At 45.8% G+C, this 143,205-nt stretch overlaps 3 protein-coding genes and 1 long non-coding RNA gene across 10 annotated transcripts; 2 read left to right on the forward strand and 2 right to left on the reverse strand.

Annotated features, from left to right (window-relative positions):
* Positions 1–14,754: 14,754 nt before the first annotated feature.
* LOC135328534 (uncharacterized) lies at positions 14,755–16,787 on the reverse strand. The gene is made up of 3 exons (XR_010389537.1): positions 16,653–16,787; positions 16,156–16,222; positions 14,755–15,448 (listed from the first exon to the last, which is right to left on the reverse strand). It is a non-coding gene; the product is annotated as an uncharacterized LOC135328534 (long non-coding RNA).
* A 95-nt stretch (positions 16,788–16,882) lies between these two features.
* On the forward strand, positions 16,883–39,662 carry FAM234B (family with sequence similarity 234 member B). 3 transcript variants are annotated; one of them, XM_064511331.1, is made up of 14 exons: positions 16,889–16,954; positions 19,410–19,606; positions 22,682–23,074; positions 24,032–24,130; positions 26,610–26,798; positions 28,338–28,468; positions 29,126–29,273; positions 29,641–29,782; positions 30,441–30,584; positions 34,613–34,694; positions 34,906–35,061; positions 35,680–35,797; positions 36,856–37,082; positions 37,480–39,662. In XM_064511331.1, the coding sequence occupies exons 3-14, from the start codon at positions 22,846–22,848 to the stop codon at positions 37,483–37,485; spliced, it is 1,671 nt and encodes a 556-aa protein (XP_064367401.1). In that variant the 5' UTR covers positions 16,889–16,954; positions 19,410–19,606; positions 22,682–22,845; the 3' UTR covers positions 37,486–39,662. The 3 variants fall into 3 exon arrangements, with proteins under 3 accessions (XP_025956742.1, XP_025956735.1, XP_064367401.1); XM_026100957.2 differs by lacking the exon at positions 19,410–19,606 and having other exon boundaries at positions 16,883–16,954; XM_026100950.2 differs by lacking the exons at positions 19,410–19,606; positions 37,480–39,662 and having other exon boundaries at positions 16,883–16,954; positions 36,687–36,925.
* GSG1 (germ cell associated 1) lies at positions 36,476–80,623 on the reverse strand. 5 transcript variants are annotated; one of them, XM_064511352.1, is made up of 7 exons: positions 80,503–80,623; positions 51,980–54,237; positions 48,679–48,997; positions 46,130–46,177; positions 42,387–42,539; positions 41,914–42,025; positions 36,476–40,819 (listed from the first exon to the last, which is right to left on the reverse strand). In XM_064511352.1, the coding sequence occupies exons 3-7, from the start codon at positions 48,995–48,997 to the stop codon at positions 40,510–40,512; spliced, it is 942 nt and encodes a 313-aa protein (XP_064367422.1). In that variant the 5' UTR covers positions 51,980–54,237; positions 80,503–80,623; the 3' UTR covers positions 36,476–40,509. The 5 variants fall into 5 exon arrangements, with proteins under 5 accessions (XP_064367422.1, XP_064367424.1, XP_064367434.1 ...); XM_064511354.1 differs by lacking the exon at positions 80,503–80,623 and adding an exon at positions 80,182–80,231; XM_064511364.1 differs by lacking the exon at positions 80,503–80,623 and adding an exon at positions 57,366–58,342 and having other exon boundaries at positions 48,805–48,997.
* Positions 79,211–94,823, forward strand: EMP1 (epithelial membrane protein 1). The gene is made up of 5 exons (XM_026101013.2): positions 79,211–79,390; positions 90,731–90,844; positions 92,156–92,258; positions 92,366–92,506; positions 93,115–94,823. The coding sequence occupies exons 2-5, from the start codon at positions 90,767–90,769 to the stop codon at positions 93,273–93,275; spliced, it is 483 nt and encodes a 160-aa protein (XP_025956798.1). The 5' UTR covers positions 79,211–79,390; positions 90,731–90,766; the 3' UTR covers positions 93,276–94,823.
* The last annotated feature ends 48,382 nt before the right edge of the window (positions 94,824–143,205 follow it).

Here is a 143,205-nt window from a genome sequence, read left to right on the forward strand (position 1 = left end):
TGAGCACACTCAGTATCTCTGTCGTAATGGAGTGACGCTGGTTCACCCTAGGTGAGGAGTTGAGCGGGAGGAAAGTTGAGTGGCATCCCTCTATGCACAGTCCATAAACATCAGCCTGTATTAACCTTTAGTCAGCCACTTAAATCCACTAAAGAGAGAGAGGTCCAGCCAGAACAACTATTAGGGGTGTCTGCTTCTCTCTCACCAGAAACATATGGTTCTGGCTGCTCCTAGCCCCTCAGCGCTACTGGCTCTGCGGCAGGGAAATTTCTGAAGAGACCGGCTTGTTTATAAAGCCCACTGAAACAGCGGGACACTCATTTGCAAAGTTATAAAACATCAGTTTTCTAAAGCAGCCCACAATATACAGGCTTAATACAGACCAGCAGTGCCTCTGAAGCAACTGGAAACACATTTTGTCAGGGCTCAAACAAGCAAACAAAATGCCTAGGCAACAGGCGAATAACCCAGACAATCATCTGTCCCCAGCTGTTCCCCATTCAGCATGGGGCAAACACAGTCCAGTTATGTTGTAATTGTAGTTCTCTGAGAGGAGGAAATGAATTGCTGCTTGCAAGCTTGGGACAGGAGCACGGGACGGAGTAATGTTTTTCGCAAGACTCCCTCTAAGGCATGGTACAGAGACACTAGGGCCCAGCTGAGCTCTGAATGAACCTCATGGAAAGGCTCACACAGGTACAGGCATGCACTCTATAAACTCTCTAAATCCAGCCTGCACTGGTAAAGAGGCATAGTCTGTGCCAGATGTCCTGGTCTCATGCTGGCAGCTCTAAGTGCAGCTCTTAGCAAGCAGAAACATACCTTGTATCTCCTCAGCAATTACAGGGCAGGAGGGAGGACACTAAAGGGCCCTTCTCTGTTAGCACAGCCTGCTACCAGTCACATTTCCAGGAATGTAAAAGAGGAGCACTGCACAGCCCACCATCACCGCCATGGTTGCTCTCAGATGCAGACACCTAGCACCAACGTGCTGCATGGTACTAAGCTAAACAGAGATCAGGACCTTTGTTAATACAACCAAAAAATGAGAAACTCCTATTCTTTTGCTACATCTTCATGGCGGTGTCATAAGCAACTGCAGGGCATTCAGTCTGGTCTCCTGTGTAAGGACTGCCACCTTCAATTGGTTTTCTAACCTTAATAGCCTCGGTATGGGGCTCACTTGTGGTGTACAAACAGGCTATTGCATGTGTCTGTCTGTGGGTCTCTTGGGACTCAGAAGAGCTTTGAGATAGTAAAATACCCCTGGCAAGAACAACTGCAGAAATCTTTGTCTTCATTTCCCCCAGCCCCTCATACACAGCTATAACAGGCACAGATTGAGTAAACTGAGGGCAAAAGTGGCTGCAACCCCCCCTCCCATCCCAGTAATTCCCTCAGCACTCAATTTGCCTCAATGCTCTATACGAGCCTGTCTGAAAGAGTTCATCTCTCCTCAGCCTGATTTACAGATTGGCCGCCTCCACTGCTGCAATCTCCCTCCTCCCTCTGCTCAGACCTTCCCCGGTCTGAGGTCTCACTCACTCGGTTGTGCAGCCAGTTCTTTCTTACAGCAGAACAAGCAAGTGCTGAGCATGCGTGAAATGTTGCTCCTGTCCTGTTATGGAAGGTTAGGCTCACTGGCCACCATAACAGGGTCCAGCCCTAGGTTCCCGCTGAAAAGTTTGGAGCCAAATCAAAGCAAAATAAATAAACAAATTTTAATGATGTGCATGCAGTAATTACAGCTCAAGCTGGGTGCCTCCAAAGAGGGATCCCAAACAAAGAAATCCCTGGGCAATTATAACTTTTCAATCTAAGTTCTCCACCCCTCACACAGTAGTTCAGACCAATAGTAATAGTCAGGTCTGGGGTCTTCCCACTCCTTACTGGGTATCATCGCTGTCCCTAGGCAGGCTGTTTCTTTCCTTATCTTTGCTGTTGCGGCTTCTGCTGACGGATGTATCTTCGTTCCTTGTTGGGTCCCGCCGTTGTCTCTCAAGGTCCTGATGAGGAGGAGGTAATTCCAGACAGTGCCCCAGCAGTGAGCTGAGGCTTTGTCCCTCAAGGTCCTAATGCCCTGCACAGGCCCTATTTCAAAGTTTTGACATCCTCCCTTTCGGAGTGTGAGACGCAGGAATGCAGACTGCTTGTAACTTCCTTATCCTCCCAGCTTGAACCAGCTCTGAGGCCCTTTTCTTACTGGACTAAGTAAAAATTCATTATTTTATCTAAGTGCGGCCTAAGGCTTCAGCAAATTTAGCTACTCATGCTAAGCAAGTTTTATATAAGTTGTGCTAAGTGGCTACCTCTACACAGTTCCAGTTCAATATTCTTTAACAGTCCCCGCTCTGTTTTTATTAAGCATCCCTGCTAATACTTTAAACAGAGTTCTCGAAATCTTTCAAGGCATATTATCACTTTTCATAATCTTATGTAATATGATCATAAGTAATAGGCATAACACAGTTAAACTTAACACAACTACTACTGGGTGCAACAGGTGATTATAAATCCCTGTTGCAGTTGGTGACCATTCCAGAATAGTTTCCCACCCATGATGTTCTCCATCCTTCTTTACCCTTTCCAAGATGTGGTGTATCTCTTTTGCATCATGATGAACGGTGATTAGAGTTTTCTGTCCACTGTTTCGGATGCATTCTAGCAGTCAAAGCAGGTCATCATGTTGCAGTAGTTTCTTCACCAGTGTAAGATTCATTCCAACAGGGGTAGGTAGTAAATTTTGACTCAATGTATAATTAGATTGTAACAATTGATAAGACATAATAGGAGCTAAATAATTAAAGTTGCATCCCATAATTTCAGTAAAGTTACAAACACAAATATTTGAGTGATTACTTGTATTTACAGCAATGTTATCTATGAATATAAGACTACAAAGGGTCCTCATACATACACATCCTTTTCCAATATATACAAGTACAGTTTCAGGAGTTTCATCAGGATGTATTTCAAAATGACAAACATTTTGTTCAGTGTCAAGGCAAACGTCTTGGGCTTTGACAGTATTACTTTCACAAATAAATCCTTGCTGTTCCCATACAACGCACGCGCTAACATCAACAGTTTGCCACTTATTTCCATTTCGTTGGGCCCATACTCTATATTCCAACAGACAGAGTATAGCTCCATTGTGATTTAATCCCAACGCAATGATTGGGTATATTGTATATGCCAAAGCATTGCGTATTGTTAAAAGAAAGACTGTGGCCTTAGTTTTGATGGGATCATAAGTAAAATTGACCAAATACCACCAGGATTGGAATTCTTTTTCAAATTTGGTTGCATTATCCCAAATTACCCTTCAAATTTCAGTGGGTAAAGTGCCCTCTTCTCCTTCCCTTATAATTGCTGCTACCACAGATTGCATCCACAATTGAGCTTGGATGCAACTAAGAGCTAGGGAAGCATTAATCTGGGCTGCCCCAAGTGCATCCACAATCTACTGATGATCTTTTTCATTCATTTTTTTCCCATTGAGGCAAAATCTCGGATGAAAGCCATTGGTTAATTCCCAATGCTAATAGAGAAGACTGCAATGGATGTTCTAATTTGTACAAATCACTTGTTGTTGTGCTTAGTTTATTTACGAGCACTTCAGCATCTGTACTATTTAGGACTCCCAGTCCTATTCCTATAATACTGGTCACATCTCTCCTTGTTTATTCTGGAGAGGTGAGGGTTCGCCTATGCAACCATGCTGACCATCCTGCATAGGACGTACTTAAGAATGGTGAACAGGTTGTTTTGATTGTGGAGATACTAATTTGCATTAACAGTTCTGCTCATTTGAGAGACCATGATGGATTAAGTAACACTCGTTGTTGGCCTGTATTTTTGATCACATATGGTCCAATTTTAAAAATTTGTGGGGATAGAGTTTTCTTATCCTTTATAGCAATAGAGGTATTTATGTTGGAGAAAACAATTACAGTCGGGGCAGATATTGTTGTACTAAGATCAGTAATGCCTATTTTAAATTTAAATGATAGTCCCACACTGTGGCAAGCCCAGAGGCAAACTACAAAAAAAGGTTGTTCTAAGGTAAAATTGTACCAACAGTCCAATCTTTCAGTGGCACAAATTTTCCTTTCTTTTTCTTTTGATTTGGCTTTGGTGAGAGAGCTTTGAGTTGCCTTCTCATGGGTGGACCCATTGACCACCCAGCATTCTGTCTTTATTTCTTGTCCTGTCTTTCCCAGGAGCTGGGGGAGTTGGCTAGTACTATCCCAGTTCCATCCATTTTCTAAATATACTTCAGTTCTGCGCATGACCAAGGTTAGGAGGTTCAAGTTTTTATTAGAATTCAGTCCCATACTTCCAGTATACTTAACATGGGCATGGGACCATGGCCACTCTAGGGTTCTTTGACCACAGGTTAGGAGAAGTAGTATTGTCAGGGTTTGGAATAGCAACATGAACATGGCACTTCTGCCTACCATCCTGCAGAGCGCAGCAAGAGAAAATAGAGACTTGTTTTGGTGGGGTGAGTCTGTACAGATTACCCCATTAAAAAGAAGGAAAAATCCATTATGTACTAATTCTATGTTTTGCACCACTGCTATCAGTAGCTTTCCTGGCAAGTGGGCCACAAGGTTTGGTTAAAGTCATAGACAAAGTACCAATGGATGGTAAATTGACCATCATAGGCTGTCCTGGCTGTAATGTTACTGGGTATTCTCTTTTCCCGGTGGGTTGAGCACTAAGCTCAGGTTTTACAAAGAAAGTTCAGCTTACAGGGCTCCATTGGGCCTGCATCAGTTATTTAATTGATGAAGCACTTTGGGAAGCTGTGTATCCCATCGAGCCTTATGTGGTTGTCTTCATTGTTCCATTGTGACATCTGCCGTGCTCGCCTCCTGGACCGCCACTCGTGTTATGTGTGAGTGGTGAATCCAGTTCTCTTTTCCTAGAACTTTAACAGCATAATAGGAACTTCAAAATACAATATAGGGGCCTTCCCATTTTGGTTCCAATATTGCTTTTTGTGAGAATATTTTTACCAATACTTTATCTCCAGGCAGGATATAATGTACCTGAATGTCTGATGGTACTGGCTGAAACCATTGAATCTGATTTTGTGAAACCTTAAACCATTCCTGTAAAGTAGTACATATTGTGTCACACACCGTTCATCTCCGTCTAATAGACTGGTCTTCGCAGGGATATAAGTCCCTGGTATTGTTAAATGTCTCCCAAAAAGAATTTCTGCTAGTGTTAGTCCTATGGGCTGTCGTGGGGCATTTCGGACATCCCATAGAGTTCAATGCTTCTGGCCATTTTAGACTAGCATGTGTGCATATTCTTGCTATTTTTTCTTTTAATGTTCTATTCATTCTTTCTACTTGTCCTGAAGACTGTGAGTGATAAGGGGTATGTAGGTTTTTTTTTATTCCTAATGATTTATATAATTGAGTGATTATGCTTGCCGTAAAATGGGCGCCCCTGTCTGAATCAATGGCTTTGGGACCCCATAGCTGGGTATGATTTTTTTCAGTAAGGCTTTCACTACTCCCCCTGTGTTGGCCTTTCTTGTTGGGAAAGCTTCTACCCAGCCTGATAACTGATCTACTATCACTAACAAGTGTTTGTACCCATTGGCGGATGGCATATCTGCGTAATCTATTTGTAGCCTTTGAAAAGGGAAGTAGGCCCATGTTGTCTCCCTAACTCTGAGCTTGGTTTGCTGCTTGAAAACTTTTGGCAGGTCAGGCAGCTATTCGTTATTCTTTTCGCAGCCATATAAATTCCTGGAGCAGCCCATACTTTCAGTACCTGATTAGCTACCACCTTGGCTCCCCCATGAGCTTTATCGTGAAACCACCTAGCTATAGTAATTACATATTTTTTGATAGAATTGGTTTTCCTCCAATTGTCCATATTCCATCATCATTTTGTTCAGCTTCCCACTATTCCCACTGTTTTTTCTCTTTCACTGAACAGTCCTTCTCATAAATGGTTCTGGGGTCTTTTACATTTGACCATTCACTTTGGTTCATTATTGGAACTGCCACCATGCATTCTCTCAGAGGTTGTTGGGCTGCAGCCTTCGTAGTGGCGTCAGCTAAAGCATTTCCTTTACTAATTTCTGTGGTGTCTTTAGTATGGGCTAGGCAGTGTATTACAGCAATTTCTTTGGGCAGTTGGACTGCTTCCAGCAAATTATGTATTTCTTCTCCATTAGCTATTTTCTTTCCTGATGATGTAAAAAATCCTCATTCTTTCCATAACATCCCAGTTGCATGACACATTCTGAATGCATATTTAGAATCAGTATAGACATTTACCCACAGGTTTTTATCTATCTTTGCTGCTTGGGTTAATGCTATTAATTCTGCTCCTTGAGCACGTACAGACAGAGATAAGGGATTAGCCTCAAGTACCTCAAAGAGGTTAGTGACAGCATATTCTGAATGGTGCCTTCTGTCCAAATAATAGGATGATCCATCTGTAAACAGAACTAAGTCCGGGTTTCCCAAAGGTTCATCTTTAAGATCCTCCTGAGGCTTGCTCGAGCTGACGACCACCTGCTCACAGGAATGATGTGGCTCTCCATCCTCCGGTAGAGGCAATAGCGTCGCTGGATTTAAGATATTGCATCTATTTAAGGTCACATTATCTGCATGTAATATTATCGGTTCATAGCGGTGAGCTCTCTGTGGGGATAGTGCTTGAGTCGCATATCGTTTCATTAACAGTTCTACTTCATGTGGCACATACACAGTCATTGGGTGACCCAAAACTACAGGTTGTGTTTTTTTCAGTAAGAGCTGCAGTAGCTGCTATTGCTCTGATGCATCATCTAGCTGGGTGGAGTAACAGGCCACTGGTCTACAGTGAAGATCTAGTTTTTGGGTGAGTACTCCACTTGCTACCCCCCATTGTTCATGAACAAATAATTCAAACAGCTTGCTATAATCTGGTAGCCCTAGAGACGAGGCTGAAACCAACGCTTTTTTTGCAGATGCAAAAGCTTTTTCTTTTTCTAGACCCCAGGCCAAAGGCTCTATCTCCTCCTTTTTTGTTGCCTGAACCAAAGGTTTGGTAAGTTCTCCCAGCACAAGACTCCATGGTCAGCAAAATCCTACAGCTCCTAAAAATCCCCTAAATTGCTTTTTTGTTACAGGATGAGGCATATTAAGAATTGTCTTTACTCATTCTGGATCAATTAACCTGTGTCCTTCCTTCAAAATAAACCCCAAATATTTTACCTCTTGTTGACACAGCTGGAATTTAGACAGAGATGCTCGATGCCCTTTCTCTGCAAGAGCATTACATAGAGAAATAGTGTCTTTCAAACATGTCTCATAATCTTTACTTGCTAATAACAAATCATCTATATATTGTATTAACACTGAACATCCTGGAAGTTCAATATCCACAAGATCATTTTCAAGTACATGTGACAAAATAGTCGGAGACTCAGTAAATCCCTGTGGTAGTCTAGTCCAAGTTAATTGTTGTCCCTTCCAAGTGAAAGTAAAAAGATCTTGGCTGTCCTCAGCTACCGGTATACTAAAAAAGGCTGCTGTTAGATCAGTCGTGGTAAAATAAGTTGTCCAATGGAGTATCTGAAATAATATAGTTGATGGGCTGGGAACTACTGAGTGTGGAGCAATTACATGTTGGTTTATAACCCTTAAGTCTTGTACAAACTGATACTCTGGATCAGCATCAGAATCCTGCCTATTCTTTTTAACTGGCAGAATCGGAGTGTTGTATGGGGGATTCACAGACCCTAAGGATACCCAGTTTTAAATAATGATCACTTTGCTTTTGGATACTCTTCTCTGCTTCTTTGGGGAGAGGGTACTGTTTAACCACGAGAGGTAATCCCTCTTTGTTTTTATCGAGACTGGACTCGCTGACTTCAATAGTCCAACATCCATTCCTGAAGAGCTCCATGACTTTCCAGGAACTGATTCTAAACCTATCGGAATTTGCAGATTAGTTGACTCTGGTTCTGGTGTCTTAGCCAGAACACATGAGCCCATTACTATTAATTTTATCCCTTCTGGCTGTAAGCAGATCTGAGTATCCAAGGCTTGCAGGAGATCTCTTCCTAAAAGGCAAGAGGGTGAATCTGCGGAAATTATGAAATGTCCCCACAATCCTCTACCTCCAATAGTGAGCAATAAGGGCTTAGTTAATGTTTGTTCGCTTTTTCCCGTCACTCCTTGTACTATTCTTTTATCTGATGACTTGCATCTTTTAGGCTCAAAATTCAAAAGTGAAAAGGTAGCTCCGGTATCCATTAGAAAGGGATCTTCTAGACCTTCTATATTTGCCATTATCTGTCCCCTGAAATCCAAATCTATATCCCATGAGTTTACCCCAATTTCCACAGTATCTTCCGAGTCTCCTATCTTCTGTCATTGTGGACTGGCTGGGATTTGCCTGGTCTCATTCTCAGTACTCGACTGTCTCATGCTGTCACCTCTGTTCCTAGGCACACAGCGCCTCACTGGGCATTCCTGCTTCCAGTGCCCTTGTTCCCCACAATAATGGCAACAACCATTAACTCTTAATCGTACAACACATTTGCTTCGATTCCATCCATCTCCTCTGGCTCTTCCCTGCCCCCTTTCCTTCACTTCTTTAAACACATCTCTTAACGCAGCCGCTAACACACTCATTTCCTCTTTTTTTCGTCATCTCTTTTCTTTTGCCTTCTGTTCATCCCGACCATTATATACAAATGTGGCTAAATGTACTATTTCCTCCATAGACTTCCCTGGCCAGTCAGGAACATGTTTAGAAAAATACTTTTTAATGTCTGGGGCTGTTTGATCTACAAATATGGAAACCATTAGAGGCCTGTTAGCCTCGACTTCTGGGTCTATTCCTCCCCCAAACATTCTGACTTGCTTAAATAGCCTAAAGAGGAAAGCTGAGGGGTGTTCCTCAGGCTGTTGCTGACACTTCCTTATTTTAGACCAATCTGCAGTCTTCTGTCCTGCCAAACGTATAGCTTCTTCTAAGCCTTGTCTGGCTAATTGCAACTGCCTGTAATCTGCCTCTACATTATAATCCCATCCGGGGTCCACAGCCGGCCAGGCCATTCGAGCAGCAACGACACCCCCCTGTTCTGCCCAACGCCAGTTCGCATCCAGAATTGAGTGCTTTTCATCTGGAGTGAACACGGCTTCAAGGAGCGTTTGTACATCCCACCAGGTAGGATCATACACCCGCAGTATTCCTCTTACAATTTGTAACACTTTCTCTGGATCTTCGCTAAGCCTGGGAATCTGTTGACTCCATGCAATTAAATCTTGGGGCCTCCAGGGTTGGTAAACTCGCATAGTAGCTACGCGAGGTCCCCCGACCGGACCTGGTGGGAGCGCTCCTGCCACAGGAATGACTTGCAAAGGGCTTGGACAGGCGGCAGTGAAAGGCAAGGGGAGGTACAGAGAACTTGAACCAGATGGTAGCTCACAGGGTGGAGCAATTTCCACAAGCCTTTTAGCAGCTGCACTACTTAGAGCATCCTGAGAAAAAAATTTCCCTTCTTTTCTAGGTGCCTCTTTTCACCTAGCAAATACCCAGTTGTCCCATGCATACCAATAATCCATTTGTCTGGGGAACCTATCCTCCAAATGATGACGCAGGAAAGTTAACTCCTGATGTTCAAAGGTTCCCTGTGGCGGCCATCGTTCCGCCGGGTTACCCTCCTTAGTTAGGAACGGCCAATCCTCCTGACACAGTTGGATCAACCTTTTTTTTCTCAGATTCTTGGTACCATCAATCTTACTCCAGTTTTGCAAAATTTCAGCTAAAGGCGTCCCCTTTTCTATGCCAAAATTATTTCCCATATTGAGCTCCTGAAAAGTATGTCTTACGTTGATCAGGTATACCCTTTTTTTTTTTTTCCTCCCCCGTAATACCAGATGCAGCTGGTGTGATCTCTCTCCCTCTCTCTCTCTCTCTCTCTCTGGAAACCGCACTTACACCACCGGAGTCTTTGACTGCTAGGACTGCTGTCCCTTCGCAGTGGGCAGCTTTATCAGCTGACGGGCACCCCGGTCGGTCCCCAGGTTATACGCACTCACACACACACAGTACTGTTCACACTCACATCAGTCACAGTGACTCTAGATTTCCGTTTTTATAGTCTTGCAGTGCGCTCCAGGCTGATTAGGCTGCGCACTCCCCTTTCCGGACAGATCGAGATGAGACTTGAACCCACTCAAATTCTGGAGATGGGGCTCAAACCCATCCCCCTACCTAGTACGCCTTACGGTGATCAGCCTGTGTACCCCCTACAGTGCACTTTGTTACCAAACCAGAATTTAGAATTTAGGCAGGAATTTAAGACTCACCTTTTCGGTGCCTCCCGTGGCCAAAGATCCAAGGTGAACTCACCCGATGGCGCCAGATGATCGTTTGGAGACGAGAGGCCCCGACAGTGGTCACCTAAGGTCCCATCTGGGGTGCCAAACTGTTATGGAAGGTTAGGCTCACCGGCTACCATAACAGGGTCCAGCCCTAGGTTCCCGCTGAAAAGTTTGGAGCCAAATCAAAGCGAATTAAATAAACAAATTTTAATGATGTGCATGCAGTAATTACAGCTCAAGCTGGGTGCCTCCAAAGAGGGATCCCAAACAAAGAAATCCCTGGGCAATTATAACTTTTCAATCTAAGTTCTCCACCCCTCACACAGTAGTTCAGACCAATAGTAATATTAGATCTGGGGTCTCCCATTCCTTATTGGGTCTCATCGCTGTCCCTAGGCAGGCTGTTTCTTTCCTTATCTTTACTGTTGCGGTTTCTGCTGACGGATGTGTCTTCGTTCCTTGTTGGGTCCCGCCGTTGTCTCTCAAGGTCCTGATGAGGAGGAGGTAATTCCAGACCACAACAATTAACACTGCCCCAGCAGTGAGCTGAGGCTTTGTCCCTCAAGGTCCTAATGCCCTGCACAGGCCTTATTTCAAAGTTTTGACATCCTCCCTTTCGGAGTGTGAGACACAGGAACACAGACTGCTTGTAACTCCCTTATCTTTCCAGCTTGAACCGGCTCTGGGGCCCTTTCTTACTGGACTAGGTGAAAGTTCCTCATGTTATGTAAGTGCGGCCTAAGGCTTCAGCAAATTTAGCTACTCATGCTAAGCAAGTTTTATATAAGCTGTGCTAAGCGGCTACCTCTAGACAGTTCCAGTTCAATATTCTTTAACAGTTTGCTGGTACCATTTCACACCTGGTTTGGACTGCTGCAAACCAATGATGGAAATGTCTCTTCCGTGTGTGATGGCTCCTCTCTCGTCCAGTCAGGATGAAAGCAATGGCTGCTTGCATTTCACTGCTCCAGGGACATGCACCTGCAGAAGGACTCGCACCTTCCACAGCATGGCCTCAAGTTCATGCAGGGGGGCTGGGGTGTCAGAGGGTGCCACGAAGAACAAGGGGTGGCAAAGGCATTGCACTGAGAGCTGGCAAAGCACTTTGCAGTGCACTTGGACCAGACATTGTCAGTCCAGACTGTGTCAAGAGGTGCATTTGGTGCTGCCAGATACAGCCTGGGCAGTTTTCAGGATTTTGTAGCAGACACTGCCTGCCATTGTACATATCTCCTTAGTATCTGCCCTCTCCTTCTCTTCATTTATTGCATCCCTCATTCAGATATTACTAAGTGCTTCCCTCCAAGCTTTCAGCCACATAATTCCCAGCATTGGCAGAATGCCACTGGGATTCGAAGAGTCTCTAGAGAAGGACCCATCAGTGGTTTGGCTGGGGCAGGCTCCCACAGTAGCTCACTCCTCTGACACACATCGTTCCCGCCCTTGTGACTGCACATGGACACACGACAGCCTTGGGCTGCACAGCTGAAAGCTTTACAGAGCTCTGACCATCTTTTGGCCTTTTGTTAGCGCTGGGGTAGACTCAGGGCTAGGATTGCTTTTACTGCCTGGGCTCATTAGAAACTGGGGGATCATCTGCACTACTTGAACTTGCCTGAAATGCACTTGCTCTAAGTACCAGAAGGCTTTGACCATTTTGTACCCGCTGGAACTGCTAGAGTTGCTTTTCCTGTTTTCACATGCTTTTATTGCTTCTTTCCATTAGCTTTCACTGCTTGATTGCATTTGATTTCATTGTTTGAAAAAGCATTTCCTGTTTATTGCGGTATCTGCTCTCATGTGAGTCCTCTGTTGTGGAGGAGCAATGAGGTTGTTTCAGCTGCACAGAGCTCCTGGCCAAGCATACACAGCCATAGCCAGCCCTGCAAAGCAGAAGGGCAGGACAAGGAGAAGAGCAGGTAAAAGCATTAGCTTAGAGAAAATAGGTGTGCAAAGATATGGGTTATTACTCCCCCCCAGACAGCTGTTGAGCTGAGAACAGCTTCTCCAGCTGTTGTGTGTACCTCCCAGCAGGTTCCCCATACAACAGCCATGCCTTTTTCACAGGCTTCCTGGCTCTCACAGGCAACTGAAGCAGAGATAAGTGTCCTTTCTAAAGCAGAATGATTCCTCCTGCCACCATTTTCTACCCATCCTCTCATAGATTCTGAAAAAAATACTGCAGGCAAGGAGGATACTGTCATGAAGCAGAAGCCAGCCTTCAGTCTGACCCCAACAGCTCTTTCCCCTTCAAGCTGCTAAACACACATTTGTTTGCCCTGTGGTGGCTGCAGAGGGATCAGAGACTTTCCTAGTGAGACCCCAACAGCTCTTTCCCCTTCAAGCTGCTAAACACACATTTGTTTGCCCTGTGGTGGCTGCAGAGGGATCAGAGACTTTCCTAGTGACAGGCCACGCTGGCACCGAGTGGCTCCATGCCTCAGGGCAGAGAGGGCTTGGCAGGCTCACTGAGCGAGAGCATGACAAGTCCATCAGTGTCAGACGGACGCAGTGCACGCCAGCAGGCTGGAGCTGTGGGACAGCTGGGCACCTTGTACCTCTCAGAGAAGCTGACACAAAGGGCCAAAAAGTGACAAGCAGAGCTCACAGCACAGCAAGCCAGAAGCTCTTCCCATGGTGAAGAGCACTGCTTGGCTGGGGAGGACAGCAGGTGGGACATGTGTCCTGTCCATTGCTTCAATACAGTCAGAGAAGCCCACAGATGCAAAACCAAGTAGGTCCTCCTGTATATCTATGAGATGGGGGTCCAGCACCAAGCTACCTTTATGGCTGCTGTAATCATGCAGGCAATGACCAAAGCTACCACTGAACTGATTTGCTAAAGACCATTAAGTGCCTGGTGTTGCCTACAATCAAACTTCTCCACATTTGGGGACCTGTATGCTTTTTCTGTAGGGGCATCAGACCAGGGGTAAAGTAAACACAGACCCCCCTTGAATGTCGTCACCTTTCCTGCTCTGAAGTTCAGCACCCACTCATGATCCTCCTGCACTTGCTGCACAACTCATTGCTGCTAGCCCCTGTTCCCTCTCTACCTACCCTGTGGGAAGGGGACAAGCACAGCAAAGCAGGCAGGAAGGTCACTGTTGTTGCAAGGACCCTGTGAAGACTGCATACAGTTTTACCAATTTTTGATGGGTATGATCAAAAAAGTCCACTATGAGGTGCAAAGGAGGAAGAAAAACTCACACCAGTGAGTACCCTTGCTAAAGGCACCTGATCTTGGAAGCAGAAGGCAGGATCAGCAGGGAGTCACCCGGGCTGGCATCTGGCAGCCCCCACAAGAGGCAGCTTGACAGAGAGGAATGTTAACTATCCCAGAGGCCAGCTGACAAACCCCGGGCTGTGCTAACAGGTTCACTGAACACAGTCTGATCACATATACGTGCCAGATCCTATATGATCTCCCAGAAGTACCTGGCACAGCACCTCATGACACTACAGCCTTCAAGTGCTGCTCTCCTGCAGCAGAGGTGCAGATATGACAGTATAGCTCCAGTAGCAACTCAAGACAGAGGCGATGTCCCTCTGACCTTAGAGAAGAACTGCAAGTGCAATCATTCCATCATCCAGTTCTGCCACAGCAACCAGCTGTAGCTTGAGCAATTTTCATAACAGTTTTTAATGCAGGTCCTTTCTGAATCAGAGAGCAACCAGAGGTGCGCTTGTGCAGGCAAGCTAGAGAAAGTCCGTAATTTCTGGAAGCAGGAAGCAAAGCAGTGGCATACAGGGGGGGTCACCTTGCCTCACTGCAGCCCAGCCAGTGCTCCTACCCAAGCCTCATTTTCCGTTTGTTTGCATTAGCAGAGAGCTGAACAAAACGACTGCAAGGGAGGAGGGAGACTTTGCATGGCCAGTCCAGAAAGAAGTAAAGGAGAGCGTAAAGAAATGATAGCTGCGATTTGAAAGCTTGGCTAGACTGTGTTTTCTGAGACTTCTGCACAAGGTAGCTGCCTCCACACGTTCTGTTCCTGCTGCTGTTCAAGGGCATCACCCCTCTCCTTTCATGTAGAGTGACAACAAGAGTTACTGAAAGAGGTTATACTGAAAAGATATCCCTATGCCGTGCCATGTCATTCCTGAGCCAAGTGCAATATATCCTGCACTGGCCCTATTAGGTGGACCCTAGATATTGCTACAGACTGGGTAGGTCAGGTAACTATTACATACCAATACTGTGACTCCAACACATAGGCAATTCAAAAGGCATGGGTCAGGCCAGCAACCAGGCATCCAGCAGGGCAGAACAAACTTATCTCAAGCAGGGTCTTTGCCCTAGACAGGACAGAAGGTGCCAGCGTGGAGAGAGAAGGCTTGCACAAGCTTAACACTAGTGAGGGGCCTGTGGCTGTGTTTTTTGGCATGTAATGCTTTTATAAACAAGCACATTGTCAACCTAAAGCTCTCAAACTTCCAAGTTTAGCTCCAAGCACCTCACTTTTCACTATCTGGCTTTTCCAAACTGCTTTGAAAAAATAAATAAAACAAACAGCAACATTTCACTATCTTCACGTAAATTAATGATTTGTTTGCAACATCAGTTCTATTTTCACAGCTTTTTGATCGGTATTAGTACACTTGACAGGTCCAATTTATATGCAAATCAGCTTACATTCACAATGTAAAGTAGGAAAAGTTCATTTCTCATGCTTTTTTATCATTAAACTCTCGCTAAACACTTTGCTCAGTCATCTGTCCCTCAAAAGCATCAATTTTCACTACAGATCTCTTGCCCTTGCTATCCATTAACCTCAGAGATGTCAGGGAGTGGGGAAAGAGCCATTTTTGTGGAGATGCATGAATTCAAGTGTGGCTATGCTGTCCCACAAACACATGAACATTATAAACAAGGGATCTTGCAGTGTGTCTGTGTGCCAGATGTTCAGAGATCACAAATGAGGACACCAGATTTTCCAGTTCCTGCTTCTGGCTGTTTTTTCCTGTATCCTTGCTCCCAGCTCTAATTGGTGCCAGAAGCATTTTCTTAGAAAGAGCTCCTCTGCTGGACAGCTCTTGTCCCAGTATATCACATGATTTGTACACTGAGACTTGAAAAGCAGCCAGGATCGCTCCTGTAAATATTGACATAGATACAAGATTACTACTGCTCTTAAATCAAAAAGTGGAGGAAGGGAATGGCATATGGAACAGGACTCCATATTCAGAAAGACCTGGACAGGAAGGGAAAAAGAACAACTCTCCTGGCTTCTCCAGATTTTGCCATCTGGGAAATGCGCCTTTGTTCTCGTGAAGGTCCTGATCTGAACCCTGATGAAATCACTGAAAAAACTCCCACTGGTACCAATAGGTTTTGGATCAGGAGCTAACTCTCCATCTCTTTTCAGTTCATAGCTGAAAAAAATCTCTCTTCATCATCTAGACCACTTGGTGTCTCTCTTCTGCTCCTTCCTTATTGTTATTATTTAAGGAGTTTCAGACCCAGACAGCAAAGGGTAAGCACATTATTTGCGGGAACAGTGCCTGAACTGGAGGAAAACAGCAGCAACAGCAGATGCTGAGAAAACATGATGTGTACTTCAGCCAGTCAGACTATCTTTTCTTATATTTAGCCAAGGGAAGCAGCTTATTCTGTGAGATAGGAGTCAGCCTTGAAGAGCTCTCAGACAAATCATGACTTGAAGAAGTGGTGTTGTCAGATGGCCTGTGCACGAACCTAGGAATCGGGAAGCTGGGGCCTTGCGACTTTGGGGAAGCCACAAAACCCTCCCGGCTCAACTTCTTCACTGTGAAAAAGGGAGAGTGAAACTTGTTCACTTACCTCAGAAGGCTGGGTCGAAGCTCAGGGAGATCTTTGGAAAACGTCCTGGCAGTCTTTCGTACTGTAACTAAGAAAAAAATTCAAAATAAAATCAATAAATATGATTTCTTCCAACCAAAAACTTCCCAAGAATGAAGGCATATCTTTATAACCAAGAACAATTTAAAGGCTGGCACCTTCTGTGCAAACCACTTAGGACAACAAGAATATTTTTGCACGTGTGCGTGCCTAGCACGTCGTGCAAGCACTAAGAAACCCGCACTGCCCTTGGCCATGCCTCACTGCAGCATGTTGGATCTGGATCAGAAATGATTCCCCGGGGACCCCCAACCGCCTCGCGGGGCTCTGCCTCTGTAAAACAGCACGGAGGGGAGAACGGGCGGTGGAGCCCGCGAAGGACGTTGGTTTGGGCGGGAATCATGAATTTGGGCACGGCGCGCGGCCGCCTCGGCGGGACAGGGCACCACGGCTGCGAAGCGAGCGCCAGCCCTGCTCACCCACGCTATTCCGGCCCCCGGGGACGAGGAGGGCCGGAGGTCGCCCCGCCGCCTCACCGCCCCTGCCCGAGCCGTTAACGAAGCCGCGGGGCGAGGAGCGACCCGGCCCCCCCGCGCCGTCTGGGAAGCGGTTGCCCGGCGGCGTCTCACGCCGCGGAACTACATTTCCCAGCAGGCCGCGGGAAAGCGCGGGGGAGGGGGAGGGGGAGGGGGAGGGGGAGGGGGGGTGGGGGAACGGTGCGCATGCACAGTGCACCTCTCCATCATGGCCACGGTGCTGTCCCGGGCGCTGAAGCTGCCAGGTAAGGGGGTCCGTTCCGCGCGCGAGGGAGGGGCGCGGGGGCAGCCACATCCGGGTGTTCCCCCCTGCGGCGTCGCGGCCCCCCAGCGGGGGGGGAGGTGCCGAGGTCCCCCGTTGGGGGGGGGGGCGTTGCCATGGCGATGCGGCCGGTGAGGGACGGCGGCGGCGGGGCGGCCTGCGGGGGGCGGCGGGGCCGGGCCCGGCCGGGCGTCGAGCCGAGCCGAGCCGAGCCGAGCCGAGCCGAGCCGAGCCGGGGGGCAGCGGAGGAACGAGTGCGAGGGCTCAAACCCCCGCACCCAGCGCCGAAGACGTGTCGGTCCGTGTCTGATCCACCCCTGCACGCTCTTCCCACTGTTTACCCTGCGAAACCAGGCCAGGAGCTCAGTACATGTCGCTGCAGTTGTCCAGGTTAATGTTTAAAGCCTGGCTAATACATGGGGGTAATTTCCAGCCAGAGATCTTCAGCAAGATGGAAGGATGTTCAAGTGTGAGGGACTATTGTTTGGGAAAATGAGATCTTCCAAAGATAAGGCAGTGAACAGCAATACAGCAGCTGTTGTCTTCAGCGAGGAGTGTAAAAGGGAAGAAGAATACCCAGGGAAACCAAATCTTATGAGTTTGTCACTGGCTGCGGGATGGGCTGGCAGGATCCTGCTGGAGATGGTGCCAGTGCATGTGGCTGCGTTATGCCAGTCGGGAGGTGCCTTATCATCCCTCCTCTGCACTTCTTGCCTTGAGGACAACCTCGGGGCAGAAGCAGAGCCCAGGTGTTGGGGCGGGGGCTCGTCCTCGTCATAGGCACTGCTATCTTCCTGCAGCTCCCATGGGGTCTTTGGAGCAGAAGCTGATGGGTGGGGGGTGCTTCCCTCTTCCATCAGTCCATGGGGGTCACAGTGACCTGCCCAACAGCATCTAGCAATCCATCTAGATGGTCCTCTGTTGTCATTATTATAAAATTTATGTAGTGTTTTCTGTTCTAAGAAGTTTTGCTTGCTATTCAGTTTCTTCCTGGTTAGGAAAGACTTGTTTGGCTAATTGGAAAGTGTCTTACAAAGAGTTTATTAGGAAAAGTGCAAACTGGTGGGTAGAAGTGTACATGCTTGTGTGTGAGCAATGAGGAACTGTGCAATGACAAGTACAAATCTCCTCCTGGATCTCCAGAGCTGCGATGATCTATTTGGTATCTGCGGGTGGGAGGCACTGACTTGGGAACAAGCACAGGCCTTGCAGCAGCAGTTAAGACGACAGTTCTTCTCTCAGTCCTTAGGTTAAACTGCATATCTGATATCTTATTTTTGTGATTAGGTCTATAAAAACACAGCTTTCAACAGCGATGAGAAGACAGCCTATTCCTATAGCTGTTTTTCCTGCTGCATCTCATTAAATTAATTATATCAGTGTGTGGCAACTTATCTCCCCATGGGCTTAGAAACGTGTCTGTTGTACCCAGTGACTGCTGCCTGCCAACTCCCAACTGAAGAAAAAAAAAACAAGCCTGAAGCAAGCAAAGGATACTAGAACTAGATAGCAGTAGGTCATCACTGAGATAATACACTGAAAGTTGCACTTGTCTGAAGTCCAAGATTTGTTCTTTTTCACTCCAGAGTGAGTGCAAAGAAAAGCCTTTCCAGTGAGTAAAACAACTGATGACAGTTTAATGTCTTTCAAGTCGTCAGAACTAGAAAAGAATATTTCATTATGAGCTGGACCTGATTCCAATACAGATCACCTCATAGATGCCTCCTTTCCAGTTCATGATCACATGATTCATCATTCCTTCTGTGAAAGGTCACATTGTACTGCTGCAATAGTCAAAGAGCTGCCTGTGCAGAAGTATGATTAGGCAAATGCATAGGGGATTTTCAAAGGCATAAAGCACAATTTGGCTTCAGCTGCCCTTGAAAGTCAACAAGTTTGGGGCATTTTCTCTCCTATCTCCCTTTGAAAATCTCCTTCCTCATTATTTGCTTTCTCTTCCAGTTGCTGTCAATGAAAATCCAGGGCCACATAACCAGTAACTTGGCCACAGACCACAAGCAGGTGTTCCTCAGATTGCTTGTTACCTGGAGGCCATTGACTGGCAACCACAGTTTTATCACTGGAAAGCTGAAAATTTCACAGGATTTTCTGACAGCTGATCTCTTACAACAAAAGCAGTTTCAGCTATCTCGTGATGGACAAACAGTCTTTCCCCCAGCCTGAGTCCTGGAGTTGACCTGAAAGGAACAAATCTGACCTCTGGGGTGTTTCTTATTAAATCATAGTTCTCTGCATGATGTGAGACTGCTCTTGTTTTCATATACCCTGTACTGCTATTTATGTCTCTCCATTTATGCTTTTCTGTTTAAAAATCATTTGAGAGTGATTAGGAGAAGCCAGGTATTGTATCCCTCCTTCCCACACCAAGTGACCTCAAACTCTGATGGAGTTGCATTCCTTCTGCTCTCTCTTTTCAGCCAGGTGAATCGTGAGTTATTTATTCTCTGCACCATCGAACAGCCTCAGGAGGCTGGATTGAGCACGCCCTTGCCAGCCCTCCCAGCGTATTCCCAGGACAGCTACAGATTGCTTTTTAGGGCACTCTCCAAACAGTAGGAGTTGAAGGTTTGCATCTGATGAGATTAGATATGCAATTGGGTCTCCCACATCCTAGGTGAGTGCTCCAACAGCCATTATTAGAGGGCAGTATCTTCCCTATTTTAGGCTTTAAAAAGCGGCACTGCATTTCATGCCTGACTTTACTGAATGGGTGTGCCTTGTAAGGGTACCAGCTAGTCTTTTGGGAAAAGATAGGAGAAATCCCAGTTTCTGGTTCCTGGTCAGGCTTAGATGTTAAATAAGGCTGAACAGCTTAGTGCCTTATAGTTCTCCTGTAAATCAACAGCGCCTTTCCTGTGCAAATCACTAAAAGCCTTACGTTATTACTGTGTAGCCTGTGTAGTCATTTTTAGCTTCTGACAAGTGGATTGGAATTCTTAACTGGTTCTGAGCAGGAAAAGCATCCCTGCTAGAGGACATTTGTTATGTTTCACACCACTGTAGATGTCCCAATGTCTTAATCCCAGCTAGTTCAAGGACTAGATGAGCGTCAGTTTCAAGGTCTGTTCTGTCTCTTAGAGATACAAAATGAAACTGTTCAAGATAAAGCTCATTCTTATCAGTGTTTTTCGTTGCTCCAAAAATGAAGAGCAGGTTTCAGTCCTCTGGGTTGACTGTCTGGAACTAAAGTAAGTAAATAAATCACAGTCTCTCTGAAGTGTAAGTTTGCTATTGGGCTAACAGGTTTCAAGCACTGCACTTTCCAAAACCAGGAGCAATGGTTAACATAAGAACTGTCTACCTTTGGCTTTCCAGGACAAATAGCTAAAATGCCCATTTACTTTTGGGCCAGCATCCTTAGCTTTTCATACTACACTGACCTGGCTTGAACTGGTGCATCTGGATTTGTAGTGAGGTACTGTAAATACCTTGCCATCAAGTCCTCGGTGGAACGTTTTGTTTTCACTGAATTGTCTTTCAGCAACTTGTCAGCACAGCCCTACTGTGTGTAGGCATCTGGGAAAGTCACACTTCTCTCTCACTGCAGTTTCTGTGAGCAGAGCGCTGTGTGCCACTGAGGTCAGCAAGCTTCCGTGCTGCACGTGAGATGGAGCCAAGGCGGATTGCTTATCAAGACTTCCCAAAATGCACTCACTCTGTACGCATGCTGTTACAGGTCACATCTGTGTGATGCAGTGCAGTGCTGGGCAGGGATACACCTGTCCCACTGTCCCATAGGAATTAGTATCTTAGTTGGGCTCTCTAACTCCACCAAGCAGCGCTTTTTGGAGTGTGCATGCACACTGGGTTGTTTGATGCAAGTCTTTTGTGGAAGCTCGTAGTTAGGAAAAGTAGGGCCTAATTTAGATACGTGATCTGACTGGCTATCTTTATTTCCCTCTATTAAGTATGGATATGTTGCCCTACTTGCTCGAACTTATAATGGGGCATTTGGCCTTTACTGGGACTGACAGTTTTTCTTACATGCTGAAGTTGACACTAAATGCCATTTCCAAGTGAGACAGGAAGCCCCCCCGCATCCCCTTTCGTGAGACCGTGGGAAAAGTTCAGATATGTCTGATGGTCCGCTGGGCTTTTGTTTTAAGATTGCCTTTAAGGCTACTTGAATCTTGCAGGTAAAGAAATGATATCCAAATGCTGCAAAATAGATTCTAGTGTGTTGCACTATCTGGATATTACAGTACATGTGTAACTGTGATACTGTCCTCAACTGGAAAACTAGAAATAAGGTGTATGATCTAGTGTAGTAAGAATAATGAGGAGAGCCCTTTAATTTGTGCTTGGTAAAGCCTTCCCATCATCTTAATATCTGAGAGTGGTTACAACCTGCGTGTTTTTGCTTGCTATTTATGCCTTGCATGAATTACTTTAAGCACATTCAGGCACAAGTTAGCTCCTGGCTCAGGTCAGCTTTGGCAAAGGGAAATGAGACAGATGTCTGGGGCAGCAAAGGCTCACCTTGGAGCAAGAGAGAGAGAAATAGACTGAGACCCTGCAAACCTCAAAGCAGTAGCCATGGCTCCATGCCCAGCTTGGTGGCTCAGGGCAGCTCCCTCAGACGTGATCTTCCACTCGTAGCTCATGGCAGTGAGACGGCATGATCTTGCTTCCACCGCTGTAAGCAGATGGCACTGGCCTCATGCCAGCATGTACAGCCAGGCTCTGCACCTGCCCTCATCCCTGTCCCTGCCGCTGTCTAGGGCTTGGGGAAGAAGTTGTCCGTGTGTCAGGCAGCACCGGCATCAATGGCAGGAGGTGAAAAGCCCCCTAGAACTAAGCTACTTTCCTGCACCGCCACCTGAAGGCATCAGTGCCGTATTACCTCAGCAAGGCTGGGCACATGCTGTCTGTGCTGGTGGGTGCAGGAACAGGGCAGGGGCACTGAGGTTTCCTACTTCTGGGGTTAGAGCCCTCCCTTTCACAGTGCTGAGCCATGCAGAGACAGTGGGGTCTTAGGAGAGCAACCTTGATCCCTTTGGAAACCAGAACGTTACTCACCCAAAAAGGCAAAATCACTTACTTTGCCCTCATCTTCAAGGAGCTGATATCTGTTTTTACCAACGCTGCTGAGAAATGGTACACAGCGCTCAAGCCCTGCTGTTGCTTTTCGCTCTCTTGCGAAGCAGGATGGAAAATGCAGCAGTGCTGCTTTGACCAGGCAGGAGGAACAGGGGAAAAGTGAGTGGCAGAGGGAGGCCCCCACTGGAGGATATAGCCTAAAAGCGAAGAAGGGCTGTGTCAGGATTAGAGCTTGGCAAATTCAAGTTTGTTGAATTCAGAGTCTGAAGTCATGAGAGTGCTGAGGTTTAGGTACTGAAAGGGTTAAGCATAACTTCACGTCAGTGTGTCTCATTACTGAACAGGAAAATATTAAAGAGAATTAAGTAAATCATGGATTACATATATGTATATGTGCATATATGTATATTTATGTATGTATATCTTTATTTTCAGGAAGTAAACTGTTAGCATTGCTTCTCCTGTAGCTGCTACTCTGAAATCTAGACAGACTGCTTTTTTCTCTTACATCTTTCACTTGGATCCATTCAAAATTCAGACTGCTCTGTCTTCTCTTCTGCATTGCTTTCCCCTGCAGCCTTTTCTCCACTGAGACCCTGAAAAAGCAAGAAGCTGACGCTTTATTATCTTTCTCCATCTCTTTCCTCAGGAAAAAAGAGCCCGGACCTTGGGGAATATGATCCCCTCACTCAGGCTGATAGTGATGAAAGTGAAGATGACCTGGTGCTCAACATACAGAAGAATGGGGGGGTCAAGAATGGGAAGAGCCCCCCCGAGGAGGTGCAGGACCCTGACTCCGATGTGGAGGTTGGGATGACAAAGCAGCACACGTCAGAGAGCACGCCTGAGGGTTATCCTGCAGAGGCAACTGGGAGTTTGGAGCAGAAGGCTGCTCCCTCCCTCATGCCTTACCTGCGCACAGCGATCTTTTTGCTTACTGTGGTGATCTCAATGATTCTGGTGCTGGTGTGTGCGTTTCTAATTCCCTGTCCCCCTAGAGACTTGCATAACACCTGGAACCGCAACCTAGGTCAGGGAGCAGGTGAGAAACTTCCAGGAGCAGCATCTGGCGTGGGGGAGGTGGCAGCTCCCAGGCTGGGTATCGGCGGGAGAGACCTATCTGGGAGAGCCAGCTCAGAGCAGAGACTTTTCCTCACCACCGCAGATGCTCTGAGGTAACACAGGCGGCTGTGTCCTGCTCACTCTTCAAGCTGAGGCCTGTGAGATCTGGCATCAGTAGATAATAGTGCCACCAAATCTTGTTTCTGTCAACACCAAAAAGCATTTTGACTTTTCTCCCACCCTGCCTTTTTGTCTGGATGGTGCTCTGTGTTCCTGATAGAGAGGGCCCAGACCACTTTAAAACATTTTGCCTCCCTCTCTAGTTCCTGTGTTTCACCAGCACCTCCACGCTGAAGTGTGTGGGTGTGCTTGGGAGGAGAGGGATAGAAGTCTTTGTGTCTCCTGACTGGCTCAACTAACCTTATTTCTTTTGTCTTCTTGCCTTGCTCGAATCCATAAATCAACATTTGTGATCTTTTGTCATTCTATACAGACCATCGGTAACATTTCTAAAGTGTCTCCCATTCTGACCTCTGCAGCAAAGTAACAGTGGTTTGTGAAATAATTTCTGCCAGGTCTAGATATGTCTCTCCCTCCCCTCTTTCTGCCCTCACCTTCTAAATCTGAGTCTTTGGTAAGATGTGTGGCTCCCACATCACCTCAGAGAGTGAGGTGGGAAGCAGACATCTTTATCTGTCAGCTCCTCCATTTTTTCTCTTTCCTTTCCCCGACCCAGATGCTGGGTCTCTGCTTTTCCATGCAATGAAAGATCTAGCCGTGGTGGGAGCTGCCAGGCATTGGTAGTTATTTAACAGACTCCATGAGGCTCGTCTATCCATGAGTCTCTTCCTTTGGGCCAGCCCTCAGCTCCTGGTGTGGCCTTTGGGCTCAGTGGCCATTTTGACAACAGTGCGGTGATCCTCTCTGACTGTTGCAGGTGGTGTATTATCCCCACTGGAGCTGTGTGATGTCAACGGTGATGGGCTCCCTGACATCCTCATTGTCTTCACAGCCTTGATGAATGCCAGTGTCATGGGTAAGCACCACAGCTCCTTTCTGTTCCTCTTTCTGCCTCTCGTACTTTTCAGTACAGACCTTTGTATATTCCTGTTATGCATGGGAAGAGTTTCTGCAACTTGCAAAGCCACCACATTGTCCTTTTCAGATTTCCTTAAAATGACTGCTGTGCTGTGCCAGTGCTGTGTCATGCTGCTCATAATTTTAGTTTTAAGCTGTGCTCCCATTCCTCTCTGGTCAGAGCCATCTATTTCCCCATATCTATCCAGGGCAAATCCATCTCTTTGTCCTGTATTTGCACAGCACTTGATCTGGGGGCAGGGGTAAAGCCACCAGAAGAACATCACACTACAAATAGCAATTAGGAATAGGTTTTATTTCCTTTGGTAGCTCTCAAAGCCCCTCACAAAGGAGCTCAGTCTCACTATCTCCATTTTACTGGCAAGGAAGTGGAGCTGTAAAGAAGAGAAGCAGCTTGACAAAGGTCACAGATGAGATCTAGCGGCAGAGTGTGGACAAGTACCTCTATTTTCTGATCCCTAGTCTAGTGTCTTGGCTGTTACTAAGGTAGCTGGAAATAGGAGCAGTGATGGCAGAGCTGACTGTTGGAGCACTCTGTTTCCTCTGAACTACTCAGTTGCTTGCCAGCGTGGAGGATGATGGATATTTTCCCCTGTTGCTGCTCTGATTCCCTGTCTTCCCTGGGGCCTAAGAAGGCTGGACAAATTTCTCTTAATGTGGTGATTCTGTTGGTTTTTAGAGCAGCTGTAGGTTGGTGCTGCAGGAGACATCCTCCCCCTCCTGCCTCCTGTCTCCAGGGCACTCCGTACCCTTGCCAGGCTCCAGACAGGAGCTGTTAATTCACAGACGATAGATTGCCTGATTGTGGGGAAGCTAGTGTGCCTGACTTTGTAGCAGGGATCACCCTGCTACTTCCTCCTGGCTACTTTCAGTTTCTCTGCTAACTCTCGCACAGCAGATAATGCATCAGCAGCCTACTGATATCCAGCACTGTTATATAGGGGCTGCCGAGTCTGGTGGTGTGCTACTGCTCATGGCTTCTGAAGTCATGGAGCTTGCTGTCTCCCCAGCCTGGCTTCACCTCAGATTACATGAAATCTGCTCAGTCCCAGAGGCATGTTCAGGAGCAGGAACACATTGCACAGCCTGAAGATAACTCTCATGGGAGAAAAATGACAATACATTCAGTGCCTTGGCTCTGCAAGGAGCAGGATAACAAAAACATAGTTAGAGGAAAGGGATAAAGCTGCTCCTCTGTGGCCAAAGCAAGGCCCTGAGTATTTCACAGAAAATCCTACAGAAAGAAACCCACAGGCAAAGAGAAAACTGTGTAGAGTAGGTTTAAAAAAAGAGAGAGAGAGAGAGAGATACTGTTGACATAAAGGCTGCGTTCAGTTTGTTAAGGTTGTCCTTCTGCTCTGTATTTTGCTATTGCATTTCGTTTATCTTCCATCATAGGTGCATGTACAGTTCTCGGCATGCTCCAGGTGTTGGAACTAACCATACATAGCTGCACCCTGGACTATAGCTATGATGGGAGACAAAAAGCAGATGCTGAAGCAGGTGTAAGCATGTCACAATCCTACACCAACATTACTGGACATCAGCCCTCCTGTAGCTTGTGCTCAGAGCACTCATACAGTGCCTGGTAGAGATAAGCTTTGAGTAGGTACCTGGTGGACTAAGCTATAGCATCATTAGCAGCTTATCCAGCCCACATGTACAAGAGCTAGGAGCTGCATTGAGGAGTTAGGTGTTCTTGGTCCCTACCTACCCAATGATAAGAACTTGGGCTGAGGCATCCCCTCAGTATGAGCCAGATGATTTCCATTTTGGGGAGGATTATGGATTGTGCTAACTAGTGAATTAGGAAAAAACCTCAAGTTACACCAGTTTCTTGCAGTCAGTCTGTTTTTCAAAATACTAAAAATCATTTGGAAAACAAAAGAAAAAGCACTGAGATTGTCAATCACCTTCTGCCCCAGAAATACAGAAGACCTAGGCCCTTTGCAAGAGAAGGCTGCTGCCTTGTGAATCACTTAAGGCTTTCCCTCAGTGCTGACTGTTGACTTGAGGGAGAAAGGATCAGAAGAATCAGGAGGCTAATGTGATTTGACAGCAGTGTGTTTCATACCAGGAAATCAGCACAGCTGAACAGACTGGACCCAGGAAGATCTTGGTTCCTCTGCACCCACCTGACCACATCTTGTGGTTGAGCTGGGGTCCAGCTCCATGATTATCTGCCCTGTTGGCTCACACCCTGACTCTTGTCTGGAGGTCGCTGCTAGGCTCCACAGGCAGAGAGACTCAGCCATGGGGCGGGATTTGACCTTTGCTTTCAAGTAGTGTTGATGTAGCTGGCTTGAGCTGCTTAATTCCAGGAGCTACAGCTGGAACTCAAACACAAGGACCAAAGGCAGTATGGACCTAGCCTTTGATGCCAGGGGATTTCACTCTCTCCCTTCTGTCTCTTCCAGGTGTCTCTCGACCTTCAGTGACTGTGATGGCCCTTTCTGGTATGAATGGCAGCACCCTGTGGTCCATCCACCTTCCCGAGGAGACTCTGAGTGTGCAGTGCAAAGGGCTGTCACTGGGAGCACCTGCAGAGCCCGTCTGCCTTGTGACGGGAACATCTAAACTCCTCAGCCTTCTCAGTGCCTCCACAGGTAAAGTCAAATACCAGCATGTTAGAAAGATGCTGCTTCTTCCTTTCCTTTAAAGGACTAATAAGCAAGAATAATTCAGTGCTGACACTTCACGGTGTCTGCTATGCAGTGACACAAAGGAAAGGGTCTAAACACTGATGAGTTTCTAGTTACACAGGATGAGGGAGAATCCACGCCATTGCTGCTCTGTGGCAGCATCTTCCTCCTACAATCTAAGACCATTTCAAAGTGTTAGTATCATCCTGTAGCATCTTCATGGCCTAAAGGATCTATAAGGGCTGTTTTCATCAATACTGAGCTGTAACTACATCCTCAGCACCTACCTAACAACACTAAAAACTGAATGCCATTCTTGAAGAAATTATGTAAGGACGTGTGCTGAAGCCAGCTAAACCTTCCAGAGAAATTAGTCCCATAGAAGAAATGGTTAGATGTGAATCGATATTGCATTTTTAATCATGCTGATCCTGTGCATATCCATTCTCTGATTGCTGTTTGTCCTACCACGTTAATTAACCAGCAGAAATAATCATGGGTGAGTAAAGGAGAATGTTTTTTGGAATCAGAACAGAGAATGGAGAGACATAAGAAACATTGGGTTGAAGTGACAGACCCAGTCAATTGAGCAGCACTACTTAATTTTCAGATGTTTTTAGGTATCAGATTACTCACACAGCTCAGTGTTTGTATGGTCAGGACAATAGGCTGTCTCCTTTAGCAGTAGTAGTAGTGTTAATAAAGTGCATAAGTGTTTGCAGGTCCGGCCTTTGGTTTCCTTTGTCATGAAGGGGTGAGCTCTGTCCCACCCAGCAGAAGAAAAGGAAAAGCATTTTTAAACCCTGGTTGAAAAAGCTGAAGTCTTGGCAAAGGAATTTCGAGAACTAAAAGTATCAAATTTCACTTTGCCTTCTTTGGGTGTTTAAGTTAATTTAACAATTTGTAAATCAGGTTTTGGTGAGTTTACATCTGAGTCCCTGCTGGACTGCTGAACCATTTGACATCATGTCTGCTAACATGCTTTCACCCTGAGGTGGAGTGAGCATGCCATGCTGGAGTGGCTGTTTGCTGCTAGGAATTTAACTGAGATGCAGATTTGCACTTTGAATATCAGAACTGCCCATCTGTTCCCTTCCCTGATATCCACCAATAGGCTTTCCTGCTGGCTGAGGAAAACAACTGCTGTCCTGCAGAGCAGCACTCTTATATAGGTTTTCCTCCCAAGAGTGAACCTCAAATGTTCTCTGCTACTTCAGGAAGTGTTGTAGGCTTAAGTCTGTCTAGAGTGATACCAGAAGGGAACCACAGTGGTACTGAGGCAAAACCCAAAGCCAATCTGAAGAAATGCTGGAGGGAAAACTTTGTTTCCTACCATGAGAGAGTGCAGCTTGCCGTGGTGTGTAGGCTTATCTTTCCTGTTCTCAGGGAACTGGGGAACAATCTCTCTTTTTCCCTCCTTCAAGAAGGTTTTGTGGAATCCTCTGGGGATGTTCACTGGTTCCCCAAATGCTTCAGGTCTCTTTCATCCTGTTCCTTCTGCAGGCAAGGCTATCTGGACGCTGAACTCTATCCACCTTTCAAATGGGATCCTGGCTGCACCGGCTGCCACTCTTCCAGATGTAGATGGAGATGGGGTTGGGGATGTTGTTGTTCTGGCCCTCAAGGAGACACAGGTACAGCATATCCCTGGGCAGGGTCTGAAAGGACCATGACTATCTAGAGGAAGAACAGGGAGCCTGATGTGGAAAGGCTGTAATAGGGGTTTCAAGAGCCCCTAGGCAGGTAATTTTTCTTCCCTTAGATTTCTCTGAAAAGCACCCTACTTCTTTCAGTGGGTCAGAGCAGTGGGATCAAGCAATAGTGATACTATCCACATTTCTTTTCAGCTGGAAATGGTCATTATTTATGCCTGGCTGAGATTTGAGAATTATTTGTTTTCCTTCAGCAGATACTTGGTTTGAAGTGAATGTTTAACAGCAGTGTAGGAAACCATGTTGAGATCCTTGGAGAAAGGAGCACACACTTGTGTGATTAATACTGATGTAGATTTCCTCTATGCTCCTCCCTCCCCACAATTCTGGCATTAATGTTGTTAGAAGAGTTTAGTTTTTGAAGTCCCTTCCATCTTTGATGCTTTTGCAGCCAAGAGAAAAGCATGAATATAAGACTCCCAGGAAGCCAGACTGAGCAAAGAGGAAGACACCACTTGCTAGACCTTGCTGTGGAGGGAGAGAGCAGTGGTGCTTCATGCTGCGGGGCCAGGGAATCTTCTGAGAGCTCAAACGCATGAAAGCACTGCCAGAAATCTCTTCATCTCTCTCTCTTTGCAGCCCGATGTATTTTTTATCTTGGTGTCGGGAAAGACTGGGACTGCTTTGGGTGGGCCTGTGAAGTACAGCACCAATGGAGAAGGGAAAGTGATTGGTCCCCAAGTCCACATCACCAGCCAGGGAGCCATCTACATCCTATTTGGTTTTGGTAAGATGCACCATGGCTCTCCAGTGCTTCTCCTTACTGGGAAAACATTAATTCTACCTAAAGTAGCCCAGAGCACCCCTGGGATGTCTCTACCATGCCTTCCACTGTAAAAGCTGGGAGTAGACAATCTGGGAAAGAGTCTCACTGCCATGATATGGGAGAGTACAGGAGCACCAATACGGGCTAGCCTGGAATACCTTGGAATTTCCCAAAGCCAGCTCTGCCCACGGTGCATCATGCCAGAGAAATTCCAGCTCTGGGTTTTTCTTTGCCCTTGGCCATAACCCCAGTGATCCCAAGGACTCTCTGTGCTATTGGGGCATTCCTCTTTGCAGGCAAGACTCTTCATCTTTACTCTTCCTGACAGGTAATGTTCAAGCAGTTGCCCTGAGGGATATCTTTACCCAAGCCAGGAACCGGGACAGCTTCCCTGCAATGCTGCAGCAGGAGGAGCCAGAGTGGGAAAAGCGCAGATCTGTCAACCTGTCAGAGCTCATTGACATTTACAGGTAGGAGATGAACTCGTCATCCTGCTTCTGCTAGGAGAGGAAGGGGAGAATGGGCAACTCCTAGTACTCCTAGAGATGGTCCCTCCTACTTTAATACTGCCCTTCTCATTGCCTGGTTGATATCAGTACTCCAGAGAGCCTGTTACTCCCTCCCTGTCCTGGTAGTTGTCCTACTGAGAGAAGTGCAGTGGATGATAAAAGGGAGTCCTTTGCTTCTCCAGCTCCTTGTTCCTTTTTTCTGCCCCGTATGCATACCTGGAGGAAAAAACGGTGTTCCCAGCTAATGGAGTCCCTTTGGGAAGTTTAGCCTGTGTACAGCATTGTGGGCCTGGATTTCTCAGCCCTTTCTCCTTTACTGCCAAGTTGTTGTCAATGTCAGCCTGGATAAGAGTAAAGGGAGCAAATGTGAACCCCCAAACTCCATGCTTTTTACAGTAACTCAGATGTTCAGAAGAACCCAGACCTGGATTTAACCCGCTTAACTGAGGAACACACATTAGGAAGCTCAGCTCTATCACTGGGGAAAGACAGTTGTCTCCAAGAATGATTCAAATCTTAGGTAGGATGAATTGCCATGTGCAAAGGCAGTTAGTGCTGAGATGTGCAGATACAAACCTAGGAGTACAGGAGTTTCCTTTCTCTTTTCCATTTCTACCAGTGGGGGTGTTGACTTCCTGCAGACAATGAAGGCATCTGACACAAACTGCAGCAACCTGCTTATCACCACCAAAGACAGCCTGATCCTGCTGCGGGGACAGGACCTGGAGCCCCACTGGATCCTGGAAATGCAGAACATTAGCAGGTTACATACTGGGGACTTTTTTCTTTCCTATTTCTTTCCATGTCTCCATTATCTGTCTTTCACTGTTAAGCATGTTGTCCTTAGAAAGCAATCAAGAAGAATTCTCCAAGACTGCAGAGAAATCTAAGAACTGGAGGTGTGCAGGTGCATCACTGTGCTAGCAATGAGGGCAAGGGAGAGGGAGAGCAAGGAACAGATGGCTGGAAACCTTCTGAATTGTGTGCTTGTGAGTGATCACAAATAAGGGGCTCTGTTCTGACACACAACATCAATGTCATGGCTACTGTAGCTCTAAGTTCAGGAGACTGTTGGTGAATGATTCAGCCCGCCTGCTGTTCATGGCTGCCAATTGCCAGCTCAGTGGAAAGAAGCAGTTGCATTAGGAATGTGAAGTGTTTAGAGAAGGTGTCTGAGTATGGCCCACAAATCTTAACGTTGCTAGAAAGTTGAAAGTCAGCACTCTGATGGCAGTCAGCACACAGTCTATATGCTAGATGCAAACCTTTAAATGGTATTGCTAGGCCTTGTCCTCGACCTCTGATTTCGCACATGGAAATTAAGTAATTTGTTAGGTCTCATGGGTTGATACAGCTTGCCCAGTATTAGGTATTTGCAGAAGGCATTTGGGCATGGTAGAGGGAAATTATGTGGGAAACACAGTGCTTGCTTTGCTATCTGCAGGAAGGAAAACAGCTCTCAGCTGAGTGTTACCTAACTGGCAAAAGCGTCTGGAGGAGGAAGATATGGGATCTTCATTAAGCAAAAGAAATCATTGTCAAGTTAGATTTGATACTCAAGCAGATGCCCACTCTATTATAGAGTCCCCACTTGAGGACTCTAATATATGTCCCCAAAGAGTGTCCCCCACTCTTCAGGGGTAGGAGTGGGGGACATAAATAGTGGCCTTAGGAATGACTTGTGGCTAGTTGGTCTTATTATGGGTCAAGGAGATGGACTAAAAGTGTTTTTGGCCCAGAGTCTGCAGACTTCTGGAGTGTGTGGGATCTAGTTTAAAGGGTAAGTGTGTACTGACTGAGCAAAGCCAGTACATACATACTGTAAAATCAGTTTTATGCATAAAATTTCTAAAGGGGCCCGCTAATTAATTGGAAAATTTCTAGGGGTTCAAATCAAGAAGGGTTGAAAACTGCTTTTCCTGTTCCATTCACGGAATCATAGAATCACAGAACAGCTAAGGTTGGAAGGTACCTCTGGAGATTGTCATGTATCATCCTCATGTTCAAGGCAGGGTCAATTAGCACAGTTTGCCCAGGGCCATGTCTAGTCAGATTTTGAATGTCTGCAAGGATGGAGACTCTACAGCCTCTCTGGGCAACCTGTACTCCAGGTTCCTTCCTGCATGCCAGCCCTGTTTTGGGCTGATTCCATGACCTCCCAAGGGACAGAGTACAACATGTGTACAGGAGGTGCCAGACAGGGGTTGAAAAGCAATTAAAAAAATTCTGTTGAAGGCCACTGTGCTAAAGTCCTCTACTGTATGTTTTTTTCTGAGTTAGGAAGGACAAAATCTGGCAGACTGAGATCAGCATAGAGAAGCAGAGAGGGCTGAGCATTTATTTTAGGATTTTTGAAGTTCTACTTAAGCAACACAGGCTAGGGGACAAATTCAGCTCAGGGTTGTCATCAGAGAGTCAGACAGCAACATGGATACTTGAGGATGTCATACAGAATTGGTCTCTGCAATTTCTCCAGAGGGACAAAAATGCCAGAGGCATTTTGAAGTCACCAATGTGGCACTTAGTATGTGAAAGGGAAGTAAGCTGGACTGCAGACTGCAGAGCCTGAGCTGGCATTGGCGATGGAGTTAGCAACCTTGAGGCCTTTTCTGACTGGTGTTGGCCCTACTTAGGCCAGTGTGTAATCATATCTGCACAGATGCATGGGGGGAAAGGGCTAAGCTACGGTTTCTGGAAGGGCAGCTGGTTCCCCCAGATTTCCAAGCAGGGCTGTCCTTGTCATGCACGCAGCAGACTTCAGCACTCAAGCTGTTTACACTAGAGCGTATGTTTGGTTTCCAGTCGTACCAGGGAGTGGAATCAGACCAAGACCCCGGCACTTCCAAGGGAGTTCAGGCACTGGCACAGCTTCTTCTTATTCAAGAGGCCCAAACTGAGGTCATCATCAGACAGAGCTTACAGAGCCAGCTGAGAGCTTCCTCCTTCCCTGGGTAAACCTGTTCCAACTACATTGCTCCAGCCAGGCAGAGCCCTGGGAACAGTCTCCAATAAAAACAACCTGACTGTTGCAGGTGTGCTGCATTTCCAGATAGCTTTTGACAACATCCCTGAAAGACCATAAAGGAGAGTCAGTAGTCACAAAGCAAGGGCAAAGTTCAGAGGCCATGAAATCGGGTAAGCAGTTGAAAATTGTTTTGTTAATAGATGTTTCAGATGAGAGAGGATTAATAGCAGGTTGTTACTGTGGGGATTACAGTCAGGCAGGAGGTATTACTAGCTTTCTGGTCCATTTGAGAAAGTGCACAGGGGATCTGTCAGCTGATTGGTAGCATCTAAAATACATATGCTTTTCTGCATTCAGCCTGTGGGATCTGCCACTGATTGTAACCCCTAAGGGACAGGAGAAGTGTTACCTTAAGAGAGGTGTTTGTGTCCATAGTATAGAGCTACCCACTTCCTTTTACCAGTGGAACACTTTCAAGCTATGGGAGTGTATCATGATATTGCCTTGAAAGCATTGGTACTGGTTGCCAAAGGGGTCTGGTTGCCAAAGGGATCTGTAAAGCAAATAGCATTGTTTGATGCATTGAATATGAATAGTCAAGCCAAGACTGTACTACAGCATTGATGTTCTGGAGCTGTTCTGGTGTACATATTTTAAAGTGGAAGCTGGAAAAATTGCAGGAAAGGGCTGGAAAAAATGTTTTAGCATGGGAGATTTAAGTCATTGGGTTTAGATGATCAAAGAGAAGCCTGAGAGGTGAGTTCATAAGCGTGTATAAGTAATGGAAGCTAACAGGCATTTTAATCTTGCCATAGCAAGAACAAGTGCCTTTGAGTGGAATCCATTCATGTTCAAGAAAATAAAAAGGCAGCCATGTTTCTGTGGCTGAGATTAATCATTAGAACTGGTTGTCAGGAGAAGTGATGAATTCACCTCATCTTTGTATTTCCACAGCAAGATTCATTGCTTTCTGGTTGATAGATCTAGTCAAACTCAGCCTACTGATACTTGGTTAATTGGGTGAAATACACCAGTCTGTCATAAACAAGAGACATGGTCTGATGACCATGACCATCTTGGCCTAAAGTTTCTGATTCTGTGAACTTTGAAGGATCGTCTGTGCTTATTTAGAACCTTATGTCCATCTGTGGTGAACTTGAGGAAGACAGAGATTAGATTCAGAAAGCCACAGGCAAGCAAAATGGTTAGAAAACAGTTATGAGATACATTCAAGTAATAGTGTTATGTCACCCAGAAGGGAAAGAATGAGAGGGGACTTGATTAAAACTGCTTAAGGTTATAAAAAGATTTGTATAACCACCAACAATAAGCAAACAAAAAATCATGGGCTGACATTAGTACTGGGTATATTAAGAGCCACATAACACAGCTAAGGCAGCCTGGGAAATACACTTCCAGCAAGAGGTAAAATCTGCCGATGAATTTTGAAAGCGTTGGGTATTTTTTTTATGATCACAGCAAAACTGTACAGGTTCTCATGCTGTGGAAAGAATAATACAGCGCCATGTCACAGAATGATAAACAGATGTCTAACCAATGCAGCAAGGGATGCCTCCCCCACAGAGAACTCTGAAGAATGGCTAACAAGCACCATGGGCTGCTTGATCGTTTGTCACTTCTCCAATCCACCAACAAATGGCTCCTGCCAGTAAAAACAGTTCTTGGTGGATGAAAGATCTTATTTAGTATGGCAAATCCTGACTTTGTAAGAGGCAGAATGGAGGATGAAAGCAAGTGTGCTGTCTCAATCTGAAATCCTTGCTTTGCTGCCATGGGGCTAAGTGTTTCTTTGTCCAAATTTGCAGCCAGCCTGTCCCGGGTTACTTCGGTACTGACCAAACCCTAGACTTCATGCTACAAGCACAGACTGGAGATGGGAAGAAAAAGGTAAAGGGCTGTGGTGGTATAGGAGTGAGGGAGGTTGGGTTGAATGGTACGATCATTCCCTACTCCTGTCTTCCCATTTCTGTGGCTGATACTGGTCACCATGTGGCCACAGTCATGACAGAGAATGGCACAGACAGTGCCATTGCAAGGGGGCTCTCTGTGCACCCACACCTAAACTCCTGTTAATGCTATGTCTCTTCTCTGCTTTGAGGTGGTGGTGATAGATGGCAAATCAGGCCTCCCTGTTTGGAATCAAGAATTCCCATGGCAGAAGCAAGATCTCGATGCGCTGTCAGTGATGACTTTGGACAAGAAATCTGTTTTTCTCTTCTGGGCTGATGAAGCACAATCTATGTTACAAAGTTTGGTAAGCAAATGCCCTTTCTTCACTTTGAGGTTTCTCTGTGAGGCATGTGCTATTTCTGTCTTTTATTCTTAACATAACTGAACTTGAAACCTGCCATATGAGAGGACTGTCAGGGACATCTTGTCCTCTTGCTTTGACACTCTGACTTGTCTGAGTCTGCGCATGTGTGTTTGTATGTGAATTCTCCCCCAGAAAGCTTTATTGACAGAAAGTTTGCTTCCACAAAACAAGAACTTTCTGCAGGAATTTCAGGGTTTTTTAATGGACTGCTGAGATTTTCCTATTGTAAATTTGTTCTCAGCCCCAGTGTGTTCCTTCTTCTCAGCACACAGGCACACAAGTCACAGTGGAGACCCAAACTTCCAGACTCTAGCTTGGCCCATCAAGCTGGCTTTCACAGAGCCAGATCTCAACCTTGTCAAGCAGAGGCTGGGAAGCAAATTCTTTTTCAGAAAGAAAAGTTTGCAGGATTTCAGGTCTGTAAAACTGTTGGTCTTTTGATTGTCAGATCCATGTTAAGGCCACACAGTGTCAGAAAGCTACTTTATTTCTTTCGCAGAGCTGGAATCCTGTTTACTAGCCAACTCTAACATTTCTGTCTCCTCTTCATTCCAACAGCAACCCAGTCCCAGAACTGAGCACCCAGGGTTGCACCACCTCTATCTCCTCCATCCTGTTTTTCCTACAGTCCTATTGGACCTCACCAATGCAACAGACAAAGTCATTGCGTCAGCAGGTGAGTACAAATGGAGGAAAGACTACATAGGCTCAAAGAAATACGGAAGGACGGAGAGGGAGCTGTTAGAGACCGTGGGGTGTAGCTGTGCCTCTGAAGGTAGCACTCTGAGGTCCACCAAGCGTAGGCCAGCAACAGAAATCAGATTCATCTTCATCCTGAATTGTCCAACCCCAAGGCTGTAGTTTTGCAAATAGAAGACTTGCCAAGTTTCTTGCACATGTTTAAACACAGAAGGGTCTGAGCTTGATCTCCTGCATGTTTTACACTAGAGAAATTCCCTTGCTTTCCATGGAGCTATCTATGATTTAACGCAGTGCATGAAGAATCACTGTTAAACTTTTCTCATTCACCTCACATACACTTCTGCCTTTGTTGGCCATCCCTTCCTGCTCTCTAGGACAGCAGCTGTGCCACTTCTTCCTCTCCATTTTTGAAAGGGGTGTCCAAAACATTTAAACACATGTATTTTTAGGAAAAACTAGATCTGGCTTTAACACCTATACAAATTTGTGCAGTCCTGGTTGGTTTCCTGCACTCTTTCTAAAGCAGTTCAGCCAACAGCTGGCCCATTTAGCATGGCAGGAGGTGAGATAAAAGGTCAGTTCATCTAGCACTGAGTGCTGGTGACACATCTAATCAAAACTGTATCAAAAACACAGTTCAGTCAAGAGCAAATAGAAGATCATTATTAGAGGGGTTTATTAGAAACTATGATTTCTGAGGTCTATACAGATCATTCTGCTGTGGCAGGGGAGAACTGACTTCCCCATGCTTTGCCAATTTTCCTTTCTATACATATATATATATATATATATATATATCTCCTATGTGAGACTCAGAAATGTCACCTGGAACCACAAACTTCTATTTCTGATCTACCTTTCAGTTCATTTCAGTTGAAAAAAACCCCTACCTTAAAACCATTTTCCCTGATGAATGAAGGTATATGCAACTGGAGAATCAGACTGAATTCACCCTCAGTCCAGTGGGTGTTTTGGAAGAAAGAAATCATTCACTCCTCACCAATATTTTCTCTCCCTTTTCTGATGGACCAGTTGGAATTAATGATCTCCAGAAGGATGCATTTTACATCACTGTGACAACAACTGCAACCTCTGAAAAACAGCCAGGATTTTTCTCAGTCAGCAAGCTAGGCCTGAAGTGGGCCATGATGACTCAAGGCCGAATGGTGTGGTTAAACGACAACACCACCCCCAAAATCAGCCGTGGGGAAGTGAGACGATTTCTTGCCCGGCTGAAATTTGTTGATTTTCCTCACAAGGTGAGATTGTGCAGGAATCCCTGATGAAATCCAGGTGTTTAAAGAGATCAGATCTCTTCCCTATAGACACAGTTAGGTGCTTTTTATGGGGTGGGATACAAACAGACTATTTGCAAGATGATCACCCCTTTGGGATAAGCTGGATGGAGGCCTGGCTGTAATTTGGCAGTTGGACAAGGAGAGGACCTCAGAAAGAACCAGAGATGATGATCACAGGGAACTCAGAGGGAACAGAGAGGTGGGACATGGATTCCTTGTTCTGACCATGTGCAAACAAGGGTCCCCCATGTGGTGATACATAAGTTCAGTTGCTGACCTGTGAAGTACCACTTTTCTCTACCAGGTTGGATAGTAATGGGTTTTGGCTTTGTTTTTCTGTTTCCCTTTCCTTCTCCAGCTCTAGCCTGGTGATTCCTCAAGTTTCAGCTGGACATGTGGCCTGCAGGGTGGAATAGAGGAAGCTGCTCCTTGGGTCTCCATGAAAGTGCTGTGTAGAGGGAATGGGGGCTAAAAGCACTTCCACTCTCTTCAGCTCTCTGGGGAATGCTGATGGAGGCAGGTTTGTTCTAGACAGACCTGTCCTTTACCAGAAGAACCTTGTTCAGCATTTGCCCCTGCATATGCCCTTCTTGCATGCTTCCTTCCAGGTAACATGGAAATGTGAATTTAGAATTTACATATATACACACATATATATACACACATATAAAGAATAGTGTGTGCATTTGTATATATGTATGTATGTATGTACATATATAACAATTTATATGATATATGTATATTTTTTTGTATGTTTAATTTATGAACAAGACTTAGGAAACCCTTTTTATGTCCAAACAGTATTCCCTGGCAGTCAGAAAAGCTCTAGGCCTGAGGTGGGCCATGATGGCTCAAGGCAGATGGTGTGGCTAAAGGACACCACCTGCTTTAATCTTTATATTATTCGAGAGAAGGCTCTGCCTGGCTCCTGTAGAGCTAATCGTGTCCACAACCTTTTCTGAGCTCTCAACCCTCTTTTCTATTCTGTTCCTAAATTCACAAACTATCTCTCTGGCTGAAGTATCTGATCTAGAGAAAGAAAGTCTCCACACCATTTCCCAGCCCTTGCACTTGTGTATTTCTCTTCCCAGTCCCAAGTTCAAGACAGGTTCATGTGGGTGATATAGAAGCAAAAGGTTCACATCTCATTTCTACCTCTTCTTCTTCCATCTCTAAGCTTTTTAAGAGCCCAGAGTGTCACTGTAACACCACACTGCCTCTCTCCCACTGCAGCCCAGTGGGCTGAGTCCCCCTTTGCAATGCACCATAGCTCTTTTGCACTAGACTCCCAGCAGATCCCAGCCCATGGACATGGCACTGTAAAGATCACACCAGATCCAGGCACAGAAGGGCTGTTTCTTCTCGCACCACTGCTTCAGGATATGAAGGCTCAAACAAAGAGGCAGAACTGCAAAACTTTCCTGTGCATTTTGACCCCATAGTTATATTGGCCTGAGGGATTCCCTGCTGTAATGGAGGGGACCAACACTGCACAGACCAGCCCTGGAATAGGAACATACACTGTTATTGTTCCCCTACCAGCCTGGCCCAATATGCAGTTCCAGCAGGAACTGACTACCCCCAGGGCACATTTGCTCTTGATAAGTTTAGTGCTTTGAACTGTGCCTCTTAGTGTGTTATTGGTCTTCTGTGTTGTACTTCCAGAGCATCTACATGAAGTTTCTTGTAATAGATGTGGCTATATATAAACCAACCACTCTGGTGCCCCAGTAGCTCCCCATACTGCAGGGCAATAACACTAGAAAGTGCTTACCCAATATGCCTTTCTAGACCTGACCTTTGACATTAGGCAGAGCCAGGCTGAGGTGAGGATAGCAAATGGCTCTTCTGTCCTCCCGGTGACACATGCACTTCCTGCCTTCATGCACTTCCTTTTGAGTGATGAGGCAATGGCAGGACTTTGAGCTCCCCTGGAGATGGACAGATCTACCATGGGTTTGCTCTTTACAACTTTCCTTGCACCATCACCCTCTCACTTCCCCCTCCCTGCATCTCTGTACAATGCTTCCAGGATAGCTCTTCAGGATTACCTGCAAGCCCTGAGGCTGGCCCTTGGGCCCTCTTAAAGCCAGAGCCTGTTAACAGTTTGTATATGTTTAATGGTATTTTTGTGTAAATAGCTTTGTATATATTAGCACAACTGTAGCAGCAGCTCTCGGCCTGTGACTTTCCTCCAGACAGGGGTTAGTGTTTATAATATACAGTCAGTTAATACAGCTGCATAATGCAGACTGAAAGCATGAAGACCAGTAGCACAGGAGGACTAAGCAGGAGTGCCTCTTCCCTTCTGTCTTAGCCACCACCTTGCTGGGAAAGGTGAGGCGGCTGTTACCTGAAGTAGTTATTCTCCTGAGGTTCTTCCTGAGAGAACTGATACTGAAGTGCAGTGACTTTAGCTCCCCCATAATGTGAATTCTGCCCCCACATCCCCACTGTGAATAAAGAGTCTGTCTATATATTGTTGAGAAAACTTATTTGAACTGTGAACTGCAGTGGAGCGAATAAATGCCATGTACAGTGTCATTGTGTCATTTGAACCTCTGTTTCACCATTGAGAGATTCTGGGTTTGCTTGATTTGGGGTTTGGGATATTTTACAATGGGGGAAAAAGGGGTGGGGTGAAGAGAAGCAAACAATAAAGCAAAAACTCAGCCAAAGATTCTTAAAGGTTGTGGGGAAGCACAGTAGAAGACGACAGGTAGGAAGGTACCTATGAAATGGGGGGGGGGGGGGGGGGGAGGAGGCAAGAAGGGAGCATGTGGGAGTCATTTCAGATAGGAGAGAGGAGGAGAGAGATGTGTGAAAGCAACCTCTCATCCCTACTCCAGCAGCTCTTTTAAGCTGTGGGGAGAATAAAATGTTGGGTCTGGAAATGAATAAATAGGGTACGCTCATAGGACTACAGCAAATCGATATGGGCACCCACACCCTACACTTAAGGGCAGATCCAAGGGGACTGTTGGAAGGTCAGTGTGACGCCATCCAAAGAGACCCAGCACTGCAATTTGCAAGCTGGATTGCACTGAATATACCTATTCCTGCATTGCAGTACTGTTGGGATTGAGACACCTCTCTCAGCTCCTGTCTGCCATGCTTGGAGATAGCTGGCACCAACAAAATGTCCCATCCAATCCTATGCTCCCCACCCCCCAGTTTCATCCTTCACAGCTGAGGATACCCTCAAACCATGAGCAGAGTGGACCCACCCCCACAGTGTTGGCACTGCTGTTGCCCTGGACCAGTGCCCACCTTCTCTCCCACAGAAGCATTAGAGGAAGAAAGAGCTCAAGAACTTGCTGGCGTTTGGTTCAGAGCTCAGCTGCCATTGTGCCTCCCGAACACCTCTGCTCTGCCCCTGCACACATCCCTAACAGTGGTCTTCCCCATCTGTCTGTCCCAAGACCTCGTCCAGCTCCAGCTCTGGTTCCCGCTGTAGCACTTTTTGCTGCAGCTCAGAGTAGAAGTCGAATCCCTCAGAGACTGAATGGATGGGCTTGTCTCGTTGCTGGTAGTAGCTGCTTATCTGCTGCTGTATGTAGCACTGGTGGTGCTGATCCTTGAAACTCTCATTGTAGCCCTTGAGGTGGAGCCGTTTGAACTCCAGCACTGTCTTGGTGTAGGTGTTGAGGGTAGTGACAGCAGAGGCCATGCAGCAGGTGAAGGAGGCCCAGGCCATGCTACAGAAGAGACACAAGAAAAGCACATGCCATGAAAAGCCAGATACCAGAATCAAACCACATGCACTGTGACATACTGTGAGGTGCCAGGCAGAATCTGCTGACCTGGGGATGGACATGAACTAGAAAGACCAGAGGTGTGCGGCTCATACTGTTATAGCTCTCAGATACTATCCCACCACCAGCTCCTCCTTAGAGCGATGGGACAAGTACTGGCCATCCTTGTCACAGGAAAGGCAGAGAATAGGGAAAAGAAAAAGGGCAGCTGAGAAGTCTAGAACTGTTCAGAGTAGGACAACACAGCTTGGATGCAATTCTGTAATGCAGGGCTGCTCAGTGTCTTCCTGGACATGAGGCATATCTACTTAAGCATAACCAGATGGCCATCCTGATGCTTGATGTCCACAGCCGGGACATCAGACAGGAGTGTTTAAGCCATAAGGATGAACGTGGTCATCACCAGTACAGCACTGCAAATTTAGCCCGCATCTTCCATGGGTACTTGCAAGCCTCATCCAACTGTTTTTCCAAGTCACTTATGACTTGTCAGCTGCAGGTTGGCTTCTTTTGCCTTTAGAAAGGAAATCCTGAGCAGTCTGCCTTTTGCAGCTGTCCCCCCTGCTACAGTGTGCACATCGTAAAGCCTGTGTCTAGGCTTGATGCTGCAGAAATAGCCCCTTCAGACCTTGCTCAGTGAAGATGCCATACCAAGGTGCAATTTTAGTTAAACTGCAGAAAAGCAAAGCATGTCTGAAAGCATCATCACTGGTTTCTGCACAAAGTGAAGAGCTGAGACTGAACAGAGCCAACCAGCACAGGGGCAAACCAGATTAGTCAGCAGGGCAGAAAGTGATTCATTAGATGCTTTGTTTTACCAGTCCTTGGTAGCTACTCATTTAGGTACTTAACTCAGCAACTATTCATTAAAGCAGGGAATGAGGCAAACACAGGAGATCTAGCACAAGCAAAACCATGGTACATCTGTCTTCAGAAACAAAGAAGGTCTAGAAGGGAAAAGGAGGCCTTTCTAAGGGTGTAGTGTAGTTGAAGCCCAAAAGCTTGGCGTGATGAAGAGGGTTTCAGAGCACACATACTAGAAAGCCCAGCCGTAGTCCCATGAGTGTGGTCTCCAGTCCTCTGGTCCCAGACTGACTGTTGCTTGGAAGACTTGAGTGTACATCATGTGTGCCACCATCCCAAGAAGACCTGACAGAAGAAGACAAGAAAGCAAGGAAGTCTTGGCAGGAGCCAGAGTCACACATTTCAGCCTTGTGTCTCCTGCTGCTGTGCAGGGCCAGCAGCTGGGACACCACCTCTCCTAGGTCCTTCCTGCGCCATCGTGTCTCCTTTCAATTCGCCACCTCTCTCTATATTTCTCCCTGCTCATGCTCTCTTCAGCCATGTGCTCTCTACTGCCAGTTTTCCCTCTGCCATTTCCCTCTTCATTGCCATCAACAGAGGCAGCTGAATTTGAGAGTTTGTTCATGTTTCTTCTTGTCTGCACAGCCCCATCCTGCTGCCATACAGAGATACCTTTGGGATGCCAGGCCTGCAGCGACGCACTTACCTGACAGCACTGAGGAGACAGCAGCGAAGGCATTGAGCTTCAACCCACAGACAGGATTGTCAGTATGTAGCATTTCCACAACCAGAAGGATGAAGCTGATGAGCAGCAGGCTAATATACAGCATCTCTGACCCCAGCGACAGCCACAGGATTCCTGCCAGCAACCAGAGACCCCTCAAGTCAGTACAGGCTGCCTTGTCTTAGTGACAGTACTCCCCCTTCCCAACCCAACCCTGAAAGGATGTTCACTGTACAGAAGGGAAAGAAGGAAAACAACCAACACCCAGAAGCAATCCCCCCAGCCTGTGAGCAAGGGCTCAAAGGATGCTGAAGGGGCCAGAGAGTCACAAGATGGCTTGGCTGGTCTGACAAAACAAAAGCTGAAAGGGACCAAAAAAGCTATCTGTAAATAGACCAGAATTATTCATAAACAGCAAGGAAGAAGCCATGGGACAAAAGACAGAGGAAAAAGCTATTGAGTTTGAACACAAAAACAAGTGGTCACAAACTGGCCATGAACATATCTCAGCTGGTCATTAGTGTTATGGAAGGTTACGCTTGCTGGCCACCATGACAGGGTCCGACCCTAGGTTCCCACTGAGAAGTTCAGAGCCAAATCAAAGCGAATTAAATAACTAAATTTTAATGATGCATACGCAGTAATCACAGCTTGAGCTGGGTGCCTCCGAAAAGGTACCCCAAATAAAGAAATCCCTGGGCAATTATAACTTTTCAATCTAAGTTCTCCACCCCTCATGTGGTAGTCCAGACTGACAGTAATATTCAGGTGTGCAGTCTTCCTGTTCCTTACTGGGTTCCGTCATTGTCTCTCAAGGTCCTGACGAGGAGGAGGTAATTCCAGACCACAACAATTAACACTGCCCCAGCAGTGAGAGCAGGCTTTGTTTCTCAAGGTCCTGATGCCCCGCACAGGCCTTATTTCAAAGCCTTGACATCCTCCCTTTCGGAGTGTGAGACACAGCAACACAGACTGCTTGTAACTCCCTTATCTTTCCAGCTTGAGCCAGCTCTGGGACCCTTTCTTACTGAACTAGGTGAAAGTTCCTCGTTATCCGAGTGTGGCTTAAGGCTTCAGCAAATTTAGCTACTCATGCTAAGCAAGTTTTATATAAGCTGTGCTAAGTGACTACCTCTAGACAGCTTCAGTTCAATATTCTTTAACAATGAGAAGGTTCTTGATCATTAGTATAGTGACATTCAGACCAGGTTTCTAATCACAACAGTGGAAGCAAATGACTTTCAAACTGCAAACTAGTTAAGAAAAGAACTCAGACTACTTAAGAAAAAAACTACATTCTGTCCTCTGTGATGGGTGGGACCTGGCCTCTGGAATTCAGGAGGCTCCTTGCAGGCATATATTTCTCATTGAAACCTCAATTAAATTGAAACTATATTCTTCAATGTGGATATCCATGCAGGGCAATAACATTCATCACTCTCCCTGCTGCTTGAACAGAACGCAGGCACCTTCACACTGAGATTATAAGCGGTACTTAAGTGATATCACAGTTCTCAGCTGAGCTCACTGTGCAGTAAGACTTGTAGGAAAATGAGAAAAGGCACTCTATAATTCTGTGCTGTGGAAGAACACAGAATTCACTGAGGAAGAATATTAATCTGATAAATGAAGCAGCACTGTGAACATGACAGTTAGCAACAGTATGGCCCTAGAGGAGACAATCAAGTGGGGAAAGGAGTGTGAAGAAAGCCCTTATTAATGTGGCACTGACTTGACTCCTAGATGCCATTATTGCAATACAGTCACCCAGCTCTTTAGCAGAAATTGATGAGATACATTCCCCACTTACAGGAGCCGGTCTGCTTGCTGTAGCAACATCAGGGAGATAATTTCATTAGAGACCAGGCTGCCGTAAGAGTCCCAGAGGCCACAGACACCACACGTGTGTGCAGAGGCCTCTCCATTGCTTACTCTGCGAGTCCAGGCTCACCACGTAGCCTGGTCTTGCTGTCTTTGTGATGTAGAACTGCTCTGCACACCCCCAGCTCAGCCAGCCCTCCTCGCAATTGCCGTCACACTACCTTCTCCACTGTTGGCCAACTATACCCTGGCAGCTGGTTGTGGAGGCCCAGGTCATGTTAAGATAATGCTGTGTGCAGGTGAAAGGGGTGAAAGCAGGTGACAGAGCTGATAAGCTCACAGTGTCACTGTTAAGCTCACAGTGATGTTTTGATTAATTTGTAGGAACTCAATATCTTACAGAATGTGGCCTTTCTGCAAAATTTGTGTTGAAAATAGGCATAGAGCAGTAGGAAGAATGGGGAGGGGGGCAAACAGAAAGACTCACAAAGACACATAGTCTGGTTGCATAAATCTCTTAGGAAGGCAGGCTTTAAGGAAGATAATGAAAGCATTAAGGACAGAGGCCTGGGCAGGGAGTGGAGCACAAGAGGGCAAGAAAGAAAATGGTTTACTACCCTTTGTGAACTGAACACTTCATGGTACTTGCAAGAGTGGCTCACTTTGCTACTAAGTCATTCATTTCTGACAATGTGGAGAACTGCATGACTTCAAAATGATCTGGTAACATCATTTGTTTTGTATAAATATTGTTTACAAAAAGAATAAGCAGGAGAGGTTATTCTACTCTGCTGGTCTGTCCAGAGTGACACAGCTAATCTGCATGGTGATTCCACAACATATTACTCACATTGGACTTCTCCCTTGTGAATGCAAATGGCTTTATAAAAGCAGATCAGTAGACTTAGCCATTGTTTTTGAAATGGAGGAAACAAGATGGAGAAAGATTTGCAGAGAAAGAAGACTAGCTCCTCAAAAGGACTCATCTCCCTGCTAGCTGTAGTGGCTCCCAGGTTTATGTTCAAGCCATTGCTCTAGTGACTTAAACACTAATACAGGCTCTGCACCCCCAGCTTTTCCCTTCACATATAAACGTCTTCTCAACTGACATGCTTCCAGTCTCCAGCTCAGGAAACAGTTAGCAAACTGACACCAATTGTACTGATTTCGAAAGGAAAGATTAAGAGCAGTCTCCATCACATGTGCACACATACATATAGGTATATTGAAGTTATTCCCAGGATAATTTTCAGGATGCAATCAGAGCATTCACTGGGGAGGGGAAACCCCTCCAAGCAGAGGAGGGGACTAACCATGGGCAAACAATCCAAGTCTCAGCTCACAGAAATGGTAGGGCAGCTGTGTTCAAAATAGATGGCTGATTTCTACCACCAAGTTTTCTGAATGACTGTTCAGAGACAGCGAGGGTGAGCTCTCCAGCCTAAAGGAAGCTTTGCATGTAAGGTTTAACTTTGAGATGTCCTGATCACTTACTGCAAGTAAGAGATAATTCAGTACCCAGAGGCAATACATTAAACCCCCAAACTGAAGCACTGAGTCAACATCCAGCATGTGTGGGGAAGAACTGCCTTTGGGTGTTTTCTGTCCCCTTCTCACTGACTACAGTGAGGTGACAAGCTTACACTGGGCACCTATTAGATGGGACAAATCCCACTTCATGGGAGGGGGCCTGAGGTTTCTAACAGGGACTTCAAGGATGGCAGGGGTGTAGGCAAACATTTGGGAGGAATTCTTTGTTCTTTCAGCATCTATGAGACCAGGATTTCACCCCTGCCTCTTCGGGGACACACTCTGCTGTCCCCACACAGGCGAAATGTTGCAGGTCCCTCATTCCAAGGAGGTGCACCAGGCAGCTACGCTGAGATAAAGAGACTTGCTCTTACCTCTCTCTGCTGGTGGGGAAAGCTCAATAAAGCTACGGCATTTCTCCTCTGAAACACAAACAGATGGGTATTAGTTTGTAAAACAAGGTAGGGAATAGAAGGGAAAAGAAAATCTCTTTCTCTCTCTCTCTTTCTTCACTGCGTTTCTCTAGTCAAATTAGCATACCCATCAGATCTTCTCACCTCTGCTCTCTTTCACCTTTCTGGACCTTCAGTGGGGCAATGTAAGCAAAGGCAATGCCTGCCTAGAAAACTAGAGGTAGCCTTTCCAGAAAAACTTCAGCCATTTGCAAATGTTAGGAGCCCCTAGAGAAGATTTAAATCCACTGCTATTCACACATTACTACAAGTGTCTGATGACCACTGCTCAGGCCTATTATGGATGTAGTTCTCAACAGACTCACCACTTCTGCTGAGGACATGAATTCTCACTCACCCCTCTCCCAGTCAGAACAGTTCTCAGCACTGCTTTCCAAAGAAACCAAAGGACTTCTTCCCAAATGAAATACTGCATGAGAGAGATGCAAGTCCCTCTCTGTGACAGAGAATCACACAGAAAGGTCTTCTGTCCTCAAATTTTAGGCATGCTGTTTAGACAAATGTAGTCCATATTTGTTTTGGCTTTTTTTATGGTGGCCAGATTATGATGCAAACTATTATCTCAGCTGAGTATCCATTATTATGTGCAAGTCTTTCTGAGCATTACTGCATTTGAGGATTCTCTTTACTGCATGTCTACTTGGCAGATTATTTTCTCCCAGAAGAATTGGCCTGTAGGCTTTCTTGTAAGAATCTCATTTTGTTAATTTCTATCCCTGGTTCTAATCTCTCCCAATCCCCTGTATTACTTCTGTCATCCAAGGCACTTAGGATTCTACCCAGTTTAGTGCCATCTGCAATCTTCATTAACTTGCTGCTTGCTACTTTACCTAGAACTTTAATGAGGTTATTCAGTAATGGCTCATCTGAAGCTGATCCTGAGATCAGCCTGAATTAACTCCTTTCTCCATCTCAGGCTTCTTTTGCTGATCACAGCATTTTTTTTTTTTTTTTTTTGCCTCTGCACTTGCTTCAGAGACCCACAGCAGTGGCTGGATTCTACTCAATTTATACAAAGTAGGGATAAAACTGAGCATGCATATGCATTCTACACCATGCTGCACTGCAATCCAGATGTAACAAGCTCCCTGCACTCCCCTCAGGCATCCAGGTTGTTCTAGGACCAGCTGGTGGCAAGACAACTCTTTCGGATAAAGTTGTCAAATGATGTAGTCCCATTCCCACAAGCTCCATGGAAACACACCCTAGCCCAAACCAGTCTCAGATAATCACATCTCCTTCCGCAACATATCTGGAAACACTCACAATGATCCCGCCCTCTCATTAGAACTTGAGTGTTTCGGGCACATTCCCTCCTGCTCCTGTCCCCTACTGTCTGGTTGTATTTTCAAATTCTTTATTTTCAAACTTGATTCCAGCAGATAAGAAAGTGAGAAATGTCATATTAAAATGGTCAATTAGTAAAAGCAGGGAATATGCCTGTGCTTGGGGAGAGCTGCAGGGAGGACGGTGGGCTCAGAGAAATGGGCTTGATGAAAGAGCCTTTCACCACTGGATCTTTAGTTACAGGTCCGTTCTGATCCATAATGTGCCTGCCAGGCCATAAAGAGCTGCAGAGCATCCATCAGAGCTGATGTTGCACAAGCTCCTGCAGAAGGACTTGAGCAGCGCTGGCCAGGAGCAAATCAAGGGTAAAAACAGACACACCAAAAGCGTCTAGTACAGCCTGTGTGACCAGGCCCTGGCACTCCAATATGCCCTGTGGGCTTACAGTGCCGATCCTACATGGTCAAAAATCACAAGTCACCTTTCAAAAATATCACAGAAACACCTTAAAAATTAAAACACTCCAGCTCTAATCCGCCAGCCAATTTCCCTACTAGCTTTGGTTCCTCCAGGATCAGAGGTTTTCTCTGCATTTATAAGGACATACTGTTTTCTTTATGTACTCTTTTTTTGTTGTTTTTTAAGAAAAGTCTCCTGTTCAATTCATACAGCTCCTTAGTTTGGTGATTTAGGGATAACATCAACTATTGGAGTTCTCACAGTGATAACTATGAGTTTGCAGTGCTGAATAAAAGCACCGCATGTGATTTCTCAGGGGGCATACACAGATGTGCCCTTCAGAGTACGAAGTGAGCTGTGTTTACAGATGGAGGTATGGGGAAAGGGAAAGGAGGCTCACTCCAGGTCATATCAGGATGAACAGAGCTGCCACAGAGTTACTGCCACCACCATCACCTGCACTCCACAGCCTCTATTCCAGGCAGAAGGGGACACCAGGGACAACCATCCTCCCTTGCCACCTCTATGAAGATCCTTCCCAATGAAGGACAGACTATAATGACCATGGCAGCATACAGAGCAGATGCCATCTAGGAATATGAAGAAGGCTTTTCTCTTAAGTGTTGTCAGCCTCCTGCCTTTCATTTCCAAATTCTTCTGAAGTAAAAACAAGGGAGGCTATGGCTGGCTGGGCAAGATACTACCTGGCCCTTCCATGCTCTCTTCACAGGAAAGCCACATGCCCGTGTGGAAGTATCTGAAGGCAAAGCGGTCATCCCCCGTCTCCCAGCTGTAGTGCACCACGTCCTGGGATGAAGAATTGCTAGCACCTGCGTCAGGCGGCATGGGGACACCGATGCACTTGGTGGCTTTACTCTTCCCACACAGAGGCTTGGGCACCTTCTGGGTCCCGGTACACCAGTAGCTGCCAAGTAAGGCAGTGGTGGAAAGGCTGAGAGCCAGCAGGTTCAGGATGACTGCCAGGAAAGCACGGCGCCATGGCAACCCCTTCAGCAGCTCCATCTACAACAAACAAACAGGAGGGACTTTCACACCAGCCATTTGTCCCATCTTGTTATGAATCCCAGTGCTTCCCGGTGGGGAGGGAATATGTGAAGGAGAAACATTCTTCCTCTTCACAACAGCCCAGCATCTTACCTGGTAAGGAAAAACCATTTCCTGAAAGCCAGGACTGTGGAACAGCAGCTCAGCTTCAACCATTTCAAAATACATGGAACATTTGTACTAGGGAAAGGGCTGAGTAGTAACCCCATGGACCAATGGGTCTAAGTGCACTGGTGCGTGTGAGCACATGAGCAGAATTAAAGAGACAACAATATTCACTCTGTCCCAGAGATGGCATGGCAAAGCTGTTAATCAACCTCCCCAAAATACCATGCATTGTCATTAGATGGGACATGAATACTTTGCCCAGCTAAATGAGATTTCTTACCATCAGGTGTTCCAAAACACTTTTGCGGCACAGCTAGGGAGGCTGGTAGCGTATTGATTTCATAGTGGGAAAAGCAAGGCAGGAAATATTCCAGGACTGCTGAAGGTCACACATCAAATTAGTGACCTGGTTAAGAGGGGCACCCACCTATCCCGACCCGGCAGCTTGAGTTCAAACCACAAAGCAGCACCTCCCACCTGAGCAAGTGCTGCTCTGCACATTAGAAATTTGGTAGGGTGGTGGGATGACAGTGTCCCTGCTCTCACACAAAGCGTCAAGGGGATTTTTTAAGTGCAAACATTCTCACAGAGATTCTTTCCAGTTTCATCTCATCTAAAAAAGTAATTCTAAAAGCAATTTGTGCACCAAGCTCCTGTGGTCTTTCTCACTCAGAGGGAAGCTTAAGATTTTAAGGTTCCTGCAAAAACCCGCACTGACTTCTGAGAACCCTCTTATCACTCCATAGATTGATTAGATGTCATCTACCCACACATCAACTTTCATGTAATCAATGCAAGCCTCTTCCCACATGGCACTCCCTATGTTTGGCACAACTTCATCCAGATACGCCCACCCTTTCCTATTTATGACTCTCAAAATCTATTTGGCCATGAATAGATTCAGTTTGCACACACACTGCCTGCTGCTGGTCCTCTTCACATAACTCCTTTTGACTTACCCAATGTTGAAAGTGGGAGAAAGGCCCAGCATATTGTGGACAGTATTATAAATAAATGATACTAGACTGAACATGGCATTGTTTGCAACAGGCTGACAGGATACAGTGAAAAGTGGTGTGGTTAAGAAGCATTTGTTCTGTTAAGCAGCAAGCTCAGAAACGTGGTCAACAAAGATGGTGCAGAAGCTCCTCTTGGGGGACAGGATTTGACTAGCAACCCATCGCACTGAGAAAACAGTGCCTGATCCAGAACACTGAGCAGAGGCAAGAAAATACTCAGCTCCTGAAAATGCCCTAAATTGTCTCTTCTTCAGAGCATTTCTTTTTCTCAGCAGTGTCCCCATAGGAAGACACTGGAGATGGTATTGTCTTAATGTTACCACAACAAATGAGTTCCATGACTTGAAGGCATGTTTGATACTACCATCTTCACAGAGCAGATATTTGTTAGGAATACACTATTATGTACAGGTTTCTGGCAAAGCTTGGTAGCAAATTATTCATTAAAACTTTTTCCAGGGGAAAATCAGGCTTACAACTAAAAAGGAAATGATAGATAAAATTACTTTCCTCCAAAAAGTTGATTTTTCATCTTGAAATAGAAATCCTCAGCACACAAAGTTTTTCAGTTTTTCATCAACTCTGGATTATAAGATTTTCTGCCATCAGGTTTTGGGTTGCTCATATTTTTATTTAAAAAAAAAATGCTTCCGCTCATAATATTGGCAGAATTCATTTTTCTGATCTAAATTTTCAATAATGGGGAAAAAAATATTCTCTCTAGTTGATCTGTGATACTAGTTCAAAAGGTGTATCATTTCAGAATAAACAATAAGAAAAAGGCCAAAAAAAGGAAACAAGTCAGAAGAAGGAATTAGATCAAGAATGCAGAGAAAACAGGGAATGAAAAGTAAATCTGAACTACGCCCTCATGAGAACATTTTCAGAAAAGTTTCCCTGCATAAAAGCAAGATACTTACTGACAATAACTGACCAGAAGTCTCCTAGTGTCTAGCTGGACCCCAAAGAAAAAAAAAAGAATTTACCTTGCCAGCAGGTCCTTGAAGTCCTGTTAATTTAGGGGAGGACTACAGAAATTGGACTCAGACTTTGCCTTCTCTATTTCATTCATATCTTGATCTTCCAAGAAAGCAAACTGCTTCAAAACCCCTTTCTCCTTTGTCTCCTCCCCTCCTCCCTTGCCCCCCCCCCCCCCAAGTGACTATTAAATGCTATCCTTCAGCCAGCAGCTGTTTCATGGAAAATGGTCATTTTATAATCCACAATGCAATCACAGCACAGCTGTTCTGGGAGATTATATAGGAAGCGATTGGTGCTGCAGGCTGAGATTAAGTGCAAAAGGGTGACCTGTATTCGCAGAGTAAAAAGTTTCAATAAAGCACAGAAAGACCCCAGCCACCTCCATGCAATGGCTGTTTGGGAGCTTGTATGGAATGAGTTAGTGGCTCTCTGACCAATGCTTGAGGGGACAAGTGACCTTAGCTCAGAGGCTACCAATGCCCTTGGCAATCAACAACTCCCAGCCCTGTGATATGTTCTTGGCCAGACCTGCCAATCACAGAAAGGGGAGAGGAAAAATGGGGAGAGGAAAGTTTATGCAACTGAATCTGCTCTGAGGACTGAGGATTTGAGACTCTAAAGAGATATCAGTCCAACTCTTCCAATCAACACTAGAGATACTAATGAAAAAAAGGAAACACTTAGCAGAATCACTGCTGAGTGCCAGACTGTCACCATGGCATTACCACAGTGGTACACCTATGCAAAACAGGAATGAGTCAGAGAAGTCCAATATTCAAAGGATGAGAGCAAAGGGAAGACTTTTAGTGTCCCTCGTAGTGACAGCTTTTACCAAGGCATGAAGTTCACCAGGAATCTCGGCTCCAGCAGGATCACATCAGATAAATTTGGGAAGCTAGTAAGGAGAGACAGAAAGATTCACACTCACTCCAAGTTCCCTCTGATCTCTTGTCCTAAAGATTTAAAGGCCTCACAATATTACACCTCGTTTGGCATCAGAACAGGGTAAAGTAAGGACGGTATCATCTCTCATGAAGAAGAACTTAGACAGACACAAGAGGGCATGGAGCAGCTCTTCCGAGCCCATTAAATCAAACTGCAAAGGGAGAGAAGCAGCCCAAAGATACACGTGCCATCTTGCCCACCGAGGACCCCTTAGGTTTGTTCAGTGCCAAGCAGGTGAGGCTCCTACCACTGCTTGGAGGAAGCACGGCATTTATACCCTGCTATTCTGCCAGGACAGAAGGAAACAGTGGTCTGTATACCCTCATCTCCTAGTTCTAATAGGAGAGCACAGAGATTGAGAGTCAGGTATAGAAATAGCGCTGGTGACAGCATAACCTGTGACAAGCCCACAGAGCTGACAGGTTTCCAGGCCTGTACATGGGCAATGCTATCATATACTCCTGACCCCTTTCGCCCTGACACAGAACAGTTGATAGCTGTGCAGTTATTTTAATCCTAGTCACTACATAAGCTCCTCTAATGTAGATAGATAATCATTTCTAAGACAGGCTGACTGGAAGCAGTGCTGAATGTGTCCATGTTGTATAGACTGACTGTCTGCAGGTTTTTTGATGAATAAAAGATTCTGTTTGACAGAGATGTACTTTATGGCTGACATTGTTTAAAAGGAAAAGTTGCAAATATTTTCATTGGCCAATATTTCCACACCTGAGCACCCTAAGTTTGGCTTCTAAATTCTCAATATAAATAGCCTGGTTTTCAGGCTCAAGAATAGATAAAGTCCATCTCACTTTCGACAGTCCCTGATGCAAGACTGTGCTTTAACATTTTCTAATTTTAAGCATGTGGAGAGTTTCATTAAGATCCAGAATGCTACGTGGGTTTCTAAAGCTAGGATCATATGCATGTATATTGATGAAATGAGACCTAATTTAGATACCTACAGATAGGAATACATGTTTAAAAATAAATTTATCAGAAATATGTTAAAGTTTCAAAAATAAATATATATCAGATTCAGTATTCTGAATAATGGCAGATATTTATCCTTCCAGAAGATGGCAATCTTTCTCTAATCTTCTCTTTAGGACTCTGCTGCTCACGTGTGTCAGGAGGAAGCAACACCCAAGTTTAGATTTCTATTCCTTCCCATTTTTTTGCTCTGTCTTCCTCTTTTTTGTATTACTATGAATACTCTCTTTCCTTCACCTGAGAGAGGCCTTCTCTTTGAGTTATCTGAGCCTCAGAGACTTTTGAAATGATTGAGGAAGAAAAAAAGAAGAATGAATGGAAAAACTTAGTAGGTCATTTGTTCCACCTTCTGCTCTGTATAGAGCTGATCTTTCTAATATATTTTCCAGTATTTTGTCAAGAACTATATTAACTTTCTCAAGCAACAGTGTTCCATCCACAGATTATTGTGCACAGTTCAGAGAACATCAACGCCAGAGCACATTTCCTGACAATCAACATAAATTTCCCTCAGCAAAATTCTATCCAATTTGTTTTAAAATCTTCATTCTAACCTTGGCTTAATCTGACTAATCTGGAGAGGAAAACAAAGCTCTATCTATCTTTCACCCCACTGCTCCTTTCAGTTTTCTCCTCTCTGCATCTGGCATTTCTCACCGTAGCTCGGCTTCACTAGAGGTTTTAGATGCCTCTCTCTCTTTGAACTCTACAGCAGCTGGTCCCTGGTGACTCGTTTAAAGATCACCCATTGAAGTAAATGCCCATAGCATGTGGATTTCCTGTGCAATCAGCCAAGTGCTTGGCTTATATAAACAAAACACGGAAATGAAATGCAAAACAATTTTAGAACAACACCTCTAAGAAGATTGCCCTCTCTACAAAAGCCAGGGCATTTAGCAGTGATGCATTTTTATCCTGGCTGTATCACATCAATACTTAGAGTGTATCCTGCCCAAAAGGGACCCCATCAGCTCTCAAGTACATCAGTGGAAAAGAAGGGTGAGAAGCCCTTACCAGAACAGGGCCCTAGAACAGTAATACTTAACTGGCAGATCTCAAGAGGCACACGGCTCTTCATAACTCTGCATGCAGCTCTCCTCTCCAGGGAAATCAGGTATCACACACTGTTCTGACATTGGCTCTTCAGCTGTCCTGAAGAGGATGAGAGAGGAAGAAGAATGGTAATTTATAACTATAAAGTCATTCTGTGAAAGTTGGACAAAAGATACACTCATACACACCCATCATACTGCAGATTTTTCACACATGACACTTCTGTGTTTCCTTCCACCCACAACTCCTGTTTTTTGTTGTTTTTGCAGGAAGACAGTCCAGACCTGCAGATCCCTCCTTTATTGCCACACAGAAAGCAGCATATTTCTGGGTGGCAGTGACACTAAGAGAGCCAGACTTCTCAAAACCAGTGACAGACTGCAAATGCCAGATTTCTCCCTGAGCTCTGAATAATTCCACTCAGATTGTAACCTTTATTTAGCTGTTTGCATGATGCATTAACTCTTACTCTGCAAATGACCTCATCAGCCATATTCTTTTACTCAAAGCACATTTAAAGGTGAATTCTGGTTTTAAACACGAACAGCTTACATTGCTAGACACAGCCTGTGGCAGAGCAGACATGTAAATTTAAGTGGAACAAGAAAATGCATCTTAAGGATAAATAAACATGTTTTCCATGAATTTGGACAAAAGTTTACATTTATTTTTATTTTCTTCCAAAACAAGTCTTAGCTGGGTGGATTTTCTTTTTCAACTTAATATTCATTGTTATGCCCTATTTAAAAAACACATTGACTTAGAAAGCAGACATAGAAAGTTAAAAAAAAAAAAATCAAATGCAGTTAACACAGACTTTCAGGATTCACCAGAGATTCTAGATGCCTCAATTTCTATATATGCAACGTAAGACTATTTAAAGGGGGTTGTTTTTCACAGAGTACGTAAGCTTTGGTACTTCTAAGAGGTGTTCAATTGAGCACACAGAAAAAATGTTATGTATGAAATTCAGTCAACCATAAACTGTAAGCAGAAAAAAAGACAATTTTTTAATGTAGATCTATAAGGATATTAATAAGATCCAATCCTGAAAAGGGGGCATGCAAATTCCCAACGCTTATCTTGTCCACTGTTCTCTGTCTCCATCAGCTCTTCTGAGGCAGCCAATGAAATAATACAAGATGGGAATGGACTCACTGCATTATTTCTTTCTCTCTGGCAGTATATGTATCCATTAAGAAATTCCACGAGATCTGTTCAGATGCTTTGAAATGTACCAGATTTGTCATTTTATTGATGGGTTCATACTTTCTGGGCATGCTAATTTATTACGGTACATTATGTCAGCTGCAGAATCAGCAGGGCTTCCACTTCTGCAGAATATGTCTTTATAGTTTGGTAGTCCTCTTTATGAAAATTCTTGCCAGTTTTAAATCTACCAGCTATAGGATCTCACTTTAATACTTTGCAGAATCACAAACAGCCAGAGTCAAGAGCTGTCACAGGCTCATATTTTTTTTAATGTCAAGAGGGACCATTATGACAATGTAGTTTGATCTCCTGTGTAACAGAAACCAAAGAACTTCAGATTTCTAATGAAATACAGAGCTTTTGCTGGAACTATAGCATATACTTTACACAACTAACTAGAATTGACTATGCAACCAGATATGATGGAAAACCCATCACACCATTATAAAAGTTGTTACAATGGTTAATTAACCTCATTCTTAAAATTTTGCTCTTGATTTGTAATCACAATGTGTCAGTTTTAGCCTTCCCACCTCATCAGGCTGTTTCAACACACCAGTAAATAGGCAGTGAAGTGATTTCCTAAAAATGTTATTGTAAAAGTCACAAATCAATGCATTTCATTAGAGGCCTACAGTGTGATCTAATAAGCTGGCTGACAGCCCAAATTCCTGGTTCTGTTCTTGGCTCTGACACATAATTCTCCCCTCCTATTGGCCAAGTCATTAGTGGTGCGTTTACACTGCAGTCAAAGCAGTGGCAGTAATGGGGAGTAAACATTCAATGCTTGTTTTAATTGGGTGTTGCTAGCAATTTCGTTTCAGCAATATGGAGCACAACACAGGATGCAAACCTCATTCCAGAAACAGGGTAAATTAGTCTGTGCTGAACTCCACATTGCCATGGCTAGACTGATAGATCAAAAATAGTTCTTGGTTCCCTACACTATGAAATTGTGTCTCCATAATCATTCCCACAGACACAAATCTACAGCACAGCTGATCCTTGTTCATGTTGGAATCGCCATAAAAAACAGTGGGAAAGAGACATTGTGTTTTGCTAGCAACAAATCTTGAGGCTATAAAATTTATACATGCACAGAATACATTACATATGCAGATAATCTTAGAGTCAAAGTAGCATTTAGTATCAATTTTAAAGCAAAAGAAAATGAAATCACACAGTTGAAACACAATGCATTCTGATTTCATATATGAAAATGAGAAAGTCAAAGCAATTTTTGATTTTGTCTTTTCCTCCATTCAGTGCACTGGATCAGAGTAAACAGAGGCAGAAGAGACCTCCAAAGATTATCTGGTCAGTTTGTGTGCATCAACATAACTTAGGCACCTTCTAGCCTCCTGTTAAAATTCTCTGAGGCAAATACTACTAGATCCTGAGCCGAAGTTGGTATATTCCCTTGTAATATCTTGAATTCAGCCAGGTCACATTATCCAACAGAAAAATGACCTCTCTCTGCTAAATACCTCAGGTCTCCATCCTACATCTGAATAATTTACTCACTCGGTCATCTCCTTGAGGTCACTGGAACTACACAGTTTACTGAAATTATACTCACACGCTAGTATTGTAGGAACCAATGCTTCAAAGGAAGACTCTAAGTTAGCAGGAGAGGTTTGGAAATCAAAAAGAGTGAGTAAGACAGAGAGTTAGCTTTTTTGAGGTGAGGCGTGGGAGGTGTTTTCGTTCTTTATCTATTAAAAACTCCTTGCTTTGGCATTCTAGAAGAAAAAAAGAAAGAGAACTGGGAGGGGAAGGATTCATGCATAAGAAGGCAACATGATAAGAGGTACAGCCACCAGGATGGCCAAAAGACACAAGAGAGTTTCTCAGGCTGACGAAATAGAGACGGTAGTGAGCACAGGTCAGAGGAGCCAAGGTCTAATATGGTGGTCCAAAGCGAAAAATAAAACCAGCTTTCTTTACAGCACTGAGCAGAGGTTATATTACAGCCGCTGCTCTGAAAACAACAGTGCTAAGTATTATAATTGCACCTTTTATCTTTCCGGATATCCAAGTAACTATCCAGGATTAGGGCATGAGGGCACCTCTTCCTTCCCGATTCGACGAGGATTTCAGATTCCCCTTCCCTCCTTTTGCAGCGCTTTGAAGTCGTCGCCTCATGGCTGGTCCCGCTCAAGAGCTGGCGCACCCCATCCCCTGCGCTCGTCGCGTCCCAGCCCACCTCCGGCCACCTGTGACCTTAAACGTCACCACGCGGAGCGCGTCGGGGCTCTGCTCGCACCCCGGAGGGGGCGGCAAGGATTTTGGAGGCCTGCCTTGCACACGTGCTGGGAAGTGGAGCACCCCTGGGCAGCACCGGCACGAGCAGGGCCCCCCGCCCCGTGTCCTGGCAGGCCGTGCAGGCGCGGGAGGCCTCCCCCGCTTTTTGAAGCGCCCTGCTGCGGGCAGATGGCTCGCGGCCCGGTTGTCCGGGACTCGTTTTCTCTCTGTTTCCCGAACAGCTGAAGTGAATCTGAGCCCGCGCCTGCACTGGCCGCGCGCGGGCGAGCGCGGCGCGGAGGCAGCAGCGCCGGGGAGGGGCAGCGCGGCGGCGCACGGAGGCTTCTCCAGATGCCCTGGGGGAAGGGAGCGGCCCCGGCTGGTGGAAACGGAAACGAGAACTATTTTGGACACAGCCAGCGAAGAAGCCGGGCGTTTCCCTCTTTTTTCTCTCCTCTCAGAGCGTTTCTCTTTCTCTCTCTCTCCTCTGTTTACCGCCCTGTTCCCATATTTCCGGTTGCCTGGGCAACCCCGGTACCACACACACCGCGCGTGTTTCCCGTCCTCGCACGGGGACCGAGCGTGCGACCGGGCCGCGGGCAGGACGGGTCTGGAGGAGGGAGGGCGAAGCGGTGTGCCAACGCGTTTGCCGGGCCGCTTCCTCCGTCCCCGCCCTCCGCTTCCTGCGTCGGGCGGGAACGGCCTCCCGCCGGCGCCGGCACAGCTCAGAGCGATGGGGGACGGGGAGAAACCTCCCGGAGGAGGAGGCGGGAGGAGGAGGCCGCTGCTAGGAACGGACGCGAGCACAAGGCAGGGATGGTGTGGGGGGAGCCCCGATGAGCCAAATCCGGCGTTTGGCCCCGTCCGGCCTTTGCCCTGGGCAGCTCCTCGCACCACCGTCGTGACAGCCGGGTTGCTCCGGCCATTGCTGCCTGCTGGGACGCGCGGGGCCTGGAAACGGATCCCCCCTGCCTCAGACGCGCGTGCTTCCCGCCCTGCACTTATCAGGGATTTTCTGAATCGCACGTCACAGAAACCCTGCTGCCTCTAAACCCCGCGCGTCGTGCTGAGCCGCGGCAAGCACCCAAGCAGGAGAGGCCAGGGTGAAGGCAGCTGCCTCACTGTAACCCGGCACGTTTTGTGCTAGCGCGTTATAGCCGGGTCCAGAATTATGAAAGCACAGGCTATTATTTCCAACAGGACCGCAGTTAAAAAAAATTAACAGACGGCCTTCCTTCTCGGCCCCCGTATTTCTTCCGAACAGGCACAATTACGCAAAGGCTCGTTATTTAGCCAAATTTGGGGGAAGGGGGGAGTTTTGTCATAGATGGCAAAAAGCTCCTTCCTCACACAAAAAAATCCACCTTTCAAGAAAAAAATCTATGATTTATTTCAAAGCAAGACAGTGCTAAGAGGATTTTCTTTTTTTAAGAAAAAGAAGATTCTTCTTTTTTAAGAAAAATGTCACCAAGATTTTTTTAATGTGGATATACAAAACATTCCCTTGCCAGCCTTGTTCTGAGAAAAAGCTAAGTGGTTTTGACTGAAATTAAAAACAAAAACAAAAAGAACCCATTAAAACAGCTGAAGCAGACATGAACTAGAAGATGTTGGCTCTAAGTCTGGCACAGTCAAAACCAAGCAAAGCCAAACCTTGTGATGGGATGTGTCAAGTGACTTGTAATAAAGAGGCAATGCTACTAGCAATGTCTTACATGTTCTGCACACCCACTGACATATTAATCTCAACATTAGTCTTTCCCAGGTAGCCAAGGATTTTAATTGCCAAACTTCACAGCTAAGTATTAAAAAGCTTGGCTAAGCAGCCTGGCTAAGCAAGAATTATTTGCCATCACCTGAACAGGGTAAGCATGAAAGAAGGAGAACATTTGGCTAGTATGCTACCAAGGGCAGAGTTTAGAGAAATTAGGTCAGGCAGAATGGAAAGAAGACTTCAGGAACCTCTTCCAAACAGTGAAATGTAGTCGTCTGTGGAATAGTCTCTCATGGGAAGTAATGGATGCCCCATTGCTTAAACCATATAAAAACAGATTGTACGAGGCACTAGAAAATGTACTGTAGACAAGAATCTCACAGGAGCGGGGCTGGGCTAGAATATGAGAAGATGGATTGGGATGAGCTAGAAAGATTTTCCCATCTCTAATTCCTATGATATTTATTTTTTAAGAATTGACTGTAGTTGGCATTGCTTGAAATTCCTTTATATGCATTACAGAACCTTTGAGAGAGGCAGAAAATGGGGCTGGAAAGAGAGAGGTGAGTATGTTTATTTGATGATACAAAAAACAGAAGCCTGCAGCCTTGCAAAGGCCATGGAATTAGAAAGACTGGCTGAAGAGAACAGGAGGGAAAACAGTTCGAAGGGGTTGCTCCCACTTGGCTGATGCCTGTGGAGGTGAGCTATGTTGAGGACATGGTGGAAAAGGATTAGGTGTTAGGGGAATGGTGAAGAGGGCAGTGCTGAGAGAGCTGTGACCACAGTTAAGCATATCAAGGTCACTCATAATCAGTCTCCAGCACTGGGAAAGAAGTGGGAAGGCTCAGATCCGGCTCTGTGCAGGACTCTCCTCTGCTAGTTTCCACTAGAAGATTTTGAGTTAACATTTGATTATAGGCTTCTCTCCTGCCCGCCTTCCTTTTAAAGCAATAAAGATTTCTGTTTTGCTTTGTTTCTAAATCAGCTTTCGAAGAGTTGGATTAAAACTGAGATTTCAGATGGAAGTTCAGATGGAGTCCTCAGGGGACTTTGAGATTCTTTGGGACAGAAGAGCTACTGAAGTCTATTTGCTGTTGCTAAAGAAAAAAGTATGGGTTGTAGATCAGACCTGGTAAGGCACAAGAGGTCCCAGACAACACCAATTGCTGTTTTGGTGATTAACCTCAGTGAGCTGAGGCAAGGACATTAAAGGAGCCATACATCCTATCTGGCCTCCTTTACTGTATAATGGGAAGACTCCTGCACTATTGCTTATCCACCTCCTCACTCCCAGGCTTTCACTGGGGCCCTGACTCAGGCACTCAGTTCACTAGCACACAGCTGAGATGTACATCCAGGGAAAGTGACTTCACTGCAGGCTGTCAGCCAGCTGTTCAGTCACTGCTTGGAAAATGACTGTGGCTTGTGATAGCCTATTCTCCACCTCAAGAAAGTTTCTCTCTCTTTTTCTGAGCCCCCACAGCCCCTCTTTACTACTGTGTTATGTGTAGGCGCTGAAACTTCCCACAGAAGGGAGCAGCAGAGGAGTGCAGCTTCCATCTACCCTGGAGGTGGGGAGAATTAATCAAGTGCTTTCCAAAGAGTATAGAGCTCTTAGCAATGACAATGGAGAGTAATAAGCCTCCTTTTGATCCTTAGGACTTTCTCACTGAGGCCCTCCCAGTAGTGATCACACCCTTCAGGAATACAGGTGCATCTGCTGGACACTGCAGACACCTAATCTGGCGTCCTGCATAGCATCCACCTTCAGACTGGCTCTGGCTCTCATGAAGGCCATGGCTTCTGTTACATCTCTGTCTTTTTAGAATAAGATATAAACTGGACCGAAAGACTTCAAATGATAAGGAACTTATGTCCCTAAACTGTTCCATTGGCCAACAAGCCTCACATGTTCAAGTGCACACCTTATTTCTAGGCTGCTTTCAACTGTCAGCCACTGAGGTGACGTCTGTATTAGTAAGCGAGGCAGTTCAAGCCCTGGACTTGAGCACTGATATGCAATTTTCTGCATTGTTAAATTGTTCATGTGCTTCCTGGCAAGTTTTGTCTTGTGCCAGCTAGTACTCTCCTAACAATGGTGGGGCAGAGTCTGCCTGCTATCTCAGGTCAGGGCATGGTTCCCAGAGGTGGCTTGGACAAGACTGCCTGTTTTGGAAGAGAAAAAATTGTATTCAGAGGGATGCTGTGCCACTTGCCCTCAGGTTCAGCAAACTGGACCGCTATATTTACTAGTGTAGGTGTAACCTACATTTCAGCAAGACCTTTTCTGCTAGGGTTGTTTACTATTAGAAATCTCTCTCCCAGCTAAAGTATTTGTAGATTGTGATTAAGTCAATTCATAACTTTCTCTTGTATAAACTACATTTTGAGTCCCTTCCAGTTTTCAGCATCCTTTGGTAAATACAACCAGGAAAACAGAAGACAGTACTCCAGTATGATCTCACCGGTCATGTCTGTAATCTGGGTCCTTCTCAGTTTCCCTTTCTATATGACCATAGCATCAAGCCACAGAGTCCCCCTTCTTTCACCTGTGTACTTAATTTCTAAGGTCAGGAATCCTAGGGGTGTGGGCCAACTGGGCCACACACTAATCAGGTACCTGACCTGAGCACTCAGGAGACCAAGACTTTAGGGATACCAAACTTACATTTCTGCTGCTCAGACTGGACACAGCCATTGGTCAGACTGAACAAAAGGAAAATCTCCCATCTGCTATTCCCCTATACATATAGGGGCAATGCCTTTCTTAGACCGCTGGGGCTTTTAGCCTAACAATTATTTTCCATGACCCCCATATCCTGTACAGTGGCAATGTGTTCCAGAGTATTGTCTCTCATCTCCTTGTCACATCCTACATACACACTTTTTTCCAAGAAAGTAGCTCTGGTATTTCATTGCTGAAATGCGCTCAAATGATCCAGTTCCATCTGTATAATTTGAGCTGACCCTGCTGTGGTTTCCCTCTTCACTATTATCTGTATGACATGCAAATCTTGTCAGCAATAACCTAAAATTTTCTTGATAAATACATTCAGCAGCATCAGGCTAAGCATTTACCTCTGTAGGAACCCTCACTAGAAGCACTTGCTGATAACCATGACTCCCCAGCGGTACTTTCTGAAGTCTAACCACTGATCAGCTTTCAAGCTATAAAATACAGGTGGTGTTGATTATCTTTGCTTCTAATCTTGTCATCCACAAGAAAGTTTCCGTATGATAACCCGTTGATGCTTACATGTCACTGTCTTGATCATTATGTCATATAGCAAAAATAATTATATTTTAAGTGAATAGATGGTGTTGTATGTAAGGCATTGCTCTTGAACTCAGTTCCAAGTTCAACTATATAGATCTAAAGAAATGTCACTCAAGCGGTTTACCTCTGATCTTTATGAGTAAAGTAAGGCTAAGTCATTTCTGTTCAAGGGATGCTGAGAGAACAGAACTGGGGAATCACTGTAAGGAAGTCAGTGACAGAAATTACGTGAGCATGTAGACAGAATGTCACCATGTCATTACATCTGCACTCATGGCTTGAGGACACACTGATGCAAGCACTGCAATGTTGCAAAGCAAATATTACAGAGTTTCAGCCTCACCAGCTCTCTGGTGTAACACAGTTGTCACTATGCCTCAACGTAATTGTCACTAGCTTGCTAGGCAACCATCACAAAGCGGTAATGCCCTGTCATTATACTTCAGGACAGTCACAAGGCTAAATTTTTCAGCAGCAATCTTCAGGTATTCTTTTGTAGAGCCCTCCCTTGGCTGGGTAGCAGAGGAAATGGAGACTTTCTCCCTCAAGCAGTGTTTGCATGAATGATTAAAAAAAAATAAAAGCCTCACTCCGCTTTGCAAGCAGCTTGCAACTACAAAGCTGAATTTCCCTGCCATCAGAATCTTGGATGAATTTTCCTGCATGTCTGTCCCTTGTCTCTATAAATCTTGCACCGTCTAAGTCAAGAGAAAAGTTTTAGAGGTTACAACTAACCACCTTGAAAAACACCATACCTACCACCCTGGGAGCTTACTGTCAGCACAAGGACTTCCCCTTGAAAAATGACTGGTAACCTTCACTGGGGCACTACTTCTGCTTAGAGGGACAACTCCGTCCCTTCAGCAAAGAGTTAAGTGGCATTAAGTCCTGTGCATTTGACAAAGTTAAGAAAGCAAGAGATTTATGGTGCAAGCTCTTATCTCCAGAAACACCTTTGACATGCAGAACGTTTATTCACTGTGATTGCCTGGGTGGAGAGGTTATTGTTGCTTAAATTATTTACTTTTAAAACCACAGCTATTTGCCCCCACCCTTCTCAATCTGCACTATGCACTTAAGCACAAACACACCTTAACATAACTGGGAGACACCAGGAAGGACTATAAAGAGCACTAGGAGGGTGGCTCTTCAGGGATACACCTGGCAAGAGACAGAGACTTCCACCGGGGCTAGTCATCAGAACTGAAGAGCAAAAAAAGTGTCACTTGCCTTTTGCTGTATGGGCTGCTGGACAGAGAAGCTTGAGGGGAGCAGAGGACATAAACCAAATAAGACTAGGCCTGGCAGAAAAGAATCATCCCTTCCCCTTTCCCTCCCTTCCCCCCCCCCCCCCCCCCCCCCGCCAGATCAGAGGCAGGAATGAGTTTTTCAGTTAATTGAATAAATACAGCTGCAAAAGCCTTGTGCATAATCAATAGGATGGATAAGCTCTCTCCCACCCCTGCTTGCAGTGGATATATCAAGCTTCCACTTCTCTGTGCATCTCCAAGACTCTTGCACCTTTCCTTAACAACTGCCCAAAAGGAATGAGAAGCAGAATTGAATAGAAGAGCTGCATTTCATTTGGCCTTACAACTGTGCCCCCATCAGTGCACTGAAAAGAACCACATTCAAGTGTAGAAAAGAGATGGAAAATCAGCACTGGATTAGTGTTTGGAAGGAATCTTTGTTCCCTGAAGTCACTGGCAACACTCGCATTGGTTTTTTATGGTGCAGGGTTACACCCATAGTCTTTGCCCCAGCCAAAGCAAGTTCATTTCTGGCCTGTAGTATGTTCTCCTGTGTCCAGTCCAGCTTTGAAGACTAAAACTGATAGGCTGGGCTTCCATTACTGGTCTTCCCTTGGGAAGCTATTCTGCACACTAACAAAAGTTAGCTGCTAGCAAAGATTTCCTGATATTTAACTGAAAATTTCCTTTCACTCAAACTCTTTCCATTACTCTAGCTATTTTCATTCAGAGTCTCTCCCTTAAGCAGCATATTCCACCCGCCTCCATCCTTCCAAGATTAAGTTTCATCAGTGAATAAAAGCCCAGGTTTTCAGAAGAACTGCCTATCCCCACCCTGTCCTATGCTGGTTCACGCTCCTGTCAAAAGGACGCACACCACTTGCCGTTCCGAGAGAAGAAGGGTGATTTTAAGTGAAAAGAAAACGTAGTTCCAGCTGCAGTCGGTGGGAGCAACAGGAGTGAACAGCTTACAATCCCAGTGTGACAGGCCTGGTTACCTCCAGAGGCAGGCCCTATTGCTTGTGAAGAGAGCTATGCAGTCATGGCCAGGCCAATCGAATAACCAGGATGGAAAGGTCAACATCCCATGCCTAGAAATATCCCCCAAAATATCCAAACCAAAGAGTATATGAAAAGAAAATGGCTTCTTGCCAGATAGACTCTTCTATTCTTGACTAGTGACCCAGATCTCTGTGGTGGCCACCTTAGTGATTACTATTGCATGTCAGCATCTACATCACATTTACCTCTAATCATAGGGGTGTGTATTATATCTCTGACCAGCACCTAGCACCATGGGGCCCTGGCCTCTAGGCATTGCCACACTGCAGGTAACAATAACAATAATTAGATAATACTAGTTTGTTTCCTCAAATTGTTAGAATACAGTATCAGTAAGAGTAATAAGCATAAGCATTGCATTTCTCTTTTCTGCCAGTGTGAATTTAATCCTACTGCTACAAAGACATCCCTTTGGATATATGAAGTCTTAGGGATACATTAGCTTTAGGCACAAGGAGCCATATTCCCCAAAATACATGCCTATTCCAGATGTTCCAGTGACTCTATCACATAATGAGCAATTCTGGCATGATCAAAAAAAGGGTGCTTATTCCCCAGAGCTATTAATCCCTAGTTCCCTCTGCAGTCTGCTCAGGGAAGTAGTCAACATGCAAGTCAAACTCAGGTAGTAGATAGGCTGAATGGCCCAGATATGTGCAGACCACTACATGGGGCACCCTACAAAGATAGTCAGACAGGTCCTTATGAAATACGTCACGGTTAAAGTAACTCTTGTTCAGCACTTTATTACTATCCTCTCAGCTAGGATGCACTAGCCAAACTGCCTGTGGTTACATGAAGACAGGACAGCATAAACCAGATCCAGCAATAGTTAACTTTCGAAGAGGTAAATGCATGCACTTATTCTCTCAAGGGTTGAGAATCACAAAATGCATACTGCTGTTTTATAATATATTCCCTCACTTCTCAAATGCATGTGTATACACATACATGTATTCTTCCCATAATAAGGCTCGCTTAGTTTAAGAGTAAAAATTCACCAACCAACCAAGAGAATGGCTCCCAAATCATACTGATGTGGAAGAATATAGACTCTCTAATCTACTCAAATTTGCAGCATAAGCAGCAACATCCAGGGAGATGATTCCAGGCAAGCAGTTATCCACTACGAGTGCAACAATTACCTCAGTGTAATGCTAGAAGGTAAGGTAGTTGGGCTGATCCAGGTCCCAGAAACACCTGTGGCTATTGCACAGCCAGAACAGTGAGTTCCCCCAGGAAAAGGCCTTGTTACCAGGAGCAGGAAGCAGCTAATGTTTATCAGAACACAGAAGCTGATAAGATCCCATTGGGAAACCAACAGGACACTCCTTCACCTTTTTTTTAGGGAAGACACATCTGCTTTCCTTATGACATGTCCTAAAGACCAGCAAGCCAATGATCTTTGTCCCATTAGTCATGACAGGGGCATTTAAGACAATGATGAGTTCCTACTAGGCGTTTTAAAGCACTTAACAATGCAGTCACAGATGAAGGCACATACAGGCTAAGAAAATGAAGTGGTAACAAGCCAGTCTCTGTTCCAAAAATTTCAAAATGTAATTCCAAATTGTCTGCCTTTCTAGCAATCAGACCTCAGATTGTATTACAGCAGTTCATTCTGATAGGGAAGGGGGGGGTCAAAAATCTTAAATGTTATTCTTCAGTGGCAGAAAAGTAACTTGGAGCCTGGGTGAGCTGTTCCATCGACAAAATGCAGCCCACAGGCCACATTGGCTGGACAGTTCTGACAAAATCAGTTGTGGATCGTGGAACCCACACAATATTCAAGATAGATTTATTTAACTGTTGCTGTGTATGTATAGCACCACGAAAGACTAAAGTCCCCCGAGCTTTATGTTACTTTTTAACAGCTTTCAATGTGGGAATTTGGAGACCTTAAGGCTAAGAAGCCCTAAACCCATATAATAACTTTCTGTGGGAAAAAAATCTGTAATCCTGATGTGTGGCACTTCTAAAAGGATGTAGGGGTCACAAGCTTCTTCACTGACTGTCTCCAGAACATTCATTTCTGCATGTATGCACAGAGTATTTAGACAGAAGGTTACATGGGTTGGATTTCAAAGCAAGGAATGTCAAAAGAACTCTTCCAGCCCTGAATGGCCTCCAGATGTTGGCTTTTCTTCTCCAGCCATGGGGGAGGGGATGCAAATGCCTTGTATTTGTCTCACAAAATTAAATGGAAAAACATTGTCTACTGAGAAGAGTGGGCAGGGAGAGAAGGTGGAGTCAGAAGCGAGGCAGAAGGAAAAAGAAAAGCAAAAGCGCAGCTTAAACAGTTCAGGACACATACCATCTTAAAAGCATAGGTTCTGGGTACAGGTTGGTCATTAAACTGCATGGCAGGCATCAGCAATCAAGACATTTGAAATGGAAAGGGCCCAATAAAGAAAAAGGTAGTTCTGCTTGCAAAAAGTGTATTCTCCCCCTCCCAGAGCTCTGACAGGATTTTATATTGTGAAATACCCCTGGAGAGGCTGCTCAGCAGACTGTGGCCAGGCTTCATGGTTGAAACTGCGCTAAGCCACAACTGACATATTTCTGTTGCCAGCACCCACAATCCCGGACTTGTAGTTGGTTATCTTTTCCTCTGCAAAGATTGTCTGTGAACAGTTTAGACCTCCTTCCAGCTGATTCATGCACAATTATTCTCCTCAATTCAAATTCTGCCCCAAGCAATGAATCTGTGCAAGCTGGAAAGACCAGAGTCCCTGAGGATAAATTTTACTCTCAGTTATTTCTGTAAATGTTCTACTCACTCTTGCAAATATGCAGAATCTAAACTTCATCGCTGATATGGAACTTGGCATTCAGGTGAACTGCTTGGATCAGACAGCCAGAGCATATTTACTGCTCCTTCAGCACAGGAAGACTATGTCCCTCTTCTATTTTCTAAATCTCTAAGGACATCTACTGCCCTGGCAAAGGTAACAGGCAAAACAATGCTTCTCTCATTTTAAAAACCTGAGCACAATGTTTGCTCACTTTCACTCACATGTCCCCATTTCTGGATCATGACATGGCCAAGCATACAGTAGGAGTGTCTGTAAGAGATGTCAGCTGTCTGGAAGTTTGCAGCCTTCTCCAAGCTCACTGGTTTACTTTTCACTTCTCCTGTAATATCTGATCAGGTGTCAGAGAACAATTTGAGGAATGACTGTAGCAAAAACAACAAAAAAGGAGGTTTTTGCAAGAAGATCTGTACTAGGCCAGACTGAAGATCTACCTTTTCTCTAGCAGTGACCAGGTATTAAGGGAAGTATAAGAAACAGAGCAAGTGTAGAATATATCCCAGTATGCCTGCTCACCTTCCAGCGGCCAGCTATTTAGGACACTTCTGATGCAAAGATAGCATATGTGCCATTGCATTTATCAGTCACCAATGGAAACATGCTCCATGGATGTGCCTAACCCATTCATGCATTTGGCAGCTACAACATTCTGTGGCAATGAGCTCCATTATTCCCTGATGCCTACGTGGAAAAGCACTTTCTTTGTTTGCTTTAAACCTGCTGCCGGATCAGTTTACCAGGTGCCAATGGCTTTTGTGATATGAGACTAGGTGTTAGCTCTCTGTTGACTTTCTCCATACCATTTGTGGTTCCCTTTCGGACATCTCTTTTCCAAGATAAGCAATTTGCACTGGCCTAGAAACTATCTCTACTTCTGACCCTTGTTGATGTCCTCTCTGTTCTTGCTAGTACTTCTCTCTGTTTTTCAAAGGAGTGATCAGAACCCTCATACCATTCAAACTTTTAGCAAACCATGCTGTACACAGAGGCATAATCATGTTGTTTCTTCTGTACTCATTCTTAACATTTCTGTTTATCTTTTTGAACCTCCACAGATCCTTGAGAGTGTGTTTTCAGAGAACTATCGACAACGATTCCAGGATCTCCTATCCTGCTGGCAGTAGCTGACTTACAGCCTTTCAGTGTGTCTGTACAAGTCAGGTTGTTTTCTTCCTTGTGGAATTCCCTTGCATTTGCTGCCACTGAATTTCAGCTGTCATGGACTGCCCTGTCACTCAGTGTCAAGAGACTTTCTGCAGCCCTTTGCAGCCAGCTTTATGTTGCCTCTCTGGAATAATTCTGGACCACAAGTTAACTCTGTTAACTTGCTGTTCACTTTGCTCTCCATATCACTGCATGTTGAACAGCACAAGTTTAGCAAAGAGCCTTGTGAGGTCCTTCTGATGAGCTCCTTGTTGAGACTGACCATTTGAAGTGCTCCGGCTGAGGCTTGTTTTCTCATTCCCTTTTGGCAGAGCTTTTCACAGCCAGGGCTCACCTTTGAGAGCGATCCAGCACACATAACTGTCTGGCACCAACCTTTGACAGATGCAGGGTGTTCACATGGCAGGTATGTGAGGACACTCTCTGTGATATCTAGATCCTAATCCCTTTAATGTCCTGGTCCATAAATCTAGCAAAGCCGGCATTGCAGAAACTGGACACAGGCACTTGCTTGCTTCTGTGTTACTGAGTTCTAGGGTGCATGAATGCCACATGGGAAGAACTGAGTTACTGCATAGGAAAGATTGTGACTTTTCACATCACTGGAGGATAGGATGTAGATCTGCTCCATTCCTCCATATCTCCTCCCCTCCCTCAACCTGCATCCTTCCTGATGTGCCCCTTCCCTTTCTCTAAGGCAGGTGGTGGCAAACAAGAAAGCCTTGGGCAGGTTTCCACCAGCTGTGAACAAGCTGGCACACAGAAAGGCCCTCCTGGAGCCATCCATCAAGAGTGGGATGGGTCAAAAATCAGATTAGTGGGTCAAGCGCAGGCACAGCACACTCTCCAACCTCCTGTGCCAAACCACAGGCTTTGTTTCTGAGCCAGACTCAGTCGGAGGTTTGTCACCTTGATGTTCCCTTCTGAAACACCCCAGCTCTTCCACCTCTAGCCCCTCAAACTCTCCCAGCTGTGATTCTGACCAGTGAAATGTGTTTTCTCCCCCTGATTTTGCAGCTGTAAATAACCTCCTGGTCATGTGACCTGTGGTTTCAGGTGCAACCCTGTCTCCAAGGTGAGAGGGACTACCTTGGGGGAAAGCAAATACAAAAGTATCCCAGGCATGAAAATACTTCTGTGGTTCTTGAGATAGGAATTTCTCTCACACCCATCCCCTGCCCTCCATTCCTTCCCACTGTTCAGTACAGATGAAACCCAATGGCAACATCAGCAGATAAGTTTAGTCACTCTACCAGCTCGGTATCGATTATACCTGCAGGTGGAAACCAAGTGATCAAAACCAAGATGTCAGCTTTACCAGGGGATTCTCCCTGACTCCCAGTTTGGGCCTAGTGCCAGTCCCCACCCTGCTGCATTTCAGCATCCCAGCTCTTCCCATGACAAGCTGGCAGGTGTCTATTCACGCAGAGGCATTTCGCTCCACATGTCTTTTGCTTTCATGGAAGGGAGAGAAATTCCAGAGCTGCTTTCCTCAGCCACTGACATTATGCAACCCAACACGACTGACAGCCAGGACAGGCAAAAAGCAACAGCTTCTTTGTGTCTGGGTCAGATCCTTCAGTTAACTTGTTGACATTTCCCTACATGGCAAAGGGAATTTTAAACTACAATAGCAACCCACTTTTTTTGTATTAAAGGCTCAGTTCTGCAAATAACACATAGTGTCTAGCAAGGCTGCTGATTGGCAGCCTGCCTTCAGAAATTGCTCTCTTGAGAGAAGAATCTCCCACAGATCTCCTGCTCAATTCAATGACTCTCTCCAGGCATTTTGGGAGGGATACAGAGTATACTCAGTGACCCACTCTGGTGAGCAACATCAGCTACTGCTGGGACACAATCAGTCCTTGGCCAACGCTGGGAGCAGGACAACCAGCAGCTGTCACTTGTGCCAGCTGTTCCCAAATGACTGAGGGTGAGATTGGTTTCCAGGAAGTGAGAAGGTTGGGAATTCATGTCTCCAATGCACCCACATAACCTGCTCCCCAAAAAGGAGACAGCAGAGAGCAGTAAAACCCTTAGGAGACACTGAACAACAGGTCAGCTAGCAAAGATCTTTCAGCTCCCTTTCTCCTCTCCATAGCATGCAGAGGCCTCTGTTAACTTTCAGAGCTCTGTCATGCCCAGTGCTTTGCCCATGGCATACAGATTATCACTATTTTGAGTGATGAAGGTGGCAACACAGGACTGGAATGAGCACATGGGAGGCAGCACAGGCAACCTGCATAAGCACCAGTGCAACACATGAGCATTCATTGCCTGATCAGAGCTGGTCTGCCCAGAGGCACTGCTCCTTCTGAGTCACACGGAACCCATTCTCACTATGAAATCTGGAAGGCTCTAAGGAGATCACAACCTCTCTCCCCCTCCGTCCTGACCACTTTTCTTGCAGCAAAAAGGACTCCACAGACAGACAGACAGCTGTTGACAGTGTCTGCTGGGAATAGCTGCTCTGCAGGTGGTTCAAGAGGCAGAAGGGCTCCCTTCCCCCACCACTTGTGGCAAATGTCACTGGCTATAAGAACTCTATCAAGCTGTGGTCCTTCTTTGGTCCTTGATAGATTACATCCACTGTACTTCACAGGGGTTCCTAACACATGGCTTATTGCCCCTTTAAGTCACAATGATAGAAATGGGATATTGAAGTGACCTCTGTCTACTCATTGCTCACTCCAGGACATGCACAGCAGCATTGTGAAAAGGATCAGACCTCACATTCAGAACACTTTTGCCATATTCTTTTGAAAGTGATGAAGATGATGGGGCCCCTCGCCCCTCTGTGTTTCACCCTGCCTCAGTACACTCATCATTCCTACCCAACCTGGCCACAGCAAAACTGCTGTTGCAGGTTATTCAGTCCATGCCTCATGTTGCTCAGTTTCAGCCTCTACTCCAGTTTGGACCAGTGTTAAAAAGCAGACTCACCCTCTTGCATATCAGAGAAGATGTAATATTTGTTCTCAGTATTTGTTCTCTGTTGGCTATCCGCATTAAGTTGCTTCCAGTTTACTTCTTTTGTAAGTTCCAAAGGCTCCCACCCTTTCAACAGCTAAGCTTGGGTTTATTTTTCCCCAGATAATAGGTTTGAATTTTTCCAGTTTGAATCTTGTGTTATTATTTCCTGCCCATATCCTGCCTTCAACACAAGGGAGCCACGAATGTGGTGACTGTATATTATAAAAGGAGAAGGAATGGAGTCATGAAAATCTGTGTGTTTCTGAGTGTATAAGGCACAGAATGGGAACATGTATGTATGAGGGGATGCAAAGTATAACTTATGTTTCCTTTCAAAAGACCAATGGATAGCTGGCAAGAAACAGAGAAGCAGTTAGCAAGGAAGGGAAGAGGGTTTAGTTCAATGCTCACTCTCTCTACTGAGGTGAGGTGTTTTCCCCCTCCCAAATTCTTTCTTTACCACCAGTTTCTTGACACGATGGCACTGATTCAGTCCTTGATTCAAAACCAGAAAGACTGCCATTAAGCCGATACAAGTCATTGCAGCACTGCACTGCTGTGAATGAACTCAGAAGCTGGCCCACTGCGTGACACATGTGGATGTTTCCTCCTCCAGAAGAGAATCATGCCCCTGCAGTCACAGGAATCGTTTCCCTCTTTGTCAAGGAATTTAAAAGCAACCCTAGGGAAACAGAGATCCTCCCTTCCCTTCTGTCACGCAACAGCAGCAGAAGGGAGAGGCCTTCCCAGCTCCTGACAGCCCTCTTCACTTTACTCCAGCACTCAGAGCTTGGAGGCATTTTCCTTATTGGCTGCATCACCCACGGTGTTCAGTCCACTCTGTCTTGCCCTGGCCCTGCCCTGTCAATGCTCAGCCTCTCTTTTCTTCTCAGCTACACTTCTCTGTTTTCCTTCTCCTCCCACCGCACCATGCATGGACCTTCTTGCTTTCCCTTCCCGCCACTCCTTCCCCTCACTGGGAGACCAGTAGGGATACCACAGTCCTCCCTAGAAAGCCTTCCCTGGGCTTGTCATTCAGTGTATTTGAGTATGCAATCTGCCTACTTGCTTTGCTCATATGCCGGGTCCTTTGCAGCCTCTGCCTTTCTTACCTTTCTAGGCTTGTTAAAGAATAGTGAATTGAAACTGTCTAGAAATGGCTGCTTAGCACAACTTATATAAAACTTGCTTAGCATGAGTGGCTAGATTTGCTGAAGCCTTAGGCCAAGCGTGGGAAAAGTAACAAATCTTTACTTAGTTTAATAAAAAATAGTGCCTCAGAGCTCGTTCAGGCTGGGAAGATAGGGGAGCCACACGCAGTCTGCGCACCTGTGTCACCGACTCCGAGAGGGAAGACGCCAAAACAATGGGGAAAAATAAGACCTTGGGAGACAACCGCCAGACCCAACAAAAACAGAGGTACAACCGTCATCAGAGACTGCAAAAAACAAGAATAAGGAGAAAAACAGCTTGCCTCAGAATGACGATGAGACCCAACAAGGAGCAGGAGACCCCAGACCAAAAAATTATTATTGGTCTAACTATCGCGTGAGGGATGGGAAATGTAAGTCGAAAAGACTATAATTACCGAGAATTTGTTTATGTTAGTGTCCTTCTTCGGAGGCACCCAGCTCGAGCTGTAATTACGGCACGCGCGTGATTAAAATTATCTGATTTGTTTTGATTTGACTCTGAACTTTTCTGCGGGAACCTAGGGTCAAGCCCTGTTATGGTGGCCGACAGGCCTAACTTCCATAACAAGGCTAGCACAGTCCCTTCCATAATACATGCAGAGCCCCTGACATTTCAATGTTACTTAAATAGATGTATCCTGAGATCAAAAAAAATAGTATTGCAGAGATTGAGAGGCAAGTACAGTTAGTCTTGATGCACCCACCAAGATCTTATCTCCTGCTGCAGAGGAAGACTTAAAACCTTCCCAGGACACCAGCGTCTATTCTGAGAAGAAAGTCCACTAAAACCTTAAGTAGAGCTGACACCTGCCAACAGCCCATACGAGCAGCAGGTGAGAAGAAAAATGTCCCATTCTCAAACCTCAACCATAGCATACATAGCATTTGTTCTTGTCTTGGCCTCTTAGCCAAGGTCTATTTCTGCAGCTGATGACACAGTCACAGTCCAGGCTGGTCATGCAGCTAATTCCCTTTGTCAGCACCAAATGAAAGGAGAACAATAAGGCATTCTCAACTCATGCAATTTCTTGGTGCTTGCAGGATTGTTTTTTGTTTCACTAACATGGTAAAACCTGTTGATGTAGCAATTGGTAGTGTGTACTGCGCAATACAGTGGCCACAGAGAGCAGAAGTAGAAATGAGCTAGGAGCAAAAGAAACCAATAAAGAAAACCTCCTTGTCTGCCAGAATGGATGAGAGCGAGACCTTCATGAGCAGGTAGAAAATACCACCAGCCACCACCTGTTTGATGTGGAATGGGAGAGGTTCTTGGGGAAAGTGACAGCTCAGATGAGACAGCCAGGTCAGAAGTACCATTTGCACATTAGAAGCAAATGTCTTCAGCTGGGGTGTTTCCAACATAAAAAGGAAGAGACTGAGGCAAAGGTTAAAATAAGAGAAAATGAGATGTGAATGCAGTCCCTTCATTCAAAAGCAGGGGAAGAGCTCCTCATTTGAGAGAGCTCTTCCGTCTCATCACACCCTCTCCTTTTGCTCCGGAGCATGGAAGAAAGTCAAATTTTCCCTGGTTCAGGTCTATATTCCCAGCACCAGACAGTTTGCACTGCCTCTTGCAGGGGTTAAAAATCTTAGCCTGGGAATCACATTCAGTTCATCTAACAGTCCTTGGGAAGGCAAACACTTCTTGTTTAACTCAGCTGTTGAGAACTAGTTCACACTTCTCAGCCAGCTCTGAATGAGTTACCACTTATCCAGACTGGAAAAATCTCCTAATCTGCTGCAGAGACCACAATGGGCTTTGACCACAATCAACAACCTAAGCAAGGCAATCAAATACATTTCAATATTTCAAGACAGTATGAGACACCATTCCACCCACTGCACAGAGGAATCACAGTTCATTCTTATCTCCCTCTCCAACATAAGGAAAGTGTGCAGTCCTTTTCATTCACTGGGACAAAACTGAATTCTAAAGACTACGAAAATTATGGAGGGAATGGTCTCCTTATCTCATGCCCATATTCATTTTCTGTTCCTATTAAGAAACAAGGAAAGCTTTGGGACTTCCCAGATGTAGCAGGTGGGATGTGGGGATGGGATGTGGGGAATGCTTTCCGGCATAGACCTCACTCATAATGCTGAAGTCCTGGAAGGGAGCTACTGCAAGTCCTGCCTGCTAAAGCTTTGTGCCACACTGCTCCTACACAAACACTATAAACGTGGGGCATTTTTGAACTCTGCACCCATCACCCAGTTTCAAAAGGTCAGTCAGACAGACTGTCCTAAGTGATTTTTGAAAAATCAGATGTAGATGCTTCTATGCATTTTGTTCTTCATGCAGTTTACCAAAGCACTTTAGCATCTCAGGCTAGAGATCATCCCTGCCACTAAAAAGAAATAAAATAGGATGTGCACAGAGAGAGTTACATCTTGCAGTGTTGGCTGTGATCCATTTTTTCCTACCACAGAGCTTGTAAAGTCAGCTTCCCTAAATACCAGAAGTCTAGCAGTCCTTGGGGGGACAGGAACATGACAACACAAATTAGAGAAATGACCAAAACCATAAAGGTGTGACTTCCAAAATCTGCTTCCTCAGAACAGAAGGAATAAGGGAACCACTGGCATCTCCTCTCCAGTGGGTGAATGCTCCCATTTAAAGCTCTACAGGTTCATGCGTAACAAATGCACTTTATCATATGGCTCTGAGATGTATCATACCTCTCTGCAAATCACTGTATCACATGGATAACCCCAGGATACACACACAAACACATCAGTTACACCACTACAAAACAGTAGGAATCTTGTTGGTTTCAGCTTTTTAAACCCACACATGAGCTTAGGCTCAACTCCACCTCCTCCATGTCATGACTAGCAGAGAAGTAGTTGGTGAACAGCATGGAGCATATCACCTCTGCTGTGCCCTGCAACAAACAAGCATGATGTGGCACACAGTAAATAACACATTTGGGAGAGAGGGAAAGGGTCAAATATCTTTAGGTGGAATTAAATGATGTTTAGATTGGGGGGACATAATATACAATGTGTGTTTGCAGCTAGTTATCCAAAAAAGCTCACTTGAATACCACATGTATATCCTGTTGAATTTATACTTGAAGGCAACCCATGGGAACTCAGATACAAATCTCTCCCAGGCACAGATTCTGAAATCAAAGAAAAATGGGGTGAAAACAGCCTATTTCCTCTGGTACTGCCTTTCTAGAAATGATTTATTCTGGATGCTTCCAGCTGAGTCTGACCATGTCTCCCCCTCTCCTAACTAACTCCACACTTCATCTCCCCTCCTTATAGTCCATTACTTCTTCGAACAGGGCTTGGCGAAGCTTAATGTTTGTCTGTCTTATCTAATGTCACTGCTGATGCTCTTTTTGTTATACCAAGAACTACTGTTCATACACAGTAACGATGTCTGCGAATGTATGGGGTATGGCAAAACAAGCGGACATTAAGCAGCTGTAAGCAGCTTAATTTGAGAAGAACTTCAGCAAAGGCATGGCACGCATGGGAAAGTTTCACCCTCCCATTGCCCGCGGAAATGCCAATCCAGATTCCCACAGCTTAAATTCTCCTCGTGGCTTCAACCTGACCACCTCCTATTGGTTGGCTGTAGGCATTCAGAAAAGCCTATGAAATCGGTGATGCTTAGGCCAAGGAACAAGATAAATTTTGGTGTGAGGATCTTAGGCAATTCAACTTAGCGTGTCAAACTGGCAAACGTGCTTTAGACTTTTGATCCCATGATGAGACTTTTCATGTTATGGGTTTTCTGTTGCAACCTGTGCTGTAAAAAACACACACCCTAAAGGGAGGAGTTGCCAGAGGCACACAGGAAAACTAGCCTCTTCTCTAGATGGGTGAATATGGCTGGTTCTCCTTCATGCATGCGTAGAGGCCTATTAAGCTAACACTTCATCCATGGATGAACAGCTATGAAAATACGACAAGTCTCATCAACTTAAAATGCTCTCCTATCTTTTCATATAGGTAGGAGGAAGCTGTGTATTCTCTCACTTCTACCCTGTCTCCCTGCCCAGAAGGACAAATGGATGCCAGGATAGAAATATTCCAGAAAAAAGCTACCAATTTTCTCAGTGGAACTTGAGCTCTCACTTGACCTCATAGTACCCTAACGTTAGGAGGACTCCCTCAGTTGCTTAACCATCATTTTGCCTACATGGAGCATTGCTCCCAAAGAGGAGTAGCTCTCTGCACTAGTGTTCACTTGGCACTTGTGGTTACCCGCTCTCACATCCAGCTTGACAGGTATAGCAACAGGGAGGAAGCCAATTGCTAGCAGGATACCAGTGCTCCTCCAGTGCACAGTCACAGCTTTTGTGGTCTGTCCAGTGACTTTTGTTTACTCTGCTGGCTGGGCATCAACATTTCCAGATGAAGAGCATGGAAGAAACATCCCTGTGGGCAAGTTGTTGCTGACGCTGCAAAAGCCTGGTACTTTCCTGTGAAGCGTCTGATGCTGGCCATTACTTGACACAGCCTCCCAGGCCAGGGAGCAATTCGTACAAAATGAATTTGCTTTCTCTTGACAAACAATGCTTTGCTGGTCACAGCTCACTTCATATTCAGTTTCTTAGCAGACTCCATAGTTGCCCCATGTGAGTGTGCTTTGGACCAAGCTGTTATTGCTAGTTGGTCCTAGACCAGAAATCCTGCGTGCGAGTGCACAGGCAGTGCCCTGTGGCAGGTAGCCAGTCACCTGTGAATAGATCTGGGGCAAAGAGGATGCTCTGCCACAGCTGAACTCTGTTCCACAGAGCCCTTCCTTACAACGTTGTACTCCAGTATTTCATGCTAAACTGAGGATCCCTCACTCCAATAAACTGTGCTGGGGAAAGAGGGAAGGGCAGATGGGCTCTGCAGCACAATGCAAATGCCAGCTCCTTCTGCAGGCTAAGCAAATATATTTTCCTTTCCCTGGACATCTAATTGATGGATACCACCAAAAAAAGCACATTCTAACACATATGCATTATACTCTATCCTTGGGGAATAAAATCCTGTCTTTATTTGCCATCAGTGGCAAAATTCCCATGGGATTACCTAGGCATGGTGTCTTTGCCAACCATACATATGTGATCTTTTCTGCTGTTTCATCCACAGCTCCATTTTCAGGCTGGTTGCTATACTCTAAGATCAGCCTGGGACCAGACCCATATCAATAAAACCAGAGCAAGGGAATAATATGAAAAACAGCAAGGTCTTCTAATCTGTGCAGACTTCAAAGAGCTGCAGCTTTCTCTTTTGAATAAAAGCAATCTAATGTCCTATTCATTAAAGAAGAAAAGGCCTTAGCCAGGTATTTTATTTGTATCTGCTCATCTCTTTCTGGGCCTCTGCAAAGGCAGGCTTGATTCCCTACAGTAGCAGATCACCAACTCTATCACAACATGGATTTCATTTTAACCCAGATGCTCTCTCTTGAACTTCTTCCCCCCACACCCACATCTCAGGCACATCCCCGCTCAATCTTGTCTGTAACATCCACGAGACAGCTTCACCAGTCACTTCTCTGCAAACGTAGAGTATCTATTTTTAGAGGGCTTTAAATTGACAAGAAATGCTGACCTCAGAAAACTGTGAATCACAGTCTCCCTATTTCATCTTCCCTGCCTGCACTCTCTCTGTGGAAGCAAACCACCACCATCTGGCCGAGAAGTTGCTCCAGAGTTACCACCAGGCCAGAGTGCCACATTTTGAGCACCTCTGTTCTTTGGTATATTCCCAAAAGTCTTGTCCATGCCCATCTCACAGGTCAGATTTGCATTCCCTCCTACTGCCAACCTCGGTAACTTCTCCAGTGCAGCAGAGGAGTGGGGGATGTGGTGACTCATCCAGCCTCCCTATGCCCCTTACCAACCGTTTGTTTGTTTGTTTGAGTGAATTGTATTGTTGGAATCTCGTTGCCACATGTGTAACTATACGTCTTTTTTATGGCAACCAGAAGTTCAGTTTTATAAACAGATGCTGTTGTGGGCCTCTATTACTCAGCTGGATCAGTGTCAGTCTTTTTTCCAGGCTGCGGTCTCTGTGCTGCACACTGAGTCAGACGCAACCCTACACAGATTTCTTTGAATCGCTGGTTTCCTCCCAGCGACTCTTGACTCCCTGCCAACAAAGCAGGGCGTAGCTTATTAATTTTTTCTTCTCCCTCTCTTTAAAGGCAGACTGATTCATAGTAACTCCTTTAAAACAGAGTGGAAAGACACCACCCTTGCACACCACCAGAGGAAACTTAAACCACCACCAGGTCACTCCCCTTCACTACAGCTCTGTACTGCAGGACAACAGCACTGCAGCCCAGCACACTCCTGCTTCCACAGGCGCCAGGACCGGCCCCAGCCCACACGGTAAGAGCTTCTCCGGAAAACTCAGCAACTTTACTCGCTTACTGGTGGCTGATCCTCTAAACCAACAGCTCCAGCCTGCTTTTCTCCCTTGCTCCGCTGGCTCTCTACAACTCAGCATTTGCGCTTGCTAAGGGACGCACCTTATCCTTTCAGTTTTTACTTTGAAATCCAGCTGCCTCACAGGGCAAAGTAATACTGCAAGGTGCTACAGTTGCAATCACAGAGCACAGGCTACTGCAATGTTATTCTTGCCTCCAGGGCATGTGCAGTCAAAAGCCCAACCTGAGCCAGCTGCGGGTAGGAGTTGTTTTTGAATGGCATTGCTTATAATCGTGGGAAAATGTCTCACTGAAATTAGGGCTGCAGGTTCCGCACTTCGGCTTTTGCCTCATATTTTTCTGCGCATCTGTGTTTTTTCTCCCCCTCCATCAGCAGTTTGCCAAGCTTTACCTTCAAATAACAGTGATCATTCCAAGAGAAGTCTGAACAGCCCTAAAGGTGCAGGCACTGGGGTACAACAGAGAGGAGCTCTCTTTTTCTCTTTGCATTGGGGTTCCAGCTCCTGAGCCTGAAGCCAAGCCTCAGTTCTTACTTAACCAATGACATGCAATCAGTAGAAATGCATGCGATGCTTTCCTTGGCAGCACAGACCCTAGAGTGGGGAGCACTGAGAGGCGAAGTGAGGGAGAGGGTGGAACTGCTAAGAGCAGCATGGGCTGCACGATTGGGTGTGGGGGGAAGCTCTGATGGAAAGTATAGGATTGCACAGACTAGCAATTTTCTCTACTCACCTGCCTTTTTCCATGCAATCTCCCCCTTCCTCCCTTCCCTTTTTCACCAGTTCTCTAACTTCTTCTGTCTGCTGTGGTTTTTATCCTGCAGTCAAATTCCTGAACTATTTTTGAGGTGTGAGAAAGGGAGTGGAGCAAAGCCACTTTATTGGCACTAGGCTTTGGTTCCTGTTGCAGAAACCCAGCCCTCCCCTGCACAGTTTCATGGATCCAAAAGAGATTGAAGAAGTATTGAGCTCAGTCCAGCTGGGAATCACTGGGGCTCGGGTTGGTGCTGTGGACAGTTCTATACAAATGGCTGGGAAGCTGAACTGATCTTACCTTGTGGCAGTAGGATGCACTTAGTGACTTCTTGAGGTCCCTTCTAGCCCTATTGCTCGTGGCTCAGTCATGCAGAGGTGCCTCCTGCCTGAGAAACAGATGTGTTTCAGTGGTAAGGAAGCTGGCTGAGGCAGTGAGTGTTTCCAGGCTAGTTAGCAATAGTTCTGGATGGAATGCATTTTGGGAAGCTGTCTTTTACCATGATTAATACTGAAATCGGTTTCTAAAAAAATATCTGTGGCCAAAAGCAACTTTCACTCAAAAGCTTTGAATTCCTCAAGGCACCTCTGAGAGCAACTTTGCCCAGGGACTGCCCACTTGACATTTCAGGATGGAGTGGGATTCTTTTGTGAGCAAACATAGAAGAGGGACCTGGGCATGAAAAATGCAAAAACATAGAGCCCATTAGGTATTGTTCCTATGATAACAGGGTTTTAAGTCAGCTGAATGCCTCCACTACTTCCCCCACCCAGCTCACCTCACAACCTAGGGACAGTGTGTGCACTGAGAGAGGGTGGGCTTAAAGGCAGTTTATTTCCAGTCACTCCACTAGGGATCAGCATATGAAAAGCATCAAAACTGCAGTGCCTAGAAGCATACCCTGAAACACAGTTCCTTTATGCTAGGCATGGCACATGCACATACAGCAGGCTCTAGGGAAGGCTCCCCCCACAGCTATGACTAGCCACTTAAACATTCAGCTAGGCTACCCTCGTGTGAGAGCTGGGCATCTCCACAGGGCACGTGCCATCCTGAGGCAGACATCTGAGAGAGATGGAGTTGAGCCACACCCAAGGAAACACTAAGGGACAAGGGATTTGGAGCCCCAGGGAGAAAAACCCAGTTCTAGGGTGGGTGTCTCAAGAGTTGCAGGGTTGATAGTGCTCCCCGTTACCCTGCTGAGGACAGAGAGTGCTGGGCTTGGAAAACCGGCCCTGCTGGCCTAGTTGGTGGTCTTTCAATTTTGCAGTGTGTGAGCAATGCAAGTGCATGCAGGAATTACTGTTTGCTACCCTGGGGTGGAGCAGAGGTTGTGTTTTGAAAGAGCTCTGGGAGATTTGCTGATAATAGCCAGTATTGTTTGGTAAAAGACCCACCTTGGGGTCTAGCTTATAACAAGGCAGGGGGGATTTGCTACAAGCATGAATCCTTTTCTCTGTTCATAACCTCCTCCGCTGCAAGGCTGTCCCATGGCACTCAGCCTGTGCTTGCTTGAGTTTCCTCAGAACAGAAGTGGGGGGAGTGGTGGGGATACAGCATGCTTCCTTAGCTCTGCCTTCTCCCACCGGGCTTCGTAAGTCCCATCAGCCACAGATCACAGACCCAACACCCTGTTCCATGGCACATTTCCCCTCTCGCCCTAGTTCCCTTCGGCTGCGGATGGGTGCTCTCTTTGCTGAGTGCTATACTTGATGGCAAACAGGGATGGACCTGATTAATGCTAGAACAGTATTTGTCCTCAGACCCTCAAATGCCCCAGTAGGCAAAAAGTATCACTGCTAGACCCCTTAGATCTCAAAGGGCTCCTATGCCTTTACCCTTCAATAGAGAGGTAACAGGACTGCAGCCCAGTGTAGTGCAGGGCAGGCTGCAGGGTGTGGCACTCAGTGTTTGTCCTTCCTCCTGTTCTCATGGAAAAGACTAAAGAAAACTGACTAAAAGATGAGATTTCTTTACCCTTCCTTCAAGACAGGGAGAATTAAGAGCCCAGAGGCTCTTTCACACCTCCAAAAGGAGGATGAGGAAGGGGGTTTCCTATCTCCACATAGAGAGATGAATTCCTTGTACTTCAGTAGTGTTTTCTGCAGGTGTAAACTCTCGCTGAGACAAAACAGCATGCACAGAAAAGGAAGCTATTCTCCATGGCCCTGCTCGTTTGACAAGTCCTGCTAGGACTGATAAGTAACTGATAGCTAACTGATAGTCACAGTGCTGCAATACTGGCCCTGAATAAATCCACCTAACCATCTCAGCTCAGCACAAATGTGACTACACCGATCCTTTGTCAGAGTCAGTTTGTCACACCCAGACATCCCACAGCATGACAAAGGCTCCAGCAGCAATTCATCATATAAACTTTCCCAAGGGAAACCTAGAGTGCCTCTGTTCTTATACTTCTGCTGTTACACTCCCAGAGAGGGCAGCAAAGAAGCACATCTGGGGGCTGTAATCTGGAGCACAATTTTTGCAAACCCTGCCAGGAGCGTTTTGGAAAGTACCTCCTGAGTTTGAACAGCTGGACAATGCACAAACCAAATCCTGGCCAAATCTGCAGCTCCATGCACCCTCCTACTCCTGAACTGTTTGCAGCAGGGCAGAGAGTACATGGAAGCTGCTCTCTCAATAAGACCAAACGTGACCCATGCCTCATCATGGTAGGGAGGAACAGGCTAGGACAGCTCAGCTCCAAAACCCACCTTCCCCAAGGGAGTGACCAGTTTGTCAAAGTCATAGTTAAGATATATCCCTTTCCTCCATGCAAACCAGTCTGTTCAGAAGGCATGGGGAGACGCCCACAGTGAGAGCCCAATAATCATCCCCAGCCATGCAAAGAAATGCAGTGAGCTGTGAGTACCGGAGTGGCTGAAGGCAGGTGAGCAATGACTCATACCCAGGGCTTAGCTGTCGCTATGTGAGGCCACCTGGCAATACCTTCAGATTAGAGGAAAACTGGGACAAGGGCCTTTGCTGCCCCTTTGCTCTTGCAGGGCAGAGTCTGCTCAAGGAGGGGAGTTGTAAAAGCAGCTGCCACGATCCAGTCCAGCATCCACATTCCTCTCATTCCTGAGCAACACCCCCCCTAAGGGCCTGAACAAGCCCCTGGAAAAGGCAGGGAGAGCAACAGGAGCAAGAGAAGTGAGCAGCAAAACCCTTACAGCAGGATGCAAGTGGATCAGGGTGTTGGTGAAGGCCAGCTGCAGGAACTGGGCCCATTGCTGAAAGGAAGCCGGGTCATGCAGCTGGCGCAGCTGCTGGCCATGCCTACTTAGAGGGCTGAGGCAGCCCACCTGCTAGCTGGCCTCCACAAACTGCAGCCAGCACAGTCTGCCCCGTAAGGGGGGAATTCTCTTCTGATGTCTTGTGGAAGTCATTTCCGCATGTAACGTGAGCTGGAATAACCCTTGTTTTACATGGTTCTACCAGCCCATACTTATCACAGATGTAAACAGCCCTTCCAAAGCCAGACAGGGCATTTCACTACATGACTGCCTGTATCCTGCCCTGCAAAGAGTATAGTCCTACTCCAGGCTGCAGAGCATCTTCTTGCTTTTGCTTTATACATAGGAATTATTCTTTTACTCATGCTCCCCGCCCACCACTCCTGCACTATGGGTTGAAAGAACGAACTATCAAACAATTTTGCAATTCAGTCCTGCACAGTCTTTCCCAAGCTGGTTTGCAGGAATGGGACACCCTGGAGGCACAGTGACCCAAAACATTAGACTCTTCATACGCTTAAGTCATGCTGATCTCAGTGTAGCTTGGCATACATGATACTGGCAGATTGGCAGGTTTTCCAGTCCCAGGGAAAGGGAAGCTATCTGATGAGGAGCCATTTCTTTTTCAGAATCATCCCCTATTGAAAAAAAGGAAGATCTTTAGGAAAATGTCTATGCAAAATAGAGATCTGCAGTTTTAATTCACAAATGCAGCTAAAAGTGCAGCAAATGGGGGCTCCACAGACCTTCCACCTCTGTCTAAAGGCTAGTGAAAGGGGAAAAAAAGTCCCAGCAGAAATAATATGTGAATTTTTGCTGACACCACACTGTAATCTCAACTTTCCTGTCAGAGATGTCAGATGGTTTATCCCACGTGGGCACTGACAGTGTCAAACTCACACAGATAAATATGTACACCCAGAAAAAAATCATAAGCGAGGAAACACACACAAATGCACTCACACAGGGTTCAGCTTTGCTCACAGAGAAATCACAAACACACTTCCATTCATAAAGGGAGCCATACCAAGCTGCAGATACACACCCCTACAAACTCCACCTCATCCCAGCATCTTTTCAGAACCACCACAAGTCCCTGTAGCTCCCAGCCTTTCCCTATGTCTAAGTAACCCATCCAGGGAGATGGAATCCAGTGCTTAAGGGGGTGAAGATGCTCCCCAGTGCACCTCAATAGGTGCAGACGAACACTTCTGTACTTCCTGTTAGCTTTGAACTTTCCTTCCCCACCCTCTCTCTTACTCTCCGTTCATCAGTCCCAGTCCTTCTTTGGCATACCAAAGTGTAAGGAGTGACAGTGTTTTCCTCCAGCAGCTGCTGTTGGCTGCCTGCCAGACCCCAGGCAGCTGTCTCTTCCCCTTCCTACTACCAAGTGAGTTTTGGAGTTTCTGTTGATGTTGTCACATGGCTGAGTGCTTCAGGGTGGTTTCTTCCTGAGAAAATGCCAATTTCTCAGTGTTTGCCCTAGGAGCTGTGACATTTCCCCACTCTCGGATGAATCATGAGCCTAAGAGCTGGAAAACCCTTGTGTGTCATCTTTTCTGACTCCCTCTTGCATCTTGCAGCAAGAGGAGGTTCATTCCTAAGGGTGCATTCTTGGGGGCTTTGCCTGGTCCCATAAGAAATGATTCACATGCTGAGCTTTCCACTGTCTTGGAAAGGCAGTTTCCCTGATTCCCTGTAGAATACACCACCAGGAAATGCTTCTGAAGAACCAGACAAAACCTTCCTTTTGCAAAGGCCTGTTTTCTTATTTTCAGTTGTAACCCCTTGGGCTACTCTACACTTTCCTTTATGTTCACATTCATCTGCTACTTCTACAGCTTTGCTGTACCCTATTTGGTCAGCACAGGTAGCACCCATGCTTGTGCAAAATCTTCTTAACTTATTGCTATAAACCAGAGGCTCCAAAGGTCACTGTGTGCTCACACACACCTCCTGCCCAACCCTTTTTCCAGGCATGTGAAAACTCTTTCCAGAGGTACCTGCCTACTCATCCACATTGCTATTAAAAGCATTTGACTTGTAAACTGAATCAGGCCTGTGTGTCAAACCAAGTTCTCAACAGTAGTGCTAGCATAGAGCGGTCTATAAAAGTCCAGAATCAGTGAGGACTCTGGTTTTAGCCGGATGTGAAGTAAGAAGCAGAGAAAAGGGCAAAAACAAAAAGACCATTTCCTGTGGTTGTTTAAAGTTGTCATGAGCTTTTTGATACCAATGTGATGGGTCTAAAATCATTATGCAGCCAGAATGTCACAGAGACCTTGCATGACCATCCATGAGACCATCCATGCTGCCTGCCAACTGAGCCTGGGCATGATGAGAACTCACGCTCACTTCACACAGCAAGGCATGTAATTGTAGCGGGAGTAAGATGCAGTCAAGGCTTCAGCTCACTCAAAGACAGATCAATAAACTCTGCAGAAGATTCTACCCCATCCTGAGATTTCCCGTACTGATCACAGCAGCATTCCTATTTGTAGGTTGGCTTTGCACGGAGGAATGCACCAATGATACAGCTGGTAGTTTGTGTTGTCTCAAATAGCATCAAACAATTTTTCTTTTCTGTCCCTTTCTCACTAATTTTCCCCTTCCTTTCCAAATGACCTTGGCCCTGATTTGGACCATCAGCATTCCTGTACCTATGCAGAGTGATTCTTTGCCACCATGCTCTCCCTAAATATTGGACCTCCTAGTGCCACCATCGGAGACAATGTATTGGATGAAGTGGACCACTGATCTGACATAGTCAGCTATGCAGTAACTGCATTACTTATATTCGATGGTGGCAGCTGGGAATGGCAGAAACTGCTTTCAGTCTACAATGATTTTTAATGACATTCTTGCCAAAACTGTATGCCATTTCACCAAAATTGCCATCTTTCCTTTGTTGAAAAATGGAATGTCTTAAACTCAAAGGACTTCAGCTGAAAACCTGATTTTTAGGGCAGTCAAAGGTCACCACAGTGCTCACAGGAGGTGCATTTAGATGTCCTATCCTCCTAGCCTCTGTAGGCTGAGCTCTCCCCTCAGACAGCATCTCTCACAGTACACCTCTCCAAGTCACCCTGAGAGAGGTAGTCCCAAGCAGGAACTCCAGTTCAGAGAGAAATGGAATAGAAGTCAGATGAACTACATCCCTTAGGGACATTTCAAATTTTAAATACTTCAGATTTAGTTGAAAGTGCTCATATTTTTTACCCCAAATGACCCAATCTCTCCTGGGAAATGAGGCAGGGAAGATAGAGAAGAGGGAAGGACACCTCCAAACAGGGAAACATCCTGTATACTTCCCCTCTGCTCCTTTCACTGCAACGCACCTTCTGTCATAAGCAAAGACCACTACCTAATCGGGCTTGTCCTCCTGAGTAACCCACTCCCTGTATTTGAGGAACCATATCTCAGGCCTTTGTTATATCTCCAAGTGGCACTTCGCATTCCACCCCGATGCTACGCTAAGCAGTAAATCAAGGGCAAGGACTCACTTCTCCAGACTGCTCTCCAGATACAAAGATCCAAAACACTTAACTGGACAGAGAGCCTATACAGGGGACTGTATTTTGCCTGCATGAGACGACTTATTTTAATGGACAATGCTTGCCTGCTTGAACTTGAACTGGGGTGCAGCAGAGCTGTGTGTTGCTTCCCAGTATGTGCATTCCTCCATGGATAGAGAAATAGTCTCTACATAGACAGAGTCCGAGTCTGTGTTGAAGACTGCTACAGCAATTGTAATTCATAGTTACTGTTGATGGGGCTTGTCATTTCTCATTACTCAGCCCAGGAAAAGGAAACTCAGTCTATTGTCATCAATGCACAGATCTTCTCTCTTGATTCACCCAGGCTGGTCAACGGGTACATGACCTTGGCCCTTTCCTCCCCACCAGCCTGTCCTACCTCGGTAGTCGTTCTACTCTTATGTCTCAGTCCTGTTTTTCTTTGTGTAGCCTGGGTCTCTCCTCAGGAAGATGTATCAGGAGGCTCACTGCAGGATTCAGTGCCTGGTTGCTTGACTGGTTCTTGAGAAGCAGCCCTAGAAAGGACAGATTGTCCTGAATGCTTGCAGGGTTAAATAATTGTAGTTTTGAGAGCTTTAGGGTGAGTCAGTGGAAAAAACTGGCAGCTCCAGGAAGGCTAAGACTGACTCATAGTCCAAGAAGAGCCTGAGGATCTCCAAATCCAGCTGCAGTTTAGGTAGGGGAATGGAAGAAAAGGCATTTGCATGCAATTGTGTCCTGTTGCTTCAGCAATGTGACCCCACCCTGTAGTGGAGAAAGATGTCTCACAATTAACAAATGGAAAGAATATCCTGTCAGTCACCACAGCTCTGCCAGCTTCTGTTTCAGGGGAGGAAAAGTCCATGCTGTACAGTCAGAGATAGCAATGACTATTTCAATGCCTTTCTTTCACCCACTGCTTCTTCGGGATTGTTCTCTAGTGTTTTATTTAAAAGGCAGGGAGAGATGAAGGAAAAGGAAAGTGAATGAATAGACAGGGGGGCTTGTGCTTTAACTCACAAAGAACCAAAATTAAGCTGTGAACATATATTCCCCGAGGAGTTTGCATTTGATAGCATGTGTATTCAGGGAGAGGTGCTGACGTTCTCAGGAAGTGGGTACACTGAAAGCACCTGAACTAACAGTGCTCTCAAGCAGTGCAAGAACTGGGCAGAAAAAGCAAAGGGAAAAAAGGTTCTGGGTTTTTTTTTTTTGTTTTTTTTTTTGGTTTGTTTTTTTAACTGTGCTGGTCAAAGTTCTTTTTTTCTTTATATTGAAAGGTAACACTTTCCCTCCTTTTCTCTTCTGAAAGCAAACAGAAGATGTGTTTAAAAATGACTGTTCTAGTCCTTTAGGATGTCAGGAAAGCAGGCTTTTAGTCTTTCAAGTGCAGGGCTTTTTTGAAGGTCAAAAATAATAGAAAAAACCTGCTAAATTATTTTTTAAAGAGACCTGGTAAAGTATGTCCATCCAGGAAAGGAAGAAAATTCAGCCACTGTTTGCAAAGGCACAGGCAGGCAAATCTGCCACAGTTTGGTGTATACCTACCAATATACACCATACCAGCAATAGCACTCCTTATAGCTTGCATAAGAACCAAAGTAATCAGAAACAAGGATGACTGGTAGTTAAAGGGATGGAAGGATTTGACTCAGAGGCTCTGTTCAAGGCACCTGCTATAGAAACATAATTTAGTCATGGTAACAGCAACAGTTTCTCAGCTTAAGGTACAGTGGCACAGTGGAGGCATCCAGATCAGATGGCATCCAGCACTTTGAAACCTTGGTTCCTTTTGCAGTCAGTGGAGAGAAGGGCTTGATGCTTATGTCAAATGTGTTTATGAGGCAGCCTCTGCATAGTCCTGACAGCCTGGTTTTTAGCATTGATGAACACCCAAATGATTCTCACTACAAAGAGAGAGATTCTCCTAAGAAGGCTGTACTTCTTTCAAGATCATCACTAAGGGAGGAACATGCTCCAGTTCCTGTGACAAGAGAAGCTGCCATCAGTGTCTATCCAGCTAGGAAAATCAAGCCCTAGAGTATGAGGAGTTTGCTAGGACATCCCAAAGCAGACAAGCAAGCCAGGCCCATGTCCGGCAAGCCAGGGCTGCCCAGCTCTAGAGAGATCTTCCAAGTGAAGGAAACCTTACGGTTGCCAAGTTCTTGCTGAAGAGACCAGACCAAGCACCAGACCTAATCTGTGCTTTAAAGAATAATCTTGCCTGGGGGGGAGGAAGTGACATAACAGAGCTGTTTCCCTGGGCTTCCTAACTCTAGGAATTTCACTTGCTTATTAGCTAATGATTAACTGGGACAAAGAACCACTGATGAAGAAGCCTGCCTAACCCCTGAGGTTTGGGAAATATGTATCCAGAGCAGGGAAAGGAAAAGCTGCAGCACTTTACAGGAATATACCCCCATACATGGCCACAGTGAGAAGAGGGAGTGGAAAAGGTGGGGTCAGTGAGTAAGAGAAAAAACATTTATGGGACTTTACAAGCTTTTTGTCACAGGCTGCATGAAAGACATCATAAAATGTAATTGTGCTGTTCCATGACACGGTCACCACACCTATACAAAAGGTGACATCAAACTTCATCTGAGTCACTTAGACCAAAATAACTTGACAGCCAACATTAATCAAACATTTGATACTGCTCTTCAGTTCTACCAAGAGATAGGGCAAAGCAGCATTGCAAACTTTCTAGGAAGCAGTCTTTGCCTGACCACGGTGGACCTAGAAATCTTTTCTGCCTTATTTCTGTGGTTCTATTGCCCAGATACTAGTAAATTCCTGGAAGGAGGGGAAACATTCTCTCACTTTGTGTGAAGTGCCTGCACTCACTCTCACAGCTGAGACTTTGTTCCTTGTAGTTCATAGTTTAAAGGAAGAGCTCAACAGCCTTGATGAACATTGTCATAAGAGCTATGCAAAATACATTCCCCTTGTCTTTCCAATCACATACTCATCAACAACAGGGAATCTTACAAAAAGTAAAAGCTTGCAGGGTACAGAGGCAAAAAAAAAAAAAAAAAAAAAAAAAAAAAAGGATTTGCATTACAAGAGAATCTTATTGCAGTAATAAAGTGATCTGAATGCCTCAAGTTTTAAAAGGGAAGCAGAGGCAGTTTCCATTACAAACCTTAGCAATCAATCATCTTCCTCTACCCCAGAACACCTCAGTGGCTTTTCTGTTCTGGTTATTGTCCTCGTCATGTAAAGGAGCAGGCCATTGTGTGAGCAGGCCCTAATCGATTCTCCATAACTACTCAGCACCTGATATACCCAAGAAATAAGCATTCCTCCACTCCACAACCCCATCAATGTCCCAGACCAGCTGGAAGAAGGAAAGGGAGAACAGGAAGAGAAAATCTTGCCTGACCTCTGTGAATCCTGTGGGCAAACAACTCGGTTTCCTGGAGTGTAGGCCTGGAATATGTCATTTTTACTTTACGTAACCACACACCAATTTAAGCAACCTATGTATATACTCAAGCTATTTTTAAAATGTCCCCAAGCTAACTACCCCTGTTCTACATCTCCTCCCAGACTGGTTCCTCTACCTCCAAGCTTTCTTTAACCATTTGAGCAATTCCTCTGCAGATTTTGACAAAGGTTTTTGCTATGTTTTTTTTTTTTTCATGACTGCATGCTTCCAGAATGGATTTAAGACCAACTTGTTTTCTCACATGTAAACAAAAGCTTACAGTAATGGTATTCTTCAGTCCAGCCCTTCCCTTATCTTTTCTCCCTGTCCTTGTTCTCCTCCAGAACTCCCTGCCTCTGTGACACTAGGAAGGACGCAAGATGTTGGTGCTACTGGCAGGTATCTTTGTGGTCCACATTGCCACTGTCATCATGCTCTTCGTCTCCACCATTGCTAATGTAAGTAGCGACTACCTTGAATGAGACACTGGGAGGCACTGTAGCCTCCTGTGGCAATAGTTCTTCATACCACGGGCAGATAGACCGGCTGTTAAATGCTCCTAACCACAGACTAGGAACACCCACTTACAACAAAAAAGTGGTGAGTGAAGGGCATGCTCAGAGAGCAGAAAGGAGCAGAATTCACCAGGACTTTGTATGAACCCAATCCAGGCTGCCTCCCTGCCAGCACAGGAGCTTCTGATCAGACGACTTGGTTTATGGCTTGAGCTTCAGGAGTCCGCACGTGGACCCTGTGGTGGGGAAGGCTGAGTGTGAGTATGTGCTGCCTGGCCAGGGCACCCCACTGGAAAGGCAGCCCCTGCTTGCCATTTCTACTCCCCTATCCCAGTAACGGCAGCACCTGAGTGCTCCTTGCACAAGAGAGAGATGAGCACAGAAGATTAGCAGATGATAGTTTTGAACTGATATTTATCACTCCATCTGGCAGCCAGTCTGTTATATAATTATACGGTCTCCCATGCCTGTTTTTGTGATAATAGTTTGCTCGCAGGAGCTGTTCAGGCACCCATAAACACATCCCTTAATATTATACCTTCCCATGACATACGAAAACCCAAAAAAAGAGAGAGGGATGGCCGAAGAATCGCCGCTACCAGAGCAGCGCGAGCGGCGGCTGGGGGGCACCCAGTGCCCTCCTCCCACGCACCAGCAGCAGCCCCTCGCCACCCCGGCCTCGCCTTGGGGGGCAGCACCCAGCGGGCCGCTCCGCCTGGGTCCTAGGGGTTGGGGGCCGGGGCTGGGTGATGCTCTGCGGGCAGGAGACGGTGGGTGCGAGCGCCACCTCCCGCCGGGCCCGGGGCGAGGGGGACACCTGCCGGCAGCGAGGGCCACGCCGGGCTCGAGGAAAGCTTTGGAGCTGGCCGGGCCAGGTGGCCCACGCGGGCGGCTCGGGGGGCTCCCCCTCCTTGCCACGGAGGACGGCGGCAGGGGCGCTGGGGTGCCCACCTGCTCTGCATTTATCGCTCTCCCCTTCCCCTGCGTTCTGGTGCTGTCTCACACCAGGAAGGGGAGAGGATACTCCGAGCAATTTTCACTGTGTTATGGGAACAGATCCTCCCCGTATTTTGTCTGGACGAAATGCCCTCTCGGCTTTCCAAGCCTTTCATCATCTCCCACCCACTTCAGATGTTCATCTGTTGCTGTCACATCCTGACTTTTTCAGCCTCCGTCTCGTGGCCCTTGAGCAACTACTGTTCCCCTAGTGGTTTAATCTGCCTGCCGTGACATAACAGTTTTATCCTCTTTCAGGTCTGGATGGTGGGTTATTATAACACAGAAAAAGCCTCTTCAGGACTCTGGCTACTGTGTAACAGGAGCTGCAAGCAACTGCCAGTGGCTACCAGTGATGAAGGTAAGTTACATTTTCATTTTCACTGTGATGATGATTCGCAGGATATCGGTATGCAATGCCAAGGCTGAGTCCTGACCCTCTCAACTCTATTCCCTCTATGTTCATAGCTTCCCTCAAAGCAGTACAAGCTTTTATGATCCTCTCAATCATCTTCTCCATCATCGCACTTGTCACGTTCATCGTCCAGCTGTTCACCCTGGAGAAAGGCAAACGTTTCTACATCACTGGAGCCGTCATGCTGGTTTGCTGTAAGTATGGACCCCTTGTGCATGCTTCCCAACGCCTCTGTGAGCACAAGCAGCAGCACGTGTCAGCTACATGTGGCCATGAGTGGGAGGCTGTCAGCCAGCTGAAAGTTTCTAGTGGCCCAATTTTTTTGATAGAGCAATGAGGAATTGGAAATTGATTTTTCTTATTTAATTTGAATAATGAAAATATTTCTGGATCTTCATTAGAAAACCCCAATGGGTTTACAAAATACCTTTGAAGGACAATAAAAAAGAAACATACAAGCATTTCTTGGGAGGAGGGGGCAGGGGCAATAAGTAGTTACATAGCTACTGCTCATGGGATTCAACATGTAGCATCAAAATGTCTGCGGACAGTATTACTGATTCCCTCCTAACAAAGGTTTATTCCCCATGGTGCCCACTAAACAAGTCCCAAGTGTCTCATGTCATCATGTCTCCAACAGAAATCCTCCAAAACTAAACCTAATGTGCAGCAGCCCATCTCTCAGATGGCATAATATATGTATTATGATCTCGAGGGGCACCAGTACTTCAGATGTCCTGCAGCAATGCTGGTTTCTGAGAGTTTTCCAACTCTTTTTCTTTCCCTGCCTTCTTTCCTACAGGGTTGTGCATTCTGATTGGAGCCTCCATTTACACAGCTCGGTTCGCAGAGATGTCTGGGTTCACAACAGTTCACCACGGCTACTGCTTCATATTGGCCTGGATCTGCTTTTGCTTCAGTTTCATCATTAGCATACTCTACCTTGTTCTTAGGAAAAAATAAGGCTGATGGGAGTGCAGGGGAGAGGGTTGGCTACTGGGGATGGGGAATAAGAATTGCTCTGCTGAGAGAATTGTTGGGCCTATCGAAAAACTGGAAACAGCCACCACCACAACCACTGCTACCGCCACAGAAAAATAACTAACAAAACTAAAATCCTCTCAGAAACACATTCACCAGCGTGAGGGAGAAGCAGCTGCAATTGATCAGTTACTCCTGGGGCTGTTGGGCCAGAAATCTGCAAGTGACCCAGACAGCTGTTCTGCTTTTCTGCAAAGTTACATCGTACCTTTACAAACTGTCAAGCTCAGCGGTGATGACTGAAGGGCACCATGAAAATGAGGGCTACATTTTTTTCCCTTCCTAGTGCCCTTCCCACTTATCTCTCAGTGTGCCTTGTGGGTTGGACAGCGAGGCTTACGACCCTTTTTTTGTCCATTGAAACAAATGGGATGGGCCTTTTGTTACATTTTTATATATATATATATATATATATGCATATATATGAAAGTTAAAGGCATTAAACTGAGAAACAGCCCAATAGAAATCAGGTGAAATTGGTGTTAAAAATATCTGCAGAACTTAGGCAGAAAATTTTTGCTGTTCTGTTTCTTATTTGACATTTGCATGGTTGAATCAGGTATAGGTAGGATGGACTAACACACAAGCATGGGAGACAGAGAGAGAGAGAGAGAGAGAAAGAGAGAGAGGGAAGGTGCACAAGGGTTCCTGATTACAGAGGATATAGTTGCTCAATGATGCACATGAAGGGAGTCATTTGGGTGTATGTCTGCACTAAAACGTCCTGATTGGCTCTATAGCATGCCAACAGCACTGCTACATTGCACATATTTTGTAGGCAGTCTTTTTTTCACAGTATCACCCAGGACAAGGCATTAATTGATAGTCCCACCTTGTGACACAGCTCATCTCAAAGGCAGATGCTACTGGTTAAGAGAAAACCTATTCCCTAATGAGAGACTTGGAGAGATGAGGCAGAACCTGAGTTCTGTTCCTGGGTGCACAACCTTAGGCCAGTCACTTAACCTGGTGCTTTTCCATCTGCCAAATTCTTCCATAAAGCTCTACCTACCTCCCAGGGTTGCTGAGAGATTTTTATGTCCACTCTGTAAGACAAGGTCCCCGCATGAAAGGCTGCATGGGAAAGTCAGGCCCTGCTACTGCTGCAACCCACACATTTCTGCCACTTTGAAGAATCTCAGTTGCAAATGGAATTTATAAAGGACAAGAGGTCAAAACTTCCTGTGACTCCATCCATAACTAAAAGGCAGAGAACATCAAAAAACACATAGGTGCAGATTGTGCATGAATGCTATTTACTTCTCTCCCTCTCCCTCTCTCTTTCTCTCTTTCTTTCTGGTACATTCTCTTCCTATGCAGACTGTCAATTTGGTGGATATATTCTAGTACTGTACGTTGCTGTTTCATTAACAAAGGTTATTTCATATACAGTCATTGTAAATATTTTGAAATGCATATTTTTAACTTTGAGGGTATAAAAATACAATCTGATTCCCTTTATTATAAAAAGTTTTGCTTTGGTGTTTTTTTCATTAGGTTTTCAGATATTTGTTATCAGAAACATTTACAGTTCCCACCGAATGAAAGCTCAATCCCTTAGGATGATACAGAACTACCATATTTTCCTGGCTTGTCAGCATATGAGATTTCCCATTTTGGAGGGGAGGAGGAAGCAAAACAACTCTCTGAGCCCTTGTTTCAGGCTCTCTGCAAGCTTAGGCAAATACTGTAGCCTTGGTAACAGTCAGTCCAGAGCCAAGCTTTGCTTCACATCCAGGAGACCTGGAAATGTACCTTATTGTTCACACTGACACTCTGGCAGAATCTCCTGTCTGTGGAAGCTGGCATGTAAGAACTCACAGTATTTATTTCCTAGCTCAACTCTGAGCACAGTAAGTCCTAAAGTGAAATCGCCAAGGGTTTTTGTCTCAGCCACTCGACTTGGTAGAGCTCCTTCCTCCTTAGATTTGTCTTACCAAACACATCAGCCGAGCTGGAGCTTGAGCAAAGACCCTAAAAGCCCAGGACACATGCAGATCTCAGCAAACTTGGGGTGCAGTCTTGTAAGCTGTGATACACCCTTTAGATGAGGTCTAGGAGGAATAAGCTTGGTAGGAAACTTTCCCTTATCAACTAGGCCACTTTAGGGAAAGCTAAGAGACATGCTAATCATGGGCAGAACTGTGACATGAAACTTCAGTAGCCGACATTTTACCAAAGAAGCACCTCACACACTGCAGCACGGTGTGGGAAGGCTCATGGTGTGTGATGGGTGGGCCATGCTGTGCCTCATCCTCTTTGAAGCTCCCAGAAGTGCAGGCTAATCAAAGACCATTCAAGCACTGTGCAGCTAGACTCCCCTAGCTACAAGCTAACACTGCCAGCTGAGATGTAAGTTAGGAGCTGAGATGGGGAATACTGGGAGATGCAAGTCAGGGAGCTGTGGGGGAACACTTCCTCTGCTTGGCTCGTGTCCATGGCCTGTTTCTAGCATGGTATGGATCGCATGTGACAATATGACACCTTACAGTCTCACAAGACAATCCCAGCTTTGTTGAGATGTCCAGGATAGGTCACAGACAATGGTCTCAATTTTTGAACAATGTTCTCCAACAACCCTTGCATCACTACATACTGTTGTCACTGGCTGCTGAGCAAGGATATGAAGGCTACTTGACACTCCAGGCATCTTTGTTTGTTTGCCTGATTAACTACTGGAGCTTTTTAAAGAGCTGGTGCTCTAATCTACAGTCTGGAAAAATGACTGGGTCCTCTGGCATCTGGTAACCCTAGTCAATCCAGTCCCTGAAGTATAACCAGCCCAAATGGGACAGCCTTTGCTCAACACTTGGTAACTCTCACCACAAGCTTCTGGATCCTGCTACATTAGGGAATGGCAGCTGGGGAATTACACCAGGCACTGGCAGGACAAAACATACCAAACAGAAAAGCAGTGGTCCACAAAGATCAATCAGTTACATACAACAAAAGGAAATGGAAAAGGATAGGAGCAAACAGTGCTATCGATTGTGTCATATAACGTGTTTGTTTGAAAAGCATCTTCAACATAACCTGAAAGGACAATTACTCACTGCCCCACAGACTCTATCTGAAGAGACATAGAGTATGGGCACCCAGGGAGAGCCATTCCAGAGATTTCAGGGACCAAGCCTCACAAGGGCCAGGAACAAAACTGGCTCCATTACTTCAGGGACAAATCACAGAAGAGCTCTTACACTAGGAAGAGGAGCCTATGGAAGAGGAGAAGCAGATAAACAAAACGATTTCCATGTCTGAGGTTCCACTGCAGATCAAAGGAGGAATCCCCACTCCTTGGTCCTCTTCTGCAAGTCACAGAGCTGACACAGTGCAAGGAGGCAGGGATTTTCCACAGACAAACAACTGACTAATTCAGGGCATTTAACTGCCATAAATCAGCCAGACCAAATAAACGGTCCACACGCTAGTGCTGACTACCATCACAGCAGGAGCTAGCAAAAGCCATACAGAGAGGAAACCCTGCCTGACTCCACTTTTTCTAAGAGTTTCTAAGAAATGAGGCTAAATAAAAATTTTCCAGACAGAAGGTGCTCGGTATGACAAGGCATTTCAGCACAGACCATTCAATTTTCTTAGCCATACTCAGAAGGAATGGGTAAAGGACATTTCCTTACTCACCACAAGGTAAGTAGAGCAGGGAGCTGCCGGAAGATCTAAATGAGGGATCTAAAAATGAGGGACAGCCAAGGGGGCAAGAGCAAAACATAGTCTTGCTCTAACAAAAGTGTCAGGCCATGCAGGCTGGGAAGAAGCAGTCCGATAACTGCTCACATTAATGGGTTGGAAATGATTTGTAAATGTTCACAGTGTTGCAAAAGCTGCTACAGACAGCTCAGGGGAGACTTCTGCTTTGTGAATGGCAGAAGCCAAAACTGGCCAAGCAAAGCAACTGACTCTTGGGCCGATCATGGGGTGATGACAGCACTGAAAACACAAACGCAACAGCACCATTACAGAATGCAGCTACCTGCCAGCACATGCAGAATGGGAGAAAGGTTCAACTCCCTTGCTGCAAAGACAACAGATTAAAAAAAAAAAAATCACACACACAATAAGCATGCAACAAATGGGGAAATGATGGGAGATATAAAAGGTTGAGCTAGGAGATTGTGGGTCACTTCCACCACTGGGGTAGCTCTCCACTGCTGACATCCAGGATGCAGTTAGCCCAAGAATCAGTTAACAGAGGAAAGTAAGAAGACATCAGCATGAAATATAACCCCCCACAAAACATATCCAGCCCAGGGGGCAGCCCAGAAATGTATGCTGCAATTGTACTAGTTCTCTTTAGAAGGCTGCTTAATCTTGGGATCATTTACATTTGCAGCTCTGCCAGCTCAGATAATAAGAGCAGTCAGGGTACCAGTAGATTGCCAGAGGAATTGGGAAGGAATTTTAATCCCAGGCCCTCTGTTCCCACATTGCACAGTTGGCGAGGTGTATCATTGTGGGCAGCTCAGCTCTCACGATATTGTCAGAGCCATGGTATTGGATTCCGTACACCAGTGATCTGATGCATGATGACAAATCTCATGTTGCACAATTCACCCAAAGTATGTGGGTATCTGGTATAAATATACACCTTGTCATCTGTTACACTGCTTAGGAAACTTGATTGCCTTTCTGCTCAACCTAGTGTGAAAGGCTGTAGCTGGCAACCTTCTTCCTTTCCACCCACTCTTCTCATGTGGATCAGGCTAGCCAGGAAGCAGAAGGGCCAATACACAAGGTGAGGGGTCTCCAGTGATCATTTTCCTAGAGGTAAGAACAGGAGGCATGCTCTTCAGAGGAGATATATGAGGACCCACGATGCTTTGTCTGACCTCCCAGGCTAATCCCAGTGTCAGTATTTGGGCAACAGAGCCCAGTCTATCGCCAGTAGAGCTAGGGAAAGAGGCAATGCTGTGGAGCTCTGCCCTGTGCATGCTCGTACATTTATACAGATGGCCCGGAGGGCAAACACAGTCAAAGGCGCTAAAGAGAGAGGTGCTGGGCATGCTTTTGCCCTTCTCTATCTTCCAGATAAAACTGCAGGAGGACAGAAATCTGACTTTCAGATGGATTTGACATTTCCCCTGAGTTTTGTGGGACATCATAGATAATTTCTTCCTCTGGAAGCAACTCCCAAAATGAAAGGTTCATTTCATTCACATGCTCAGTGAGGTGCTTTTGGGGCCTTGCTCTGATGTCAATCCAGAGCTGAGGGGGCTGAGATATATTTCAGTGAGTAAAAAGCACTTCCTAGGGCTCTGAGGGGATGTATGGCTCTGAGACAGGGGAATATCAACTGAATCAGGCAGTATCTTGTTAACAGTTCCCTGAAGGCATACACTCGTAAATACACCAGGGCAGCTTAGCCTAGCAAGCAAAAGGTGGTGCCGAAGGCACAGCCTGTGAGAGCTTGCACACTGGGGACCAGCACACACAGATGGGGGAGGCTAGGAAAGAGGCCTCCATTGCATTCCCCACACTGCAGCTGATGGCAGGTCCCCTCACCCCTGGGCAGTGCAGGGCTCCCTGAGAGTCCTCTAGTCCTACTGATGTCCCTAAAAGCCAAGGCTGCTCAGCATTTTGGGAGGGATGGTTAGCAGCTCCCAGGACTGGGCCAAAAGGTCACACTAATTTTGGTTTGCAGACTCCAGGAGGTAAAAGATGGCTTCTGCACAGCTCGAGCCTTTTTTTTTTTAAAGGGCTTTCTGTTTTTAAATGGCTTTCTGAAGGAGGAGAGGCTTCTTGTGCATCACGTAGAGGAGATTTGTCCAACTGTGCAGCACAGCAAGCTACTTTGTGGTAAAGAAAGCAGAAATCCCAGGGCTCAGCATCCCAGCTCTGGAAGGGGCTTGCAAGGATGTGGGGAGAAGGAGGCAGAGGTGAGTGGCAAGAATCAAGTACTCAGGACCATCCCAGAAACAAGGAGCACGTGCTGCCAAACACTCAGTCCAGCACAGATCTCAGTCTCAAGTTACTACCTAGACAAGAGTGTGGACTGGCAGTCATTCATACAGGAAAGGGGCAGCACAAAGAAATGGGGGATTAGATGTATAGATAGGAGAGAAAAAGAGATGGGCAGGAAGGACAAACACTGTGGAAGACCTGAAGGCCGTAACAGTCCTGATAACTTGCAGAAGGACAAGTGGGTCAGCAGGAAAGTGTATGGAGGAAGGAGTTTGATAGCCTGGCACCTGTTGCAATTGTTCACCAAGCAGATGGAGCAGCTAAAACAGAGAGAGCCTGATCAGGCAGTACGATTGCCCCTCCAAGGCAGTACAAGGCGTTCATGTGCACAACCCCACCAAAAGCTGGATAAAGCAAAGGCAAACCACTGTAACCAGTCCAGTATGGAGGGCCTGCATATGCCCTCTCAGTTCCTGGATGGCCAAACCCCGCCCCCGCGTCCCCAGGCTGGCCAGGGCAGCTGTCCCTGCGCTGTCACTAGAGGTCAGTGCAAGCCCAGCAATGCCTCTCCTGAATTATCTTATGATCCTAAGATTGGAGGCATGGGCATCCCCAGCAAAAGCTAGTGCTGCTTTATCACAGAATAATTTGGAAATGGGAGCACAGCCCAGCCTCGCTTGGCAGTCCCGAGCCAGGCTCCCTGCTGGCCTGCAGCATGCCACATAGAAGAAGGAGGGGGCACACCAGGGGCCTCATCTCCTTCCAACACCTGCAGCTGCCCCACATCAGAGGTAACATGATGGGAGTGCTTATCACCAATGAAAAACCTACAGGGGGAATGAGGATGGAAGAAGAAACTCTGCTTTATGGCTACAGGGGACTGAGTGTACCTTTTCTAGCTGTCCAGCCTCAATAGATGACCATGGTTCAATTCCCTTACGCCGCTGAGAGCTGTTTTGGGCTCAAGAAGATATATGAGGGTGTCCCTCACTCCTGCAGTTCATGCCACTCCTTCCCTCTGCTCTGTACTGTCAGAGAAACTGAGGCACAGAAATTGCATCGACTTGAGGCAAGAAGGCTGGAAGGAGAGAATGGAGGGCGCATTGGGGAGGCCTGAAAAGGGAGAGACTGCAATCATTTAGGATTTTCACAGTTCGTAGTTTAGGGGGACTCTTTCCAGCTAACTCACCTCTACTCCCAGTGGATCTTAACAAAACAGGGCCTTCTCTCAGTTTCTCAGAAAGCAAGCCCCATGTTCTTAAAAACTGACTGCAACAGGCCAATACCTAAATCTGTACTAAGGTAACCTGCTTTCAGGGATGGTTTTTTTAATACTGATGAACTGCCACTAAAATCCATGGGAGCTGCAGAGGCTCAGAAAAGTCCATCAATTTAAGTACTTCACTGCAAACACCCAAGCCAGAAAAAGTAAGCCCAGACACCCAGCAGAGATCCTGAAATTCCATAGCAGGGAGACAAAGAAATCAGAGCAGCCAGTGCTTTTTTGCCACATGGTCACCAGAAGATTTTTAATGACCTTGCTGCAGTAAAGGCAAAGTTTGTATTTTCAGTGCAGTAAATCTAGTAGCCCCTGCTATATAATTGCATGCCAATAGAGAGGGATGACTGCTCTCTTGCTGGGGAAAAGGGAATCATGGGGTGGAAGCATGTTAGAGCCAAGCAACAGGAGACAGATGAAGCTGAGAATAGGAAAAGGTGAGCAGAGAAGAAAAGTCCAGTTTTTCCACTCAAATTCAGAAGATTTTGCAAAATGTAAAGCACTTGCTAGTTCCAGTCACTGAAGCCCTGGCAGAGGTGAGAGGGTTCCAGGAAAGGGCAATGGCTTTTGGGAGTTCCAAGAGCTTTTGTGGGGCTTTGGACAAGTGCCTCCTGCCTCTTCAACCTAACTCCTCAGGTGGACCCAGAGGCCTCCCTTTCCCTCCAGCCACTTGCGCCCTCTGCACAAAGCTTCTCTGTAGGAGTGGCGAATCAGAGGGCACCCACCAAGATGTTTCTGCCACGCACAGGAGTTGGGACAGGAAGGGGAAAGGTTGTGGGTGCAGCAAGTGGTTCAGGGGAGATCAGGGGGCAGGACTGCAGGGCCTAGTTCCACTACCTCATAGCCTTCCCCAGGCTCCATTGGCAGCAGAGGGCTCTGAGGGCAAGAAGGGGATATCTTACCCTCCAGGTAAGAGGGAGGATAAGCTCTTTAGAGCATGTTTGCTGCATGCCAGCATATGTAAAGTGGGCAGTGTGCTTACCTCTAGCGGCTGCCCTAGGCAGCTGCCCACTTCACCTGAGCCTGCAGATAGCCAGCAGCAATGAGTGGTGGAATGAGACAGACCTCCAAGGAGAAGCTTTCCATACTATTTTCACAATATGACTAGCAAACAAGGGCATTTGGGTTGGGATTCATAAACCCTCAAGCATATACCAATCATTAAAAATCAAGCACAGACACATTCAGGTCCAGTTTCCTTTGGAGAAGAACCAGTGAAGCACTGGAAATGACACTGGACTGATCTGTAGTGCCAAAGGAGCAGTTACTGCATAGTGGCCATTATGAATATTCCTATTAGGATGACTCTGGCTTTGATACACACTAAGCACCTAAGCTGAACTTCTCCAGCATGTTTTTTCCTGCTTACAGGGAAAAACAGATTTTTGCAGTATCTGCTTCTAAGATAATGCTTAATGAAAAACAGATGCTTTTTATCATGACTCTTTCCTTTCATCCTTCCCTAGAATGACTTCTACCCTCTCCCTGCTGTGGAGCAGGAAGCAAAACTTGGCAGAGCAGCAAGCTGCGAGTCATGCAAGAGCCCTTTATTGCCCATGGGAAAATCAATGCCACTTAGGCCAACACACATGTTACAGATAAAAGCACTACTTGCTCAGAGAAGATATGATAGGAAAGCTAGCCCATTCCTAAATTTCTGACCATTCCAGCTGTGTTATACAGGCCTCCAAATGTCAGCAAAGCTTTTGTGCCATAGCAGAGTCAGATGCAGATATAACTCAGATGGAAGAGATTGCGCAGCCATGCATGCACCACCCCAGGTGGTGCTAACAGAACAAATCTATGTGCCTGCATTGTTACCTCTATCCTCAAGATCACTGTGTTGAATGGGATCCAAGCAAGACGAAGCTCTTCCTTCATCAAAGTACTCTCTCTCTGAGAAGGTATAATGGATGGGAAAACACAGATCCCAAGCTCTTGCTTCTCATCTCTTCCACCATCTGGAATTGCTCTGTTCATAACACCGCCCTTCATATGCATTGCTTCATCTCAACTTTCATAATTTCACATATCCTATTTTACCAGTGTTGCGAGCATGGCTACAACGTGACATCCAGCAGGTCTGTTAAGATTTCTAATATGAGAGAGCTAAGTTATACTACCTCTGCCTTCTGGGTCTACTAAAACCTTATGCCTGGTTGTTCCCAACATGCAAAACAGGGCTACTATCCCTCAGATGAACAATCACAGTGTAAGTGCCCCTTGCCATTAACTAACTGATAGCACCCATTTCCCAGTCTGATCCTGAACCCATGCCTTCTAGGGCTGAGCTGGGTGCCACATGCCATGTCACCCTTCCAGGAGGGAGACATCGTACTGCTTCCTTGGGGACTGCCCCCTTTCTTGTTTCCCACTGCTACAGGTGCTCAAAACATAAAGGCCTCCACTTTAATCCTCAAAGCCATCAGCAATTATACTGCATCACATTTGCCACTCTTCTCTATCACATGTGCAGTCTTCATTCCCACCAGAGTTGAAAGCTTCCAACGGCCCTTACCTTTTCAAAGGGCACTGCAGACAGTCATTTACACTTTAAATAGATATTAAAATGAAGCCACCTGCACGCCTTCCAGTTCTCGAACTGCAGAACAGAGTGATGGATAAGGGAAGAGTACCAACACATCAACAGTTTCCAGTAGCAACTGCAGCAGAATAGCATGATACCAACTTCAAACATGGACAGGAAATGCCTTCTGATATCTAATGTAAGTTTAAACTCCACAAAAGGCTCTAAAAATAAGGGTTTTATCTCCCCCACACCTTGATTTGATCAAATGGATTGTGGAGAAAGACCAAAGCCTAGAAACAGAATTAATAATAGAGGTACAGTTTTAATTGCCTGATTTTATATTGTTCCCTTTTCCACTGGACCTGCTGCTTCATTCAGCACACACAAGTGCTTCAGGGATGAGACTGTCTTCCTTGTTCACTCTGTGGCTGTATTTATCTGCATGCCAGCAGTGTGCTGCACAGGATACAGAATTCTGCTTCCCTCCTGGGTTTTTCTTTCTGGCTCTGCCTCTGAGCAGTTCCCAAACATAAAAGGACTTGTGTCTTCCAGTCACCCCTACAAAACCAAACCATTATCACAACCATTTTAGAGACAGAGACATTGAGGCAGATCATAGCCAAAAAACCTGCAACACTGACCATTAATTTGGGCACCACAGTGGCTGGCTGCCCCAACACAAAGAAGAAAACAGGTCACGGGCATTACTGAAAAGTTGGGTCTATGTGATTTGCTCAGCATCACATACAGAATCCATGGTAAAGGCAGAGAGAGAAGCCAGAGTTTCTACAATCCACTGTAATGTTCTCAACATAGCTGACTTTATTCCTCTTGTTGCCTGAGCACAGAGGTAGAAAGAAGGTTGTACACATCTCCTTAAGCCAACAGTCACCTCAGACCAGGACACTTAACTTGGGAAACACCAGGGAGCTTCCTGCCAATATAAACTTACAGGTGGGAAATGCAAACAGAAATAAACATCAAAAGGATCAACTAATGCTAGATGCCAGTATCAAGACACCGATGACTCACATGTAGAAATCTCCATGCATTCAAAGTACAACACCTATGCATTTCAGCTGTAGTGATGATTTCTGCAAAGCTGACCCCCAAGGGCTCCCATCAGCCCTTTCCTTTTCTGCAATAAGTGGTATCTGCGTAGATCTGCTTTTAAACAATTTAGCACAAACTCTGTCTTGGCTGAGAACCAAGTGCTGCACATCTGCATCCCAACTTTACTCCTTCTTGTGCATTGAGCCCATCCAGATGGCAGGCTGTATTTGAGGCTTAATGATCTGCTTCCCCTCCCCCCAGTATCGGCACAATAAATCACTGGCAAATCTTCCCAATGGTCTTTTAGAAGGAAGAGAGATCAAATACATACAGTATGCTTTAAAATACAAAGTCCTTATGAAAAATATGGTCTGCAACGTTGATGCAGAGCCTGGATTCAACTGGATGACTTAAAACGCTTGCAAGTAATCTTTCCCTGCCACCCAACCCTCACCCAAGTCCCCAGGCTTGGGACTGTCTCCTTCTCTGGGCAAAGACTTTGCCAGAGGTGGCTTGCTCACTCTGGTCTTGGTCACTGTAGTCCCCTGCCTCCCCCAAAGAATGGCCTTTAAGCAGAGACGGGCAGACCAAAAATTTCTGAAGAATCTCTGGAAGACAAGCTAGAATTTGGGCATAGTTGGGCACAGCTTACGGAGGTTGTCAGAGTCTGACTTCCAGGGCAGAATTTTACATGCCCCAGTCATGATCAGGAGAGGTACATGTCCAAGACATGGGCCCTCTCTGCAATTTCTGTCCACAAAACACTATGTGGAATATAAGAATCTGCTCAAAAGACCAGACCTCAAACACTGGAGAGAAGTTTTAAGATACCCTTATGTAGGGACAAGTAAGATACTTTTTTCATTTGAGGGGAAGGTAAAGTGGTATATACAAACATAGTCTCAGTTAATGGCCACAGCAGCCTGCACTCTGACTGCTTTAACCGACTCCCCACAACATGACACAGAAATCTGTGGCAGAGGCGGGCGCTGACTCCAAGTTGCTCTGGCTGCATTCAGCAGCCTTAGCCTGGAGATCCCTCTGTGTCTAGCCTGGGGACCTCCATCTCATTCTCTTCAGACCTTCTGACATCTGTAGTGAATATGGCAAAAGCTTTGTGCTTTACAGTCTTTATTGCTACAGAGATCTGACCTGTCCCAAAAGCTGTTCCCGCTGTGCCTGCTCAATGAGGCATGGTCCTATGGAGAAACACCATGTGCTCATGTATTTAAAGACTGGTGAGTGGTTTGGGATGCCAAAGCAATGAATTCAGGTTCACACCAAACTTAATTGTGATATTTCCTGGGTACCCGATTTTGTTCCTCAAATTAAGTCTTCTCATCATCACAGGACTTGTTTTCCAGTGTGTGTATTATTCTTATAAGGAAAAATTCCTTCCTGTGGAGTTCATTGCATTTCTATCCACTTAAGCTGGATCTGACAATAAACTTCAGTGATCTGTATGCCTTGAGCATAGGAGTGTATGCATGTCTGTATGCATCTGCATAGGAGTAAGCATCAGCTATAGCTTACATGTAACATACTGCACAAAATGGAAATATATTCACATGTGCATTCAAATAAAATGTCAGTGCTATTTCACAAAGAATATGGGAGCAGGGGCCGGGGGCCAGTGAAATATTTTTCAGCTTTTAAGTGACAGACAATGGAAGTGATCCAGTCTTACATCTCATAAGTATTGGCAGATTGGCCAGGATCTGGAAGCTAACAAAGAGATTCTGTACATGGGCCTGGTTTCAATTAATGAGCATGTGTCCATATGGCTGTGTGTGTGCATGTGTTTATACTGAGTCTTCTTTCCTGTTTAGTGGATGTTGCGTAAGTATGTGTGTGTGTGTGTCCGCATGTGTCCATGAAGGCAGGTTCAGAGCCAGCTCAAAGATTCTCAGCAGCACAGGTGAAATTTAGTGCTGATACACCAAAGACAAGGACAAAAGGTCTTGCACATTAGCCATGACAAGACCCTGCAAATACCATATTTTAAACAGAACACCTCTCTTCCCTGACAGAAAATCAAATCCAAACTACAGCAGCGAAAGCACCAAATCCTAGCCACTAAGACCATGACAGATCTGCCACCACTTTAACATAGGGTAGCAACAGTCAGTACTAAGACAAATCCGCACCCAGGAAGAAGGACAAACTACTGCCCCACACCATCAAACCTGTTCCTGGCAGACAGCACCAGCCAGGCTGTCTGGGCCTGCTGGTAGGGCCAGAAGGCAGAGACTGGCAGTATTCACTGTTCAAGCACCTGGTAGCAGTCTCTTCTTGCATGGACAGAGCCACAGGTACCTCTCAGCAGGGCCATTCTCCTGCTCTAGGCAGCCTGCTACCCTATAAAACTTCCCACTTTGCCCATGCCTGCAGCTGACTCGTGTGTGTGCATGTCAGACCACATGCATGCCTGAGACTTGGCAGCAAACTGTACGGCTTTGTGTCTTGTCTGAAGCACTTGTTTCCCCTCCAGCTTCTTTAAAACAATGCAATTGCCAGCTCAGACCAATAGAAGGAGGAATTGACAAATGAGATAAAACACTTCATACACAATATAAAATACAGTCCCAGCAATGTTTAGACAAATTTTGTATTCTTAAGCTTAATTTAATTACTAATAACTCCCCCAATTTCTTAAATTATAATTCGTTCTGTAAATTATAGGCTAATTCATAATTACAATTTGCTAATGAGGTTGACCATGGACCATACGGGATCATAGAGTCTGATAAGGCGCTTACCTGCTATTTTCAGGTTATCTTGCATTTCCAGCCCTAAGTTTCTTTCCCCAGAGATGCACTAACTTTGCATAGTTCTAACTAATATTTAATTTGGGCTGATGCCCTTCTATCTCTGTCAATATCGGTGCCTAACTTTTCACTTTAAGTATCCCTTAAGTTCTTCTCTTGTTTTGTTCCCACCAGCGACACACACAGTTCTCAGGGGCAGATAACCCTGATATATTTGTAGATCCTAAAGACTGAGATGGAGGCCTGACAGCACCAGCACAACACTGATGGCTATTTGGGAAGGACAGGCTTAGGACAGGATATGCATTGGTATCACGCTGAGGTTATGGCTCAGTTTAGGGACAGCTCAACTGCTTGGAAAGAAGTCTGGGCCCAGAGACCTGAACAGCTTTGAGACGATGTGTAAGACATTCACTCTTGCGATGCCAGCAGTACAGGTATTGCCTAGCCCAATTTTAATCCTGGCTGCCTTAGCACTATGCAAAAGCCATTCCTTCCTGCCAGCACTATCTCTTCTCTATCCTGGGGAGTGTGCTAGACACAACAACAATATCAGTGCTTCAGAATGTACTGCTTTAAAACATAGCCTTAATCCACACCTGTCCCTCCCCTGATGTGCACACTGTACCTATGTAGGCCCTTTACAAGAGGAGAGATTCTCCATCTCCTAACCTGAACAGTTATTTTGATGCATTCTTTCAATGCAGAGATAGAATTAACAATCGAGGCCACAAAGTTCTCCACAAACCAAACCATTACTCCAGATTTTCCTTAGAGAAGCACTTAGAGTATGTGAGCACTTCAGAAAATCTCTGCACTTTGAGTGAATTTTCCTGTGCAACTCCATTCCCACTCCACTTCCCCACAGTATCAACTATATTCTGAATGATTCTTTTCCCCTCACAGTAATTCCATGAGGTAGTCTACTTCAGAGCATTCAACACAGCTTTAAGGGCTTTCATAAATCAGGATCCCTGTAGGTCAGTGCTAGAGGTAAGTATGAATGAAATCTCTTCAGTGAACTGGTACCTGAGAAAGCATCTACACGGCCCCCAGAAGTGCTTCTGAGGCCAGAACCCAGGCCACCACACTGACTCAACCTAGGAGCCCATTCTGAGGACTCCCAGCTTTACTCCAGCTGGCACTAGTGAGAAGCAAGGGGGATCTCCAGACTGCCTGGTCCTTCCAGGACCCCAGGGCTTTCCATCCTGCAGTCCAAATGACTCAAGCTTCAGGGCACTCCCTGGAGCACTCTCAACCCACCAATCTGCCTCCCAGAGCCAACATCCCCAGCCCCTGCTGCCTCCATGCAGTGCCTGAGAGCCTCTGTGGATAACATAACTCTCAAGCCGTCACTGTAAAAGCAAGCCACGCAATCCTCTGCTCAATGACAGCACCGTGCCTCAAGGTAAAGCAGTCTCCATAATCCTCTAGACAGCTTGGAGGAGGTGGAACTGCCTCAAGGTAAAGCAGTCTCCATAATCCTCTAGACAGCTTGGAGGAGGGGGAACTGCCCACTCCTCTCTGTGTACTCCTCTTCCTCAGCACTGTGAAAGCCATCCCCAAGAATCATACTGGCAAGCAAGTCACTGACAGGATAGTTAACTGCACTACAGCTAGATGGATAAAGGTGACCATCTCCCCACCCCAAAAAAAACCCCAGAGACCTGCAAGTGTTCAAGGACACTATCTTCATGAGGAGCACTTGTCTCAGAAGCAAGGCAATACGAGAGGCTTCCAGGAGGGAGGCCACTGTATGGGTTGGGGGAGATCATGAGGGTGAAGGAGGGAAACCCACTGAAAGAGGAAAGAGCAACAAAACAACAGACATCCAGTCACCGACTGAAAAAAAACAAAACAAAAGAAAACACACAAACTCTTGCCTGCTTGCTTCCCTTCAACAGGAGCATGTCAACAGTCCAAGAAAATCTCCATGAATGGAAGCCACATCACAGGCCTCATTAGGGTACTCTCAAGGGACCCTGAGGTCCTGGCTCTGCTCAGGAGTTCTCCAGGCAGTGAATAACTGGTTAGATGAGATACATGGGCAGGGGGAACAGAAGCAGAGACATGGTAGTGTGGACTGGTGAAGTGTGAAATGCAGGGAGGTATATTTGCCTCGCAGGCAAGGCCAGGAATGGGATTAGGGGCCAGAGCTGAGGGAGGGCACAAGGACTAGAGTGTTTATGGATGGAGAGGGGTTAAATTCCAAAGCTCATTTATTTTAAAAGGCTTTTTTTTCCCCTCCTTCTTTGATGATGGGATGCAATAACAAGCTTAAATTAATATGCTAAGACAAGAGACGGCAGATGGATACCAACCAGGAGGGGAATAAGAAGAGACAGTGAGGCAATTCCGGTCAGTCTGACAGACCTGTGAGCTCAGCAGCCTCCTACCAACCCATATCCATTCATAGGCATGTCAATTTTTGTCCTTCAGACTCCAGCTCCAGCATTTCCAGAAGAATTTTATTACTGTCCCTGTCCTCATCAGCATTTTTACTATTTATTTACTTCAAATCAGTTAGACATTAGGTATCTGAGGTCTCACAGTAATGGAATTCCTGGCCAGGAAAGAGGCCTGAAGTCCTGTAGACAAAGCAAAGGAGAGGGCAGAAAACATGCTCAGAATTCATGAATGGCTGCATCTTTGTATCTACAACAGCCCACACAGGGCATTCCAGGCCCAAGGTCTAATCTGCACAGGGACAGGGAATCCATGTGGCACCTACATATCCAGAGCTGGTTCAAAGCCATAAATTTACAGGTTCCTGCCTGACATCATGTTGCTGCTGCAAAGGAAAAAAAAAAAAAAAAAAAAAAAAAGCAAGCAATTCCTCCACCCTGGTGATTCATTCTTCAATGGTTCAGACATCATAGAGCTGAAGCCAACCTTACCTTTTCAAGAATTTCCTCCCTCAACTAAATACAGACCTGGGTACCTATAGCAAAGACTACCATCCTGTAAGAAACAGCTAACAATGCTAACTACCAGACTGCATGCTTGTAAAATCTTTGACGCCAACACCAAGCTTCTGATAGATTTAACTCTTTGGAAAGCACAAAGGACTTCAGGGCTAATACACAGAAATCACTTAGCTGATCTGAAATCATTATCTGTATGAAAAGTGATGCAAGCTGATAATTTTGATACGGATGACAAATTCATTTCTTTCAGCATAATTCATCCTAGAAAACTGGAGTGCACTTTCTGGATGGGAAACAGCAGGCACTATTAAATCTTTACAAATGGCTTGACAAGCAATTAAAGTTATCACAGCACTTGGGTATTTCTTCCTCTAAGAGTATGGAATAACCTGAATACATCGTAGCATCAGTAACTTGCAAAGGTGGATGTACCAATTTTAGGTGCACATAAGAATAGGATGGAAAATAAAGAAGATAAAACTGTGATGCATCTTCACTTGAAATCGCACTTTCTCTCCAAGTGTTTCAAGTGAAACCCTGGCACTAACGAGGTCGCCCACTTATTTTGCCTCTGACTTCACTGGGACCAGGATCTCAAGAATGATGTCACATACAGAAAACTGATACAGAGACAGACAGGCAAAAATACAGAGGAATAGAAAGACTACAGCACAAAAAGAAATGAGAAAGATTCGTTCTACTTGTTTTCAAGAGGCAATAAATAAGTGAAGGCTGCAATAGATAAAAATATCAAAGGATGGAGAAAGCAAAATTACTGCCTTGTGCAGGAAAAGGAAGGGCATTCAATTACAATAAAAGCCAGGTACAGTGAAATGTATTCCATACAGCATCTAAACAACCTGTGGAACTTGTTGCTGGAAGGTATCATTCAGGCTAAGAATTCAGCAAAATGTAGAGCAGGATTTATACATCTTACAAAGTATGGGATTTTTTTCAGGGATTTTTCTATACCGCAGGACATAAAAAATAGCTTCTAAGTGGCAGGGATTAAGGAGAAAGTATCCCTCTGGGAAGGTTATCACAAAACAATGTCCTGTGGGATGTACCCATTTCCTTTGAAATGCTACAGACAAGCCACGGGTAGCCTGTTTCATCCTGATCTCATCTACAAGATAATTCAAGGGAGGTGTTTTCACAGCTGAATGGAGAAATCGTATGCTGTCCAATCTACGCCCATTGGAAATGCTTAGTAGCATCTCTGGCTGCAGTCAGGAGATCAATTATTACATCAATAAAAGGAATTAAGAGAATTGTCAGAAAAACATTAGGAAAGCAACAGCCCTAAAAGATAGAGACCAAATTCTCATCCTTTCATGGCTGAGAAGGAAGGGAGCCCTCCCTCGTGTCCCTGCCCCAATCCGTGTTGCAGCAGAAGGGACGCAGATTGCAAAGGGCAATTTCTCCCAGTTCCCCAGATGAAAGTACCACTTTCTCCCAGTTCACAATATTAGTGGAGAAATTCCTCCCAAACTGAAGTGCACTGACCTACAGTGTCACAGATGTGAATACAGCAATGTTGTCCTCACATACCTCAATGCCACAAAATAAGAGTAGCAGCCACAGCTTTATGGCTTAAAGCTATTGCATAGTTTTTTGAACACAGAGAGACTCTGCTTGCCTTGTGAGGGCTAAGCCAGTGGGGTGACAGTGGTTCAAAGCAGCCCTCGCCCACGCAACAGCTGGAAGAAGAGAGCAGAGCTAAACAGGACAGACACCACTTTGGAGGTAGGTTCCCCTGCTCTTTTTATCGGTAGGTGTGTGAAAAAAAAAATGCCGTCATACCTATCTATGAGGGAAGAGAGGGAGGGAATGGAGCTTTTTTGTTGAGTTTGATACTGCCACTTTAATTCATGGAAAAGTAATAGACACTCTGGAGATGAGGCTACAACCTCCAAATATAAGGCCTTTTGCCAGCAGCATGTAAATCGCTACACTTCTATAGACTCCAGTCAAAAAACTCTGTTGCATATCAGCCCCTAATTCCAGACAACAGAGGAGCAGAAAATTGCTTCTATATTAGGAAGAGTTCAGAACTGACCTTTTTTACAACGTTCAAAAGCAACAATAAAATCATATTATTTCTCTGGAGCAAAATAATTTCTCTTTCCTTCCATGTTCCTTCCTGCCCCAAAAATCTAAAAGATGATCAGGCGGGGGAAGAATAGCAAACTGCCAGAGACTACAACAGAGAATGGACAGTCGGGCAAACTAATTACCTGCTAGAGGACTGGCGCAGGCCTGCTCTGTACCTCATAAACCAGTAAACGCCAGCTCAGCTGCTGCAAACTGCTTAGCTCATTGCATTCTGCTTCTGGGAAGGAGCCTGCGGTGCTGGATCAGCCTCGTTTCTCCCCTTCCTTGCCTGCCTCTCTCACACGTGCATCCACGCACTCAGGAGGACAAGCTGCTACCTCCGAGTGAAAGGTGACATCTCTTCTCCTCAGGAGGGTCGTTCAGCCAGTTTGCAATTTAATACAGGCTTTCAAAGCTCTCATGCTGTCCAATGGCTTGATTTGGCTTCCTATTGCTCTGTAGCACTTTGAGGATCTTTGTTCTGCAGGGATTTGATTTTTATTCTCTCTGAGAAAGGAAAAAAAGAATCTTATTTTAGCATGTAACAGCAGCTGGCTTAGGAGACTAAAGAAAGGCAAGGTCATTGGTTCAGACCAAGCCATATCACTGTGAAAATGCTAATGAGTCCATGATAAGAAGAGAACTGGCTCTCTTTCTTCATATAAGTTATTGGACCACAGAAGGGCCATCAAGCCCATCACCTCTGTGCTATATCACAGCCAGTATCCTAACATCATCTACCGTATCACCCAGATCTCTCCACCAAGGGCAGATCAGGCCCATACCTGCTTAGTTTGCAGTATCATAGTATCTTCAAATTGATTACCTATTCAATTTTCTCAGCAGTCTGGAAGGGCAGGTAATTATTATTATTACTATTCAATGTAAGAGGGAATTGTGGCTGAGAGATTATGTAGTCTACAACCAGGACAGTGATCTGAGAACAACCTGGCTCCCAGGTCTCTCCCTGACCCCTATAGCTCCCACTCAGCTCAGCAACAAGATGAAGACTCAACTCATGTCATGAGGAAATTTATGCAAAATGCCTAGCCCCCTGGTTTAGTTTGCAGACACATTGTGCTGACAGAATGATGTTTCACTAGTGACTGCAATCATTCTTTTACCCACTAAGTGCAAATAGGCAGTGTTTTAGTAATCAGCCTGGGGTGGAGCCTACCCAGAAAGCTAGCACCCTCAAATCTATGACAGCTCTCAATATGATGGAAAGAGCAGCAACATCAGGTTGGCCACCAGCTCTCCACCAGAGCTCCCCTCCAGCTGCTCCTTGGCTGGCCTCTGCACACATCACAGCATTCATAACTCTGTCCCACAGCTGCTGAGCAGTGAACTCAGTAGGGAGGGCCTTTGCAACACATTGGTACCAGGACATTGTACAATTATTGCTTCTCCTTGCACAACCACTGTGTGTAGCCTCCACAGCATCTTCTCACTGCCAGCATCCCAAAAACAGCTGCCTTTCCCCCAAAAGTAAGAGGCATAGGTTCATTTAAGCCTTCTGGGAATAGGATTTCAAGTTCCCCGGGTGTGCATGCACACACACACGCACACACACACACAAGCTTTCTGCACGTTGAATAGCAAAGAGATCACATGTGCCCTTTCAAGCAATATTTACTCTTCTGCTGCTACCAGTCCAGCTCCCTCCTTACAAATCCACCCTGCCTCTTCCTCCCAAGGGGCAGCTGCCTCCTCCTCTGCTGCTGAACTACACAGGGATTGGCATAAAAGGAAGTATCTCATTGTTCCCTGCTGGATTTCCACTGCCATGTCCTTTCACTGGGCAGCCCAGCACACAGCCTCACTCATTCAGAACAAGGCAGATCACTCCAGAAGTCTTGTACTGGTCTGCGCTGGGGTGAACCAGGAGCACAAGGGCAAGGGACCTTACATGACACACTGCGTGGGGAGCAATTGCAAGGCAGTTGAGTGTTTCCTGTGATTTCTTGAAGAAAAGCACCTCCTGTCCTCTAGATAAGTCTGCAAAGATGACCCCATCCTATCCTGGCAGGGTCAAAGTCTGTCAATAGCACAAACAGAATGGTATGGTTTTCAGAGTCAGAGAGGGGCTGCCTAAGCTAATATCATCCCCTGCCACAAGGTGCTACTGGCTGTAATGGAGGCAGGAAAAGAAACCTAGTTTGGGACACCCAGGACCATATCCAGCTTAGGAAGTAGCTGAACTTGGGGGAGCATTAGGAGGGAATAGATCTTGCCCTGTTGTACTCTTCCCCAGGCATCTGCTTACGCCTACTGATGGCTTTGTTTTTCCTCTGCCATCAGGAACTACACAGTCAAGCTACCCACACTGAGGGTGATATTACAAGAATCAGCACACCTGCAGTGCAAGATATGAGTCCACCCTGAGAAAACCACTTTCTGATCATGGTGTCTCTTGGAAGCAGGACAGCAGGAGAGATGGCTCTCTGGTCTAACTGAGCATGGCCAATTTTATGTTTTTATGAGGCTGGAGTAACTACCCAGCCAGTGATGCTGCTTCAGTTAAATTGTTTAAGAATAGAGGGCTGAAGGAAGGGTAACACCTAGCAAACCCAGCTTCACATGCCCTTCTGCGCCTCATCTTTCACCATTCCCCCTCTTCTCCACAGAGTGAGCCACCCTCAGAGAGTAGTCAACAATCTGCTTCTGAGCTGGAGGGTTAGAAGGAAATGTTATGGCAAAGTCAGAGTTTCAGTACACACTAATTTGAAATGACTTCCAACTCCAAAACACTCCCTGAATTTTCTTTAACTGCACAGCTACAGCTTCCATTGCCTGCAGAGTAAATATGGCGCTTTTCAGGCCAAGCCAATTTTTTGAGTCAACATGACTGGGCAACAGAACAATATCATTTTTAGTAGACAGAGCTGGTGAAACCGTATGGGAAAATAATGAAAAAAAAATTATGCTAACGTTTGCAAACTTCCCCCTTAAAAAACACAGACACACAAAATAAGTCTTACAAAAGGCCATACACATTTGGATAAAATTCAAAAATGGGAATTTAAAATCCTCAGTCACCACCAGAGGGCTCCGGGTACATGTGAGAAATGATCAGCTGAAGTTGACTCCTCAATTCATATCAAAACGACTGAGTATGCAAAATGCCAGGCAAGTCTCCCCATTCATTGCATTTCCTCCCATGCAATAAAGAACAAGAGGAAGAATCTCTCCCCAGGTTCTCCAGAGAAACTGCCCATGAACATCCTGTCTTTGCATGCAGGACTACAAGCCACTCTGCATCTTCATAAACAGAATAACAGAAAACAAAAGGAAGCTTCAGCAAACATGAAGAGAGGGAGGAAGCAAACAAAGAAAAGAAAGGGAAAAGAGAATGTTTCTGTGGGAGAGCATCATTCACTAGGTATTCAGGGCATCTGCCTTACAGCTCACAATGGTGCTGCATATAGACCCAACCATTTACCAGCCATCTAGGGGGAGAATGTGATCCTAGACCCTCTAAACCTGAGTCAAGACATAAAGAAAGATCTTTTTCCAGCACAGCAGCTTTCAGACCCCACCCTGGATGCCAGCAGCAATAACTAAGCTGCATGGCATGCACAGTTCCATGACAGACAGTGGAATTGGGCTGATTTCAGCAGGACCGACAGAAACAGTTGTTTTCCAGTCCCAGGAGATACCTGCACTTCTCTGGGGCAAGTAATGCTGCTTGATATGATTTCGAGTAGCTCTTATTTGACTTTTACTTCCTTCCAAGGATACAAGTTTCCCCCCCTCACAAGCCCAAGGAATGTGTAACTAAAGCAACAAATTTGGAGTAATGGATAGTCATGCATCCAGGACTACACACTGCTCGGGAACCATGGGGGAATCAATGGAGATGCTCCTAAGGGATTACATCTCTTACCTCTCAGTGATTTTTGTGGCAATTCTGACACTCACTTAAAGAAAGGAGGCATTTAATCTTGAAACTGCTGACAGAACTGAGGTCTCAAGGTGAAACTCAGCCATATGCTGAGCAGCAAATATCCTTACTGGTACACATCCTACCAGCTGCTACCACTGAGGATGATGAAGGCAGAACAAAAGCACTGTGGGAATGCTCTGTACCCAGGAGTCTCCACTATATCCGATTCATAAATGGTTAATGCTGGACTTCTTCCAAGCTTTCCCAGGCAGAGCTGTATCCTTGTATCAGCTGGTTAGAGCCAAAAACGTAGAGAACACAGAGGGAAAGTGGAGGTAGTTTGCATTATCTATTGTTTATCTGAGTCAGCCTGCAGTGCATAAACTGAGAGAACAACGAAGACAATAATTTGTATCTAGATTGAACTGCTTCATCATTTCTCCAAATTAGAATCAAACATCAGCCAGAACCACAAGAAAATAGAATGGATGCTTGCTTACACCAAGAAGGATTTTTCAAACTGAGCTGGAATGATAGAAATGACAGCACGTGAAAAGTACAGAAGTATTCTACAAATGTATTCAGAAACCTTAGAATACATATAGAGGCATTAAAAAAAAAAAAAAGCAAGCTAGGCATCTCCTCATCTGCCTTCATTAACTAACTTACTTGAGGGCTTCTGTAGATCTCAAAAGAAGCCAATCTTAGGCACATACATCTTTTCTAAACTTGACCTGGTAGCTGAAGTACAGATGCTGACCCTTAAGCGTCCAGCAATCTGGCGTAGGTGAGAATACTTCCATTCCATAACCATCACTCACATGGATTGTCACCAGTCTGTTGGAGATACAAACTGTACTAACCTTGGCTGGAAAGCCTTCCAGAAGCCAGTAATGGGGAATCTCAAGGTGCATATCCCGCTACAAGTCTAAAGCAGCAATCTCAAGGTACATATCCTGTTACAAGTCTAAAACCCACAGGGCTACTTGAAACAGCCAGCACAGAGGAGTCTTCCATTTTGATCTATCTCAAAGAGAGTGTCTACCTATACTTCCAAGAAGTGATCCAAGAACCCACAAGGCAATAAGCTCAGGAGGCTTCCTGCATAGATATCCAGCAGATTTCTATTCTTAGAATGATTCTAGCAGAAAATGTTCCCCTGTTTGTCTTGCTGATGAAGATAGTTCTTAAAACTGGACATGATGAAAGATGCCATCATAGAGAAAGTGCTATCTAGGATGCCCAAGGGGGGCACAATCAGCATGTGTGAACACAGCATGTGTCACAGTGTATAAGCAAACAACAGCATTATGCTCATGAGCAATATCCCTCTGAGAAGCTAAGCAATATCTCTTGAAGAAGCCAGGCTTGAGTTATACATACATGGAGGGTACTGATGATTTTATTTACCAGTGGGGACATTTTCCAAAATGTCCAAATGACATAAGTATCTAAATCCCATTGAATCCCATTGAAACTTAAATTAGGCCTGGGGGGTAGGATTTATCATGCTAATTTTAGCCATCTAAAAATTAGGCATCTGGGCAAAACTAATCATTTGGATTCCCTCTATAGTCAAGGGGGAGAAACAGCAACATCCAGAAGGCGATTCAGTTGGTCTAAACACAAGACAGACATTAACTGGGCAGCACTACCCACTCAGTGTACTGTGAGATGGAGGTATATTTTCTCTCACTCAAATTAGAGCATGTATCTCCCTGGGGCATGTTACTGGTTCATGTTTCTCTCTCAGAATATGAAAGGAGCACAGACAACAAGCTGTGCTTAAATGCTTAACTTTTATATGAGTAAAGTTGGATGAGATGAAACTAGCCTCTTTTTGTCAGTGTGTTAAAATATTTCACTATAAAACAAACAGAAGCTGCTGTCCTAGAAAAGGAGTTTTAGGAGATACTAAGAAGAATCTTCCCTTTAATGGTTTTGAAAAAGAAACAAGCATAATAGATATTTCAACTATACTGCCATGAAAAGATGTTAACTATGGAAAACTGTATGGCACTTTTAAAGAATTCTGAGATGGCAAAACTGATTTTCAGGTTTCATTTTGAAAATTCCCCATAGAGGAAGCACCAGAAATACTGCTTTTCATTCCCACTCACCAGGAAGAATGCCAAGCTGCCACTGTCTTTGGCAAAAGCAGCGGTTCCAAGCCCCAGCAAACTCAAAACCTCTCACCTACAGCTAACACTGTGGCAACTCAAGTGCTTACAGCATCCATAGAGGAATTATTCTGCAAATCCACCGCGGACTGGGCAGTTCATTTACATTTGGGCCATGGCAGCAATCTTGCAGCAAGCAAAAAAAATCTAACGCTAGCCATCTTCTCCCCAGATGATGAGAGCAGTCGTCAGCAGGCTGAATTCAGCCATGCGGTACTGGAGATGTCACAAGCCACACTAGCAGAAGCAGATATTGGTTGACCATATGTCCAAGCACAACTAGCCTGGAGCTGCTAAGCCCTCCAGAGTGTACTCATCCATCTCCCGTAACACTCTGAAGAAAGCCTTACCTTGCCTTTGTTTTGTATGAAAAGGGCTATTTGCTGGGAACAGCAAGTCTGTAATCTTGATGACTAAAAGCAGGACCAGTTTGAAGAAAACGGCTGTTTGAAAATCTAAGTGCAAAATGCCTCTCCACAAGAAGCAAGATTTATCCGAGTGTAGAAGAAGGGGAAGCAACTATTTCCTCTGGATGCTCCATTTGCCACCACAGCCATATAGAAGCTGCTGTTGAAAGAAAACCAATTGGTTTGGATGTTAGATACTGCCCCAGGAGGGATGGCTGCGGAGCTGGAAAGCAGTGAGCAGGTGAGGGGAGCACCTATATTGCCACCTATCTCGACTCTCAGACAACCTGATCTGAGACCTGGGCTATACTGGCCTCTTGCCTCCTGCCTCTGCTAGCAAGAAAGCTAAGGACACGATAAATGCAGTGCTTTAGTTGGCATTGATATCTATCCCACAATATCACCGCTTCCTGTGTGGTAAGGTTTGGCTATCTCCCCAAAGGCTTGTACCCAGGTACATAACAGTGACGAAATGCTACAGATAAAGCCTTCCAACATCTCAGGTTACTGTAATAGGAGAAGAAAGTGGTTATAGGTTCCTTTAGCCCTGAATTTTCTTGGGGATGACCTGAATTTTTAATGAGAAGTGAATGCTCACTTCAGCCAAGACCACTCACACTCTTACCTTCCCTGTGTATCTTCCACCACTCACCTGCATGGATCCTCTGTGCCATATATCTCCAGTCAAAACCCATGTTCCCTCCTGGTCCTGTATGAGCACGAAGGCAAACAAGTGCACCAGAAAATTCATAAGTGACGGCCTTTCCCTCACCCCCTTGCCAGCCTCTTCACAAAAAAGCCAAAGGCTCAGGTTCCTCTTAAATATTCCTCTTCCTAATGCTGCCCAGGACCTCTCCAGCATCCCTGTCCAAGCATAGCTCATCATACAAATTAGCACAGCTGAGTATCCTTCAGAACAGATATTATTTAAAGGATGGGTGAAAACACCTTTCTGCCCTATGTAGTTCAGCACCACAGACTTCTGTCTATATCAAACAGCCAGCACACCTAACTTCTATCTTCTGTTTCCTTCTTAGTGAAAAGCCCCATATATTCCTATAAAATTAGGGCTAATTTTGCACAGAAGGAAGAAAGAGTGATAACACTCATGGTCAAACACAAGTATCGGTACACTGCTCTAACACAAAATGAGTGCCATGTCAAACCACTACAAAATAGCCACAGTGACCAAGAGCCGGCATCTCACAGCACAGACTTCCCACTCTGCTCTCACTGCAGCGTTGTGCTGACCACAACACTACCTCCAGTCTCTGCCAATGGAGGCAATGAAAGACAGGAAATATAGATTGTCAAGTATCCCCTCTGTCCCTGTCCCCTCCTGCCTGAAATCAAACCTGGAGCATCCTGGGGAAAGCCCCATCTGCTTCTCTTTCCAGACCATGTCATGTCATAATTATTCCTAATTATGCCTCATTTAACTTGGTATCTACCAGATTGGGAAAGATGCCCTAGCGAGAACGAACATCTTGGACGGCTGTAACAGTCACGGTGAGAGGAAGTGCGAAGCAGAAATTAATAAGGGACATGAGCTGTGTTGCCAGGCAAGGGGTGCCTGAGGAAGAACTGTGAGGAAGACCCTGCTGCACGGTGAGCCAGGAAAAGGCTGTTCAAGGGCGATGTTCTCCCCAGTGACGAGATCTCCACAGACGCGATAGGCACACATCCACACCACACAATGAAGTAAGATGCAGAGGCCTTCCAACTCAACACCACTGCAGCTAGCTCCACAGCCGGAGGAAAAACGGGTTTGATTATGTTAGCTTTCAGGCTAGGAGGCAGATCTCCCTGCCCTGTGCGCATGGAGACCCCGGGGACCTGCCCTCCACCAGACAGGGATTGTGCAAAACCCACAGGAACGAAAGCAGGAGGCCAGAGTGAGCTGAGCCAGGCCACAAGCGGCAGAGGAAGGCGGCAAAGGCGCAGGGTTGTTGCATGGGAAGGCGTCGGGGCCATGCTTCGGTGGGGATATAAAGAGAAAGCCCCAAAGGTGTGCAGAAGGAGGAGGAGATGCAGTGGGGCGCACAGCCCAAATGCCACGGGCCCTGCACGCAGCTCCACCACAGGCCGGCAGCGCAGTTTTGCCCGCTCACACCCGCTGTGCATGCAGCGGGGCTAAGCGACGCCGCTCCCGGAGGGGCTCAGCCGGGGGGGCACCCGGCCACCCCGTGGGGTGCGCAGCAGGCGGCGAGGCGGCTGCAGGTGCCGAGCGAGCCGACGAGGCACGGCAGGGAGGCACGGCGGCAGGGGCAGCGCCGACCGCCGAGGCCGCGCCCGCCGCCACCGCCGTTGCCCACAAGATGGCGCCCGCCGCGCCCTCATGGCGCCGCGGCCCCCCCGCCCCGTCTGTGGGCTGCAGCCGTCGCCGCCTGGCCCGGCCGGCCGGCGCAGGCCTCGCCGCGGGCCAGCGTGAGGGGACGCCGCAGCTCACCCCGCTCTGTCTCCGGGCTGCTTACCCCCCTCGCCCCGCTTCTCGTTTCCCCATTTTTTTTCTACCTAATGCTGGCTTTGTCCTGCTGAAAGAGAGGGCTCGCCCAGCCCCCCCTCCTTCATTCCTGCCCGCCCCCCGCAAACCGCCCAGGCCCCAGGGAGCTGGCTCAGTGGAGCGCATCCAGGAGCCTGCCCAGGTCTTCCTCCCCGCGGCGCCCAGCGTCGACAAAATCGGCAGCTGGTGAAATGGTTGCGGGCTCACACCTGCCCCGTGTCCCAGGGCTCAGCCCCACCGCGCTATGGCTTGGTGTCCAGACGCTCCCTGGGACAAGGGGCCTCGGGCAAGGCCACAGCTGACATAAGCTGTGCTGATGGCACGCATCCTCCTCCCGGCCTGGGCCACCGCGACCGCAGAGATGCTCTCCTGACTTGCACGGGTGGCAGCTCGCTGCAAAGATCTCAGGCAAGAATAACGCTGCCTAGAAACTGGTTAAGAGCATGACGCTTTCCTCTTTTTTGATTAAAGACCTACATAACTGCTTTCATACATAAAGGATGTGCTTGTATGTGATATATACGCTGTACTGTAGGAAAGCTCCAGTCCACACTGACACACCCCCCATTTTTCCACACAGTGATGTTGCCTGGGGAGGTCTGGGTCTGCAGCGCCTGGAGCTGATAAACCAGAGCACAGCCTCAACCTGATAAACCAGAGCACACCCTAAACCTGAGGCAGCTCGTGCTCTGCGGCTGGGGCTGGGACCTTAATGGCTCTGCCTCTTACCCTGGCCACTGCATCTCTTCCCTTGCTCATTTGCCATAGGTTGAAGCTGAAATGCCACGTGCTGACACGCAGGGGCCAGCAAAATGCAAATCCTGTGATGGTGCAGAACTGTGAGGGATGTCATCAGCAGAGCTGGGTTTGAAAGGACCACTCAGCATGCTGCTCATGCATCCAGGACCCATACTGCAAAGCCCACCTAGGAGTCCCTCTTTAGTGAGAGTTAAAGGCAGCCATGTAACAACAGTATCCCCTCAGCCAAGGCAAAGAGACGTTTTACAAATGGAGCAGGGAAAAATAGCAGGGATACAAAACATAAAGAACTGGTGTCTTCAAGCACACCACTCCCTTTCTGGAAAAAAGAAATCCTGATTTTATTTGGGCCTCAGCTCCTGCAACTAAATGGCTGTTGAGAGAGCCAGTGCTCCACTGCTGTCGGCTGCAAGCTGCATACCTGAGCGGATGCAGGCATTGCATCTGCAGAGCCACTAACCCTCCCCTCTGCCTCCTCAGGACCCACCTTCTAAAAAGCCCATGCAGGGGACAAGCCTGCACTTCCCAGGGTCACTCAACCTGTCCCTTTCTAAACAAACTGCTCCTTTGTTGTAGAGGGATGGGTCAAATTCCAGGGGCAGAGGGGGAGGCAAAGCCACTGCAATACAATCAGAGTTGCAGTGGGAAGAAGCTATAGTGACTGAGCAGCCAAGGAAGGATGATTTACTGACACAAGCTAAGCCAATATAAACACTTAAACTAATAGAAGTGCCTGTGCTATAGGAGATTGAACTGATTTAATTCAATTGTTTTGTAAACTGATTTTGTTAAATCAGTATAAAATTTGTGTTTAAACAAGCCCAAACAGTGTTTAAAAAGTCATTAATAAAACATATGGTCATAAAACAAATACCTATTATCAGGGTATCCTTTTTGCTGACAAAGTATATCCTTTTGCCCTGTATTTCTTCTTCCCTCTGTTCTTTTCTTTTGAGATTGTACATTCTGCTAAGTGGTGACTATCTTTTTCCTTCTGTGCCACATAAAAATAGGGTTGTCTCTGTCTAAAACTGTGCAAGTCCACCTCTAGTGTTTCTCAGTGTTGTGTAGCTAGAGCTGGAGCAAAGCTATTTATTTTTTTATGACCAAAAGCCCCCAGTGAGATTCAACCCAAACCCATATTTTTAAGCAGATTTTAAACAAAGTAATTTATGCTGGATCCGGTCTGACCCCTTCTATCATTCCTTCCAAGGTGACTGTTACAGTTTGGAGTTATTTAACCATTCTGAAAAGATGTTTCTATTTTTCTTGTTTGCAGTGAGGTCACTTTTTTGAAACAAAAATTGCCCAGTATTTTAAAATCCTTTTTCAAAACCGCCCAAATTAAATCTTTAGTTGTATCCAAAATTAACTGTTTCAGAATTCCAAGATATTTTCACAAATTTGGCCCAAATTCTCAAGTAATTTGGTTGTCCTCCATCCAACTCCCACGCCCCCTTTTCTAAACAAATACATAATGTAGTTGACAAAAAAAAAATCAAGGAGCTCCTATCAGAAGTCAGCCATAACAGGACTAACATTGGTCTAGTCTTTCAGGGACATGTTCTTTTGTGATCTTTGATTCATCAGAGAAGGAATTTCAACAATGCGGGAGGGATACATTTGTAAAAGGTACTGAGGGAGTCATGGAGGACTTCTTAGCTGGACAGCTCTGGATGAGAGACTTGAGACAGGAGGAGCCTGGGAGGGGAAGGGCTTGGGGCATGGAAGCAAGGTGGCCTGGGACTGGTTTGCAGAGAAGGGATAGGAAGCAGCCTGAGGACTGGTAGGGAAGCTGGAAGCATTTGAGCTCTGAGACAGCAGCATGACAACTGTAGGCTCTGCAGTGCAAGGGGTCAGTAGTGCAGAGATGGTGGGGGGCGGCTGGGGAATGCCCCCAGGCACCTCTAACAAGGACTCCCATTTGGTGGGCAGAGGCTCATCCATAGACTGCTCTGACATTGGTCACACTGCCCTCACAGCAGCCTCTCTCTTCCCCAGAACCAGAATGGCTTCCTACCCCATCTGACGTGGCTGTGCTGGGCACATACCACTCTTTTATACCCTTGAAGGAAGGCAGCCCCAACCCAAAGCACGAAGGCATATCAGGGAGCCCAGCCAGGACCCCACAGCCTTACGTTGCTGCTCTCTAAAGAACACAGATCCTCACCTGGGGAAAGCAGTGTGCACACAAAATCTCCTGGGAGAGGTTGTCTCCCCCTCACTCCCAGCAGTCCCAAATTCCTTTCTGCTCTTTATCAGCAAGATAAGGCTACAAACTGGAAAAAGAAAGTGGGACCTCACCCATTTTGGATGCCAGTGCATGAGTAAGCTCCCAAAAGCCAAGTTTGGAAGGCAGCTCTCCCCCAAGTTACATATTCAGAGTAACCTTGTGTACATTTGGCAGGGAGCACAGTCCCAGCTGTCCACAGATAGCCACCCAGCCTGGCAGCATCACTGGAGGCCTCAAGGGTAGAGGATCAAAGCCAGGATTTGTGATTGTTTACCTTGACATCCATTTGGCTACACTCCAAGTGTAGACAAGGGATTTAGATGTCCAGATTACTCTCCCTCATGGCACCAATGCACAAACACAACTACTAGGAAGATTAGAGCTATCCCATCTGCTTAAACTGTTCCCCTTTTCCTGCCAGCACTGATCACTCCCTGATAACCCTGACAAAGGGGATTTAAGCTCCAGTTCCACTAACTGTGACTGGCACCTGCATGACAATTATGTGTCCCATGGGACCACTCCATCTAGCTCTGTCTCGACCATCTCTGCTCGCCTTATGGTATGGTAGTCTCCTCTCTGCTGGTGGGGCTCCACACCTCAACCCCCAGCCACGGTACCCAACCGCTCTTGTGCAAGGCAGTAGACAAAGCTGTAGCAGAAACATGGCTCTTGCCTTTCTATTTGGCTGTTTAACCAAACTCAGATGGCCCAGATTATGAGAAAAAACAGCAGACAACAGAAGGAATTAAAGGAAATGTAGATCTTAGTTGTCCTTGCATGATTCCAAGTTGTTATGCTAGTTTTATTCATACTTTAAAATGTCACCTCTTTGGGCTGTGGCCAGAATATTAAGTTCTAGTCCACACTGGAAAATAGAGGCTTTGACCAAAAGTAGCTTTACTAAGCTTTAACTAAACCATTTGTTATCAGTAATTGCTACAATAAAAGAGACACTCTGTTCAGCACTGCATCTTTGGAAGGAAACACAATAAGTAATTATGAGTTTACAGTGCAATTACATAATCGTTTAGTCTCAAACACTTTCCTAGGCAGCAGGCAATTCTGCTTTTAGGCTGTGAACTCAGAGTGGGGTTTATCAGAAGCTGGTCCCTCCTTTTGTCTCCCCATGCCATTTGGACCTGCAGAGCAAAGTGTCACATGACTTCAAGTACTTCGTGTAGGGGTCGTGCTCCTCAGAAAAAGAGCACCTCCTAAAGCCAAATGCATACCCTTTGACTTGTGAACACTCCTTTTCCATGGACTCTGCAGGAATTTCACCAATGCAGAATCCATCAAAACCATTTTCTTGCCCAAGTTACAGGTCTCCTGACCAAATAATGACTTAGCTCAGCCTGACTCCATTTGAGAGCACAGATAAGAACACTGTACAGACTAATCTTCCTGGGAGTCATTCACACGTATACACTGTGCTATTGCAGGCTTAATCCTTTCAGTGCACACATCAGGACCTGATAATGTCCCCTTCTGACCCCTCTCCTGGAGTAGGCCAAGGAGGAATTGCTGTAGATGATGGGAAATTAGTGATGATGGTTGATGACTGATTTAGGACATATGTTCCAGTCCTACTAAAGAGGAGCATGTTGAATCACAAAAATCACTTCCTTTCATTTTTCCCTCTACAGTAAGCCCAACACCCATTAAGACTGGAGGTTGTCATCCCATCTCAATGTCTCAGCTATAAAGTGAAATCCAGCTCACATTCTTGGCAGGTAAACATCGTAACCCTTTGCCTTCTCTAGTGCTTTTAGATGTCCTACTTTATTATTTATTTGTTTATTGGGGAGTCAGAGGATGCCTTCTGTGCTGTCCAGGTTAAAAAAAAAAAAAGAAAAGTCCAGTCAGATCCCTGCTATATTAAAATAAATTGTTTTTATTTTTAATCTTCTAGAAAACAGTATTAGCTCTCCAGGGGTGACCAATATTCCCACACACTCTGAAGCAACAAAACCCAAACCTATTTACAACCTTCATAGTCAGCTTAGCAGGTAAGAGCAAAGGTACTCAAAGTTGTGCTTGTGGGGAGCCACATAAAGAGTGGAGGGAAGCAGTTAGGAGGGGATGTGCTCATAACATCTATCTGCAGTGCAGTCCTGGAAATGCACCATGATGACCACCAGTGTAAGACCCTTTTCTAGACCTTTTACAAAGGTTTCATGAGCAGGGAGTAGCCTGTGGACCACATGGGAGGCAGTGGGATTAAGTGCATTGCTTAGAAAGAACTACAGGGCTTGTAACTGCATAGCACAGGACCATATGGAAAGTTCAGGGTCGTTTTAACAAACATGGAAACTCTAGGTGCTTGACTGCTCCTAGATCTCTACTGAATTACATCTGTTGTGTTACTCAGACAACAAGACCCTAATACGTAGGTACACTCAGGTCTCTGCATTGAAGCAGGCAGTCTCAAATTGTAGGCTACGCAGTTAAGGCTGAAAGGCATTGAAACTGTGGTGATGGAGATCATTGCTGTGAAAGCACATTTCATTACTGTCTGCCCATGAGTGGAAAACCTTACACCTCCTGTCTCCTCACACCTTACTATCCTAGAAGACATGTAACTGCATTAGGTAACAGTTCTTGCAAAGACAATTCCATGGTAGAGTTTCTCCCTCCCCCTTTGGGAGAGTTTTTGGGAAGGGGCAAAGGAACTTTGTATCATGCAAAGCAAATTGCTGTTTCTGAATTAGATTGACATAGAAAGCCTAAGCCATCAAATGACAAAGAATAGAGGGAAAGATGGCAGAGAGAGAAAGTTGAGGTTGCTTTTTGTTTTGTTTTTAAAGAATAAAAGCATTGCATTTTCATCATATGATACAGAGTAAATACTGAAAGGCCAAGAAGATGAAAAAGAGGAAAAGGCCCTGAAAACTTTCAATATATTACTAAAATATGAGAAAGAAAAGGTTTTGTTTCCATGGTAACGAGGCCTATAGTGCTTCTGCTTGAACAATCTACCAGAGAAAGAGGGCTTTCCCTGTTAGGGGTGCCAGTGAATAGAAAAATAATTAGAGACCTCTTCCCTCAACTGCATGCTTTTGTAAATATCTACTTGATTTTTTTTAAGTGTTCAGATCTTATACCATCCCTAGAAAGGGGTTTCTCCACAGAGGAAAGAGGATGAGCTCCTGGGCATGTGCAGGTGAGTGCTGTAGGCCAGATGTCTGTGAGGGCTTGGGTTTATGGTGCTTTTTTGGCCTTCTGCTGTGCTTGTTCTGTGAATGAGTGCAGCCTGAGATGTCAACAGCCACTTAAGAGTTAAAATCCTTCTTGACTGCGGATTTGAGTTTATGAAATTCCAGTTCTCCTCCAAGATGGGAGGACTTTATTCCCATCTGTCACCTCCCATTTCCTATGTCAAGTCTGAGGTAGTCTGTGGTAGCTATTTTGCCCCAGTAGCACAGCATGGAAGAATTCAAGGGAAGAATGGAATATGAAACAGTAGGGGGATCTTAGAGATACAAAAGATACTGATACAAGAAGAACTGGAGCAGTACTCCAAGCATAGCTTCCATCCTCTTGCAAAGAGCATCGTTAGATCATCACTTACTAACAGTGAATAGGCCATCAGCTTTAAAACTAACTGAAACTATGTGTCTATGGCATGGTGACGCTTAGAAGCCCACAGAGACTGTCATGCTTGTTGTAAAAGAAAACCTTTGCTACAAAGAATTTAAAATCCAAGTGGATAAGACAGAAAAGATTTAGATATCTATATTTGGCAGATAGAGGGTATAAGGTGTAAGAGGTTAAAACATCTTGTCTAAAGTTACATGGGAAGTTTGTAATAGAACTGATTGAACCTACAGCTCCTAAACTCCATTGAAATGTCTAATTATATTAATGTCTCCAGAATAGTATCTCCAGGTGTCCAGTTGAAGAATTCAGCAGATGCAGCTTAGCTGCTAAGACCCAGCATAATTGTGCAGATGGAGTAAACATAGGTAGCACAATCACTCCATGGCCACAGGAAACTCACAGACATTCCTCTGCCTACCATAGTTTCAGCAAAGAAATATTTTCTTCCCAAACCAGAAACATTACCATCTAAACTAAAAAAACTCCAGCATCCCTCAGCCATAGTTGCATGTTACATAGAGGAAACAGAAGAGTGTTTACTAGCTGAAAGGAAGATATTCTCTACACTGGTCAGCTGCAATACAGCTACTTACAGCAGCAACAGCCACTCTCCCCACATTTTAAGGGTCAGACCCTGAAAGGACACGCTGGGAAAAAGTTGCACTGCACATGTCTATCTGATTATCCTTCCTCCTCTTTTTGCCTCTGTCTGTCTAACCTTTGGTAAAAGAACCATGGCGGGGAGCCAAGTAGAGACTGAAGTGTGCCAATAGCTACAGAAAGCAAGTACATGTACTCTCAGGTACTGGTGCCAGGATCAGCAGCAGGCAAGCAGGTTGCAAAATTGTGCTCCAAATGAGCAATCTTAGCACCTCTGGATCCTGAAGGAAATAATGTACACAGGCACTAGGACACACATGGCAGCCCCCTTTCCTTTCTCTGGGAAAGGAGCTGACAGTAAATGCCAGTCAGAGCGTGAAGCTGTCAAAGCAGTTACAGAAAGCAGACCAGGCAGAGACGGCTGGCCATAGATAACATCTTCCCACTGCTTTCTGTAGCTTTCCCTCACAGAGCTTTCCCTCCTTATGCTACAGGCTGGGCTCCACCCCTCTTTCATCCCACCTAGTCAAGGGGTACTCACTCACCCCTACCACCACCACCAGCAATGACAGCACAAACCGTAAGAGCAAAGTTCACATAGCACCTTGTTCACCCTGTTTGCATGTTCTACCTAACCCTCTATCATAGGTTTCTCTAGTCTGCAAACTCTTGGGGCAGACAAAATCTATACTTCTACATCTGTGTGTGCAAAGGTTCATATCACTACCATAATTAAGGAGATCATCACATTGCCAAAGAGATAGATTATTTACCTTTCCCTGGATCAGGCATCAGAACAGTGTGGTGGCCATTTCAAGAGATAGATCCTGGGTTTTGAGCCATCTGTGTCTTTTTTATTTCTTCTCATTTCAATATTCTCCATGCAGAGTCAAAGAACACCTGCAGGGGTTTTCTGCAGGGTTCCTCTCCAACCATGCAAAACTGCTAGAAGGTAATCCTGCAGTAGCATTTTCACTAGCCCTTGCAGAGCAGGGCAGTGACATAGGGATGCTCACAGCAAGGCACAGTATGCTGGACTCAAGGCAAGTGAACCAGGACTGAGTGTCCTGCAAGCAACACAAAGGTCCTGCAGATGATCTGCCTCAGAGCTCACCTCAGATCTCCACATTTAGGTATAGGTGTCATATCCTCCTGGGAGCAACACTAGGAGTTCACGGGTTGGAAGTCAACATCCCCTCCCCCTGGAGGGGGAGACCCAGCAGCTGCAAAAGGCCTGCAAAGCCTCTGAGCATGGCTTCCCTGTGAGCACCCCTGGGCATGGAGTCTCTCCTGGCCCAGCATCAAGGGCTTCCCAAATGGCTGGCTTCAAGCCAACTTAGCACTGTAATTCTCATGTGCTCCACACCATCCTGTCTCCCTCCATTTCCCCCTTTCTCTGCAAGAATTAGGGAAGTATAGGGGCTATCTGTATTTCTGGTAGCTTTACATATCACAAAGGCTGCTCTGAATGTAGGACTGGTTCTCTAGGTCCATCTCATACCAGAGATGCCCCCTAAACTGCAGACTATATCAGGAATGGGAGTGAGTGTACAGCCCTGCCCACACCCTGCACTAGGGGAAAACAGGGTATCTTAAGCCCCTCTCTGCCACTGGAGCTGCACCCAGCCCATAAGCTCTCCTGTTACAGGCTAATAAGTGGCCAGAGAGCCGAGTGCCTTCTCTCTTCTGCAAGGACACCCCACCTGCAGCTGTGCACCTAGATAAAGTGCCAACAAATTATGGAGGCGAGACAGAAAATCATTCCTACAGCTCCATTTGTAAGATAATTTATAGCATCTGCTTCTGAATTCAAACGAAAACAGTGCTGCAGCCTTTCTAACCTGCTGCTGTTGCTGCACGGTCATCACCATCTTCAGGCTATTTGGGAAGCCTCTGTGAAAGGGAAATGCATTAATGGACCTCAGGCTGGCTATTAGCAGATACTTGTCCAGATTGTAATAGAGATCATAGCTGGTTTGGTTGCCTGTGGCCTCAGCAAAGGGTCAAGGACTGAAATAGGGTGACTGAGATGGTATTCCTGCTCTCTCCCAGCAGTGCTGAGGAGTGCTGAAAGGATCAGCAGTCAGATGTAAGAGGCAAAACAGACCATAGTCTCTCCAGTCTCACACTAGCAATCATAGGAGAAGTGATACTAACATGCCAAGGAGAGGTAACCCACATCTGGTTTGCCTGTGTCATGTGCTCAAGCTGGGAAATCCACTTTGTGTGCACTGCTGGAGTACACCAGACCACCCTTGGTTTTAAGTCACAAAATCCTCATTAAAACTTAGTGGTGTGGGCTGGGATTAGGCTCTCCCATTTCTTACACTTGGTTGTCAGAGGCACAGATTAGCCTCTCTTCTTTGCAGGATGTGCCTCTGTCTCTTCCTCTTTCTCTTGCATGCCCCTTCCTCAACTACAATACAGCTGCCTGTGAGACCTCACCCACAGAAGGTCCCCAGTCCATACTGGCAAAAGACAGGGAGCAAAATGCTAAGCTCCCTCAGAGCAGGATATTAACCCCAAGGGTATGTGCCTGGTGATACACTACCAACTCAGGGAGAGGCAAATCAAGACTCAATCCAGCCTACTACGGTAAAGCCCTGACAGTCAAGGCTGGTTCATTTCTCCCCCACGATCAGTACTGAGGTATAAGCTAGTCACTCCAACCACCTGCAGAGTCAAAGAGCAATACACACTTTGAAGGTCTACCATCTCTGCTCTAACATGGACATCTGTCTAAAAGCCAGGTAAATTGTCCTCTGGAAGTCCACATGTCTATGTCTGGGCTACTGAAGTTAGAGCAGGCATGCTCTTCCTCTGTAAAGTATTGGATTAACTTCTCTGATGCCCTGCCTGCAAGGGCTACGAGACCTACCTTGGTGGCTGAGGCATATTGTGATAAGTCTTGGCTCACATTGCAACAACATTCATGCCTGAGCTGCTCGGGGAGAGCTGCCCAGTGCTTTTTTTTGGCTATGATCAGTGCCTCTTGCTAGTGAAGGGGCAAAGGGACAACAGCAAGTACTGCCACTCTGTAAGGCACTCCCCATGATGCCCCTGCTGTAACTGGCCTTCCCTCCAGGAGTCTGTCTGCTCCTCTTCCTCCCTCCCACTCAGCTTATGCAAAGCAGTTCATTAGTCCCATTACCAGCTGAGCACCATCTCTGATTGTTCATCAGTGATTCCTTTGTTGCCTTCCATCACTCCTGTTGAGCCTCATTAGGGCTGCTAGGAAGCAGGGGAGCTGGAGGGATATTTATAGGAAGGGTGGGGTGTTCTTTGCACTACACTGCTGTTGAATATCTCTTCTCTACCCATCACCTCTCTGCTCACCCCAGGCAGCCTCCTCTCAGTCCAGAGGTTAGAGTGAGACAGGACTAGCCTAGGCTGGTTGGTGGTTTTGAGTCAGGGAAATGAGAAAGGCATCAGAGAAAAGGGTGAGCTGGAGGTAGATGGAGGCTCCACACTTGGGTAGGTATACAGGCCTGCATAGGGCCCAGTACCCATCAGGGGAGGGCTGAGCATGTACCTCCATGCTTACACATATTGGCTGGGATATCTGCAGCAGCCCACAAGTGAATGCAGAGATCACAAAGTGTGCACATCCATCTTGGAGATGTACGTGCCTTACCTACAAGCACTGCGGCTAGCGCATGTAGTATCTGCAGCAGGGGCTGGGTGTGAACACATGTCAACACAAGGCACCCACCTACCTGTGTGTAGCTGGCCAGCTGTGTGTACTCTCTAGGGGAGAGCTGTACCACGCTCCCGAGGGCAAATTCTGCTCTCAGGACAGTCCTTGTCTGAAAACAGCGTACCAAACTCAGCCACTTCCTTGAACCCAGCAGCAGGGACAGAAGAGCCCAGAGAAATAGGACTGAGTTTGGATGGGCAGGCACTTACAGGCAGAGAGGAACATGGAGTGCAAGGCCAGCCGGCAAGGTTAGTATCACAGGGGACATCTCAACAGCCCCAGAGGGAATGACCTCCTTGGTTACTTACAAGAATGTTCTTTTATGCACCACTTAACGGCAGAGGCCACCAGATAGAGACTAATCATTCATCCTAATACAGAGGAGAATAATCATTCTGAAAGCAGGAGATATTTAGCTTCACTGGGAGAAGAGACTGAAGGGGAGGAGGAGTCTGAAGAAAAAACAAAGGACAAGGAGAGGAGGATGAAAGAGGAACAAAATCCTAAAACATTTACCTAGTACAGACACCTTTATGACTTCATAAACGGAATAAGCCTAGTGTCAGCAATCTTTGCCTTACGGCATCATGAGGATACCTCTCCACAGTCAAAGGCACAGGCCCAGATCACGCCAGCAGTCAAACCAGGTGACATTTTAATACCATTTTACATCTCAAGATTGCATCTTGCTTCCAAAGGGTCCCAAGGAGTTTTTATAAGCCTTCCAGACACATAGTTCATGTCTTGTGGCACTGAAATGGAGCCTGCTCCTGAAAAGGATGAGGCAATCCACCACTGTGCAGGAGTTTTGGACAGAAAACAGTGACAGCTTCTCTATGCCTCTGAAACCATGGGGTGTGCCTGTTCATGTGTGTCAGGAGGGGGATTTCAGAGCAGCAGAATGCAATTGCAGAGGATGGAAGCTGGCCAGAAGCTGTAGTCAAGTCCTCTGCTAATATGTAGGTTAGCACAGGGGAGCTATAAGAAACAGCATTAGTGATTCAGAGTGTGGCTTTCTTCTCTCTACCTCTCTAGTGAATAACGTGCCTCCAGGGGGTCAGACCTCTGCGTTGTTGGGGACATCTCTTGAAAGAGGCTACAAGACAAGTTCCTCACATGGGTAGTCATTCCAGATCAATTGCCAAAAAAAATAGGGTGTTTTGTCCAAGTGTCTTGGACAAAATCCAGCTTTGGGAAGTGGCATCACAGTCCTAAATCCTCCTTTTGTGTCAACCAAGTCCCACTGCTTTTCTTTCCCCTTCAGAACTGTTGTTTGCCAGGAACAGAGCGACTCTACCTAGGGAGAGACCGCTCCATTCTGCCCTTGCTTCTCCTATGCTCTCCCTATGTATCTGCTCCTTAGCCACAGCTGGCATGAAGGCCCTGGGTGAGATGGCTCTCTTGTTGGAGCCAGCATACCTTTCAGGCTGCATTACGCCCAGAGCTGCCTTGCACCGTGGCTGGTGAAACACTGCCATGTTCAACACCCAGAGACAATTTTCCCTTGCTTCCTCTGTGGATGGTGCTAGTTGATGGACATGAGGCAGGGTTGCCCTTCGCTCTCTGGGAAGTGCTGCTCAGGTTTGTCCCATAGCTCAGCCAACCTGCTACAATATCTATTTGATTTACAATGGTCTGGTCTGCAGCTTGCTGAAGAGTTTCATTCCTAGGGGCTTTAACTGAAAAGGCCTTACAGGGAATCAGCATCCTCCACAGAAAATGAGCAAGACTCATGTGAGACTTGAGCAGCATCCTTGATCCCAGAAATACATCTATAAGGAACTGCTCTTTCCCTTCCTCAGCCTGTGGCTTGCTGCAGCAACAGCGGAGCAAGCTGGGGAATGCCTGCACACTTATGCAAACAGCGGCCTCTCTCTCCAGCTCCTTAAATAGCAGGAACAGAGCTTTCTCTGCCCTCTGCAGCTGCAGGCCATCATGCATAATGTGTACAGTATTATGTTTGTATATCTCTTCCGCCTTCCTCATTCCTGCATGTCTCGTCTTTCCTCTAATTTAATTGACTGCTCTGGTTATGAAGAATCATTGTGTCTAGGCACCAGGAATAATACTTAGCATGATATTGCCACTTTCACATCACAGAGCTGTGCAAACATTAACTAATGCTAACCCTCCTTAGCAGCAGCTCACTGGAAAGTAGGTAAGCTTGATATTAACCCCATTTTTTAGCTGACGACACTAAGACACAAAAGGCCCAAGTTACTTATCTCAGCTGTGGAGCTGAGTTCAGCAGAAGGACCAGAATACAAAGGGGAAAGTATATTTTCTAGGCCACTTCACCATCCTGGGGGACATTCTGACCTCTTGCACAGTGTTTGCCCCAGCCGTGCCTCAGGAGCCAAGGACAGGAGGGCTCTGTCCCGCTGTGCCACAGCCCCCCAGAAATGTACTGTGCTCAACCAGCTGAGAGCATCTCCCAAGGCTAGTGCTGCCCTCACCCACTGACCCTCTCCCCCAGAGCATCCAACTGGCACTTGCAATGCCACCATGATCCGAGGAGGTTTCCAGGAGCTACACAGGCAATACTGAACACAGTCTGCTCCTTTTTTCCTATTTTCTCACCTTCTTCAGGGCCTGAAAGATGCTGAATGAAATGGCCAAAGGCCACTCTAACTATGCTAGAAGCCATGTTATGAGCAGAAAGTGATGCTCTGAAGCCCAGCCATGGTCAAGTTAGCAATTGCTGGAGAGCATATGCAGTTTCCATGTGCTGCAGTTCTTTTTTAGACAGAATAGGGCCTTCCTGTAGAGACATTTCAGTTTTAGACATTGTAAGCCACTGATAGGTTCTTCTGTCTCCAGAAGCCATCCGTGCTTTCTTTGCTTTCTGTCTTGGTTGTTGTTCTCCATCTAAATTCAAAGCTATATGGAAGTTCAGCATTTTGCACACAGGAGAATCTCCAGGAAAATCCTTCCTCCTTCCTTCATTCTCCCTCTTCTGCCTCACAGCAGACCTGTCAGCAAGGTCATCAGAAATACAGGCTGATGTACACTCTGCAAGATTGGTTTAGGAGATGTTCTCCACTAGATGACTGCTAACTCACGCAGTTAGAGCCAGCCTCAAAATTCCCTCAAGCCTTTTCCATCAGCAATAGCCCTCATCTTCACTTCCGCTCTGGGCCATCACAGTTTTACCAGCTCCCCTGTTTCTACCCAGAGTTGGCTGTATTTCCATAATCAGCCAGTTCATTACTGCATACCTGAACTGCTGCCTCCAGTAACTGAAGGGTATTATCTGTGTGCCATAAATTAGTTGTCTGTCTTCTTGGGTAGATGTAACAGTAAAGGTTAAGTGCTAGCCAGAAGCTGTTCCCATGACCAAACTACTAATATATACAGAGATAGAGCATGGCAAAAGAGCAACCACACTGTGAAGTGCACCAAAGCAGCCAGTGCAGCGACCAACTGACTAAAGGACAGGTGAGAGGTGAAGCCCACCCTGTTTCCAGATGCCTCAGAAGTGATGCATTCAGAGCAGTGCAATCCTAGCCAAAAGGATTCTAGGGGTGGGTCCTTCTCTGTGTTGCTTACAAGTGAGCCTGAGCTCTGAGTTGAGCTGTCCCCACACTGCAGAAAGAGAGATCCAAGTCTCTCTTTTACATATACCCTGTGAAAGTTTCTCTGCTTTGTGCCGTATTTGCAAGGACAGAACAGATTGGGAAATATCACAGCTAAATTGATTGGTGAAATGGCTTTGTTGAATACTGGGAATGAATGGGAGGAGAGGTCACAGGCAGTATTGGCCAAAGTTGACGATTCCTGAGTGCAGCAGGATGCCACCGTTCAGTCCCTTTCCCGTGTATCGTTTTGCTGCTATGTAACACCTGGGTGCGCTTACCTTTAAGAGACAGTGCACAGTTCTGTTCTCTGCCTCTCCAGGAAGGCACAGCGGAGGTAGAGAAGGCGCAGAGAAGAGCAACTAAAATGGTCAGGGGGATGGAGAAGCTGCCTTGGGAGGACATACCAAAACAGCTGAGACTCTTCACTTTGGAGAGGAGGATGCTGAGGGAGGAAGCGAAGAAGCTTTACAGATTCACCAAGGCAGCAGATAAGGTGAAAGCAGAACTGCTGCTCACCAAATGCCATGCTGCTAGAACAAGGGTCACTCTATGAAACCAGTAAGAGATTTGTTGAAAAAAGGCAAAAGAAAATACCTCTTTACACTGTGGGTAACTGGGAACTTCAGGACTTTGTTGTCATGAGAGGTTGCAGCAGCAGCTGATGGCAGCAGTTTCAAAAGGGACTGGATAAATTCATGGGCAAAGGGCCATGCTATTAAAAGGGAGAGACAGAGATGTAGCTCTGCCATCCCTGGCTCAGGTCTGTGGGTGCTGGTGGGGTACCAAGGGATGAGAGTGGGGAACAGGCTCCCACACTTTTCCTCAATAGCCTCTCCTACTGCCACTGTGTGATCCCAAGTGCTGGGCAGTGGGCCATTGCAATTTTATGGCTATGTATTCATCCAGTGACCCTATAACCGTGTGTACCACACACAGCCTGTGTTCTTTCACACAAGCCCAGTCTGTACAGAGATGCATCCTACAAATGAAAACCTGCACCCATGCAGTCCCAGCAGACACGCAAGCACCAGCCACCCCCTGTCTCTCACGCAGTCACACCTCACTGCAAACAACAGGCAGATAGCTGGACAGGCAGACCCCAGACACCCCTCCAAGCACTGAGTCCTCTACACATGCACAAAAGGGCTCCCTGGTTATCTAGTCCTGTAGCCTCTCACAGCAGGACTTGTGCTTGAAGTCTGCGGGGTTGTGACTGAGCAGAAGAAATAAAGAAGCCATACTGCATTCAGGCAGCGGGCATGTGCCCCCTCAGTCAGTCTGTAAGAGAAAATGGGAGCGGGGGAGACAATGCAGATGCTCATGTTATCTGAGCACCTAAAGGTCTAGCCAGTCACTTAGAGACAGAGAGAAGGACAACTAATCTCAGTCACTTCCAGTCTTCCTGGAAGGGTGAGCAGAGGGTCCAGCCAGGAGACAGACTCTCTCCCATATGCTAACTGGGATGAAAGATTTGCTTCTCCTCATTGCACTAGCAAAACCTCACTTCCTGGCTAGATGTATTCAATAAGCAGTGCTCAGTTTGACAGCTCTCTTGCAGCTCACACATGAGCTAGAGCCAGAGCTATGCAGAGAAAGAAGATGAGGAAGAACATGTATAATCCACAGAGTCTCTCTTCCCTCATTCACAGCCTGCCTTTTTAATATTCCCAACATACCTTTGCCTCAGGACCACGGCTATGCATCAGGGTTTGTTCATTCAAGATAGCACATATAGTCTCTGGTGATAGAAGGCATCATATGTGTGAACAGGTGGTAGAGAAAGAAAGAAGCAGAGGAGGAGAGAAATTTATCCTTCCTTCAGTTATATACTGTATGGAGAGGCAAAGCTATGTCAAATTGAGGAGCTTTGAGAATTAATTTAACCACACACTTTGGAGCACACATAGGGATGTATGTAAATATTCCACATTCCTGATGCAGAAAATCATCCTTTAAGGTTTATTGCACTTTGACTCCTTGGCTAGGAGCAGGCTGTTGCACAGACCTCAACTAATGCAACAAAATTCAGTGAGAGACCTTATAGGAGGAGATGATGATTTTATTCTAAACTACACTGATTTCATTCATGCTCATTCTTTCATGCCCACGTGTTCTCAGGCACCAAGGCATGTGTGCTCAATCGCTGTAGCCAGAACTACTTGCAAAGACAGGAGGACAAGGTACAGTAGGTAGTGAGTCATCATATCTCTTGAGTTCTTCTTAGGTGGGTGACCATGAGTTGGTTTTGGATCTGCCTTTTGTATATTTACAGGCTCACAGGGGTTGTGAGCTTTTTGGGTTCACAGGGGTTGTAAGCTTTTCTCTCCCCACTCCAGTCCACCTCTCAGACATATTAGGAAACACTGCTGATTTACTCATTGTCTTTAGTCTCCTTACCGGATGTCTCTTAATGGCTTCAAGCCTCTTCTTTATCTTCCCACCATTACCTCTTAATGGCTTCAGTATGTTTTTTGCTTTGTTTTCCAAATCTAGGTGTTTTGAGAAGCTGGAAGATGTGCTGTGATCTTGATGACTTTCTAGTCTAGGTGCCATCAACACCTGCCATTCTTGTCCTTCTGCTATCTCCTCTGGTGCCTTTCATGCCCATTCATACCACTGTCAACATTTCTATTACAAATCTCTACAATATCTCTGGCTAAAGGACAGCCCCAGCCTACACACTCTCTGTCATTATTCCTGGAAGATCTTGTCGTAGAAGACAGACTTCTCAAATGTATGGCATATTTAGCTAAAGAAAAGCAATTTCACTTATTGGTCATTCTTGTGTCTGTAGCAAGCACATTCTGACTAGAGAGTAACCTGATATGGAGAGTTCATCAGCAGGACTTTGGTCACAAAGAGACAAGTGGATGTGTAAAAAAACCCATCACTTGGCTGATCACTGTGAATTCTGGACCATAGGCCAGGGTAACTAGGGGAAAAACACATCTGAATGAGGAAAAAACTATCTGACAGGCTGATTCTTTTTCTTTTTTCAAAAGATGTCTGCTTGTAGCTGGTTGCTTGGTTAGAAAGTTGGGCTGAGTCCTGGCAGAGGGGGACAGAGAGACAGCTCACTAGTGAGCCTGGGAAAGGTTTCTGTCGAGTCTGATTTCCCAGCACTGCATCATTTCTGCCATTTGTCATTCAGCTCTCTCAAGCTCAAGCAGACCCCTGTTCCCCAGCGTGCTGGCCACCTTATGTCCAGCAGCTTGAATGAAAGTGAAGAGCACTTGGTACATCACAAGATGACAGTCCCAGCAACAGGCCGCCCACACCTCTCTGTACAGATAAGCATCCCAAAACCTGGGCTTCATTAAAAAACATCCACTGCTGTGTAACCACTTCTACTATTAAACAATGTAAGAAAAGCCAGGCAGGCACTGGATACAGCCTCACATCTTACAGCCATGATGTGAACTTCATGGACCCTAAAGGATCATTTTCTTCATCTAGCCCGGTCTTCTCCCCACCCACATATTACCTCCTTTTGCTGATAAATCCAGGATCCTGCCTGTAGGCACTGAACAAGGTGATGATTTACTGATGTACTTGGGTGCCTTGGAGTTTCTGAAGACCCCAGTAGGACATGCCCTGAAGGCACCTGCGTGGTTTTGTAAATCTTCTCCCAAGGACTGTGGGGCTTGTACAAGCAGCCAAGAACAGGGCTGAGGTCACCACAGCCTCATTCTAGGTCTAGATCTCATCAGATAGATAGTCTGTGGTCTCCACTGGCACAAGCATGATAATACAGAGATGAGACCACTCACTTCAGAAAAGCTGACATTTTTCCTCCACCTCTTAGGATAGGTGCCTAAAATGTCAGGATATCTGGGCCAAACTTACTTTTGTTAGATTTGGGACCTAAAGCCTTACGTACAGCCTCACCTCAGCTACCTCACCCAGAGCTTTCATCTGCTGCGAGCAGCCACTCTCCCTGAACACGGAGCTCACTGTATTCAGCCCCTAGCACTTCCTAGCAACTCAGAATACAGAAGCAGGTCTGCATTGAAACCGGTGGCAGTTGTGCATGACAGATTTCTAAAGAATTGTTCTATCAGATGGAGCCGTTGTGGCTGACTGTTAGTGGAAGAGATGGCTTACATAGTAGGAGGGAAAAAAAGTCAGAATTTGGAGCTGTGCTTCATAATGCTATATAATGTTTTTTATCCTGTACTTGACATCTGCATTCAGATTTATGTTTACATTGTGTGTAAGACAGCAAGATGGGGTAAGTCAAGACACTGACCCTGCTTTGAGTCCTGCCCAAATGACTTCCTGAGGTTTCTTCCAACTCAAATCTATGATTTAGCCCCCAAAACACAATAGGGGGTTCTAATTCTGGAAAATCTTTGTGATATTGGGCTGTAAATTTACTGCATATATGGAAAAGAGATTTCTTTCTTTGCCCTAGTAATCCCCAAGAAACCTTTAAAAGGTGTTAAAATACTTTTTAACCTGAAGACATGGAGTGGAATGCACACGAATATAAAAAAGCTTGGATGTACAAGCAAAAATAAATGAAAAACAACATCACCCAGGAACATAACCTGTCTTTGAATATTTTAAGAGTTTTGAATGAATTAGCTCCCTTGGGATCACTAGAATAACAGGGAGCAGCTGAAATGGCTCAGATGAAATGCAGCCATTTTGGAGGCAGTGAGACTTCACCCCTCCACCAGCCAGTCATGCCTTTCTCTCCATTCCCCTATCATTGAGGGAAACCTGCTGGATTTTCTCCAGTGAAGGAGGAGGAGTAACATTAGTAAACAGAACATATGCATGGAAACCCTGAGGTAATATATTTAAGACTAACCTCTCCTGTAAAATATGGCAATGCAGAACTGGTCTTACCCTGAACACCCTGACCTCTGTCCGTATCTCCCTGCATGTAAGGGATGATTTGTGCCATTATCCCGCTCTGTACAGGAGTAAACCAGTCATGCCATTGAGGTTGCTACCTGGTTGTCATATGTAACCATACAAGAAATGCTTAGTTTAGGGGCTACAGGACACTTCCAACAGCCTTCTACAAACTTATAACCCATTGTACACCACCACCATTATAATGTGCCACTGGAAGAAGGTTAGATAGATCGTAAGTGCTGTCAGTGTTGCAGGTATCTGCGTTAAGAGGAAATTTGTTAAATAAAATTCCCAGATGATCCCAACAAGCAGGATTCCTGCTCCTTTAGAGGAGGGCTAAAAAGGGTCGAGAGCCTGCCAAGCCGACTTAGCAGGAAAATTCATAGGCTCAGCACCACCACCACCACCCCCCCCCGAGCATGTAAGCAGGACACACCAACGGTATTTGGGAATCTACCACCACTCTCTGATCTGCATGTCCATCCTGAGCTGTGACTGTCTCCAGCACTGTAGAAAAAACTGGAAGAGAAATAAAATTCAGAAGGCGGAAGGGAGTAAAGCTTTTCTAAGCCCTGACAATTGCAGAAACATTGAACTATAAGCCTGATACAAGATAAACATAGTGAAAACAAACAGAGATTGTTTCTTTCCTAACCCATTGGAAATGCCAACCCAATGGATACTTAAGTGCTTGTATCTCAAACTTATTTCCTCTCTTCAGAAATCCATCTATTTAGTTACACATATGCTTATCAAGCTCCAAACATAATTCAGTGCAGGCACTTTGTGGTGAAAGAAGCATTAGAAATCAGAGATAAATTGAACACCAGAGCTGGTCACGATACCTTGTCAGAGACCCATACAGCTAGACATGGTTTAAACACTTTAAAATCAGCAGATTGCATGCAATGCAGCTACTTTCAGTCATCCCCACCTTGATTACAGAACATGTCATACAGTTACAGGGAGATGTCACTTTTATAGCACCCACAGCTGCAGAATCCACACAAATCCATCTCAAAGGCATATTGCAAATGGTGACCTGTACGGTATCTCCAACCCTACACAGGCTGGCAGCCTGTTGTGCATTGTAAGGCAAAGAGATCTTGGACGCTGGGAAGGGAGCAAGCTCTTCCTGAAACAACAGATTCTGTGAGCTCCTCAATATCCATGCAGAACAGACCAGTTCCATTTACACTTGGAGGGTGGAATATGTAACTTGAAAATGAAAGCCAAGCGTGCCTGAGACTCCAGCAAGAACTATATTTTTTCAAGTGTATCCTGCTATGCCAACTGCTCTCTTACTCACCTAATGATGAAATTTAAACAAGTCAAATATTGGGGCCAAAAAGAAGGTAAAAATTGCTCTAGGGGAAGAGAAACTACATTTCTTTCTCCAGCTGGGTTTCTCTGCCCATATTTGTACAGCACCTGCTACTGCAGGACTCTAATCTGGATTGTTAGACTTTGCTGCCCAGATCTTTGTCCATTACCATTCCAGTAAAAATCCTGAACAACAGAACAATAGCCAAGTGCCATTTCAAAGACAAGCTCAGATAAGCAGTATGTAATAACCTCACCTGGAATTTGGCTTGGGAGCTAGAATTAACCTCTGTGACACTGGAAAAGGCACCTGCATCTCTTTTCATGCCTTTTCCAGAAGTGCAGTGGCCCAAGCACAGGTGATTCAGTATATAAGCATGGTAAGATGGGTACATCTGCCTCACTTATATACACAAACAAAGTCACAAAGGTACAGCTTAGTCCCATGGACACCAGAAGTTTCAAGATATATGGAAACACAGACGTGGGAGAAGTGCTGAAAAAGAAAATATGGGCAGAATATTTGTAGAGTCTAAATAGTTGTTGTCAGGGGCAGAAAGAGGGAGAGATGAGAGAACACCCATATGTTGAGATTTGTTGTCATCTCAAAGTAAAAATGTAGTGTATGGCAAGGATGGAATAGGTCATGGCTTATTGAAGCACTCATGTATTTAATGGCCAGCTGTGGAAAAAAAATAATGGCACAACTAGGGGATTCTTCATTGCATGTGGATCCTATGAGGTCCAAACATTTCTAAAAAATGAAAGCAGTCAAAAGGAATTGGACATCAAAGCTGAACAGGGACAGATTTTGACTCACATGAAGTGTCATCTTCAGATTTGCACAGCAGCCTATTGAGCTCTTTGGGAGTATAGCTGGCAAGGAGAGGAAATTCCATTCTGGAGAGGATTTCAGTATTTGCAGTTATGCTTTTCCTCCCAGTTTGGAACAAACGCTCAGTTTTCACAGGCAGGAATGTCTTCCTAGCTTGGGCAGTCCAACTGGTGGGCTGCCTATGGACCAAGAAAGCTGTCTTTGCTCAAGTTAAAGGTGATTTGCCAGTCAGGTGGGCTGAGGAGGAGACAGGGGCATTTCCCAGAGCAGCCAGGAACTAGATAGACTGTGAGCCCTACCTAACATGTGGCTTCCATCAGGACACCCATGAAGATCAAAACTGTGCTGTAATCACCTGAACTGGAAGATCCTGAAAGGGGAAAAAACAGTGTGTTTGAATTCTTCCAACTATCCCCAAATGAGAGGCTTTCACCAACTGTTATAAATATCCTGCCAGGACCCATCTCTAAGCTCACCTACTGGCTGCAGCAGGACCTTTCACAATGTGCAACAAGCAACTACTGAGTGGAAAAGTATCATAACCCAGCTCACTGAAATTCACAGAAGACCTTCTGGGGTGTGAGGAGTCCAGCCTTTTCCAGGGAAAGCTAAATATTCTCTCTGACACAGAAAGTTTGTTCAATCCATTTTGAAATGACTCAAGCAACTGAATGTCTCTGCTTGTCCATTTATATGACCCATTTTCTAATGGTGGCCAAGGGATTCAGACAGCACTATAAACTGCAGTAAAATTTAAGGACTTCCCTACCCTAAGCCTCTTCATGGCCATGAGCACTCTATAAAATTCTGGATAGATT

The sequence above is a fragment of the Dromaius novaehollandiae genome, chromosome 1 (genome assembly GCF_036370855.1).
Source record: "Dromaius novaehollandiae isolate bDroNov1 chromosome 1, bDroNov1.hap1, whole genome shotgun sequence".
Taxonomy (NCBI): domain Eukaryota; kingdom Metazoa; phylum Chordata; class Aves; order Casuariiformes; family Dromaiidae; genus Dromaius; species Dromaius novaehollandiae.

What these genes read in the sequence shown, in the direction of transcription:
- FAM234B (XM_026100957.2), top strand. Translation starts at nt 16,918, where the DNA reads ATGGCCACGGTGCTGTCCCGGGCGCTGAAGCTGCCAG. An exon ending in CAACCTAGGTCAGGGAGCAG is followed by an intron (nt 23,075 to 24,031) that starts GTGAGAAACTTC and finishes TGACTGTTGCAG; the next exon opens with GTGGTGTATTATCCCCACTG. An exon ending in GAAATGCAGAACATTAGCAG is followed by an intron (nt 30,585 to 34,612) that starts GTTACATACTGG and finishes CCAAATTTGCAG; the next exon opens with CCAGCCTGTCCCGGGTTACT.
- GSG1 (XM_064511352.1), bottom strand. Translation starts at nt 48,997, where the DNA reads ATGGAGCTGCTGAAGGGGTTGCCATGGCGCCGTGCTTTCCTGGCAGTC. An exon ending in AGAGAGCATGGAAGGGCCAG is followed by an intron (nt 46,178 to 48,678) that starts GTAGTATCTTGC and finishes TTTGTGTTTCAG; the next exon opens with AGGAGAAATGCCGTAGCTTT. An exon ending in TGTCTCCTCAGTGCTGTCAG is followed by an intron (nt 42,026 to 42,386) that starts GTAAGTGCGTCG and finishes TTCTTCTGTCAG; the next exon opens with GTCTTCTTGGGATGGTGGCA.
- EMP1 (XM_026101013.2), top strand. Translation starts at nt 90,767, where the DNA reads ATGTTGGTGCTACTGGCAGGTATCTTTGTGGTCCACATTGCCACTGTC. An exon ending in TCGTCTCCACCATTGCTAAT is followed by an intron (nt 90,845 to 92,155) that starts GTAAGTAGCGAC and finishes ATCCTCTTTCAG; the next exon opens with GTCTGGATGGTGGGTTATTA. An exon ending in AGCCGTCATGCTGGTTTGCT is followed by an intron (nt 92,507 to 93,114) that starts GTAAGTATGGAC and finishes TCTTTCCTACAG; the next exon opens with GGTTGTGCATTCTGATTGGA.